Source organism: Schistocerca americana, chromosome X (genome assembly GCF_021461395.2).
Source record: "Schistocerca americana isolate TAMUIC-IGC-003095 chromosome X, iqSchAmer2.1, whole genome shotgun sequence".
Taxonomy (NCBI): domain Eukaryota; kingdom Metazoa; phylum Arthropoda; class Insecta; order Orthoptera; family Acrididae; genus Schistocerca; species Schistocerca americana.
In genome coordinates, this window is record NC_060130.1 from 12,642,585 (window position 1) to 12,786,763 (window position 144,179).

The 144,179-nt window shown below is 40.7% G+C and overlaps 1 protein-coding gene across 1 annotated transcript; it reads right to left on the reverse strand.

Annotated features, from left to right (window-relative positions):
* Positions 1 to 37,978: 37,978 nt before the first annotated feature.
* On the reverse strand, positions 37,979 to 99,800 carry LOC124554875 (molybdenum cofactor biosynthesis protein 1-like). Its single transcript, XM_047128546.1, has 7 exons — positions 99,672 to 99,800; positions 98,297 to 98,517; positions 93,884 to 94,139; positions 79,952 to 80,176; positions 70,603 to 70,748; positions 61,714 to 61,799; positions 37,979 to 38,034 (listed from the first exon to the last, which is right to left on the reverse strand). The coding sequence occupies exons 1-7, from the start codon at positions 99,798 to 99,800 to the stop codon at positions 37,979 to 37,981; spliced, it is 1,119 nt and encodes a 372-aa protein (XP_046984502.1).
* Between the last annotated feature and the right edge of the window lie 44,379 nt (positions 99,801 to 144,179).

A 144,179-nucleotide genomic window follows, 5' to 3' on the forward strand; every position in this document is an offset into this window, starting at 1 on the left:
ACTGAAGTACAAGAAAAGTGAATCTTCTAAGAGTTTAAACTTTGAGCGGCTCCTGGGTGTCCAGTATAAGATTCCGATGGACCTGTGCAGGTTTACTGTATCCCTTGGACCTTCGCATTGACCATGAAACACAGAAATTGCTCGTGATTGAAAACAAGAGGGACAATGCCGACTTAAGTACAAGAAGAGTGAATCCTCGAACGGTTTGTGCTTGGAACGGTTCCTGGGAGACCAGTATTAGATTCCGATGCACCAGTGCTGGTTTACTGTATACCTTGGACCTTCACATTGACCATGAAACACAGAAATTGAATCGGGATTGAATACAAAAGGGGTTGATAACGACATAAGTACAAGAAGAGTGAATCCTCTAAGAGTTAGGGATTTGAGCGGTTCCTGAGTGTTCAGTATTAGATTACGATGCACCTGTGCAGTTTAACTGTATCCCTTGGAGCTTCACATTGACCATGAAACAAAGAAATCGCATCGGGGATGAATACAATATGCACAATGCCGATTTAAGTACAAGAAGAGTGAATCTTTTAAGGGTTTGTGGTTTGAGCGGCTCATGGGAGACCAGTGTTAGATTCCGATGCACCAGTGCAGGTTTACTGTATCCCTTGGACCTTCACATTGACCATGAAACACAGAAATTGCTCGGAATTGAATACAAGTGGGACAATGCCGACTTAAGTACAAGAAGAGTGAATCTTCGAACGGTTTGTGCTTTGAGCTGTTCCTGGGAGACCAGTATTAGATTCTGATGCACCAGTGCAGGTTTACTGTATCGGTAGGACCTTCACATTGACCATGAAACACAGAAATTGTATCGGGATTAAATACAAATGGGACTGCCGACTTAAGTACAAGAAGAGTTCATCATCTAAGAGTTTGTGTTTTGAGCGGCTCCTGGGAGACCAATATTAGATTCCGATGCACCAGTGCACGTTTACTGTATCCCTTCGACCTTCACATTGACCATGAAACGTAGAAATTGCATCGGGATTGAATACAAAAGGACAATGGCGACTTAAGAACAAGAAGAGTGAATCTTCTAAGGGATTGTGCTTTGAGCGTCTCCTGGGAGACCAGTATTAGATTCCGATGCACCAGTGCAGGTTTACTGTATCCATTGGACGTTCACATTGACCATGAAACACAGAAACTGCATCGGGATTGAATACAAGATACTCGATATTAAACTATAGTACAAGAAGAGTGTATTTTCTAAGAGTTAGTGCTTTGAGCGCCTCCTCGGAGACCAGTGTTCTAATCCGATGCACCAGTGCAGGTTTACTGTATCCCTTGGACCTTCACATTGACCATGAAACACCGAAATAGCATCGGGATGGAATACATAAGGGACAATGCCGACTGAAGTACAAGAAAAGTGAATCTTCTAAGAGTTTAAACTTTGAGCGGCTCCTGGGTGTCCAGTATAAGATTCCGATGGACCTGTGCAGGTTTACTGTATCCCTTGGACCTTCGCATTGACCATGAAACACAGAAATTGCTCGGGATTGAAAACAAGAGGGACAATGCCGACTTAAGTACAAGAAGAGTGAATCCTCGAACGGTTTGTGCTTGGAACGGTTCCTGGGAGACCAGTATTAGATTCCGATGCACCAGTGCTGGTTTACTGTATACCTTGGACCTTCACATTGACCATGAAACACAGAAATTGAATCGGGATTGAATACAAAAGGGGTTGATAACGACATAAGTACAAGAAGAGTGAATCCTCTAAGAGTTAGGGATTTGAGCGGTTCCTGAGTGTTCAGTATTAGATTACGATGCACCTGTGCAGTTTAACTGTATCCCTTGGAGCTTCACATTGACCATGAAACAAAGAAATCGCATCGGGGATGAATACAATATGCACAATGCCGATTTAAGTACAAGAAGAGTGAATCTTTTAAGGGTTTGTGGTTTGAGCGGCTCATGGGAGACCAGTGTTAGATTCCGATGCACCAGTGCAGGTTTACTGTATCCCTTGGACCTTCACATTGACCATGAAACACAGAAATTGCTCGGAATTGAATACAAGTGGGACAATGCCGACTTAAGTACAAGAAGAGTGAATCTTCGAACGGTTTGTGCTTTGAGCTGTTCCTGGGAGACCAGTATTAGATTCTGATGCACCAGTGCAGGTTTACTGTATCGGTAGGACCTTCACATTGACCATGAAACACAGAAATTGTATCGGGATTAAATACAAATGGGACTGCCGACTTAAGTACAAGAAGAGTTCATCATCTAAGAGTTTGTGTTTTGAGCGGCTCCTGGGAGACCAATATTAGATTCCGATGCACCAGTGCACGTTTACTGTATCCCTTCGACCTTCACATTGACCATGAAACGTAGAAATTGCATCGGGATTGAATACAAAAAGGACAATGAGAACTTAAGTGCTACAAGAGTTAATCTTTTAAGGGTTTGTGCTTTGAGCGACTCCTGGGAGACCAGTATTAGATTCCGATGCACCAGTGCAGATTTTCTGTAGCCATTGGACCTTCACATTGAGCATGAAACACAGAAATTGCTCGGGATTGAATACAAGAGGGACAATGCCGACTTAATTACAAGAAGAGTGAATCTTCGAAGGGTTTGTGCTTTGAGCGAGTCCTGGGAGACCACTATTAGATTCCGATGCACCAGTGCAGGTTTGCTGTATACCTTGGACCTTTTTATTGACCAGCAAACACAGATATTGCACCGAAATTGTATACAAATGGGACAATTCCGACTAAAGTACAAGGAGAGAGAATTTTCTAAGATTTTGTGGGTTGAGCAGCTCCTGGGAGACCAGTATTAGATTCCGATGCACCAGTGCAGGTTAGCTGTATCCCTTCGATATTCACATTGACCATTGTAATATTAGTAATTTTCGCCTCACAAACATTAATATACACTTAATAGTAAACGCCTGTTGGCCTAAAGTTATCGAACAATTGTAAAGTAAACGAAATGAACCATCGCATAGCAGCGACAGAATCCATTATTCTTTATCTTTGTCATTCTTGCGCGGTGCCAGTAAATCTCTATGTACATGTATCGATTAATGGTATAAAAAAGAATTCTGTTATTTCAAGACAAATAAGGCTTTTGGCGCCTCACCTTTTACTGTTTGTATTCCATGAGAGGCGGACGTGGACTTGCTGTGTTCTACAACTGTATTTTATATTTGATGTGAAAATATTGTGTGAATATGCTAATTGTTATTTTTTACAATTAGAAAAGATGTAGTTTCTAGTAACTGATATCGAACAGACAGCATCAAGAGGACATTTTGACTGTTATGTATAAAGTATTTAACCACAATGGTCATCTATTGTAATTTAATATGAAAAGGTATGTGGCATTAAAAAAAAAACGTGTGTTAAAGATAAGTGTGCTTATTTTCGTAAATTAACCTTGATGAGTCCATCTCCTCATTTACTTAACTTAATTATTTTGTGTTACTTCATCATCAGAAATTACAATCACGCTGATGGGCCGAACGCAGCATGAGGCAGAAGGAACATTATCGTTTTCCTATTATTTCTGAACCAATTTTTTTTAATTGTGTAGTGCTGCATTTCTTTTAAAGTCTATAAATCTTCTGGTCCCTTAGTGTTGTTCCGGGTATGACTGTATCGCGACTATAAAAATGCACAGAAATGATAATGTTTCTTCTGAGCGATCTCAAATATATATATATATATCAATATGCTGCTCTTATTCAGGTATTTAATGGTCAACGTATGTTATTATAATAGCGTAATGAATTTCTGATTCTGTTGCCAAGTGGCCCACCAAAATATTCACTTTTTCGACATTAAAAAAAAAAAGTAACAATTCTTTTTATTGTTTGTCCCCCAAGAGCAACGCTACACTTGGCGCCCGAACAGGGACATGATCAAAAATCATTTCATGTATGTGTTTATTAATTTTTCAGTGCTTGTTCTAATAACTGTTTCATTTTTTCATGTGGATGCAATTCAACCGAGAAAGAGAAGTGGGAAAACCTTTTAATTTATTCAGAAGAACGATTGATGAAATTACCAAAAAACGCGAGTATCCAGCTGTATCATTATCAAGACAGCCATAGTAAGTCAAATTTTTATACGCAGTAGCCAAGCTTTCGTAGTGACGTAGCATCTTTCGAGTTGATCAGAACGTAAACCTGTCTTTCCTTGCCTTGAAACAGCTTTATTTCAATTTGTTCATAGTCCATTCTTATGTAGTTAAATTCAGTGAAAGTGTACCATTGTTGTCAGTGCATAAAAAAAATTACGATATGGCGGATAACTACGCTCAAAACGGGTAAAACGTGTGATATTTCATTTGTTTGTAATTAGTAGGAACCATCTTGTCTTCTTGGCGTAAATGAACGTCAGTTACCCGGAGTTAGAATTTTATCTTAGGTCCCAGTAAGCCATAGCACTACGTCACAGACAAACGACTGACGGCAGTGACAAACAGTATCTGTAGCATTTTGACATTTGACAAATAATTCACGACCATGGCTGACGGTAAACAGCGCACACAAACAAAACCAGACGACAGCGGTGATGCGAATGGACCTCACCATCCATTACTATCACGCGCGATAGGTACACGAGCGGAAGCAGAAGCAGCCTCGACCGAAGTTTTAGAAGCTGGTCCTAGTGTGCAAACTATTCCCGCATTTGAAAAAAATGACTTGGCTGCAATGATCGAAGCCATAATGGAACGCAAGTTCGAAAGCTAAAAACAGGAAAGATTAGATGAAAAGGCCCGCGAAGAAAAAGAGAAGGCCGAAAGACGGCATAATAAAAATCAGGTCCTTACAAATCTGTGCAACTCAGTAAAAGAAGACATAAATTCAGTAAAAACAGAAATAAATTCGTTAAAAATAGACATAAATTCAGTAAAAACAGATCTGCAAACGGAGATAAATGACCTAAATACACAGTTAAATTCGGTAAAGGCCGAACTAAAGGCAGACATAACAGCTGATTTAAATACCCTGTTGGGTAATGTCCAAAGCCAAATCAGTAGTCAGATCACGATCATGAGCCTAGAAATTGACACACAAGTAGAGTCAAAAATAGAGGATATTTCAAAACGGTTAGATGAAAAAATCGAAGCAGCCCAGGGAGAGATAAATTCAAAAGTGATAGAATATCAAAAACAAGCTGCGACCTTAAAACAAGATTATACTGCAATCTCTGATGAGGTCAAAGGAGTTAAAACCGCAGTAGACACGATCGAGAATGTTGTTGATGATCTTTCCAAACAGATTGAGACTCTTAATGTAGAGGATCAAATAAAGAATACTGTTAAGGCACATGCTGAAGCATTGTCCGACCACTACCAAGAGTGGATTAAAAACAAAAACGGATTCATAGAAAACAAGGTCAAGAACGAACTCAGGGGAACGGTCAAAAACGTGGCCTTTGAAATATTGGCAGCCCCCGGAAAAACAGGAGACACGGTGATGTCAGAATTAGGCCAGATAAGACGAACGTTAGCTCAAGATTTACCTGAATGGCGTCAACAGATAGTTGATGAAGTTTGTACACTAAAATGTCAAATTGAAAATTCCCCACCTTCCGTGTCAGGAGAGTGGAATAATTCACCACGAAGTAATGAACAACAGCAGGTACACTACCGTTCACCATTTGATAACGCTCAAACTCATAGTTCTATAGAAGCACAAGTTAACCAGACTACCAGCCCACCCACTTTTGTCAGTTTGATGCAGGAGGAAAGCGTGATCAAACATCGTATTTTTCCGACCTTTCACCCACAGAAAAGAGAAATTGATCCTATAGTGTTCCTCCGAAATTTTTCACGAATTTTCCCGAATAGCTGGAGTGACCGATAGCGAATTCAATTCGTTAGTGGATTTATCGTAGGCGATGCTGCCTTATGGGGAACCGAAATGGTCGACTCCTGTAAAAGTTACAAAGAGTTTGAACAGATGTTTTTAGCTAAATTCTGGAGTTCTGGTGTGCAGCAGCGCCTGAGAAAAGAGGTTTACAACGCCGAAGTGTTTAACAGCAAGCGCGGTGGTTTGAGAAGATATTTTGAAAAGTATTTAGCGAAAATCAAGTTCTGGGATTCGCCGATCACCGCCAAAGACGTTATTATGATTCTAAAAACTAAGCTACCGATTGGGATCAGAGAAAAGTTAGTAAACGTGTCTGAGGACGATACGGACACTTTCCTATCTGTGTTAGACTCGTTAGATCTGATTTACGAGGACGCTAGAGTTGATGTTGGCAACGCTCACTTCAGTGCAGGCGGCCAGCACGATACAGAATACGTAGGCAACACTGGTGGCCGAGCGAAAGCGCGTCACAGCGACAACCAGTACCAACCCCACAACGGTTTCAAAAATAAAAACACTACGTACTCCAACAGCAAATACAAAAATAAGTACAATAACGGCCAGAGATACAATCCAATATATAATTCGTCACCACCTCAGTACGAAAATGCACATTATAACAAACAGCCCCAGCAATATGGAAACGCGCAACCGATCAACGGGAATTATCAAAACGATCAGTCTTACGATTCAAATCGACAGTGGAAAAGAAATAAATGCCATAAACAAGGTGGACACCAATGTACACCTTTCACTAACGGTTACAATCAACACAAGCCACAGCAAAATACTTTTCAGCCACAAGCGAACGGACCTTCGGGAACTCTGAAGCCTAAACGCCCGCATAATACGCAAATTTATTATGCGCAAGCGAATACGCCAGGACAACAAGAATCGTTTCCAACCGAGTTCGTACCACAAAACCAACACCTGTTCCAGACGGAAGAAACATTAAGAAATATAAATTAGCAGGAAAGTAAGCGTCGAGCGGAAAATTAAAAGCAGCACCTTTGAGCCTCCTAGATGATGCTGCAGGTTTGAATGGGGGCACCCTGTCCCTTAGTCCACACGAAATTAAAACAATTAGGTATGACAAAGAGACAAACTTACGGGATGATCTAGTAGCAGACACTGAGACGAAAGGCAATGATGACGTATGGGACGAACAAGTTCAAGCTTCCATAAGAGTATCAATTGCCAACATACCAGTAACAGCCATTGTAGATACAGGAGCTAATATAAATGTCTTATCTTCATGTTTATTTAAGCCAATATCCTCTGTATGCAAAGTTTTATCACTTCCAATTCAAGGTTGCACCGTATCGGGAGCAATTGGTCCACTAACAGAACGTGTAAATCTTCAGACTCAGCTTCAAATCCAGATAGAGTCTATTTCAGTAACGTGCATTTTTCTTATTGTTAAAAACCTATCAGTGCCATGTATCCTGAGTATGGAATTCTTGAGGCAGACGAAAGCTAAAATTGACATCGAGTGTGGAATCTGTACTCTAGTAGCGAGTCAGCAACAAGTAACTGTAAATTTGTTAAGAAGTAAGGTGAAGACAAACTTTGGGGTGCTTCAAATAGCAGTACGGCCATGGACTAAAAGACAACAGTACAGTCAGACAGAAGACATGACAGATCTTGAAAGTGTTAATGACGATGACTATAAAGACCTAATTCCCGGTCAGAATGAATTATACGGTAAAGCTAGTGAGTCCATTGAATCATCCAAACAACAGAAGAATGAGCTTTACAATTTGTTAACAGATTATGTTCAAGTATTTTCTAAGAAACCTGGACTAATAGAAGGCTTTGAATATCGAATGGATGTCCTGCCCCATTCAACCTACTGTAGAACAAGCTATTCCATTCCATATGCGAGACGAGAAGCTGTCAAATGCGAGATCAAGAAAATGTTACGCTGGAATGTGATAGAAGTATCTCATTCACCTTATTCGAGTCCTTTATTGTCTGCGCTAAAATCAGATGGTAGCGTAAGGCTAGTCCTAGATGCAAGATTAATCAATAAAATTATAGTACCCATAAGAACGAGACCAGAGGCTCTTGAAGAGCATCTGCAGAAGTTTCATGGAGTTAAGTATTTGAGTACCCTTGATTTGAAAAGCAGTTACTGGCAAGTAAAACTTGCGCAGGAGTCAAGGAAGTACACTGCCTTTATATTTGCAGGTAGATCTTACCATTTCAAAGTTGTACCATTTGGACTAAATGTGAGTTCCGGAATTTTTATTTCTGCCCTTGACTATGTACTAGGTCCTGAACTTTTAGATGAGGTAACAGTCTATGTGGATGACGTTCTTGTAGCATCGAAAAATTGGGAAGATCATGTGGCCCTTCTGCAAAAGATATTTCAACGATTCAGAGAGTATGGTGTTACAGCAAATCTTAAGAAATCCAAGTTTGGAAAAAGTGAAATTAAATTTTTAGGACACACATCACCCCTGAAGGAATTAAACCCGACCCGGAAAAATTGTCTGCTATAAAATACTTTCCAACCCCTGTTACAAAAAGGCAACTGAGAGGATTTATCGGTCTTACGTCATTTTTCAGACGTTTTGTTCCTAATCAGGTATTGAACAATCCCGCTCTTCACAACCTTTTAAAAAAGAATTCACATTGGAATTGGACGCCGGAACGCCAAGACGGATTTAAGAAAATTAAAGACAGTCTGGTTAACAGTAACATTCTCCATCATCCTCAGATGGATAAGGAATTTTGTATTACTGCAGACGCTTCCTTTGTGGGTATCGGCGCTTGTCTTTTCCAGATTCAATTAGTAAATGGACACGAGCAAATCCAAGTGATTAGCTTTGCGAGTCGAGTGTTATCAGAGTGTGAGAAGTCTTATTCGGTTACGGAGTTGGAGGCACTTGCCGTAATATGGGCTTTTAGGCGATTTAACTATTATATCTATGGAGGAAAAATTAAAGTTTATTCAGACCATCAAGCTTTATCATTCCTCCTTACATGCAAGTTGCAACACCCTCGTCTTACTCGATGGTGCTTATTCCTGCAGGAATATGACTTTGACATTGTATATATAAAAGGTAAAGATAATGGTATAGCAGACGCACTTTCTCGCTCACCTGAGGGCTTACTAGAAACCAGCCAACTGGTGGAACAAATGTCTAATTATAAAGTTTTGTTAATGAAAGATCCAATTCACAGAAAGTATTTTCTTCAGTTATGTAGGCAGATTCAGATTCTTCAAAATACAGATCCAAAATGGAAAAAGGTTAGACAAATTCTTCACGAAAATCCAGCCCACAAGTTGTCCAAGTTTTATAAAGTTCATAACCAAGTGCTATTTCTCATGGAACATCTCTGTGGTACACTCACATTTCATGGGGTCACTACGGACCAGAAAAATGTAAAAGGAAAATCTCGACTTACTGTTATGTTCCGAATCTACACCAGAGAATTCATAAATTATTGAGAAACTGTGTCATCTGTCAAAAGGCAAAATCCTTAAACATTCCACTTCAATTCCACTAAATCCAATAGTTGCTGAAAGGCCAAACCAGCTTCTTAGTATTGATTTAGCAGGTCCACTACCCACCGGTAGGGGAGGCGCTAAATACTTAGTAGCAATCCTGGACAATTTTTCTAAGCACATAAGACTGTACGCAGTAAAATCTTCTTGTGCAAATCCAATAATTCGTCGCATTGAAAATGATTATTTCCCACGATTCGGGGTTCCAGAATCAATCTTGTCTGATAATGCTTCAAATTTCACATCACGCCCGTGGCGTGCATTTCTTGCTCGCCATGGAATCAAACAAATTTTGATATCCCTGTTTCGACCGCAATCGAATCCGACAGAAAGAATCTTCAAAGAATTTAACAGATTTATAAGGATGTACATTCCGAATAAGCAATCTAAGTGGGTAGACTTCGTAACACCATTCGAACAGATTGTAAACCACCTTCCTCATCTGTCGACCGGATTCACGCCACATGAGTTAATGTCAAGATCAAAAGAGAGGAATGAGTGGATAGACCCCCTTCCAAAGTTACAAGACAACGAATTGGACCTAGACGCAAAAATCAGGCAAGCTCTCATATCATTGACAACGTATGCTAACCTCCGAAAAAAGGCATTTGATAAGAAGGTAAACAGAGTTATAGATTTCAAAGAAGGAGAAAAGGTTTTAGTCAGGACTCACTTTAAACCATCCCTGTTGTTAAAGAAGAATCGTAAGTGGCAACACATTTATGAAGGTCCCTTTGTGATAATGAGGAAACCACACATTGGTAGCTATTTGTTATCTGACCCTGCCACGAATAAAATCAAAGGTTTGTTCCACCATCAAGATTTAAGAAAATTTTATAACGCCAGGAATTAAGTTAATTTCAGCTGTAAGAAAATTCTAAGGTATTGGAGATCAGGATTAACCAATGAGTAACAAGAACGGAACTGAACTGACTACGGATGTTAACCGGTGCTGAAAGGAAACCTTATGTATTAAAACAACGCGTCTGGAAAATAAAATACAGAATAAGTTGTAGACGAGTATTTACATGAATAATCTTTATGCAAACAGGAGGACATGTCCTAGAGGCGATTTTCAATTTTAGTTATAAGTTAGTATGTAAGGAAAATGATGTACTCGAGAGGTATTAATTAGCCCCAAAGTACTAAAATGAGGAAAGAGGAAGGAGCGAATAATGCACTTCTCTCGCTAAATAGTAATTTGAGAATGAGCAGGAAGGAGCGAATAATGCACTTCTCTCACTAAATAGTAATATGAAAATGATGATTATATGTGCTTAGTATTAGTAAGTGAAATTTAATCGAGGACAAATTAATGACCTGTTTTAAAAGGAAATACTTAAACGTCCAGACAAAAGAGGAAAGTTGTGAGAAAGATTCGATTCCATGAGGTTATTCCCTATTTTCAAAGGTGACGTAAATAAGGCACCACCTGTTAGCGTAAAACAGTCGGTAGATTTAACTTGTAAATTCCAGCACAGTGCTGTGCCAGCGATAAAATAACATCTCTTTGAAGTGAACAGATACATAGGATTAAGCATGAACAGATTGATAACGCAGTGCAATTGTTCTAAAAAGGCCTGACGTTAACCTTAAGTAAAAGCGTGATGGAATAAAAAGGAAGTTTATTATATAACGCAAGGTAAGATGAGTCCACACTATAAACAAGCTGAGTAAAAGAACATATGAGTAACATGGTTTATTATGTCAACTTCACGGTACTATTGAGCATTAGCGATACTGCAAATTCACAAGCTAGCAGCACATAGAATAAGGATCTCGCCCAAGCTTCACAGGTAGCGACAGCAGCAAACAACACTCTAGTGAGAGGCTTATATATACAAATGATAATTAATACCCAAATGCGTAATGCATAAACTTGACTTAGTCTAAGAAATGAGCAAAGAGTAGTAAGCAAGCTGCAGCAAGATACATATTAGATATACATGCTTGAAGTGATAGATTTTATTTTAAGTGTGCACTGCAATATTTATTGTTTTCTCTGTGATTATGTGATTATTGAATCCCTTTCCTAAGTGCAAATCCTTTAAGAACCTTGATCCTATCCACTCCTCAGGATCAACTTGTAAAGATGCACGTGTGCTTAGGAAGTGAGGCACTACATATAAAAATGAGTAGGTTCGCGACGCGCATATTGCTTTTGTAATGCGCAAGGTAAATTAAAGTTCCGACGTGGTTGAGGAGTAATTTAAATTCTGTCGACGATCAGCGAGTAGACCCGCTTTTCCCACCTTTCTTTTTTCGACTGTTTGTATTTCTACACGAAACTCAGAGGCGGAATTGCTATTTTCAAATCTGTCCTCGAACTTTCTTTAAAGACAAGCACATACGAGAAAAACTTTTGACATAAATGAAGCTCCCCTCACAAGTCACTAAATAAGACGAGCACTAAAAGAAAAAGTATTGGTCCTACAAAATGAATAAGCAAGCGTGATAAAGATTACTATGAATGAAATTAATTTGTAAAGGAGATTGGAATGGATTTGGTCAAAGAAAAAGGACTTATAATAGCCTACCTGTGACCGTAGGCTTAAATAAAAAAAAAAGACTAATTAAGAAACAATTGTTTTGATTCAAAGTGGTCAATTAGATTATTTATCGATTTATATGAACTCTTGTAAATATTAGTATGTAAATCAACTTGTAAACACCGTGTGATGTTATGACGCGAGAATTTCTTTTAATACACCGTTCATGCAGACGCTCGACACAGTGCAAGTGAAGTTTTAAAGTTCGACGGTTTTCAGTGGCAGTATTCTACTGCACCATATGTGTGAAAAATTCGTTGATGTGTGCAGTGTGTAATAATCAGTGTCATTCCACACATGCAGTTGCAGTGGTAGCTACCACTTACCTGTGAATCCGTAACTGGATAGTGGACAGGAAGTGATGTGAGGCAGTTTCGGTGGCAGAAGCTCCCTCCAGCAATCTAAAAAGCACAAAGCCACGATCCGCAGAACAAAAGCGACGCACGGCACCTCAAGCGCGAAATCAACGCTCTGCAAGAAAGCTCCGGTCACGTGCGCGCGCACAGACTGAATTTCAAGATTGCTCGCAACAGTGGAGGCGGACAGCCACCACGTGACGCAATAATGTAAACGTTCAACCGCCAACGCAGTTGCTGTGCGCTACATTCTGTAGCAAAAACATTCACACCCAGTACTGAAAACATTTTATATGTATCATAAACCTTCCGAGAGACTCTAAGATAGAGAAGTTAACGTAATTATTGTAATGACTGATTGTACACAGAGACAAGTCACAAGGTCACCTCTGAACACTGTTGAAATGTAAACTTTGACGAGAGGTCACGATACGAATGAAAATAAGCACACGAAAATACGTCAAAGGATCCGATCCTTCCTATATCCCATCCCACATGTATATAAAATTAGTTTTGTAAGCTATTCTAATATAAGATATTTTATCTGTTTCATATGTGAAATAATTCGGAGAGCCACACACGAGCCCTGAAAGTGAAAGATATGGACTTCCTTGTCGGAGCCATCACCAGTGGCCGCTCTACAATCCACGTCTATCATAAATAGTGTATGTGCGACGAAAATAAATGTATAATTAAGTGCGACGACGGACAAGGCAATCAATCGACAAGACGATGACAATATAATGAATACTGTCAAAACAGAAAGTTGTGTACCAGTTGTGATAGTCAATTTACTTTTGCAACGATGAAAAATGAAGTGTGACTCTATTTCCTTATAAATTTTGTAAATATGTGTACTTATAGCCTTAATTTTAAGAATCATCAAGATAGACTGACATACAAACACTGATAGAAACACAGAACAAATTCACAATGATCCACCGTCAGTAATTACAAATTGAAACGTTAATTCTTTTTGTATGGAATGAATATGAAATGAAACTTTTAATAACCTGTGAGTTACACCCGAAAATTACAAATATTCCAATGGGCATGAGGATGAAAGTAATACCTTCGGTATTCCTTCCCTCCTCATGGGAGGCAGTATAATATTAGTAATTTTCGCCTCACAAACATTAATATACACTCAATAGTAAACGCCTGTTGGCCTAAAGTTATCGAACAATTGTAAAGTAAACGAAATGAACCATCGCATAGCAGCGACAGAATCAATTATTCTTTATCTTTGCCGTTCTTGCGCGGTGCCAGTAAATCTCTATGTACATGTATCGATTAATGGTATAAAAAAGAATTCTGTTATTTCAAGACAAATGAGGCTTTTGGCGCCTCACCTTTTACTGTTTGTATTCCATGAGAGGCGGACGCGGACTTGCTGCGTTCCACAACTGTATTTTATATTTGATGTGAAAATATTGAGTGAATATGCTAATTGTTATTTTTTACAATCAGAAAAGATGTAGTTTCTAGTAACTGATATCGAACAGACAGCATCAAGAGGACATTTTGACTGTTATGTATAAAGTATTTAACCACAATGGTCATCTATTGTAATTTAATATGAAAAGGTATGTAGCATTAAAAAAAAACGTGTGTTAAAGATAAGTGTGCTTATTTTCGTAAATTAACCTTGATGAGTCCTTCTCCTTATTTACTTAACTTAATTATTTTGTGTTACTTCATCATCAGAAATTATGATCACGCTGATGGGCCGAACGCAGCATGAGGCAGAAGGAACATTATCGTTTTCCCATTATTTATGAACCAATTTTATTTTAAATTGTGTTGTGTTGCTTTTCTTTTAAAGTCTATAAATCTTCTGGTCCCTTAGTGTTGTTCCGGGTATGACTGTATCGCGACTATAAAAATGCACAGAAATGATAATGTTTCTTCCGAGTGATCTCAAATATATATATATATCAATATGCTGCTCTTATTCAGGTATTTAATGGTCAACATATGTTATAATAATTGCGTAATAAATCCCTGATTCTGTTGCCAAGTGGCCCACCAAAATATTCCATTTTTCGACATTAAAAAAAAAAAGTAACAATTCTTTTTATTTTTTGTCCCCCAAGAGCAACGCTACACCATGAAACACAGAAATTGCATCGGGATTGAATACATAAGGGACAATGCCGACTGAAGTACAAAATGAGTTAATCTTCTAAGGGCTTGTGCTTTGAGCGGCTCCTGGGAGACCAGTATTAGATTATGATGCACCAGTGCAGGTTTACTGTAGCCATTGGACCTTCACATTGATCATGAAACACAGAAATTGCATTGGGATTGAATACAAAAAGCACAATGCCGACGTAAGTACAAGAAGAGTGAATCTTCTAAGAATTGGTGCTTTGAGCGGCTCCTGGGAGACCAGTATTAGATTCCGTTGCACCAGTGCAGGTTTACTGTATCCCTTGGACCTTCGCATTGACCTTGAAACACAGAAATTGCATCAGGATGGAATACATAAGGGATAATTCCGACTCAAGTACAAGATGAGTGAATTTTGGAAGAGTTTGTGCTTTGAGCGGCTCCTGGGAGACCAGTATTAAATTCCGATGCACCAGTGTAGGTTTGCTGTATCTCTTGCACCTTCACATTAACCAAGAAACATAGAAATCGCATCGGAATTGAATACAAAAGGGACAATGCCGACTTAAGAACAAGAAGAGTGAGTCTTCTAAGAGTTTGTGCTCTGAGCGGCTCCTGGGAGACCAATATTAGATTCCGTTGCACCAGTGCAGGTTTATTGAATTCCTTGGACCATCACATTGACCATGAAACACAGAAATCGCATCGGGATCGAATACAAAAGCACAATGCCGACTTGAGTACAAGAAGACTGATCTTCTAAGAGTTTGTGCTTTGAGAGGCTCCTAGGTGACCAGTATTGGATTCCGATGCACCAGTACAGGTTTACTGTATCCCTTAGAGCTTGACATTGACCATCAAACACAGAAATTGCACGCGGACCAATACAAAAGATACAATGTTACAGGTAGAGAGAATCTTCTAATAATTTGTGATTTGAGGGGCTCCTGGGAGACCTGAATTACATTCCGATGCACCAGTGCAGGTTTACTGTATCCCTTGCACTTTCACTTTGACAATGAAGTGGAGAAATTACATTGGGATTGAATACAAAATGCACAATGCCGACTTACGTACAAGAAGAGTGAATCTTCTAAGAGTTTGTGCTTTGAGCGGCTCATGGGAGACCAGTATTTGATTTCGATGCACAAGTGCAGGTTTACTGTATCCCTTGGACCTTCACATTGACCATGAAACACAGAAATTGCTTCGGGATTGAATACAAAAGAGACAATCCCAACCTAAGTACAAGAAGAGTGAATCTTCTAAGAGTTTGTGCTTTGAGCGGCTCCTCGGCGACCAGTGTTCGTTTCCAATGCACCAGTGCAGGTTTACTGTATCCCTTGGACCTTCACATTGACCATGGAACACAGAAATTGCATCGGGGTGGAATACATAGGGGACAATGCCGACTGAAGTACAAGAAGAGTGAATCCTCGAACGGTTTGTGCTTTGTGCGGTTCCTGGGAGACCAGTATTAGATTCCGATGCACCAGTGCTGGTTTACTGTACCCCTTGGAAGTTCACATGGACCATGAAACACAGAAATTGCATCGGGATGGAATACATAAGGGACAATGCCGACTGAAGTACAAGAAGAGTGAATCCTCGAACGGTTTGTGCTTTGAGCGGTTCCTGGGAGACCAGTATTAGATTCCGATGCACCAGTGCTGGTTTACTGTATCCCTTGGAAATTCACATGGACCATGAAACACAATAAATGCATCAGGATTGAATACAAAAGGGACTGAACTTAACTACAAGAAGAGTTAATCATCTAAGTGTTTGTGCTTTGAGCGGCTCCTGGGAGACCAGTGTTAGATTCCGATGCACCAGTGAAGGTTTACTGTATCCCTTCGACCTTCACATTGACCACGAAACACAGAAATTGCATCGGGATTGAATACTAAAGGACAATGCCAACTTAAGTACATGAAGAGGTAATCTTTTAAGGGTTTGTGCTTTAAGCGGCTCCTGGGACACCAGTATTAGATTCCGAGGCACCAGTGCAGGTTTACTGTAGCCATTGGACATTCACATTGACCATGAAACACAGAAATTGCATAGGGATTAAATACAAAATGCACAATGCCAACTCTAGTACAAGAGGAGTGAATCTTCTAAGAGTTTGTGCTTTGAGCGGCTCATGGGAGATCAGTATTTGATTCCGATGCACCAGTGCAGGTTAACTGTATCCCTTGGCCCTTCACATTGACCATGAAACACAGAAATTGCATAGGGATTGAATACATAAGGCACAATGCCGACTTAAGTACAAGAAGAGTGAATCTTCTAAGAGTTTGTGCTTTGAGCGGCTCCTGGGAGACCAGTATTAGGTTCCGATGCACCAGTGCAGATTTACTGTATCCGTCGGTCCTTCACATTGACCATGAAACACAGATATTGCGTCGGGATTGAATACAAAAGGGACAATGCCGACTTAAGTACAAGAAGAGTGAATCGCCTCAGAATTTGTGCTATGACCGGCGCCTGAGATACCAGTATTAGATTACGATGGACCAGTGCTGGTTTACTGTATCCCCTGGAGACTCACATTGACCATGAAACATAGAAATTGCATCGTGATGGTATACATAAGGGACAATGCCGACTGAAGTACAAGAAGCGTGAAGCTTCTAAGAGTTTGAGCTTTGAGCGACTCCTGGTTGTCCAGTATTAGATTCCGATGCTCCTGTGCAGGTTTACTGTATCCCTTCGACATTCGCATTGACCATGAAACACAGAAATTGCTCGGGATTGAATACAAGAGGGAAAATGCCGACTCAAGTACAAGAAGAGTAGATCCTCGAACGGTTTGTGCTTTGAGCGGTTCCTGGGGGACCAGTATTAGATTACGATGCACCTGTGCTGGTTTACTGTATCCCTTGGACCTTCACATTGACCATGAAACACAGAAATTGCATCGGGATTGAATACAAAATGGACTGACGACTTAATTACACGAAGAGTTAATCATCTAAGAGTTTGTGCTTTGAGCGGCTCCTGAGAGACCAGTATTAGATTCCGATGCACCAGTTCCGGTTTACTGTATCCCTTCGACCTTCACATTGACCACGAAACACAGAAATTGCATCGGGATTGAATACAAAAGGGACAATGCCGACTTAAGTACAAGAAGAGTTAATCTTTTAAGGGTTTGTTCTTTGAGCGGCTCCTGGGAGACCAGTAGTAGATTCCGATGCACCAGTGCAAGTTAACTGCATCCCTTGGACCTTCACATTGACCATGAAACACAGAAATTGCATCGGGATTGAATACAAAATACACAATGACGACTTTAGTACAAGAATAGTGAAACTTCTAAGAGTTTGTGTTTTGGTCGGCTCATGGGAGACCAGTATTACATTCCGATGCACCAGTGCAGGTTTACTGTATCCCTTGGCCTTTTACATTGACCATGAAACACAGAAATTTCATCGGGATTGAATACATAAGGCACAATGCCGACTTCAATATAAGAAGAGTGAATCTTCCAAGAGTTTGTGCTTTGAGCGGCTCCTGGGAGACCAGTATTAGATTCCGATGCACCAGCGCAGGTTTACTGTATCCCTTCGACCTTCACATTGACTATGAAACACAGAAATAGCATCGAGATTGGTTACAAACGGGACAATGCCGACTTAAGTACCAGAAGTGCGAATCTTCTAAGTATTTGTGTTTGAGCGGCTCCTGGGAGATCAGTATTAGATTCCGATGCACCTGTGGAGGTTTACTGTATCCCTTGGACCTTCAATTTCACCATGAAACACAGAAATTTCATCGGGATTGAATATAAAATACGCAATGCCAACTTAAGTACAAGAAGAATGAATTTTCTAAGAAATTGTGCTTTGACCGACTCCATGGAGACCAGTGATCGATTCCGATGCACCAGTGCAGGTTTACTGTATCCCTTGGACCTTCACATTGACCATGCAACATAGAAATTGCATGGGGACCAATACAAAAGATACAATGATGACTTAAGTACAAGAGGAGTGATTCTTCTATTAGGTTGTGATTTGAGCGGCTCCTGGGAGACCAATATTAAATTCCGAAGCACCAGTGCAGGTTAACTGTATCCCTTTGGAACCTTGGACCTCCACATTGCCCATGAAACGCAGAAATCGAATCGGGATTGAATTCATAAGGGTCACGCCGACTGAAGTACAAGAAGAGTGAATCTTCTAAGAGTTTGAGCTTTGAGCGGCTCCTGGGTGTCCAGTATTAGATTCCGATGCACCTGTGCAGGTTTACTGTATCCCTTGGAGCTTCACATTGACCATGAAACACGGAAATTGCTAGGGATTGAATGCAAGAGGGACAATGCCGACTTAAGTACAAGATGAGTGAATCTTCGAAGGGTTTGTGTTTTGAGCGGCTCCTGGGAGGCCACTATTAGATTTCGATGCACCAGTGCAAGTTTACTGTATCCCTTGGACATTCACATTGACCATGAAACACAGAAATTGAATCAGGATGGAATACATAAGGGACAATGCCGACTGAAGTACACGGTGAGTGAATCTTTTAGGAGTTTGAGCTTTGAGTGGGTCCTGGGTGTCCAGTATTAGATTCCGATGCACCTGTGCAGGTTTACTGTATCCCTTGGACATTCACATTGACCATGATACACAGAAATTGCTCGGGATTGAATACAAGAGGGACAATGCCGACTTAAGTCAGGAAGAATGAATCTTCGAAGGATTAGTGCTTTGGGCGGCTCCTGGGACACCACTATGAGATTCCGATGCACCAGTGCAGGTTTACTGTATCCCTTCGACCTATACATTGACCATGAAACACAGAAATTGCATCGGGATTGAATACAAAAGGACTGCCGACTTAAGTGCAAGAAGAGTTAATCAACTAAGAGTTTGTGCTTTGAGCGGCTCCTGGGAGACCAGTATTAGATTCCGATGCATTAGTGCAGGTTTTCTGTATCCCTTGGACCTTCACATTGACCATGAAACACAGATATTGCGACGGGATTGAATACAAAAGGGACAATGTCGACTTAAGTACATGAAGAGTGATCTCCTCAGAGGTTGTGCTATAAGCGGCGCCTGGGATACCAGTATTAGATTATGGTGCACCAGTGCAGGTTTACTGTATCCCTTGGAGCTTCACATTGACCATGAAACACAGAAATTGCATCGGGATGGAATACATAAGGAACAATGCCGACTGAAGTACACGATGAGTGAATCTTTTAAGAGTTTGAGCTTTGAGCGGCTCCTGGGTGTCCAGTATTAGATTCCGATGCACCAGTGCAGGTTAACTGTATCCCTTGGACCCTTGGACCTCCACATTGCCCATGAAACGCTGAAATCGAATCGGGATTGAATTATTAAGGGACACGCCGACTGAAGTACAAGAAGAGTGAATCTTCTAAGAGTTTGAGCTTTGAGCGGCTCCTGTGAGACCAGTATTAGATTCCGATGCACCAGTGCAGGTTTACTGTATCCGTTGGACCTTCACTTTGACCATGAAACGCAGAAATTGCATCGGGATTGAATACAAAATGCACGATGCCGACTTAAGTGCATGAAGAGTGAATCTTCTAAGAGTTTGTGCTTTGAGCGGCTCCTGGGAGACCAGTATTAGATGCCGATGCACCAGTGCAGGTTTACTGTATCCCTTGGATCTCCACATTGACCATGAAACATAGAAATCGAATCGGGATTGAATACAAAGGGAACAATGCCGACTTAAGTACAAGAAGAGTGAATCTTCTTAGAGTTTGTGCTTTGAGCGGCTCCTGGGAGACCAGTATTAGATTCCGATGCACCAGTGCTGGTTTACTGTATCCCTTTAACCTTCACTTTGACCAAGAAACACAGAAATCACATCTGGATTGAACACAAAGGGGACAATGCCGACTTAAGAACAAGAAGAGTGAGTCTTCTAAGAGTGTGTGCTTTGAGCGGCTCATGGGAGACCAGTATTAGATTCCGATGCACCAGTGCAGGTTTACTGTATCCCTTGGCCCTTCGCATTGACCATGGAACACAGAAATTGCATCGGGATTGAATACATAAAGCACAATGCCGACTTAAGTACAAGAAGAGTGAATCTTCTAAGTGTTTGTGATTTGAGCGGCTCCTGGGAGACCAGTGTTAGATTCCGACGCACCAGCGCACGTTCACTGTATCCCTTCGACCTTCACATTGACCATGAAACACAGAAATTGCATCGAGATTGAATACAAATGGGACAATTCCGACTTAAGTACCAGAAGAGCGAATCTTCTAAGTGTTTGAGCTTTAAGCGGCTCCTGGTGTCCAGTATTAAATTCCGATGCACCTGTGCAGGTTTGCTGTATCCCTTGGACCTTCACATTGACCATGAAACACAGAAATTGCTCAGGATTGAATACAAGATGGACAATGCCTACTTAAGTACAAGAACAGTGAATCTTCGAAGGGCTTGTGCTTTGAGCGGCTCCTGGGAGACCAGTATTCGTTTCCGATGCATCAGTTCAGGTTTACTGTATCCGTTGGACCTTCACATTGACCATGAAACACAGAAATTGCATCGGCATTGAATACAAAAGGATCTGCCGACTTAAGTACAAGAAGAGTTAATCATCTAAGAGTTTGTGATTTGAGCGGCTCCGGGGAGACCAGTATTTAATTCCGATGCACCAGTGAAGGATAACTGTATCCCTTGGACCACCACATTGACCATGAAACACAGAAATCGAATCCGGATTGAATACAAAGGGAACAATGAGGACTTAAGTACGAGAAGAGTGAATCTTCTAAGAGTTTGCGCTTTGAGCGGCTCTCAGGAGACCTGTATTAGATTCCGATGCACCAGCGCAAGTTTACTGTATCCCTTGGACCTTCACATTGACCATGAAACACAGAAATTGCATCGATATTGAAAACAAACGGGAATATGCCGACTTCAGTACAAGGAGAGTGATATTTCTAAGAGGCTGTGGGTTGAGCAGCTCCAGGGAGACCTGTATTAGATTCCGATGATCCAGTGCTGGTGTACTGTATCCCTTGGACTTTCAAATTGCCCATGAAACTCAGAAATTGCACCGGGAATGAACACAAAAGGGACAATGCCGACTTAAGTACCATAAGAGCGAGTCTTCTAAGAATTTGTCTTTTCAGCGGCTCCTGGGACACCAGTATTAGATTCCGATTACCAGTGCAGGTTTACTGTATCCCTTCGGCCTTCACATTGACCATGAAACATAGAAATTGCATCGGGATTGAATACAAAAGGGACATTTCCGGCTTAAGTACAAAAAGAGGTGATCTTCTAAGGGTTTGTGCTTTGAGCGGCTCATGGGAGGCCAGTATTCGATTCCGATGAACCAGTACAGGTTTTCTGTATCCCTTGGACATTCTCATGGACCATGCAACATAGAATTTGCTTCGGGGTTGATTACAAAATGCACAATACCGAGTTAAGTACAAGAAGTGTGAATCTTCTAAGACTTTGTGCTTTGAGCGGCTCCTGGGAGACCAGTATTAGATTCCGATGCACCAGTGCTGGTTGACTGTATCATTTGGAAGTTCACATTGACAATGAAACACAGATATTGCATCGGGATTGAATACAAAATGGACAATGCTGACATAAGTACAAGAAGAATGATTCTTCTAGGAGTTTGTGCTTTCAGCGGATCCTTGGAGACCAGTATTAGATTCCGATGCGCCAGTGGAGGTTTACTGTATCCCTTGACCTTCCCATTGACCATGAAGGACAGAAATTGCATCGGGATTGAATACCAAAGGCACAATGCCGACTTAAGTACAAGAAGAGTGATTCATCTAAGAGTTTGTGCTTTGAACGGCACCTGGGGGCAAATGACGATTCCGATGCACCAGTGCAGGTTTACTGTATCCATGGCCCTTCACATTGACCATGAAACACAGATATTGCATCGGGATTGAATACAAAAGGCACAATGCCAAATTAAGTACAAGAAGAGTGAATCATATAGATTTTCTGGTTTGAGCGGCTCCTGGGAGACCAGTATTACATTCCGATGCACCAGTGTAGGTTTACTGTATCCCTTGGACATTCACATTGACCATGAAACGCAGATATTGCATGGGGACCAATACAAAAGATACAATGTCGACTTAAGTACAAGAAGAGTGAATCTTCTAATAGTTCGTGATTTGAGCGGCTCCTGGGAGACCAGTATTAAATTCCAGTGCACCAGTGCAGGTTTACTGTATCCCTTGGACCGCCACATTCACCATGAAATTCAGAAATCGAATCGGGATAGAATACAAAGGGAACAATGCCGCCATAAGTACAAGAATAGTGAATCTTCTAAGAGGTTGTGCTTTGAGCGGACCCTGGGAGACCAGCATTAGATTCCGATGCGCCAGTGCAGGTTTACTGTATCCCTTGGCCCTTCACATTGACCATGAAACGCAGAAATTGCATTGGGATTACATACAAAAAGCACAATGCCGACTTAAGTACAAGAAGAGTGAATCTTTTAAGAGTTTGTGCTTTGAACTGCTCCTGGGAGACCAGTATTAGGTTCCGATGCACCAGTACAGGTTTACTGTATCCCGTGGTCCTTCACATTGGCCATGAAACACAGATATTGCGTCGAGATTGAATACAAAAGGGACAATGCCAACTTAAGTACAAGAAGAGTGAATTTCTTCAGAGTTTGTGTTTTGAGCGGCTCCTGGGATATCAGTATCAGATTCCGATGCACCTGTGCAGGTTTTCTGTATCCCTTGGACCTTCACAATGACCTTGAAACACATAAATTGCATCGGAATAAAATGCAAAAGGCACAATGCCGTCTTTAGTACAAGAAGAGTGAATCTTCTTAGATATTGTGCTTTGAGCGGCTCCTGGGAGACCTCTATTAGATTCCGATGCCCCTGTGCTGGTTTACTGTATCCCTTGGACCTTCACATGGACCATCAAACACAGATATTGCATCGGGATTGAAAACAAAATGCACAATGCCCACTTAAGTATAAGAAGAGTGATTCTTGTAAGAGTTTGTGCTTTGAGCGGGTCCTGGGAGACCAGTATTAGATTCTGAAGCACCAGTGCAGGTTTACTGTATCCCTTGGACCTTCACATTGACCATGAAACACAGAAATTGCATCGGGATTGAATACAAATGGGGTGCCGACTTAAGTACAAGAAGAGTTAATCTTCTAAGAGTTTGTGCTTTGAGCGGCTCCTGGGAAACCAGTATTAGATTCCGATGCTCCAGTGCAGGTGTACCGTATCCCTTGGACCCTCCCATTGACCATGAAACGCAGTATTTGCATCGGGATTGAATACAAAATGCACAATGCCGACGTACGTACAAGAAGAGTAAATCTGCTAAGAGTTTGTGTTTTGAGCGGCTCATGGGAGACCAGTATTACATTCCGATGCACCAGTGATGGTTTATTGTATCCCTTCGACCTTCACATTGATCATGAAACACAGAAATTGCATCGGGATTAAATACAAATGGGACAAAGCCGACTTAAATATAAGAAGTGTGAATCTTACAAGAGTTTGAGCTATAAGTGGCTCCTGGGTATCCAGCATTAAATTTTGATGCACCTGTGCAGATTTACTGTATCCCTTGGACCTTCACATTGACCATGAAACACAGAAATTTCATCGGGATTGAATACAAAAGGGACAATGCCGACTTAAGTACAAGAAGGGTGAATCTTCTAACAGTTTGTGCTTTGAGCGCCTCCTGGGAGACCAGTATTAGATTCCGATACACCAGTGCAGGTTTACTGTATCTCTTAGACTTTCACATTGACCATGAAATACAGAAATTGCATCGGGATTGAATACAAGAGGGTCAATGCCGACCTAAGTACAGTGAAGAGTTAATCATCTAGGAGTTTGTGCTTTGAGCAGCTCCTGGGAGACCGGTATTAGATTCCGATGCTCCAGTGCAATTTTACTGTATCACTTGGCCCTTCACATTCACCATGAAACTACAGAATTTGCATCGGGATTGAATACAAATGGGATAGCCGAGTTAAGTACAAGAAGAGTTAATCATCTAAGAGTTCGTGTTTTGAGTGGCCCCTGAGAGACCAGTATTACATTCCGATGCTCCAGTGCAGGTTTACTGTATCCCTTGCACCTTCACATTGACCGCGAAACGCAGAAATTGCAACGGGATTGAATACAAAATGCACAATGCCGACTTACGTACAAGAAGAGTAAAACTTCTGAGAGTTTGAGCTTTGAGCGGCTCATGGGAGACCAGTATTAGATTCCGATCCACCAGTGCAGGTTTACTGTATCCCTTGGTCCTTCACATTGACCATGAAACACAGATATTGCATCGGGATTGAATTCAAAAAGAACAATGCCGACTTAAGTACACGAATAGTGAATCACTTCAGAGTTTGTGCTGTGAGCGGCTCCTGGGATACCAGTATTAGATTCCGATGCACCTGTGCAGGTTTACTGTATCCCTTGGACCTTCACAGTGACCATGAATCACAGAAATTGCATCGGGATTGAATACAAAAGGCACAATGCCGTCTTAAGTACAAGAAGGGTGAATCTTCTTCGTGATTGTGCTTTGAGCGGTTCCTGGGAGACCAGCATTAGATACCGATGCACCAGTGCAGGTTTACTCTATACCTTGGACCCTGAAATTGACCATGAAACACAGAAACCGCATCGGGATTGAATACAAAAGGACAATGCCGACTTAAGTAACAGAAGAGTGAATCTTCTAAGAGTTTGTGCTTTAAGCGTCTCCTGAGAGACCAGTATTAGATTCTGATGCACCAGTGCAGGTTTACTGTATCCCTTGGACCTTCTCATTGACCATCAAACACAGAAATTGCATCGGGATTGAATACAAAAGGGACTACCGACTTAAGTAGAAGAAGAGTTAATCATCTAAGAGTTTGTGCTTTGAGCGGCTCCTGAGAGACCAGTATTAGATTCCAATGCTCCAGTGGAGGTGTACTGTATCCCTTGGACCTTCACATTGACCATGAAACGCAGAAATTGCACCGGGATTGATTGCAAAAGGGACTTCCGACTTAAGTACAAGAAGAGTTAATCATCTAAGAGTTTGTGATTTGAGCGGCTCCTGTGGGACCAGTATTAGATTACAATGCAGCAGCGTGGGTTTACTGTATCCCTTGGACTTTATCATTGACCATGTAACACAGAAATTGCATCGGGATTGAATACAAAAGGGACTGCTGACTTAAGTGTAAGAGGAGTTAATCATCTAAGAGTTTGTGCTTTGAGCAGCTCCTGGGAGACCAGTATTACATTCCGATGCTCCAGTGCAGGTTTACTGTATCCCTTGGACCTTCACATTGACCATGAAACGCAGAAATTGCAACGGGATTGAATACAAAACGCGCAATGCCGACTTACGTACAAGTAGAGTAATTCTTCTAAGAGTTTGTGCTTTGAGCGGCTCATGGGAGACCAGTATTAGATCCCGATGCACCAGTGCAGGTTAACTGTATCCCTTGGAACTTCACATTGACCATGTAACACAGATATTGCATTGGGATTGAATACAAAAGGCACAATGCCGACGTAAGTACAAGAAGAGTGAATCTTCTAAGAGTTTGTGCTTTGAGCGTCTCCTGGGAGACCAGTATTAGATTCCGATGCACCACTGCATGTCTACTGTATCCCTTGGACCTTCACATTGACCATGAATCACAGAAATTTCATCAGGATTGAATACAAAATTGACAATGCCGACATAAGTACAAGTAGAGAGAGTTTCCTAAGAGTTTGTGGTTTGAGCTGCTCCTGGGACTCCAGTATTAGATTCCGATGAACCAGTGCAGCTTTATAGTATCCCTTGGACCTTCGCATTGACCATGAAACACAGAAATCGCATCGGGATTGAACACAAAAGGCACAATGCCGACTTGAGTACAAGAAGACCGAATCTTCTAAGGGTTTGTGCTTTGAGCGGCTCCTGGGAGACCAGTTTTAGATTCCGATGCACCAGTACAGGTTTACTGTATCCCTTGGACATTCACATTGACCATGAAACACAGATATTGCATGGGGACCAATACAAAAGAAATAATGTCGACTTAAGTCTAGAAGAGTGAATCTTCCAATAGTTTGTGATTTGAGCGGCTCCTGCGAGACCAGTATTAGATTCCGATGCTCCAGTGCAGGTTTACTGTATCCCTCGGACCTTCACAATGACCATCAAACTCAGATATTGCATCGGGATAGAATACAAAAGGCACAAGAGGAGTTAATCTTCTAACAGTTTGTGCTTTCAGCGGCGCCTGGGAGACCAGTATTAGATTCCGATGCTCCAGTGTAGGTTTACTGTATCCCTTGGACCTTCACATAGACCATGAAACACAGAAATTGCATCGGGATTAAATACAATAGGCACAATGCCGTCTTTAGTACAAGAAGAATGAATCTTCTAAGATATTGTGCTTTGAGCGGCTCCTAGGAGACCTGTATTAGATTCCGATGCACCTGTGCTGATTTGTTGTATCCCTTGGACACTCACATGGACCATCAAACACAGATATTGCATCGGGATTGAAAACAAAATGCACAATGCCCACTTAAGTATAAGAAGAGTGAATCTTGTAAGAGTTTGTGCTTTGAGCGGGTCCTGGGAGACCAGTATTAGATTCCGAAACACCAGTGCAGGTCTACTGTATCCCTTGAACCTTCACATTGACCATGAAACACAGAAATTGCATCGGGATTGAATTCAAATGGGACAATGCCGACTTAAGTATAAGAAGAGTGAATCTTACAAGAGTTTAAGATTTGAGTGGCTCCTGGGCGTCCAGTATTAGATTTCGATGCACCTGTGCAGATTTACTGTATCCCTTACACCTTCGCATAGACCATGAAACACAGCAATTGCATTGGGATTGATTACAAAAGGAACAATAACTACATAAGTACAAGAAGAGTGAATCTTTTAAGGGTTTGTGCTTTGAGCGGCTCCTGGGAGACCAGTATTACATTCCGATGTACCAGTGCAGGTTTACTGTATCCCTTGGACCTTCACATTGACCATGAAACACAGAAATTGCATCGGGATTGATTACAAAATGCACAATGCCGATTACGTACAAGAAGAGTAAATCTTCAAAGAGTTTGTGATTTGAGCGGCTCATGGGAGACCTGTATTAGATTCCGATGCACTAGTGCAGGTTTACCGTATCCTTTTGACCTTCACATTGACAATGAAACACCGAAATTGCTTCGGGAGGGAATACAAAAGGGACAATGCCAACTCAAGTAGAAGAAGAGTGAATTTTTAAGAGTTTGTGCTTTGAGCGGCTCCTGGGAGACCAGTATTAAAGTTCGATGAATCAGTGCAGGTTTACTGTATCCCTTGGACCTTCACATTGACCAAGAAACACAGAAATCGCTTCGGCATTCAATACAGAATGGACAATTCCGACTTAAGAACAAGAAGAGTGACACTTCTATGAGTTTGTGCTTTGAGCGTCTCATGGGAGACCAGTATTAGATTCTGATGCACCAGTGCAGGTTTACTTTATCCCTTGGCCCCCAACATTGACCATCAAACACAGAAATTGCATCGGGGTTAATACATAAGGCACAATGCCGACTTAAGTACAAGAAGAGTGAATCTTCTAAGAGTTTCTGCTCTGAGCGGCTCCTGGGAGACCAGTATTAGATTCCGTTGCACCAGTGCAGGTTTGCTCTATCGCTTGGACCTTCACATTGACCATGAAACACAGAAATTGCATCGGGATTGAATACAAAAGGGACAATGCCGACTTAAGTACAAGAAGAGTTAATCATCTAATAGTTTGTGCTTTGAGCGGCTCCTGAGAGACCAGTATTAGATCCGATGCTCCAGTGCAGGTGTACTGTATCCCTTGGTCCTTCACATTGACCATGAAACGCAGAAATCGCATCGGGATTAAATACAAAATGCACAATGCCAACTTACGTACAAGAAGAGAAAATCTTCTAAGAGTCTGTGCTTTGAGCGGCTCATCGGAGACCAGTATTAGATTCCGATGCACCAGTGCAGGTTTACTGTATCCCTTGGAATTTCACATTGATCATGAAACACAGAAATTGCATTGGGATTGAATACAAAAGGCACAATGCCTACGTAAGTACAAGAAGAGTGAATCTTCTAATAGTTGTGCTTTCAGCGGCTCCTGGGAGACCAGTATTAGATTCGGATGCACCAGTACAGGTTTAATGTATCCCTTGGACCTTCACATTGACCAGGAAACACACAAATTGCATTCGGACCAATACAAAAGATACAATGTCGACTTAAGTACAAGAAGAGTGAATCTTCTAGTAATTTGTGAATTGAGCGGCTCCTGGGAGACCAGTATTGAAGTCCGATGCACCAGTGCAGGTTTACTGTATCCCTTGACATCCACATTGACCATGAAACACAGAAATCGAATCGGGATTGAATACAGAGGGAACAATGCTGACTTAAGTACAAGAAGAGTGAATCTTTTAAGAAATTGTGCTTTTGAGTGGCTCCTGGGAGACCAGTATTAGATTCCGATGCACCAGTGCTGGTTTACTGTATCCCTTGGACCTTCACATTGCCCATGAAACACAGAAATTTCATCGGGATTGAATACAAAAGGGACAATGCCGACTTAAGTACAAGAAGAGTGAATCTTACAAGTGTATAAGATTTGAGTGGCTCCTGGGTGTCCAGTATTAGATTTCGATGCACCTGTGCAGATTTACTGTATCCCTTAGACCTTCACATTGACCATGAAACACAGAAATTGCATTGGGATTGAATACAAAGGGAACAATAACTACATAAGTACAAGAAGCGTGAATCTTGTAAGGGTTTGTGCTTCGAGCGGCTCCTGGGAGACCAGTATTACATTCCAATGTACCAGTGCAGGTTTACTGTATCCCTTGGACCTTCACATTGACCATGAAACACAGAAATTGCATCGGGATTGATTACAAAATGCACAATGCCGATTACGTACAAGAAGAGTAAATCTTCTAAGAGTTTGTGCTTTAGCGGCTCATGGGAGACCTGTATTAGATTCCGATGCACTAGTGCAGGTTTACCGTATCCTTTGGACCTTCACATTGACCATGAAACACCGAAATTGCTTCGGGAGGGAATACATAAGGGACAATGCCAATTCAAGTAGAAGAAAAGTGAATTTTTAAGAGTTTGTGCTTTGAGCGGCTCCTAGGAGACCAGTATTAAATTTCGATGTACCAGTGCAGGTTTACTGTATCCCTTGGACCTTCACATTGACCAAGAAACACAGAAATCGCATCGGCATTCAATACAAAATGGACAATGCCGACTTAAGAACAAGAAGAGTGACACTTCTATGAGTTTGTGCTTTGAGCGTCTCATGGGAGACCAGTATTAGATTCCCATGCACCAGTGCAGGTTTACTTTATCCCTTGGCCGCCAACATAGACCATGCAACACAGAAATTGCATCGGGATTAATACACAAGGCACAATGCCGACTTAAGTTCAAGAAGAGTGAATCTTCTAAGAGTTTCTGCTCTGAGCGGCTCCTGGGAGACCAGTATTAGATTCCGTTGCACCAGTGCAGGTTTGCTCTATCGCTTGGACCTTCACATTGACCATGAAACACAGAAATTGCACCAGGATTGAATACAAAAGGGACAATGCCGCCATAAGTACAAGAATAGTGAATTTTCTAAGAGTTTGTGGTTTGAGCGGCTCGTGGGAGACCAGTGGTAGTTTCCGATGCACCAGTGCAGGTTTACTGTATCCCTTGGACCTTCACATTGACCATGAAACACAGGAATTGCATTGGGATTGAATACAAAAGGGACAATGCCGACTTAAGTACAAGAAGGATGAATCTTATAAGCGATTGTGCTTTGAGCGGCACCTGGGAGACCAGTATTAGGTTCCGATGCACCAGTGCAGGTTTACTGTACCCCTTAGTCCTTCACATTGACCATGAAACACAGATGTTGCATCGGGATTGAATACAAAAAGGACAATGCCGACTTAAGTAAAAGAATAGTGAATCACTTCAGAGTTTGTGCATTGAGCGGCTCCTGGGATACCAGTATTAGATTCCGATGCACCAGCGCAGGTTAACTGTATCCCTTGGAATTTCACATTGATCATGAAACACAGAAATTGCATTGGGATTGAATACAAAAGGCAAAATGCCTACGTAAATACAAGAAGAGTGAATCTTTTAAGAGTTTGTGATTTGAGCGGCTCCTGGAACACCAGTATTAGATTCCGATGCACCAGTGCAGGTTTACTGTTTCCCTTGGACCTTCACATTGTCCATGAAACACAGAAATTTCATCGGGATTGAGTACAAAATGGACAATGCCGACATAAGTACAGGATGAGAGAATTTTCCAAGCGTTTGTGGTTTGAGCTGCTCCTGGGAGACCAGTAGTAGATTCCGTTGAATCAGTGCAGGTTTATTGTATCCCTTGACCTTCACATTGACCATGAAACACAGAAATCACATCGGGATTGAATAAAAAACGCACAATGCCGACTTGAGTACAAGAAGAGTGAATCTTCTAAGAGTTGTGCTTTCAGCGGCTCCTGGGAGACCAGTATTAGATTCGGATGCACCAGTACAGGTTTACTGTATCCCTTGGACCTTCACATTGACCATGAAACACACAAATTGCATTCGGAGCAATACAAAAGATACAATGTCGACTTAAGTACAAGAAGAGTGAATCTTCTAGTAATTTGTGAATTGAGCGGCTCCTGGGAGAACAGTATTGAAGTCCGATGCACCAGTGCAGGTTTACTGTATCCCTTGGACATCCACATTGACCATGAAACACAGAAATCGAATCGGGATTGAATACTAATGGAACAAAGCTGACTTAGGTACAAGAAGAGTGAATCTTCTAAGAATTTGTGCTTTGAGTGGCTCCTGGGAGACCAGTATTAGATTCTGATGCACCAGTGCTGGTTTACTGTATCCCTTGGACCTTTACATTGCCCATGAAATACAGAAATTTCATCGGGATTGAATACAAAAGGGACAATGTCGACTTAAGTACAAGAAGAGTGAATCTTCTAGTAATCTGTGAATTGAGTGGCTCCTGGGAGACCAGTATTGAAGTCCGATGCACCAGTGCAGGTTTACTGTATCCCTTGGACATCCACATTGACCATGAAACACAGAAATCGGATCGGGATTGAATACAAAGGGAACAACGCTGACTTAAGTACAAGAAGAGTGAATCTTCTAAGAGTTTGTGCCTTGAGCGTCTCCTGGGAGAGCTGTATGAGATTCCGATGCACCAGTGCACGTTTACTGTATCCCTTTTGACCTTCACATTGACCATGAAACACAGATATTGCATGGGGATTGAATACAAAAGGGACAATGCCGACTTAAGTATAAGAAGAGTGAGTTTTCTAAGAGATTGTGGTTTGAGCGGCTCCTGCGAGACCAGTATTAGATTCCGATGCACCAGTGCAGGTTTACTGTATCCCTTGGACCTTCACATTGACCATGAAACACAGAAATCGCATCGGGATTGAATACTAAATGCACAATGCCGACTTAAGTACAAGAAGAGTGAATCTTCTAAGAGTTTGTGGTTTGAGCGGCTCGTGGGAGACCAGTATTAGATTCCGATGAACCAGTGCAGGTTTACTGTATCCCCTGGAACTTCTCAATGACCATGAAACACAGAAATTGCATCGGCCTTGAATACAAATGCACAATGCCAACTTAAGTAGTAGAAGAGTGAGAATTCTAAGAGTATGTGCTTTGAGCGGCTCCTGGGAGACCTGTATTAGATTCCAATTCACCAGTGCAGGTTTACTGTATCCCTCGGAGCTTCACATTGATCATGAAACACAGAAATTGCATCGGGATTGAATACAAAAGGCACAATGACGACTTAAGTACAAGAAGAGTGATCGTCTAAGAGTTTGTGTTTTGAACGGCACCTGGGGGCCAGTATGCGATTCCGATGCACCAGTGCAGGTATACTGTATCCCTTGGACCTTCACATTGACCATGAAACACAGAAATTTCATCGGGATTGAATACAAAAGTCACAAAGCCAAATTAAGTACAAGAAGAGTGAATCTTAAAGAGTTTGTGGTATGAGCGGCTCCTTGGAGACCAGTATTAGATTCCGATGACCCAATGCAGGTTTACTGTATCCATCGGACCTTCACATGGACCATCAAACACAGAAATTGCATCGGGATTGAAAACAAAAACCACAATGCCGACTTAAGTACAAGAAGACTGAATCTTGTAAGAGTTTGTGCTTTGAGCGATTCCTGGGAGACCAGTATTAGATTCCAATGCACCAATGCAGGTTTACTGTATCCCTTGGACATTCACATTGACCATAAAACACAGAAATTGCATTGGGATTGAATAGAAAAGGGACTACCGACTTAAGTACAAGAAGAGTTAATCATCTAAGAAATTGATTTGAGCGTCTCCTTGGAGACCAGTATTGGATTCTGATGCTCCAGTGCAGGTGTACTGTATCCCTTGGACCTTCACATTGACCATGAAACGCAGAAATTGGATCGGGATTGAATACCAAATGCACAATGCCGACTTACATACAAGAAGAGTAAATCTTCTATGAGTTTGTTATTTGAGCGGCTCTTGGGAGACCAGTATTAGATTCCAATGCACCAGTGCAGGTTTACTGTATCCCTTGCATCTTCACATTGACCATGAAACACAGAAATTGCATCGCGATTGAAATCAAATGCACAATGCCAACTTAAGTACAAGAAGAGTGAATCTTCTAAGAGTTTGTGCTTTGAGCGGCTCCTGGGAAACCAGTATTACATTCCCATTCACCAGTGCAGGTTGAGTCTATCATTTGGACCTTCACATTGACCATGAAACACAGTAATTGCATCGGGATTGAACACAAAATGGACAATGCCAATTTAAGTACAAGAAGAATGAATCTTCTAGGAATTCGTGCTTTCAGCGGCTCCTGGGAGAATAGTATTAGATTCCGATGCACCAGTGCAAGTTTACTGTATCCCTTGGATCTTCACATTGACCATGAAACACAGAAATTGCATCGGGATTGTGTACAAAAGGCACAATGCTAACTTAAGTACAAGGAGAGTGAATCTTCTAAGAGTTTGTGGTTTGAGCGGCTCCTGGGAGACCAGTATTAGTTTCCGATGCACCAGTCCAGGTTTACTGTATCCCTTGGTCCTTCACATTGACCATGAAACATAGAAATTGCATCGGGATTGAATACAAAAGGCACAATGCCAATTAAGTAAAAGAAGAGTGAATCTTCTAAGCGTTTGTGGTTTGAGCGGCTCCTGGGAGACCATTTTTAGAATCCGATGCACCAGTGAACGTTAAATGTATCCCTTTGACCTTCACATTGACCATGAAACACAGAAATCGCATCGGGATTGAATACTTAATGCACAATGCTGACTTACGTACAAGAAGATTGAATCTTCTAAGAGTTTGTGCTTTGAGCGGCTCCTGGGAGACCAGTATTAGATTCCGATGCACCAGCACAGGTTCACTGTATCCCTTCGACCCTCACATTGAAGATGAAACACAGAAATCGCATCGAGATTGAATAGAAACGTGACAAAGCCGACTTAAGTACAAGAAGAGTGAATTTTCTAAGCGGTTGTGGGTTGTGCAGCTCCAGGGAGACCAGTATTACATTCTGATGCACCAGTACTGGTTTACTGTATCCCTATGACCTTTACATTGCCCATGAAACACAGAAATTTCATCGGGATTGAATACAAAAGGTGGCCCCTGGGAGACCAGTATTAGATTCCGATGCTCCAGTGCAGGTTTACTGCATCCCTTGGACCTTCACATTGACCATGAAACGCCGAAATTGCATCGGGATTGAATTCAAAATGAACAATGCCGACTTAAGTACAAGAAGAGTGAATCTTCTAAGAGTTTCTGGTTTGAGAGGCTCCTGGGAGACGAGTAATATATTCCAATGCACCAGTGCAGGTTTACTGTATCCCTTGGACCTTCACATTGACCATGAAACACAGAAATCGCATCGGGATTGAATACTAAATGCACAATGCCGACTTAAGTACAAGAAGAGTGAATCTTCTAAGAGTTTGTGGTTTGAGCGGCTCATGGGAGACCAGTATTGGATTCCGATGAACCAGTGCAGGTTTACTGTATCCCTTGGAACTTCTCAATGACCATGAAACACAGAAATTGCATCGCGATTGAAATCAAATGCACAATGCCGACTTAAGTACAAGAAGAGTTAATCTTCTAAGAGTTTGTGCTTTGAGCGGCTCCTGGGAAACCAGTATTACATTCCCATTCACCAGTGCAGGTTGACTCTATCATTTGGACCTTCACATTGACCATGAAATACAGATATTGCATCGGGATTGAATGCAAATAGGACAATGATGACTTACGTACAAGAAGAACGAATCGTCTAGGAGTTTGTGCTTTCAGCGGCTCCTGGGAGACCAGTATTGGATTCGGATGCACCAGCGCAGGTTTACTGTATCCCTTGGACCTTCTCATTGACCATGAATCACAGAAATCGCAACGGGATTGAATACAAAAGGCACAGTGACGACTTAAGTACAAGAAGAGTGGTCGTCTAAGTGTTTGTGCTTTGAGCGGCTCCTGGGAGGCCGGTACTACATTCCGATGCACCAGTGCAGGTTCACTGTATCATTTGGATCTTCACATTGACCTTGAAACACAGTAATTGCATCGGGATTGAATACAAAATGGACAATGCCAATTTAAGTACAAGAAGAATGAATCTTCTAGGAATTTGTGCTTTCAGCGGCTCCTGGGAGAATAGTATTAGATTCCGATGCACCAGTGCAAGTTTACTGTATCCCTTGGATCTTCACATTGACCATGAAACACAGAAATTGCATCGGGATTGTGTACAAAAGGCACAATGCCAGCTTAAGTGCAAGGAGAGTGAATCTTCTAAGAGTTTGTGGTTTGAGCGGCTCCTGGGAGACCAGTATTAGTTTCCGATGCACCAGCGCAGGTTTACTGTATCCCTTGGTCCTTCACATTGACCATGAAACATAGAAATTGCATCGGGATTGAATACAAAAGGCACAATGCCAATTAAGTAAAAGAAGAGTGAATCTTCTAAGCGTTTGTGGTTTGAGCGGCTCCTGGGAGACCAGTATTAGATTCCAATGCACCAGTGAACGTTAAATGTATCCCTTTGACCTTCACATTGACCATGAAACACAGAAATCGCATCGGGATTGAATACTTATTGCACAATGCTGACTTACGTACAAGAAGATTGAATCTTCTAAGAGTTTGTGCTTTCAGCGGCTCCTGGGAGACCAGTATTAGATTCCGATGCACCAGTGCTGGTTTACTGTATTACTTGGACCTTCACATTGACCATGAAACACAGTAATTGCATCGGGATTGAATACAAATGAGACAATGCTGCCTTAAGTACAAGAAGAGTGAATCTTCTTATAGTTTGTGCTTTCAGTGGCTCCTGGGAGACCAGTATTGGATTCTGATGCACCAGTGCAGGTTTTCTGTATCCCTTGGACCTTCACATTGACTATGAAACACAGAAATTGCATTGGGATTGAATACAAAAGTGACAATGCTGACTTAAGTACAAGAAGAGTGAATCTTCTAAGAGTTTGTGGTTTGAGAGGCTCCTGGGAGCTAACTCGATACAATACACCCAGGAAGTGGAGAGGAACCCGCACTGGACACCTCAAAACGCTGAACATTGGGAATAATTGTAGATGTAGCTAAATGGAATATCTGAAGGGAAGTAACAAAATAATGTGTACTAGGATATGACAAACCTGCCCAAGTCCTCTACAAAGGATACCAAGGGTCTAAATAATTTTTTGATAACATTTTGTATTTAAAAATATTTGTGTGTATAAATTGTTCATGTTGATGTAAATTTGACAATTTAAGAATTGGTCATGCTTAGGAACAATATAAGAAATAGGCGTTATGTAAAAGCCAGTGTGCTTTTGTTTGAAACGAAAATGGCTATGGAGAGTGGAAAAGGTTCGAAAGGCGAATTGGCGTGCTACCTTGAGCAAGTGCGGGAAGTAAGTCACACAGTCTGTAGGCAGCAGTGATTGAGGTAACTCCTTTGTGGAGCAGAAGCTTTGCCTGCAAATTTTCATAAAAATGCCTCGGTTGAAGACTGCAAACAGCTTGCAGCATAGCTGCGAGTTGTTGAGCTACTGTATGTAAAACTGAATGAAGCCAAGTAGAGAAATTGAGCCCATACAGCAAGAAACTTGCAGGCTGTAGTGTGGGTAGTTTAGCCGTCATAACTGTTCGCCACACCCAAGCGTACAGCCCACAGATAAGATTTTTTTCTATTTTTACCTTTGTAGGGCATGAACCATTAATTTAAACTGTGTTTTAATAATCATTCTTGAACTTTACGGAAACTGGTTCACCCTGTTATTTCATCCTAATCATACATCTGTATAGGGTTCCTTCCTGGTGTTTGATTAATCCGAGTGTCCTGTTTTACAGACTTATGAAGTTCCAAGTTAATATAAAGAGGCACCATTTAAATAGCTTTAGTGTAAATAATAAAAATGTTTTCTTAACTATTGCAAAGTGTTGTAGTTTGGTTACATAAAATTCAATCAGAGTGAAGCCAAGTTACTAAAAACTGTTAGATGGCTATACAGAATTAGTTCAAAGAATGATAGCTTTTGAAAGTTAATTCCACCAAGAAAGAGGTTTTCTTTAAGTGAAATGTTCAATTAAAAAGTGTGTGCTTTAGTGTCTAAGTATTTAAGTTTCTTGATTATGGAAAGTGCTTTTCTAAAGGTTGTCCCCCCCACCCCGGCTAACTTTTTTTACCTTCCTCGAAGTTATCTACTGGGCTTTTTCTTTTTTAAAAACATAATGCATAAAGATGTAGCCCAAAATTGTTTAAGTGGGGTAATTTATTTGAAGAGCCAAACTAAACACTAGCAAGAAAGTAGGCAAAATTCACATTTCTGCTTCTCCAATACTTCACTATTTCATTGCCAGGATAGGTTGGTGACCATTAAGTACATGTTTCATACCACTAAATGAACTTGGAAATGAGTTGTCCTAGCTTCAGTATATTATTATTCATACTGTGTTTCTATCTAGCCACTGGGTAAGATCTTAGGAAAAGAAGTGAATAGTCAAATTTTCTTATCCATTAGATGCAACACATGGTAAATCCTGTAAGAAGGATAACTCTATTGATTATCTTTTCCTATAAACAGGACTATCCTTCCATAGTGTATTTTATTTGGAAACTAAATTAAATTTTAGTAAGAGGGTTATACGTGGCAACATAGAGACAGGGTTTCTGTTATTTACGTAAAAGCATACTAATATCATAATGGTAGTGTTATAAGGTCCTATTAATGTGTGGTCATGACATTTGTTAAATGTCTCACCACATTCCTATTGAAACTATTTACTCTTCTTGTAAATAACACCTATGACAATTTTATACAAATGTCCACTAAGACTTTGCTCGTCAACTTTCATTTAGGTAACAGCGATCTTTAGATGTATTTAAATCAGTACTGTTAAGAAATACTGACTAGCTTTATTTTCAAGAATCTCAAGTTTAAGTTATACACACTGTTATCCTCCAATAAGAATCATTGGCCGATTCTTCATCTTTGACAGGTTTAGCATGCCTGCAATGCAAAACATTATCTTTTGTATTAACAGATGAAATCCAACTTTTTAAATTTAATAAATGCTTATACAAACATAAAGTTTCTTCAAAAAATGTATTTCTGACAACTTCCTGTCACAGATAATTTTCACTGAATGTTGCAACCCAGTTATATTGCTGATGAGAAGCAAATGTTGATCTTTTCCCTCTCTTCCTTCACCATCTCCTGTTTTCAGAATGAGATTTTCACTCTGCAGCAGAAACGAGGTACTGGCAGAAGTAAAGCTGTGAGTACCGGATGTGAGTCGTGCTTTGGTAGAGCACTTGCCTGCGAAAGGCAAAGGTCCCGAGTTCGAGTCTCGGTCGGGCAAACAGTTTTAATCTGCCAGGAAATTTCATCTCCAGTTTTGTTCACCTTGACATATTTCTACCAAAAAGACTACCCCAATGGATCCACTGCTTATATTTAACACACAGTAAATTCAGTTCAAATATTTCCTTAACAGAGGATGTGCATTGACGAGCTTGAATTAATCAGAAAAATATAAACAGATACTAACCATTCCACAGCTCTTACAAAATATTTGCATTAAGTAATCATCAAAGCTACTTTTTGTACAGCAAGAGGACTAACAGTCAAAATGGTGCTACATGCTACAGGCAGTGCAATACAATTTATTTTACTCATTGCTACAGCAATAAATGTACTTATAAAAATATTCAGACTTAGACTATAATCAAATACAGAGAGAGAAAATATTCTGTTGAGTGTTACTTAAGTAAATAAATTAGTGAAATCAAAGTGAACTAGAAATTAGAATATAAATGGAAAACTTGGTTTAGTTTAGAGAGTTACATACTGGCATTCAGCGTGCAGAACAGCAGAACAGAAGAGACAATGACCGTGTAGTCAGCAGTTCCACATAAGCGGGCGCTGTCGATTCAGCCGTCAGGGCATCGCCCGACCGGCTCACGTGTTTCTCAGTTGTCACATGTGAGCAAAGGCCCTCGCCTACATTCCAAGAGCCAATGACCGACGTTAAGAAGATTCTTCGAGAAGCTTTTCAACGTGACGGAAGAGGCAATGACCGGTTCACGTGTTTCTCAGTCGTCACATGCGATCAGAGGCCCTCGCCTACATTCCAAGAGCCAATGACCGAGGTCAAGAAGATTCTTCGAGAAGCTTTTCAACGTGACAGAAGAGGCAATGGCCGTGAAGTCGTTCACCCCCAGTGAACTGAAGTGAATAAATACGCGAGACGCGGTGGGCCCGACGGATGAAGACAGATGAAGACAGACGGAGACGAAGACGAGAGACGAAGGAAGAAAAGAAGAGTAGCAGTAGTTTTCAGTCAGTTTCGGTGCTGAAGACCATCATGCAAGAAGAGACTGCATCATGCACAGACGCACCAAGTCCGCCGCTGTAGTGGAATAGCAAGCAGCAGCCGCGGCGCCAGAAGACAGAAGTTAAAAGGTATTGGAAGTCTGATGTTTACGTACCCGGGTGACTCGTGAGGACGGGAAGGAGACGGCCTCACCTCAGCAGTCACCTGTGAGCTGGGATGAAGACCTGACAGCCGAAGACTGGCAAGCGGGAGTCCGTGGTTCGAGTTCGGGACACTGGCCTTGCCCCGCCGCGCCGCTACGCTGGTCGACGCACAACACACGCGGCCGCTTAGAGAAGAGAAACACTGGGACGCCACATTCAAGGTATCACCATCCGATGCACGACGTCGCTCGCAATAATTAAACGGGCCACCTCGCGCTGCGCGTCTCCGGTCAGCTGGGCGAGACGGCAACACGAGATACACACCGCTACGCGTAATCAGACGCCGCCGCCGCCGCCGCCGCCGCCGCTGTCGCAGCACAAGGCCACGCAAACGACACGGCTGCCGCTCTCCGAACCAGAACATCCAGTAAGATACAGTTGTACGAAACTTTCAATAAAAGTTATCTTATGTAAAAATGATGTTTCATTCGACCTCATACCCGAGCCAAGGGAGAACCCACCCTGCCCACATGCTGTAAGAGAGAAAAGTTAATTTATTTAATATTTTCACCCTGACAGAATGCTTTAGAATGCTCATCCTGACAATTGACAGCATCCAAAGAGAAAATCCAGTTACATTGAGTGACAGAAGTGTCACATTTAGTAACACAACTATTACATTTGATGTCAGAAGCACGTTCCAGTTGTTCTAACTAAAGAGATATAGCAGCCATAGGCAGAAACAAATAAAAAAACTGATACTAATCTTAGCTTTGAGGACCAAAAGTTTCTTCATCTGGAAAACACAAAAAGAGAAATGAGACTGTTCAAGAATTAAGGATGAAAATTCAGGATCTTGAGTCAAGGAAGATGGACATGATGAAATTCAGTTGCGAAAGAGCAGCAGATGATGTAATTTTAAATGCTGAGAAATAAGATCTCTTCAAGAGGAGCCACCAAAAGGTCAAATAAGTGAAAAACAAGCTGAAAATACCGGTAAATGGGCTAAAATGGCGGCAAATAGATAAACGAAACAGAAAGATAGTGCTGAAGAACAGGCAACCAAACAACCACAACAACAACAACAATAATAATAACAGCACATTGTAGCAATATATAATAGCAGTCCCACAACATCTGGAGGAAGATTTTCCACTAACAGAACAATAAATTCATGAAGCCATCAAATCATTCCAACACTTCAAAGCAACAAATGAAGACTCCACTACAGAAAAATTATTGAAATAGTCAGAACACACAAATGATCTACAACTGCTGTTTGAGAACATTTGGAAAGCTGAAGAGATTATGGAAAGCATTAATCCACAGCTATGAAAAAAAGGGGAAACACAAAATGTCAACAATTGCAGAGATGCCTCACTTCTGCCAGTGGTATACAAAATATTATCAAAAATTCTCTGGACAGAGTTGTAGAAACTTTAGACAAATAACTGGGAGAATCTCAAGGAGCTCTAGAAAGGGAAGACCCTGCACAGAACAGATGTTTATTAGAAAATCGATAATTCTCCACATACTGTTAATCACCAAACCTATAATAGTATCATGTATAGGTTTCAAGAAAACATTTGATTTGGTAGGCAGAGAAATTATAGGTAAAATCATCAAAGAATTTTGTGTTAAAGCAAACATAATCCTCAAAACACTAGCAAATAGGATGGCAGAAGCTAAATTTATGGGAGAAGTATCTCAACCATTTGAAATAAAAACTGATGTTAGACAAGGGGACAGTTTATCACCTTTACTGCAACACTGCATTCTAGAAAAAATAGAAAGTATCTGGAATTTGGAGAAAAAAAAATCACAAAATTGAACCAATAATTTTAGGATGAAAAACAAATGGAATTAAGGTAAACTGCCTGGCTTCTGCAGATGATTCTGATATACTTTCAAAAAATCTGGCAGACAGTTATTGAAAGAAATCTTTTGGAAGAAATAGCAAAGGGAGCTGGTCCCAAAATTTCAGCCGAAAAAACAACATTGATGACAATTTCAAACAATGCATCAACACTCTTAGAAAAACAAAAATGTAAAATAGCATTAGGAAGTAAATTTAAATATATTGGACAAACTGTACAACAAAATGGACTAGAAGAATTAACAGTAGATGCAAGAGTCAGCAAACTGGAGAGAGCAAATCGTTTGACAAAGGATATTTACAACAAGAAATGTACAACTAAAAAAACAAAACTAAGACACTATCCCACAGTGGTATGACCAGGATGTTTATATGGTTGAGGATGCCTAATGATGAACTATAAGCTGGACAGAACAGAGGTTCCTCAAAGGAGCATTATTAGAAAATAATGGTTGCAATACAAGCTACAGATGGCTGGAAAATGAGAAGTAATGAGGAGATCTACAAAAATTTTGAGAAAATATCAGAAGTAATGGCTAAAAGAAGATTAATCTTTTTTAGAGACCTCTACTGAATGAGTAGTTCTGGAAGAAGCAATCAATGATTGCATGGATTACAGAAATAAGAAAGAAACAACATCAAACAATCAGAAATAATAGAAAGAAACCTTTTTACAGATAAAATACTGAATTTAAAAGGATCATCACCTCTCCAAGATCAAAATTAATTTCATCCCTCTCAATAAGACCGTGAAAACCAGAAATAAAATTCATAAATATGATATTGCGAAGCTCAAAATCAATCAAAACATATTGGAACAATGCCACCAGTAACTGACAGTTGAATCCCATAAATGGGCAGACATTGACTCCATGATCCAACAAGCAGCTAATACTAAAATCCTGACAGCTAAAAAGAGGAATCATACATGGTGGAATGAGGTTTGTGGTGAGGTGGTGGGCCAAACAGCAAGTGCATGGAAAAAGTGGAACTCTACCAGGAGACCTGATGATTTTGATGTATTCCATGAAGTTCGAAAATATGCAGCCAGAACTCTACGAAGGGCTAAGCAGTTGCATGAGAAACAGCAGTTATAACAGATCGATCAGCGTTTCCAGATAAACAATGTCAGAGACTTCTATCAGACGTTCAAATCGAATTTGAAAGGATACCAAGCCCCTAGTTTTTGTTTTAGAGACGAAAATGGAAAGCTCAGTGTTGTGTACATAGTTCCGCGTATTCAGCGCGTACACAAATTTCCCACTAGAGTGAGCCCCGCTAAGCACAAAAGCGCAGGCGCAGCACTCGTCCATCTCCGCACTACGAGATGGCGCTGCCACAGAGACGGACCAAATTCTGCTTCCGCCGATTCGCGTATTAATATGTAACACAGCCAATGAGATTGCTGCTAAGATAGAACACTTTCTCCTCGCGCATCACACTCGCGCAGTGATACATGAACGTGCGAGGTATTATAACGAGTGTAAAGACCTTCGACCAGTCAGTCTGCATTTGTCTGCACCAGTCTGCATTAGTCTGTACCAGTCTGCATAGTCTGTACCAGTCTGTACGAGTTCTACAATTGTCTGTACCAGTCCATAGTCAAGATTCAGTTTGCGCCTAATAAGATTACCATATTCCTGTACATTGCCATGAAGATAAATGTATAGACACTTTCGTCAAGTACCCGAGATATATGTGAGAATAAGATTAATGTATCAATACCAAAGGAACTTCAGATTGTCAATTGTAAATAGCATCCAGAACCAAGTTAAGTAATTTTTATATTTGTTATTATTTTAATAAATGTATGTGAAAACTAATCAAGTTCTGTTTAAAGTTGGTCACCGTCAATCTGCTACTCTCAGCGTGCAAGTGGCATTTCTATCGTCTGACCTAATGGCAGAAGATAAATACGCCATGATAAGGCCACGAGACATATTGCTGACACTCGCTTACTTTGTTAGAGCAACAAGTCAAATAATCTGATGGTGTGTGCACTGAAGGTCTTACAGTACGCACACCACACTCGGCCTGACCAACAAAAAAACTGCAAGATAATGTCTCGTTACTTTGAAAACCTACTTAATTGTGATGAACCGAAAGAAAGATTCGCTGTATGTGCCCCAATCCACAAACTACCCCTCATCTCCATCTAGTAAAGAGGAGACCAAAGAGATCATCAACAACTTTAAGAATAATAAGGCAGCTGAAGAGGATTCAATAGTGGTGGAACTACTGAAGCTGGCAAATAATGAAACTCTAGATATACTAGTCCAACTTTTTGAGGAGATCTGAAGAGGTAGGATGATACCAACTGAATGGCAGTCAGCTTTAATCCATCGTCTACACAAAAAAGGTGATAAATAGAATGTCAATAACTATAGGGGTACCTCATTAGTATCTGTTCCATATAAGATTCTCTCGAAAGTGATACAGAATAGAATAGAAGATCATTGTAACCAACTGATTGGGGACTATCAAGCTGGTTTCCAAAAGGGTGATTCTTGCGCAGAACAGATCTTTAACCTGAAGAACATCATGAGGTACAAAAAAAAATTGGAAGAAATAACTATGTGGTCATGTTAGTTGATTTTCAGAAAGTATATGACTCCATCGACTGACATGCATTAATGAATATTTTGGAAAAGTTTGGGGTGGATAATACATCAAGAAAGCTGATCAAACAAACTCTTGCTAACACAGTGTCGAAAATTAAACTTATGGGTGAGGTATCTGAACCCTTTACAATCAGAACGGACATAAGACGAGGAGATGGACTATCCCTCTCCTTTTCAATTGTGTCTTGGAAAAGGTCATTCGAGAGTGGAGAAAGTTATTAGCCCAAGAAGAAACAAATGAAGAGTGGTTCAGACTTGGTCCTAAGAACAAAGGGGTGTGCATTGACTGCTTAGATTTTGCGGCTGACCTGGCCATTTTTGCTAACAACATAGAGTCAGCAATCAACAAGATAAATAGGCTGTCAGAAATTGATGAAAAAAGTTAGACTCCAGATCTCTATTCAAAAGACAAAATATATGACGAACATCTGTGACGGACCTGAATGGAAGATAACCAACCTGGGAAAAAATCGGATGAGTTAAGAATTTCAGGTATCTCGGTGAAGTCATCCACCAGGAGAATGGATTAAAAGAAGAAGCAATTGTCGGGATGAGGAAGTTAGACCAAGCATACCAACTGACAAAGAATACTTATAACAAAAAGTCTATGAGTATATGGGCCAAGTTCCAACATTATAATACAGTTGTACAACCTGAGGGCTTATAAGCATCCAAAACTTTGACCACGAATAGACAAGGTCAAGCTGAGTGGCTGGAAAAGCGTGAGTGTAGGATATTAAGGAAAATCCTAAGGTAATAGATGGGTCGATGGACAATGACGAATGAGAGCAAATGAGGACACGTGCAGTGAGACAGAACCTATCACAGCATCCATTACAAAGAAATGATTGTTATTTTATGGTCATCTCATGAAAATGGACGGTGATTGACTAACAAAAAGAATACGGAGTTTCATCCTATCTAAGAAAACGAGGCCGAGATGGTTCAAAGAATGTGAAAAAGATCTTAAGCAGATTGGAATCTCAGAGAGAAATTCCTGAAAGGAACAAATTTTGAAGATTGGTGACCAACTACCAAGGTTTTAACATGGCATCAACATCCGAAAGACAGTGAGGACCATTATCTGAAGAGCATAAAAAGGCACTTCTTGGAGGGGCTCAGAAGATACTGGCAGGAAGTCAAAGCTGGAGCAAGAACAAGACCTGGACACTAGAGTGAAGTCGGTTGTTACCACGCAGTCCGTAGAGACTCACCTCAATAAAAAAAATAAGTAAATAAAAATAAAAGGCTTTCAATGCAGAAGAAATAGGGGATTGAGAACAACACGAATAGAATAAAGGGGGATAAACATGAGGAGGAGATGGACGAGTACTGGAAAAACAGGAGACGACAAGGGAAGAAGAAGAAGTGAAGTTATTACATGACGAGAGATGGTGATTGGATTTGATTTGATTCAGTTTTTGTTACATACACCGAAAAAATGAGATGATTCTCGAGGGTGTGGAACATGTCAGAATGTATAACACAAAACATTTTAATATAATGAATACTTCCCTGATCATTTGTCACGAGATTGTCAAAATAGGTGAATACAATACAGTAAACTGGAAAAGCTAATATTTACAGAATTAATACGCTGTCAGAATGAAACATTGTTATGCACTATTAATAAATTTATCATACACAAAATACTTAATATTGACTGTTGCAACCAAGTGCTGTCAAAACTTAAATCTAACATATTTTTACTTAAGCTGGCCTTTCAGTCTCTGTTAGGATATTCATCTATAGAGTAGAAGGCATTGCCTATCAAAAAGTCATTCAAACTCTGTTTAAACTGTGCTTTATCTGAAACCAAGTTTTTAATGGGTGCTGGTAATTTATTGAAAATGTGTGTTCCTGAATATTGGACCCCCTTTTGGACCAACATAAGTGATTTTAGGTCTTTATGTAGATTGTTCTTATTCCTAGTATTGATAATATGTATTGAGCTATTTGTTGGAAATATAGATATGTAACTTGCAACAAATTTCATTAAGGAGTAAGTATACTGAGAAGCAATGGTCGGAATTCAAAGTTCCTCGAATAGGTTCTACACAATGTTCTTCAAAGACTGGTCCCAGATACTCCATTGCACCATTCACCGAACCTGATAACCCCGAGCCGTCAGTAACAAAAATTAAGTCTTGCTTAAGAGATTTACAACACTACATGCACTTGTTACCAAAGCCTCATTTACTTTTAGAGCTATCTGTTCTACTTCCTTTTTGGCCCCACTTCTCTCTGTCTTCACTATATCCCATACAGTTCTTATTTTGTTGATACAATTATCTTTTTCTCTTAATAAAGTTACTTCAATTTCTGGATTACTTGATTCAATATTTTGCAGTATTCTTTGTAATGCATTACAATGCTAATATCAGAAATGTTCCTAGATAGTAGATACAGTCTCCTTTTTCCCCACATGATATCTTTATTAATTGTGTAATCCATGGTTTATCTTTTGACTTCTGTGTGATTTGAGTTACCTTTAGGGGAAAACAATTTTCAAAAGAGGAGGTAACTTTATTAATAAATGCTTTGTATTTTCCATTTGAGTCAGGTAAACATCTCTCCAGTTCATGTCTTTGAGCAATTTCCTGAATTCCTCAATTTCTGGCTTATTTATTATCCTCCTGTACTCAGATTTAATATTTTTTTTATCCTGACAAGTTTCAACATTTAACACAGGATGCTGCACGTTGTGATCAGATAGTCCATTTACTATTGGTTTTGTGATATGACTTTTTTCCCCTAGATTTGTTCATAAAGATATTATCAATAGCAGTCTCAGAGCATTTACATATCCTAGCTGCAAAGTTCACAATAGGAACTAAATTGAATGATAGTGTTAAAAACACCAGCAACCACTATTTCCTCTTCCTTTTTTTTTTTTTTTTTTTTTTTTTTTTTTTTTTTAAACACACAAGCCATTCCTTTCGCTTTGTGAAATGAAGCACTGCCTAGTCCCAAAACACAGGACTACTATGACAAGGTGAAATGTTCTCAGAGTGCTACATGTATGATAGTAAATGTAATCAGCACTATAGTTGTTTTCTGAGTAGTTATGCTGTGTGTGTTTCATTCAATCAGATGAAATGGAATAAAATCATCAATTTATTTATTTTGGCTCTTTATCACCAAGATACATTCAATGTTGGTTGAGGTTTATCTTTTGAATTCACTCCAGTGTAGATTGTCAAAATTTTATCAGTTGTCAAAGTACTTGTAACACAGTTTTCAAATTTACTGCCATCCAGGAAAGTCTCGCACTCAAATTATTCTCAGAGACTGAGAGCTGGCTGAAACCCAGAGTAGAAAGCTCTGACATATTTAGTGATTAATGGAATATATATCGGAAAGGCAGGTTAGACACTGTAGGAGAGGGAGTGTCCATTGTCTCTATTGAGGTCAAAGCTGATTGTGACAGTGAAGTTATCTGGTTGCATATAACAAGTCTACGTGAAATCAAGTTAATTAATGAATGTTTTAATCAGCCACCCGGTTCTGCTATGACAGTTTTGGAGCCATTCACAGAAAGTCTACAGACAGTAGCACGTCAATACCTAGATCATGCAATACTAGTTGGAGGTTAATTTAGCCTACTGAGTATAGATGGTAGCCTATGGCTTCATTACAGGGGGTGCAGTCAATCTTGTGAAGCACTTTTGAATGTGGTTTTCGAAAATTGTCTTGAGCACCTAGTTTGCCATGCCACATGCAATGGAAATATCTTAGACCTTGTAGTTACAAACAGGCCAGATATCATCAATGACTTCAGCATAGAGATGGGGATTAATAATCATGATAACATCATAATAACTAAGGTTACAAAAATTAATAAATCAGTCAAGAAGGCTAGGAAAACGTTCATGCCAGAAAGAGCAGATAAGCAGATGTTAGCATCTCACTTAGACAGAACTGACATCACTTAGTTCCATTAAGATGGACGTAGAGAGATTATGGTCAAAGCTTAAACAGATCGTGAATTGCACTCTCAACAAGTCTGTACCTAGTAAACGAATTAAGGATGCAAAAGAGCCACTGTGGTTTAACAATGAAATTCGGAAAATACTGAGGAAGGAAAAGCTACTGCACTCTTGGTTCAAAAGAGAATGCCAAATGGCAACAAGGAAAGGTTACTACCACTGTCATACCTCAGCAAAAGATCTGGCTGAGAAGCAGGGGAAATTATTGTCCTATGTAAAATCACTAAGTGCGTCAAAGGTTTCCATCATGTCACTTGACCAGTCTGGTGTGGCAGTAGGAGATAAATGTTTTAAATTTTACATTTAAGAAATAATTCATGCAAGAGAATCATATAAACATACCGTCATTTGACAATAGCACAAAGACACCTAACAACAATCACCTGTAAACATGTGCCATGTCAGTGCTCTTGGAAGAGAGCTGTGGCAGTGACACGGCTCTGTTGTTGTTCCTGTGTAGTGATCTGCAAAGACGGGGGGGGGGGACGGGTAGAGATTCAAGCAGTGATGAAGTACTTCATAAAGATAGGTATGAAAGCGAAGGACATTCATGCCGATTTCCAGAATACACCAGGGGCTCTGCTCCTTTGTCTTCAACTGTTGCCAAGTGGATAAATGAATTTAAATTTGGTCAGGAGAGCTTAGATGATGATCATCCATGAATAGGTCAGCCAAGATGTGTCACTACTCTAGAAATCATTGCAAAAGTGCGCATAATGATCAAGGAGGATCACCAATTTAGAGTGCATGAAATTGCTCACGCTTGCCAGATGTCATCTGAAAGGTATTCACAAGATGGGTGCCGCGACTCTTGATGCTGGGTCAAAAACACATGAGAATGGACATATCACAACACTGTTTGGCCTGTTTTAGGAGAAACAAACAAGAACTTTTGTGCTGGTTTGTGACCACGAGGAAACTTTGGTTTACTACTATACCCCAGAGACAAAGCAACAATCAAAGCATTGGAAACATGCTGAATCTCCATCGCCAAACTCCTTCAGCGGGGAAGGACATGGCGTCAGTGTTCTGGGATGCGCCACCAAATTCCTTCAGCGGGGAAGATCATGGCATCAGTGTTCTGGGATGAGAAGGGGATTCTGTTTGTACTTTATCTCCCCACTGGGCAAACAATTACTGGAGAATACTATGCTAACCTTCTGGACAAATTGCAACAAAAGATATGAGAAAAAGGCCAGGTTTAATAAGGAAGAAAGTCATCTAGCATCAAGCCAATGCACGCTCGCACGCATGTGCCATCGCCATGGTAAAATTACACAAACTAAGGTATGAATTGTTGCCACACGTGCCTCTTCCCTAAACTGAAAATTTTTCTTTGTGGATGAAGATTCACTTAAATTAAGAATTGATAGCCTGAGTTGACAACTATTTTGTAGGCCTGGAGGAAAATCATTGTCGAGATGGGATCAAGGTATTGGAACACTGTTGGACCAAGTGAATTAATCTACAAGCAGGGTACATTGAAAAACAAAAAAGTTTCAGTGACATAAGTACTTTTTTTCTATTCTGTTTCAAGAACTTTTCAAACCACCCTCGTAAGCATCCCTGACACCTGAAATAATTAAAAACAAATAAGTCGCCAGTTGCAGATGGAATCTCAATTTGGTTTTACAAAGAGTGCTATATGGCACTGGACCCTTACTTAGCTTGTATTTATTGTGAATCTCTCACCCAGTAGAAAGACCTAAGCAACTGGGGAAAAAATACAGAGGCATCTCCTGTATATACGAAGGGCGAAAGAACAGACCCGCGAAATTACAGACCAATACCCGTAACATCAGTTTGCTGCAGAATTCTTGAACATATTCTGGGTTTGAATCTAATCAGTTTCATAGAGACCAATAAGTTTATGTCCACAAATCAGTACAAAGCATCACTCATGGGCAACTCAGCATGCCCTTTTGTCATACAATGTCTGTTCAAAAAATTCCAGAACTTTGTCCACAAAATTTTCTATGCTTATCTTTTAGTTACTATGGATTGTCTCCTTCAAAATACTCTACTCCAAAATTGATACACTGCTCCCAATATCATTTCCACTTCCAGGAGCAGTCTTGACACACATCTTACTGGGTCGCATAAAGTGCCGTCTGCGAATTTTCTTCTATCTCATCTACCATTGCAAAACTTCATCCTTTTCACCTTTGGAAATAAAAAGAAGTCTGCAGGGGTCATACTATTCTCACAAGGAACATCTCAGTCTCATCTGTAAGATCCAAAAAGTTTTTTTGGTCTTGAATCATGAGCGTGGAATGAACTTGACGGCAACACAATGCATTCCAAGATGCTGTGTCATTTCATAACATGATCCAATTGAAATGTTACATTCTTCTACAATCTCTCGGACAGTGAATCTTCGACTGGCACACACAATTTCGTTGACGTTCCTGACACAAGCATCATCAGTGGACATCTAAGAGCGTCCTGAACAAGGATCATGTTTGACTTTTGTAAAGCCATTTTTAAAACGTGTGAATAATATGTAACACCGAGTATGGCTTAAGTACTCATCGCTATAGGCTCCCAGCATCATTTGGTGTGTCTCTGTAAAGGTTTTCTTGAGTTTCACACAAAATTTAATGCAGATGCATTGCTCCTCTAACTTTGCCATCACAAAATTCACAAACCCAGATTCCATATTTCTTGATTTCCGAGAAGCATTTGACATAATGACTCAATGCAGACTTTTAACAAAGGTACAAGCACATGGAATACATTCCCAGACATGTGAGTGGCTCAAAGACTTCTGAAGTAATAGAACCCACTACATTATCCCGACGGTGAGTGTCCATCAGTGACTGGGGTATCATTAGGATCGTTCCAGGGATGTGTGATAGGAGCGCTATTACTCATATTTTCTATGTGCATAACTGATTTGATGGACAAAGTGGACAGTAATCTGTGGTTGTTTGCTGATGATGTTGTGGTGTATGGAAGGTGTCATCGTTGAGTGATTTAGGAGGATAAAAGATGACCTGGACAAAGTTCCCAGTTGGTGTGATAAATGACAGCTAACCCTAAATGTAGAAAAATATAAGTTACTGCAGATGAGTTGGAAAAACAAATCCATAATGCCAGAATCCAGCATTAGTAGTGTCATGAATGAAGAAGTCACATTGTTTCAATATCTGGACGTAACATTGCAATGTGATATGAAATGGAACAAACGTGTGAGGGTCATGGTAGGGAAGGCGAATAATCATCTTTTGTTTGTTGGGTGGATTTTACTACAGTGTGGCTCAGCTGTGATGGACATCACATATAGGATGCTAGTGTGATCTCTTCTTGAGTACAGTTTGAGTGTCTGGTATCCGCAAGGGGTCGAATTAAAGCAGACATTGAGGTAATTCAGAGGCAGGATACTAGATTTGTTAACAGTAGGTTGAAACAACAACATACAAGTATTATGGAGATGTTTCTGGAACTCAAATGGGAATCCCTGGAGGGATTTTGAGGAACACTGTGCTGACTGCAGAACAATTCTGCTTGCACCAACATACATTATGCGTAAGGACCACAAAGATAAGAGACAACAAATTAGGACTCATAGAGAGGCATATAGACATTCACTTTTTCCTCACTCAATTGGCAGATGGAACGGGAAAGGAACTGACTACAGTTGAAATAAAATTACTTGATAGTTGGCACTTCAAACGCCAATAAGAGTAGTCAGCGTCACACTTGAACTGTCTGCTGTTGCCAAACTCCACCAAACTTGGCCAGTCACTTCCAATTCCTGGTTCAGCATTCTTTCTTGATGTATTTGTATCCCGAATTACGAGCCCGACACTTTTATTATGTATTTCATGACACGCGATACCTACACCAAAAACAACACACATTAACAATGCCAATGAAAGACACACATTTCATTCATAGCACTAACCAAACACTACTGAATAACTCAGCACAAGGTGTGATTCAGTATCATACATATAGTTATCATATTCACAGAGATCATCTTACATTAGATAAGCTTTTCACTACACTGCGTGAAACTGAAATTTTTAAGGTTGCAATTCATAGTTGCAACTGGGTCACTACATTCACATATATAAATACTTCATGCAGTGCTGTGGCATAGCACAATGGTTGGCAGATTAATCTAATATGTAGCATGTTGTAGGTTTGAATCTCATCAATGTAGCAAAATTTTTATTTTTAAGTCTAACCAAAAGAGTGTGATTATTATTTTCATTCAATTAATTGGTTTAAATATATTTTTTTTTATTTTTAATAATTTGCTGCATCATTTTTCATCATTGTTTTGACTGTTCTATTTGGTCTTATTTTTCTTCCTGTCATTATTTCTTCATTTGGAATCTGCCTCAGTCATCTATAATCCACGACCAAGTGCCCACATGGACTGTTCACTGGTTTCTAACATGGCAGCATGTGCAGCTAGTGTAAGGATAGTTACAGGTAACAAATGACATGGAGAAATTTCAATTTGCTTTCAGCCCTGAAATTGAGTTTTTGTTGTCGTGAGTTTACCCTTAAGGGTTAGCTTTAATTGCCATGAACAAAACGATCATGATATTAGTACTGCTGCAGACTGTTGACCACAATTTTCTCGGCTGGGTTAGGACACAAGTTTACAGTCAGGGATACAAAATGGGTCGTCTGCCCCAGTTCAGTCACTGGTCACTTTAAATCAATAGTCGACAGAGTATCCAACATTTCTGACATACCTTGCACCAGCCACTAGAAAAATTGCTCTGTGTTAAACATTTAACATAATTTGTGAAGTGAGCTGCTTGTTTGTTGTCACCTGTAACCAAACGGTAGCTGGTAGCCAATGTGGCAACATTGTTGCAGCAAGTGATTGATGTCAACTATCAAGTAATTTTATTCAGACTATTGTAGTGAGACAGGGTACCTTCTGCCATGCACCATATGGTGGCTAGTGGAGTATGTATGTAGATGTGGAATCACATCCCATCTGGAAAGTCAGCCCTTGATCTGCAGTTCTGGGTAACTTTCTCAAAATCTACCCTTTTTCCTAGACCTATCCTTCACCCCTCTTCCTTCCACTTCAACCCTTCTGCCTGAAGAATGAGCTACTGGCTCTGAAGCTCGCCTAATTATAATCTTCTTTTATGTGTGTGTTCTGCCGCCACTTAGCAAGTAGGTTGTTTATCTATCCAATTCAATTATCATGTAATCAAAAGCTGCATTTAACACACCAAGTCTCTTTTACCAATCACTTTGAATATGTCCTACAGAATGTACTGTCTATCCTGTCCTTTTTTGAGATTACTGTTTTGTTGTACTTTTCTACAGGCATCATCTTACTTATTAGGAGTCAGTTCCTTCATGTTGTTGTTGTTGTTGTGGTCTTCAGTCCTGAGACTGGTTTGATGCAGCTCTCCATGCTACTCTATCCTGTGCAAGCTTCTTCATCTCCCAGTACCTACTGCAACCTACATCCTTCTGAATCTGCTTAGTGTATTCATCTCTTGGTCTCCCTCTACAATTTTTACCCTCCACGCTGCCCTCCAATGCTAAATTTGTGATCCCTTGATGCCTCAAAACATGTCCTACCAACCGATCTCTTCTTCTAGTCAAGTTGAAGAGCTGCATGTCCTCGGGAAAAATTATGGCTGTAGTTTCCCCTTGCTTTCAGCCGTTCGCAGTAACAGCACAGCAAGGTGTTTTGGTTAATGTTACATGGCCAGATCAGTCAATCATCCAGACTGTTGCCCCTGCAACTACTGAAAAGGCTGCTGCCCCTCTTCAGGAACCACATGTTTATCTGGCCTCTCAACAGAAACCCCTCCGTTGTGGTTGCACCTACGGTACGGCCATCTGTATCGCTGAGGCACGCAAGCCTCCCCACCAACGGTAAGGTCCATGGTTCATGGGGGGAGTTCCTTCATAGTCAACAGTTAAGGAATGGGTGGCTGAATTCATATGTGGCATATGTCTCTGTAAGATGACTCATGAACTACTTCCTAGAATTACAATCAAATATGAAAATGCTGAGAAAGAACACAGTGTGATATTGCAAGATCAGTAATTAAAAAGATGTGCAAAACAGTTGATGCCGTGGCCATACCAGAAAGTGAGTGGCATGTCTGTTGAAGCCTCACTACAACCTAATGTGAAAAACAATTTGGGACAATCTGACACACAACTGATTCTATGCACCAATCTGTTCCCGTGGATGAAATGAAACAGCAGTTGCACAAAAATAGCCAAGGTGACTTAATCGGAGAGAAAGAGTGGTCATTGTTTTCTAGGATGCAAAAGGGATTGTATTTTAGATTAGCTTGCAAGACTGAAACAATACCTCACAAATACTATGCAAGTATTCTGACTCAACCAGATGAAAAAATATGGAGCCAAGACCCAGGGGGAAAAAAAAGTTTATCATCAGTGAAATGCATATGGTCACAAAGGCACTTTCACAATAGGAAAACTGGGAGTTTCAAGTGTGAAGTCTTCAAATATCTATTCCATTCTCAAATTTTTTCACATTCTGACTTTAGCTTCCTCTTCTTTTCTTTTTGTATGAATGATTCACTTAAGACTACATGCGTCACAGTTCAAAACCGTTTTGTGAGTCAACAACTGGATATGTTTTCACTGGTCTGTCTCTTGTAACTCCGTTGGACATGGAGGTAGCAAATGAGGATGTAGGATGTCCATGACATACTGTTGTGCTGTCAGAGTGACCTGAAGTCATATCCGATGCTGCCCCAAACGCCCTCTCCCTATGTCGTTGTCATACTCACTGACAACTGTCATCGCGGGTCTTGTAGAATGTGACTCACTGCTGATCACATGACAGGTGCAGGTGTGAAAGGGTTACAATGTGCTCGGCGTACTTGCAGCAATTCTCCCATGGGCTCGTCAGACACGGTCAACCGGAAGCTTGCTGACAAGCAAGCCGCCCTTACGTACCCAAGCAGTCCAACATGGGGACACTACCACATCTGAATGTCTCACAAATCTGCATACTGCATAATTCAATCAGCCTGGCAAATGGAGACACACAATTAGGCCCCTTCAAATTTTGTTACGTGCTGATAATGCTGACTCACAGAAGTACAGGGCATCTGTGTCCTTCACAGGGATCACTCAACATCTTACGCTCTTCACATCTCTTATAGCTCCTACCATTCATGGTAACAATCCGAGACACAAACAAAGCTAATGCAATCTGGTGACCTTTTTATCCATTTCAGAGAGTTGCGACTCTCATAATTTACCACTGGTATGCACACTCGTGAAACTACGTTGCTTCAGGGAGCTTCCCTTTTTTTTCTTCAAGCAGTTTAGTTCTTTGAATCCATTTTTCTTGTAGCTCAGAATAATTATTTTATTGTGTAGCAAACTTACAGGCTAGCATTCTGGCCTGAGCTGTCTGAGTTGGTGGTCATGTGTGTGTGTGGTGTGCTTGCTTGTGTGAATGAATGGTGTGTATTTCTATTTCTTTTTCTGATGAAGGTTGTGGCCAAAAGCTTATGTGTAAGTGTCTTAACTGTGCCTGTCTGCATTTTAACGTGCCATCTTTATGGTAATTAGCACTCTATCTTTTCCTACACTGCTGATATTCCAACCTGTAGTTTCCATTGTTTGAACTTACGGTCTACTGTTTTATGTTGCAGTGCACTTCTACAAGTGTAATACACAAATGTTGCCTTAGGAAAGTGTCACAATAACATCCATGTCTACCGTTTGCTATTTTTTACGAAATAGCACGTCACACTCGAAATTTAACTTAGCCAATGAAATAAGTTTGAAGATTTATTGTGTGTAAGAGACACAAGGGCCCACTGTGTGGGAAATGTGGGAAGTTCTGTGCAGAGACGGAGTTATCCACAGACACAGTAAGTCTTGGGAGCTATACGGGTGTTTAAACATCGCCACCTGCTGGGATGAGGGGCCACTTACTCTGAGGTGGCGCTGTGCCAGCAACGAGCTCGACCCATTGATTAGCACCACAGATGACAATGAGCAACCAGCTGCTTCTCTGTGCAGAGATATAAAATTTATCGATTTTGGACATCGGGTGACAATCTGTCACATGGAGAACAATGTTTACTCTGGCAATTTTAACACTAATCTAGTGTTCTGCAACATATTAATGTGAAATGTTGTCTATGATGTTGAAGAGTTTAAGTTAAACTGATATCTGAGAATTTGTTGTTTTTGTGGCACTATCCGGAAAATGGCCTCTCTTGCAGCTCCAAGCATAAATGTATAGTGAAGAAGAATAATTAGCACAGCACACTGGAACCGAGTAGGGATCCGGTTTACTGCTCGGCCACTAAATTAGCATATTGTGAGTACACCAGAAGAGACGCTGTACACACTTGCATATACTACATACACAAGTACAAGCATCGATCAAGCTACTGTGAAACTGCACTCTGTGTGACTCATCACTACATCAGAATACTGTAAATGTGGTGATTCCAATTTCGTAAGGTCTCTTCCTGTTTGTTTTCATCAGTTGGATCTTATTTTTCAAGTATGTGGGAATCCAATGAGCTGCCTGTTTGGATACATTCTTTCTGTATGTCCCACAAGTTGGATTCTTTGGAGACACATTGTAACAAGAGTTTTTAGGAATTTGCCTGGAGATTTCACACTGGGTTCTGTGTGATGTATTCCAACTTTTATTCTTGGACCTAAGATTTTTACTACAATTTTACATTCTTCTAATTCAGTTTGCTGTTTTCATGTCTTGTGTTGGACAAAGAGTCTCTCTCATGCATAAAGAAATTCTAATTTGATCACTGTTGTGCAATGTTAGATTTTAGAGTTCCAGGAAAAATACTTTTAGTTAACTGAGAGACAGTTTGTATTTTCTGAAGTCTGGATTCTATGCCTTCTTTTCATTATGATGTTCAGTGGTCTTTTTCACCTAATTATTTAAACTCTTTATCACCGAATACTATGTTGTTGCCTATATAAGTTCACCCAGTGCCATTTTGGTATCGTCCATTAATTTTTTATCCGGGTGAAATTATTAGTCCAATTTTCCTAGATTGCTCCCTTAATATTTCAAATTGCTTTAGCACATCAGTGATGTTTTTGTCAATTAGTATTACATCATCGGTATAGGTTACACAATATAATTCTATCTTTAAGTTTACATTCTAGTCAGTGTAATAGTGCACCTGCTCTTCTCCATTATCTTACAATTTTCTTAGGGGCATAGTTGAATAGCAATGTGTTATGCCATCCCATTTTCATATACTTATGTCTGTCTTAAATTACACTGCTTGAAAAAAAGTGAGACACTCAGAAGGTGGGGAGAAAACAAATTGAAACATAGCTAATTTAGAGGGTATGCGATGTTATTTCAGTGATAACAAAACAGAGTCAAATTTACACAGAACTTATCAGTTTGAGCCCACTTATCAACACAGCAATGCACCCTGTCTGGCCTGGACAGTGCGGGAGGATGTCGTAAAGCTGCTGCATACCCTCCTGAGAAAGGTGATCCACAACTGTTGTAACTGGACATTGCAATCATGGATACAGGCAGTGGGATGGAGTTAACGTCCATGTTGGTCCCATAATGTTCTATCGGGGACAGATATGGGGATTTTGCTGGCCACAGGAGTATATCAACATCACGCAGACAACTTAAAGAGACACACACTACATGTGGACAAGCACTGGCCTGTTGAAAAATAGCACCACAATACTATTACACACTGCTGTACCATCAGAGTTCCCTCAGCCATTACAAGCCGTGACCTGAAGTCATACCCAATGGCTCCCCACACCATGGGACTGCTTTGTGACCCCCCCCCCCCAAAATGTGGAAGAATGGGACCTCTCCCCATCTCCCCGGGTCACTGTCGAACTTCTCCACGATAGTCATTTGGAGCAGTGCAGGACTGGGACTCATTAGTGAACATAATGTGACACCATTCATTAGCAGTCCGTACTTCTCGATCATGGCACCACTTCACATGCAGTCATTTGCTTGGGTGTTAATGGCAGCCTATGTGCAGGACGGCAATTCCATAGTCTGGCTGCTCCTAGCAGTATGACACAGCATGTTGCAAGGAGTCTATTACAGTGAACTCCTGTTTATCCTAAATGATCGGGACGGTGGCCGGTTCCGATAACAAAAATTTCAGATAAATCAAAGTCCCCCTGTTTTCACATGTGAACACTCCAAATTGCATCAATATTGTGAAATACGATCGTAAAACGTGCGTAGGGTATGTAAAACGTTACTGATATGGTTGCAAATAACCCTGCACTTTTTTACTGAAAAAATTGTGTTGACATGTTAAAAAGGCACCAAACTATGATTGAAAACTCAAAGTTTTTAAGTGCTGTATAACAAAGCTCGTTTATTTTGCATTCTTACAGAAAAAATCTCCCTTATTTGGCAGCAGGAAATAACAGGAGTTTTAATTTTATTACCTACTCTTTTGAGTAAAAAATAAACTACTGAACAAAATTATGAAACAAATCTAGAGATTACTCAAAGGAACAAAAAGTCTGTCTAGAGGAACTTTCAAGAAAATTAAAAAAAAAAAAACTTTTTAAGTTATGGACATAGAAGTTCTAGGATGCTTCATTAGAGTTTATTTTTTGGTAACGAAGTCACAAACGTCTTTTTCTTTTGTTTTTTTGCTTGAGAAACTATTGCTGCAACAATACATCTCCAACGTTGAAATCAAACTATTTCAAGATAAATCGTCTCCGCCTGTTGGCTGATGTACTCCAGGGCAGTTTGGATCACTTCATAACAGAATGTGTGAGGAATATTTTTCTCTGATTCATCATCAGAAACATAGTCTTCTGACACTTTATGATCGGTCACAATTTGGACGATTTCATCCTCAGTCACATGAAAAAATGCCATTTTCTATTCACTCTTCAATGTCTTCGAAGTGTGTGTCTTTACAACCAGCTTCTCCAGTAAATTCACCAAAATTATGTCAGCTTGAGTTTCGGTGTTGCCTCCTCCTTCCCACCACTTAGGTTGCCTTACGATCTAAGAGTATTTTTCCAAGACCTAACAAGAGGAACTGGAGGAATTAGATTCCAAGCTTCAGCAATCAATGAATGACACTTAAAACATCGATTTTTTTAAGAGCTTCCACAAAATCATCTGCAGCATCAATCACACCTATTAATTATTCCAGCATCTTGCGTCTGTAATGTTTTTCCATCGCCTCAAGAATACCTTGGTCCATCGGTTGACATAGAGATGTGACATTTTGTGGGAGAAATACAACTTTGATATCCCCATCTTGCAGATCACCTGGGTGAGAAGGAGCATTGTCCACGAGAAGTAGCACTTTTCAAGGAAGTCCTTTTCCTTCCATGTAATTTACTACAGTTGGAACAAACTCTGCCTGGAACCACTCTCTGAAGATGGCACTGTTCATACATGCCTTAAGACTGACTCATGTACCTCAGTGGCAAACTGGTTGGTTGGTGTCTAAATGCTATTGGTGTTTTGGATTTGCCAATTAAAGTAAGACACAGTTTATGATTGCCAGTGGCATTACTGCAAGCAAGGACAGTAAATCTTTCTTGGATTTTTTTGTATCCTGAAGCCATTTCTTCTTCTTTAGAGGCAAGGGTTTTCATTGGCAGCATTTTGTAATTCAACCCAGTTTCATCACATTTGTAAAGTTGATTGCCAGTATAACCTCCTTTGTCAATGATTGTGTGCAGTTTCTTCTTAAAATCAGTGTAGCAGCTTCATCCCCAGATAATGATTTGGAACTGATGGCAATTTCATGAATGCCATGCTGCTTCTTGAAACGATCCTGCTGGCCATTACTTCCGAGCAATTCTTGCTTCTTTCCTTCAATCAGCTCATCAGCTCATTTTGACAAAGTAGAGGACCTGAAACTGACACACCTTTGGCTCTTATTTATTCGTGCCACAAAAATAATGCCTCTTCTAACTGAGGATGTGCACCTTTTCTCATTGCTTTTCAAGATTTCACTGCGCTGCCCAATGCTTGGATGGAACAAAATTTTTAAATTCCTGATCAATTTGTCTTCCGATCAGTAATTGTACTCCTACTCTGCAGCAACTTTTGTGGGTGGCTCACCAGCATCAATTCTCTGCAAAGTGTGAAGCTCTTTTTCCAACAAGATCACATTCATTTTATGTTTTGTGCCTGTAGTCACGTTCAGTGTTCTTTCTACAGACACTCGACTGAGTCCTTTATGGTTTTTGGCCCCTTTTATCTCTGGACACTTTAAGGCACATAGTGGGAGCACGAAACCTCAAATCAGAAACACACAGATGCACAACTTGACAACACTCGAGATGCACTAGACAAACTTTTGACTTTTGAAACCAGGCTGTGGCAGCCATCAAATGAAAGCATTCGATACATCTATGCCATTTCCTCTGTTCTACCCAAGCCCACGTGGCAACACAACAGGGTGTTGTACATTCACTGTTACACACTCAGCTTTGATGTACCGACAACAAGTGGAAAGTGTTAGGCAGCGCACTCTAATTGTCGGTTTTGACAGGGCTACATTGCGCTGCATAGAACAATACTGTATGTACTGTACTACCAAGGAGTTCCAATAGATGGCAGTGGCATGAAACCATGCAATACGAATAAGAAACACACTAGAGCTTCAACCAACACATGCACGAATTGACGATACTTGGACTTTTGACACACACCAGTGCACAGATTAGCAGCAGATTGCCAAAAAACACCAGCAAATGCTTGGCTCCAGGTGCACGCAAACTGAAACTTGTCAAGTGTCAATCTAGCTAGCCAAAAGTGTAGCTGCACGAGAGTTTACTGTACTTGTTCTCAGATGGCAGTCACAGATGTGAACAGGTTACAATGTACTCAGTACACTACACAGTGATGCTCCCTTGTAGTGGTCTCATGTAGTCAACTGGAACATTGATGACGAGTATGCCCTTACTTTCCAACATCAGGCCACTGTCAGATCCAAATACTCCAAAAATACAGATGTTGCAAGGTTTAACCAGGCAACCAAATGGACATCCACAATGAGGTTTCTTTCAAACTCTCATCAGATAATGCTGTCTCACACCAATATGCAGCACCTTCATATCCTCCAGAGTGATGATTCATCTGACGCTATTCGCATCCCTTATATACCACATGATGCTTGCTAAACAGCAATAAAAACAAAGAACACTAATGAATAATGAAGGAAAAGACAGACTGTTACTTACCATAAAGAAGATACCTTAGGCTGCAGATGGGCAGAATTAAAAGACACTTACATAAAGCTTTCAGCCACAGCCTTCACCAGTAAGTAGTAATCTGCCTTTTCCAATATTGTTGAAATTCCTACTGGAGTTTCCATTGTTTCAAGGACACTGATGCTTTTCTGTGAGTGTTTGCTTTATGATGTTTTCTGCATTTTAGCTTTTTTTTAAAAAAAGAAAAAAAAGAAAGAAAGAAAGAAAAAAAAAGATTTGTTGCTGGAAAACTTCTGAAGTCCAATAAAGGAGTTACAACAGCCATATATGGTTATCTGGTGGACCTTGCAGAACCAAATTCTAGGGCTGAAATATCTTGTTGACCAATGGGCATTAATCAGAATGAATACTAAATAAAAATTAAATCCAAGTTTACACAAAAAACACAGGTTCTATCACTGTTGTTTTTCGTTCTATTTTGCTCTTATGTTTGCTATGACTTGTTAAACAGAAATTTTCTTTCTATCTATAGAGTTACATTTGCTGTAATGTATCTTACCTCGATGTTGTTTCTTCCTTCTTCTCACTGCTGCCCAAATCATGGCAAGCAAGTCATCCTCACTGCATTTGCTTCGTATTGCATCTCTGAAACAACTGTTAAAACACCCGTTAAACAGTACCAGGCAATTACCACACAGTGAAATGTTGGTACACTAAAAAGGAAGAAAAACTTTGCAGAAATCTTCAACAGTAATCTTGTAGTCTGCAGTAGGCAACAGCAGGATAACAAACCCACTGGACAAGAATGGGAAAGTCATGATAGAAGTTACTTTTATTTTTATAAATAAACAGGTATCTTACACAAATGCTCAAGAGTGTACATAGGATCTTGGGCTGAAGAGGTGGAGCAGAAACTGACATTAGTTTTGTTGAAGAGGGAGTACTGGAACACAGCACAATTTCTTGCAAAATGAAGCCAAATTTATTGATAAACTCTTAATTAATTGCCAAGCTCACTAATGTGATCATTTTACGACAGGTACTTACTGCTTGGAGTATATGTGACTTTTCAGGCTTGCCTGATAGATCTGTTGCAAAAACACTTTGGGTTCCCCACCAGATAACATTATGCAAGTCCCTCCCTCAATATTTCAGTGACACAACGTTTTGGCATCTACAGGTGGTGGTGATTTCCACCATCACTGCTGCAAGATGCAACTGGCAATTTCCACATGACAGCTTTGAAATTTATCATGTGGATGACTATGACCATCATATTTAGAATTCAGAGGATTTCATAGAATACCTGAAGATGCTTAAACTAGAACTTTCAGATCTTTTAGTTAGCTCAAATGTTATATCATTACTTACAAAAGTGCCCCTGCAGCCCTCATTAGAGGTTATTAACAGCAAGTTTGAGAAAGAAATTGTGGTGCTGTTTAAACATGTGCATACCTCATCCTGTTTCTTATGTAACACCAACTACTTTAATCAAGTGGACAGTGTTCCCATGGGAGATCCTCTATTTCCCTTAGTAAATATCCAACATTCCTCCTTCTGGCAGAATGCTGAAGAGACATTTGTGGTGTGGCCCACATAATACAGACACTACCTATGTCCCTGCAGCATTTGCACTCGCTCCATCTGAATATTCAGTTCACTGTGGAAGTACAAAAAGATAGCAGCTTACCATTCCTGGATGTCACAGTTTGAAGAAAAGCTGACAGAACACTGGGGCATAGTCTCTACTGCAAACTGATACACGCAGAGTTATATTTGCGGTCCAAAAGTTGCCATCACCCTGCACAATGTGGTAGTGTCTTACACTCCCTGGCACATAGAGCACACGTGATCTCAGATACCAACAGTTTGCCTGGTGAACTGTAAAACCTAATAACAGTGTTGCAGCAGAACGTTTATTCTTGTAAACAGATTTGCAATGTGTTCTGAGCAAAGCAAGTTCAGTGTAGGGATGTAAATGAAGATACTTAGACAAGCACTGCAAATGGCTTTCTTGCCATATTTCAGTGGCATGTTTTCAAAAATAGAAAGAATCGCTAGGAGAAACAGAATCAAGTGTGTTTTTCGTCTACCAGCGAAACTAAGGAAGTGTTTGTGTTAAGTTAAAGACAATCTTGACCCTAGAAAACATAGATCATATATAAGATCTGATGCCATTATGGGAAATCTTATATAGGGCAGACACCTCACATTGTGCAAGAACACTGTGTTCAACAGCACTGACAAAAATGCCACCCAGTAAATTAGTGGTAGCAGAGCACTGCCTGAATACAGGGCACCACACGTTTCCCAAGAGGCCATACGGTGGGCAATCTTACCAACAGGAATATGGAATTTTGACTAAGCACTGCCCAGAATCCAGCACTGACTGCCATGAAATTAAAACAGTAGAAACCAGATCCTCCGATGTATGACCTGATGCAGCACCTTGCAGAGAGTTAATTCAGCTTTTAACCACACGAGTGTCCAGAAGTGCAGTCATTGCCCACAACACATAAGCAGAAGGCTACTATGAATGGCATTTCCATCCAACTGGGAGTGCCTGTCCACACATTCGTACTCCTGCTTCTAGCCTGACAAATTTCAATTCTGCTGTGCGAATATCACCAGTCACATCTTGCAGCAGTGATGACAGGACCCACCACTACCTGAAGATGACGAACAGTTGTGTTGGTGAAATATTGCGAGGCTTGCACAAAGTTATTCAGTGGCCAATCTGAGAAGATTTGTATACATTATTTTTCTGTGACACAGGTATTGTGCAGCAAAATGTGATAACTTTCTGCATTTGCCTTTTTGTAAATTTCAAAATACCCCAAAAATTGGTGAGAAACACTGAACATATGACGTAACCAGATGACATACCCCACAGCATGTGCAGCAGTCGGGGTTGAGTGTAAAGGAATGATTGAGCAGTGCAATACTTTCATTTGAGAAAACAGAGCAAATTTCAAAACATTTTGTAAATATGATCTGTTGTAAATGTAGATGTTACAAAATTACTGTCCCTGCTGTAATCAAGCAAAAGCAGTTCTGATTTTGTGTTTTTTGCTTCTGTCACTTCTCTTTTTGTTTACAGACATTAGTTAGTAAAGAAAACAAAGGTCATTTAATGGCGATGATGCTATTCTGAAGTTTACACTCATCTACTTGTTATGCAATATGGTAGGTTTTCATTATACTGTACTTTGCAAGAAATCAAGGAAACTGCAAGACCGATAAATAAAATAATACACTTCAATATAAATACATAATTGTTTAACACAATGAAAAAATACTGCCTGCCAGATGCAAGACGCAAATCCTGAACGCCATCACTAAAGTCGCACACATGTATCCGTAGCCACAACGATATGAATACTTGACTTGGGTTGGGATGATCAAGTGTGACAGACCAAGAGGCTCAACCACTGCAAGCATGGCAAGGTACATCATCTGGTGACATTTGTCATTCGCTTTTGACACATTTCCCAACATTTGTATCGTATCCAACATTTGTAATCCCATGTGTCTTGTATTAAATTACTTGTCTCAGGGTCATCTACAGTGCTTTGGAGGTTTTTAAATGTTAATACGCATCACCCTGTGTGTGTGTGTGTGTGTGTGTGTGTGTGTGTGTGTGTGTGTGTGTGTGTGTGTGTATGTGTGTGTTTATATATATGAAACAAATACTAACAAAGAGATAGAGGGCCTGGTGAGTACTTACCTCAGCTCAGTACAGCCGATAGATACACAAAACAGAACAGAAAATTGACGTATCCTAGCTTTCGGAACTTCGTTCCTTCATCAGGGAGGAGAGAGGGGAAAAAAGGGGAAGAAGGGAAAGTGGATTCAGTTATTCACAACCCAGGTTATGAAGCAACAGGGGAAAGGTAAACAGGGAGGGTAGCAAAGATGGAGGCATGGATGTCAGAGGGAAGCCAAAGATATTCTACTGTAATTACTGTGCCAGCTTCAAACCAAGGAGGATGAATACAGAAGTAAAGAGGTACATAGTATAAAGATAAACACAACTATGTAGGATAAAAAGATGCGTGAATGGCTAAAGAGGAAAGGGAAAGAGGAGAAGACTAAAGAGTAAATGGGAGTGAGGTTGGTTAACATAGGTTCAGTCCAGGGGGATGGCGGGATGAAAGGATGTGTTAGAGTGCAAGTTCCCATCTCCGCAGTTCCGAGGTACTGGTGTTGGGTGGGAGAAGCCAAATGGCACATATGGTGTAGCAGGTTCCTAGGTCCCTAGAATTATGCTGGAGGGCATGCTCCGCTACTGGGTATTGGACATCTCCTAGGTGGACAGTTCGTCTGTGCCCATTCATGCGCTCAGCCAGTTTAGTTGTCGTCATACCAATGTAAAAGGCTGTGCAGTGCAGGCATGTCAGCTGATAAATGACGTGCTGTCTCACATGTGGCCCTGCCTTGAGTTGTGTATGTTATACCAGTAGCGGGGCTGGAGTAGTTGGTTGTGGGGGGATGCATGGGGCAGGTTTTGCATCGGGGTCGGTTACAGGGGTAGGAACCGCTGGGTAGAGAAGGTGGTCTGGGAATATTGTAGGGTTTGACAAGGATGTTACGGAGGTTAGGGGGTCGGCAAAAGGCAACTCTGGGTGGTGTGGGGAGAATATTGTCAAGGGATGATCTCACTTCAGGGCTTGACTTGAGAAATTCATATCCGTGGCGGAGTAATTAGTTGATGTATTCGAGGCCAGGATAATATTGGGTGACAAGGGGGATGCTTCTGTGTGGTCTGGGGGTAGTAACATTGTTGTTGGTTGGGGAGGAATGTATTGTTTGGGAGATCTGTTTGTGGACAAGGTCTACAGGATAGTTGTGGGAGAGGAAAGCACTGATATATAATATAATACAGGGAAACATTCCAAATGGGAAAAATATATCTAAAAACAAAGATGATGTAACTTACCAAACGAAAGCGTTGGTATGTTGATAGACACACAAACAAACACACACACAAAATTCAAGCTTTCGCAACCCACAGTTGCTTCATCAGGAAAGAGGGAAGGAGAGGGAAAGACGAAAGGATGTGGGTTTTAAGGGAGAGGGTAAGGAGTCATTCCAACCCTGGGAGTGGAAAGACTTACCTTAGGGGGGAAAAAGGACAGGTATACACTCGCACACACACACACACACACACACACACACACATATATCCATCCGCACATATACAGACACAAGCAGGGTATATGTGCGGATGGATATGTGTGTGTGTGTGTGTGTGTGTGTGTGTGTGTGTGTGTGTGTGTGTGTGTGTGTGTGCGAGTGTGCGTGTGTGTGTGTGTGTGTGTGTGTGTGTGTGTGTGTGTGTGTGTGTGTGGCATACTGGTCTGAACTATGCAGCCTTCAAATGGAAGTTTTTTGATCACTCCTTATTTTGCACCCTGCCACCTTGGCAATATGTACCGCAAATCATCAGACAGACGACCTTCCTGCATGCTTCGAGCATCCCCTGGTGCTGTTCCGAACCAATGCTAATCTTTGTAACTGTGACGAGCAGTGTGCAGATTGCATCTTTGTATCCCACAAAGAGGTGACAGTTCCCAGTGGCATGAATGGTTACTGTTTATTGAATGTCACTGAGTTGGTGAGTCATTTGCTACATTGTGGCCCACCTGTTCGCTGCTAAAGCCATGCTAGTCAGTGGTAACCCCTGTCAATGATATCCTGTTGCCCATAGCAGTTCACTCTGCTGATTGTGGTAGTATTTTCCTTGAGTAAATCTGCTCACAGTACACCTTTGACACTGTGGTACAAGAAAGCCCAATGACTACACACCCTTATAGAATAAGTGTCTCGAGCCATGGTTACCCACGATATGGCAGTGATAAAATCACCCTGTGATCAACTGTCACACTGCAGCTGTAAGCTGCACCTCCTTTTTCAGAATACTCAGGTTTATTAATTTGAAGTAAATCAGATCTTTTGCAGGAAGATTTAACAAAAAGAGCACATCCACGAAAGGATGAAACCATGTCTAATTAACTGGAACACAAAATTAATAATTAGTGGTGACAAAGATCCTCTGCAATAAAAAATAATGTCCACTTACTTCATGTATTAGTCTTCAAGTGACAGAATATATGTAACTGTGTCCTTCTTATTTACACTGATTAAACAATGGAAATTCCAGGTAGGAATATCAACAGTGCAGGGAAAGATAGATCACTATTTACCGTAAAGAAAACAAAGTTGCACACAGGCACAACACACAAGCAAGCACTCCACGCGCGCACGCACGCACACACACACAGAGAAAAAAAAACTGCCAAGTCCAGCAGCTAGGGGCAAGCTACTGGAGTTGTCAGTCATATTTGTGTGACATGTGCTTGCCTGTGTGTATGAATGTGTGTGTTTCTCTGTATCTCTTTTGCTGATGAAGGCTGTGACCGAAAGCTTTGTGTAAGTGCCTTTTTAATTGTGCCTGTCTACAATGTAACATGTCTGCTTTACAGTAAGCAGGAATCTATGTTTTCCTATATTTTTCATTTACACAGATGTAATTAACAAATCAGAGTCTATTTATTCCAGAGAAGTGACAGTTTGTTCATGACAGTTCAGCACAAATCTGATTTTTTATATACAGCAAGGCTACCTATAAATTATTCTGTGTGCCAGTGTTCATGCTGACTATAGGGATTCACACGGATCATGTGTAATTTGACATCTGGTCCTGTAAACTTACTTCTGCTCAACGTGAAAAATTCTCCAATCCACATTTTATAATTAACCTGAACATATCAAATAATGCACCCTTCGATATAACTGCTTATTGTCCACTTCCCATCACTCTATTCCCAATGTCAACCCAGTTGACCTCTTCTTCTAATCCAAAAACCATGGTTGACTCAATGTTTGCTATTGCAAGCTATTGCTATTGCAGCACAAAAGTGCCAGAGGCACCAGTAATGATATATAATTAAAAATACTAGAAAGTAAGGCTCACTGGTCCGTACATGCTAAGACAAACACTACAAGTGTCTAAGACACCGCGCTCTCACACAACAAGTACAAGGTCTGAATACATTCCATTTACGATACACTAAACTGTTTCATTCACGGTGCAATATACATACTCTCTCCCCAATAAACAGAATAGTTATAACTCAATTGTTCACAAGTGTATATTATGACTCTTGCCACAGCTATGCAGTCAGTATGCCACAGGGGTGCCATAGAAAGGGATCAGGTTCAATTCCTTGTAGAGCCGGGAAATTCTGCTCGGTGGACGGACTGGAATAGGGTACACTCTGCTTGTAGTTCCAGCTGAGGAGCTACTCAAGTGAGAAGCAGTGTCTTCAACTTCTGGAAGTTGATAACAGCCTGGAGAGTTGTATACTGACCCCCTAACTCTCCATAGATATATAGTAGAGGACATCTCTCGAAGGGCATTGCGTGGTCTTCTGGGCCCAATGCAGAGTTCCTTTATCAATGTATATTGTATATCACCACTTGTACACACTCATCAGCACAGTACCATATTGTCTCTTCGCGTGGCAAATTTTTATTCCCTTGTTTCCAGATCAAGATTTTTCCACTTCCTCTTCTTCTTCTTCTTCTTCTTCTTCTTCTTTTTTTTTTTTTTTTTTTTTTTTTTTTTTACTTGTACCACACATATTCCACACGGTTTATGCTCACTCCTTCAATGATACTTCCTATCCTCCTCTAGTGTCCGAGTTGTCCCTGCTTTCCTGCGTGTTTGTTGGTTTAAACACCCTTGTTTCAAAAGAGAGTGACAGCTTCGATACAGTCTTGTCAACATTTTGTATTTTTATTTAGCAATTATTGTTTGAGCCTTATAGGCGAATGTCACAAGATATTGTCAACCACTGCATTCACTAGATTGGAATGGGGTTCATGGTAACTTATCAATTCATTTTTTAAGTTGCTGTTATCTTTTTCATCCTATCTTGGACTAGCTTTTCCATACTCCCACTCTATTTTACGTAGTCAAACAGTTATCTGCCCTTGCAAACTTGCTCCTTTACTACCAAGTTAACTAATACTGGGCAGCCTAACAGAAGTTCCAATATCCAGTCTTTCACCACAATTCACCTACACACACTTTTCACTCACTGATTTTCTTTTTTCAATGTCATAAATATTTTGCTTTCACAGACTGCTGTGCTATGAACATAAAATTGTAGGAACATCTGCCTCACAGGTCATTTTTTTTTTTTTTTTATTAAAGAATATGTTCCTTGCTTATTCCTATTTGCTTCTGATACATTTCCATTCTCACTTTTATTTTGTTTTGATCCATTTCTTTTTTCTTTGATAGACAAGTCAAACAACAATGGCAATATGTTGCAGCCCCTTGTGTTTCACCCTACTTACTACGAACTTACTTTTCTTAGCTTCCAATTTTATTAGTCATTTGGTTTTTAAGATACTTAAATTAATTGTTTGACCCTGTATTTTTATATCTTATTTTACCTTCGGTTGATAAAGGATTTCTGGTATGCTCACAAAGAGAGAGCTGATTCTTCCCACCCCTCACCCCCCTTACCTTGTCCTGAAGCAAACTTATCGCCAAGTATCTTGCAGTTTTTTTCCTATTATTAATCTCTTAGTCTAGTCATCAATTTAAAAGTGTTAGTTGTTGGTCCCATTGTCTAATAATTTGTACATTTATACACATGAAGTTCCAATTTTTATTTGGAACATATAGACTCTGATAATCATGAATCACAGTTCAAATGGCTCTGGGCACTATAGGACTTAACATCTGAGCCAAGGCAGGATTCAAACCTGCGACCGTAGCAGTCACGCAGTTCTGGACTGAAGCGCCTAGAACCGCTCGGCAACAGTGGCTGACGAATCATAGTTACCATCACATGGACAGAAATATTGTGTTAACTTTATTACAACATAGGGACATAACTAAAAATGTCTTTACATAATTTCCAGTTCTGATTACTTTCCTTTAATTTAATCTCACAAATAGGTTAGTGTAACATGATGTTGACAGAGGCAAATTATATATACTCACAAATTATTTAGCTAGAGGTATCTGGTTTGTATGTCTGGGAGGGAGGAGGGTGCAAGCTGAAAACTTCAAGAAAAGATTACTCATTTCATACCTGCTGGATTTAACTGCAGTTTATCTCTTCCATATACCAACCACATACCTAATGTGCATGGCAAACAGTTTGAAAGTATTATTCTATACTCAGCATTTGGAACTATCAGTTCCTTAATGAGAGAGGAAAGAGGGATAAGTTTCTGAAGGTCTCAAAGGTCACTCGGACTCCATGACTAATGTGAGGACAAGAGGAACAAATGTGTCTATAAGAAGTTTTGGAATTTCACCTCCTGGAGGTAAAATACTGATCAGTCTGTCAGTCTTCTAGTAATTTTATGGTTTCCTCACATGAATTTTCACTTGGACACGATTATTCTATGTTTCATCACTCACCTGAGAGATATCTCTGAATTCCCAAAGAGACACACCTTCAAATTGCCATCAGCTGTTATCCGTAAACGGTTGCACGTGCCACAGAAGTGTTCACTCATTGAGGTAATAAATCCCACATGTCCCTTGAAGCCCGGCACATGGTATGCCTGCAAAAAGAAATTGTAAGAAAATAGCTACTGCTGTTGTGAAAATACTATAAATGTGTTGCTCACCAAGTGGAGGAAGGAGAAAATGTGCATTAAGGGGAGTTTGAACGCCATATCCTGACAATGTTAAATTTAGTGACTTAACTTCCCCATATTTCAGGAACAACTGTAGCCATTGACAAGAAACTTTTACAGGACATTAAACTATATGTTCTGAGTCTTACAATAATTGCATTTCAGCCACTGCTTTTGGAAATACAATTTTTTAATCACACAGTTAAAATTTTGTGTACTTTTTTGTATGTTATTCTAAATAATTTTATTTATACATAACATTATGTTCTTCTTTTAGTTCAGAAGGCTCAGGATACATACTGAAAATTTGAATTCGCTATTCGAATTAGTTACTGAGATTTAGGGAAAAATGCAAGACAAAATGTAAATTTTCAGGAAGAGTTTTTAAAGTTTTAATAGACTGTAACTCAATATATGCTTAACATTTTATTTTTAGTCACTCAGAAGCACCCTGCACCATACTGTATATCATCCTCTTGATCTTTTTTAAGTTTTTTCTTGTTTTCTTCTTTCTGGACTCCGTAGTGGCCAACTGTGCTGCATACTCTGCTTTACCAGTGCAAACTTTGTCCATCCATTCAAATTCTCTGATGCAGTTTGCTCCAGAATTAATTCCCATATGTTGTAGCACTTTCACGCTACCAATGTTGCCATCATTAAAAGCAATAACAGCATGACTGACCCCCACTTTAGTGTCTTCATTACAAGAAAAACATTTTTTGGTCTACATCTACATCTACATCCATACTCCTCAAGCCACCTGATGGTGTAGGGTACCTTGAGTACCTCTATTGGTTCTCCCTTCTATTACAGTCTCGTATTGTTCGTGGAAAGAAGCATTGTCGGTATGCCTATGTGCGGGCTCTAATCTCTCTCATTTTATCCTCATGGTCTCTTTGCGAGATATACGTAGGAGGGAGCAATATACTGCTTGACTCCTCGGTGAAAGTATGTTCTTGAAACTTCAACAAAAGCCCGTACAGAGCTACTGAGCGTCTCTCCCGCAGAGTCTTCCACTGGAGTTTATCTAACATCTCTGTAACTCTTTCGCGATTACTAAATGATCCTATAACGAAGCATGCTGCTCTCTGTTGGATCTTCTCTATCTCTTCTATCAACCCTATCTGGTACGGATCCCACACTGCTGAGCAGTATTCAAACAGTGGGCGAACAAGTGTACTGTAACCTAATTCCTTTGTTTTCGGATTGCATTTCCTTAGGATTCTTCCAATGAATCTCAGTCTGGCATCTGATTTACCCACGATCAACTTTATATGATCATTCCATTTTAAATCACTCCTAATGCATACTCCCAGATAATTTATGGAATTAACTGCTTCCAATTGCTGACCTGCTATATTGTAGCTAAATGATATGGGATCTTTCTTTCTATGTATTTGCAGCACATTACACTTGTCTACATTGAGATTCAATTGCCATTCCCTAAACCATGCATCAATTCGCTGCAGATCATCCTGCATTTCAGTACCATTTTCCATTGTTGCAACCTCTCGATATACCACAGCATCATCCGCAAAAAGCCTCAGTGAACTTCCGAAGTCATTCACAAGGTCATTTATGTATATTGTGAATAGCAACGGTCCTACGACACTCCCCTGCAGCACACCTGAAATCACTCTTACTTCGGAAGACTTCTCTCCATTGAGAATGACATGCTACGTTCTGTTATCTAGCAACTCTTCAATCCAATCACATAATTGGTCTGATAGTCCATATGCTCTTATTTTGTTCATTAAACGATTGCAGAGAACTGTATCGAACGCCTTGTGGAAGTCAAGAAACACAGCATCTACCTGGGAACCCGTGTCCATGGCCCTCTGATTCTCGTGGACGAATAGCGCGAGCTGGGTTTCACACGATCGTCTTTTTCGAAACCCATGCTGATTCCTACAGAGTAGATTTCTAGTTTACAGAAAAGTCATAATATTCAAACATAATACATGTTCTAAAATTCTACAACTGATCGATGTTAGAGATATAGGTCTACAGTTCTGCACATCTGTTCGACGTCCCTTCTTGAAAACGGGGATGACCTGTGCCCTTTTCCAATTCTTTGGAACGCTACACTCTTGTAGAGACCTACGGCACATTACTGCAAGAAGGGGGGCAAGTTCCTTCACATACTCTGTGTAAAACTGAACTGGTATCCCATCAGGTCCAGCGGCCTTTCCTCTTTTGAGTGATTTTAATTGTTTCTCTATCCCTCTATTTCAATATCTACCATTTTGTCATCTGTGCGACAATCTAGAGAAGGAACTACAGTGCAGTCTTCCTCTGTGAAACAGCTTTGGAAAAAGACATTTAGTATTTCGGCTTTAGTCCATCATCCTCTGTTTCAGTACCTTTTTGGTCACAGAGTGTCTGGACATTTTGTTTTGATCCACCTACCGCTTTGACATAAGAGCAAAATTTCTTAGGATTTTCTGCCAAGTCAGTACATAGAACTTTACTTTCGAATTCATTTAACGCCTCTCGCATGGCCCTCCTCACATTACATTTCGCTTCGCGTAATTTTTGTTTGTCTGCAAGGTGTTGGCTATGTTTATGTTTGCTGTGAAGTTCCCTTTGCTTCCTCAGCAGTTTTCTAACTCGGTTGTTGTACCACGCTGGCTCTTTTCCATCTCTTATGATCTTGATTGGCACATACTCATCTAACGCATATTGTACGATGGTTTTGAACTTTGTCCACTGATCCTCAACACTATCTGTACTTAAAACAAAACTTTTGTGTTGAGCCATCAGGTACTCTGAAATCAGATTTTTGTCACTTTTGCTAACCAGAAAGATTTTCGTACCTTTTTTAATATTTCTATTTATGGCTGAAATCATCGATGCAGTAACCGCTTTATGATCACTGATTCCCTGTTCTGCGTTAACCGTTTCAAATAGTTCGGGTCTGTTTGTCACTAATATGTTATCGCCATGAGTCAGTTCTCTGTTTAACTGCTCAAGGTAGTTTTCAGATAAAGCTCTTAAAAAATTTCACTGGATTCTTTGTCCCTGCCACCCATTATGAAAGTTTGAGTCTCCCAGTCCATATCGGGCAAATTAAAATCTCCACCCAGAACTATAACATGTTGGGCAAATCTAATCGAAATATTTTCCAAATTATCCTTCAGGTGCTCAGCCACAACAGCTGCTGAGCCAGGGGGCCTATAGAGACATCCAATTACTATGTCTGAGCCTGGTTTAACCGTGACCTTCACCTAAATTATTTCACATTTCGGATCTCCGTCAATTTCCTTCGATACTATTGCACTTCTTATCACTTTAAACATGCCTCCCCCTTCACTTTCCAGCCTGTCTCTGCGGTATACATTCCAATCTGAGTTTAGAATTTATTACTGTTTACATCGGGTTTCAGCCAACTTTCTGTCCCTAGTACTATGTGAACATTGTGACCGTTTATTAATGAGAGCAGTTCTGGGACCTTTCTATAGACGCTCCTGCAGTTTACTATTAGCACATTAATATTGTTATTCCCTGTTGCATTTTGTCTACTCCTACCTTGCCGCATCTCAGGAGGTGTCTTGTCGGGCCTAGGGAGGGAATTCTCTAACCTAAAAAACCCACATGTGCACTCCACACATACTCCGCTACACTTGTAGCCACTTCCTGCATGTAGCGCACGCGTGACCTATTCAGGGGGACCCTACATTTCTCCACCCGATAGCGGATGTCGAGAAATTTGCACCCCAGATCTCCGCAGAATCGTCTGAGCCCCTGGTTTAAGCCTTCCACTCGGCTCCAAACCAGAGGACCACTATCGGTTCTCAGAACGATACTACAAATAGCTAGCTGAGATTCCACCCCGCGAGGCTTTCCGCCTTCACCAACTCCACTAACCGCCTGTATGAACTGAGGATGACCTCTGAACCCAGACGGCAGGAGTCATTGGTGCCGACATGAGCAACAATTTGCAGTCGGGTGCACCCAGTGCTCTCTATCACTGCTGGCACGGCCTCCTCCACATCTCGGATGAGACCCCCGGCAAGCAGACAGAGTGAACACTGTCCTTCTTCCCCGACCTTTCCGCTATTTCCCTAAGGTGCTCCATCACCCGCCTAACGTTGGAGCTCCCAATAACTAATAAACCCCTCCCCCCATGTGCCTGCTCAGACCTTGCTGAAGGAGTGGCCACATGTCCACTCACAGGCAGAACGGGCGATGCCACACAGCCAGCCTCCACACTGACCCTCCGCCTCGTGCGCCGCGAATGCTGCTGAACCCACCACTCCCCTTGGGAAGAGGGTGGCCCAACCGCGCCCGGTACCCGCAAAGATGTGTCGACAGAAGGGTCAGTGGGTGAAGCATGTATCACCTGGGGTGTACCATGCAAAGCACCAGACTCCCCACTGCCGCTACACTCCAAGGCAGCAGCCTGAAGACGGGTAACCGCGGCCATCAACACGTTCAGCTCTTCGCGAACAGTGGCCAGCTCCACCTGTGTCCATACACAGCAGTCACACATCCTATCCATCCTAAGAAATCAATTTACTGTAGAGAGTTAATCAACTTATAACTAGACTGCTAATTCACTAAAGGTGGCTGATAGTTGACTAAACTGTGGTTACTAGACACTTCCTGTAGAAAACAATGAAAATAGCACTACCTGTCTCTGGACTGTATTGAAAACAAACACTAGCACTACTGGCACTATGGCTTACTAAACGGACTCTCTCTGACTGTATTCAAAACAAACACAAAATCTATGGAACACTATTACTAGCACTCGACAATAAAAAGCTTCCTAAAAGCAAAAACATATGGAAGAAGAAGTGACAAGTAAAAAAATAGAGTTAATACTTAAATTAGCGTAACTCGCTGCACAGCAGACATGACGCAGACGGCAGTTACGACAACACTGACACTATAAGATTATTGAACGACTCATTGGGATTTTGAGTCTGACAATGCAGACACTTCTTCAATAATTCCAGATTGCCAGGTCTCTGTAAACAGGTTTTATGATATCCACAACTGCTGCTGGGATAGAATGTTTATGGCTGTATGACCTGTTTGAGTACTGGGCATTGCGGTAATTGCACCATGAACCAGATCCAGGAGGGCAAAGATGGTGTACTGGTTTATCATCAGCTGACAGTCTCTGGAAGAAGGTAGCCCGTACTGCCTGCTTCAATTTCAACAAATCCTCAGTATTATTTCTAATGGCAATCTCATAATACTGTTGTAGTTGATCAATCATTTTGTCTGTCAGCCTGCTTCTTATGGTCTTACCACCTGAAAGTTTCTTGTCTCTCAAACTTTGTTTCAACTTCTTCAATCTGGTACCCATCCTCTTCTGGACATGACGAACACATTCCAGTTCTGTGATAAGCTTCTCACCATAAGGCTGAGTGGCTACTACACTGTTATATGCATTTGAGTCTGCATAACCTAAGAACTTAGTGTAACACACTCCCCTTTAGTTTACAGATCGATTATAAATTTCAACAGCTGCACAGGCCTCCGTACGACTAGTTGTCCTTCATAATTTCTGTCACAGATATGCCCTTCTTCATGCCCTGATTTATACTTATAACAATGTTTGGTTAAAATCTGGAAATCTACTAGCTTTCCAGTATCCACACTGGTCACTGTAGCAACAGAATTCTTAGAAATGCAGCTGCGCTACTATCAAGCGCCCCAAAAGCTACGGATATGTCAATCATACCATCGTTTATTTCAGCAGCTTCATTTGCAGCACACTTAATTGACTCACATGCAGCAGATTTCACAGCAGCTCCAATAAATCCTGCATACTTGTCCATTTTACAAAGTGGGCGTGGCATATACATCATGACACACATTGTTTCTGCTGCAGTGTAACCTTTGCCAATAGCTCTCAATACATAAAACCACCTAACATTTATTTCAAAATAATTATCTTTACACTTATCAGAATTCCAAAATGAATGAGTATATTTACAACTGGCAGAATTAATGATACGTTTCCTGGCTAGTCCATTTGATACCTCAATGTCTTCATGTAAACTAACTGGCCCTCCACATACATACAGCACACACATTCACATAACACCCCTGTTAGGTTGTGTAAATGTATCAGAATATAACCTAACCTACCGTTTACATGAGTTTTGTTTTGAGATAACTGTGTTATCAATATGTTTCATTTTAATCTTCGAAGCACTAATGGGTGTTTCGCTAGATACTCATGAGTTTGCCAGTATTTCGTTGTCTGTAACTTCACACACCACATGCTGAACGCAAAGTTTCTCTTTATACAAAAATTTATTACCATGAAACCCACATTTCTTAAAAACACTTCATTTTGGAGTCATACTTTTTGAGAGATTTACCAGTCTATTCGTCACTTTTCCTCGGAAGAACGTTAGCACTTCGATATACAAAGCATGTTTATACTATGAAAAGATACGATACTATTTTTGACAGTGCTACCAATGCAAACACATAATTTAACCTTTATAACACAGCAATCCACAGCTTTCTACAGGGTGGTCCATTGATAGTGACCGGGCCAAATATCTCACGAAATAAGCATCAAATGAAAAAACTACAAAGAATGAAATTCGTCTAGCTTGAAGGGAGAAACCAGATGGCGTTATGTTGGCCTGCTAGATGGCACTGCCATAGGTCAAACTCATATCAACTGCATTTTTTTAAAATAGGAACCCCCATTTTTTATTACATATTCATGTAGTACGTAAAGAAATATGAATGTTTTAGCTGGACCACTTTTTTCGCTTTGTGATAGATGGGGCAGTAATAGTCAAATATGGTTCAAATGGCTCTGAGCACTATGGGACTTAACTTCTGAGGTCATCAGTCCCCTAGAACTTAGAACTACTTAAACCTAACTAACCTAAGGACATCACACACATCCATGCCCGAGGCAGGATTCGAACCTGCGAACGTAGCGGTCGCACGTTTCCAGACTGTAGCACCTAGCACCGCTCGGCAACTCCGGCCAGCTGCTGTAATAGTCACAAACATATAAGTATGTGGTATCATATAACATTCCGCCAGTGCGGACGGTATTTGCTTCATGATACATTACCCGTTTTAAAATGGACCGTTTACCAATTGCGGAAAAGGTCGATATCATGTTGATGTATGGCTATTGTGATCAAAATGCCCAAGGGGCGTGTGCTATGTATGCTGCTCGGTATCCTGGACGACATCATCGAAGTGTCTGAACCATTCGCTGGATAGTTACATTATTTAAGGAAACAGGAAGCGTCCAGCCACATGTGGAACACCAACCACAACCTGCAACAAATGATGATGCCCTAGTAGATGTCTTAGCTGCTGGGGCAGCTAATCCTCACATCAGTAGCAGACAAATTGCGCGAGAATTGGGAATCTCAAAAACGTCGGTGTTGAGAATGCTACATCAACATCGATTGCACCCGTACCATATTTCTATGCACTATGAATTGCATGATGATGACTTTGAACGTCATGTACAGTTCTGCCACAGGGCACAAGAGAAATTACGGGACGATGAAAGATTTTTTGCATGCGTTCTATTTAGCGATGAAGCATCATTCACCAACAGCGGTAACCTAAACCGCCATAATATGCACTATTGGGCAACGGAAAATCTACGATGGCAGCGACAAGTGGAACAGCAGCGACCTTGGCAGGTTAATGTATGGTGTGGCATTAAGAGAGGAAGGATAATTGGCCCCCATTTTATCGATGGCAATCTAAATGGTGCAATGTATGCTGATTTTCTGCGTAATGTTCTACCAATGTTACTACAAGATGTTTCACTGCATGACAGAATGGCGATGTACTTCCAACATGATCGATGTCCGGCACATAGTTTGCGTGCGGTTGAAGCAGTATTGAATAGCATATTTCATGAAAGGTGGATTGGTCGTCAAAGCACCATACCATGGCCCGCACGTTCACTGGATCTGACATCCCCGGATTTCTTTCTGTGGGGAAAGTTGAAGGATATTTGCTATCGTGATCCACCGACAATGCCTGACAACATGCGTCAGTGCATTGTCAATGCATGTGCGAACATTACGGAAGGCGAGCTACTCACTGTTGAGAGGAATGTCATTACACGTATTGCCAAAGGCATTGAGGTTGACAGAAATCATTTTGAGCATTTATTGCATTAATGTGGTATTCACAGGTAATCACGCCATAACAGCATGCGTTCTCAGAAATGATAAGTTCACAAAGGTACATGTATCACATTGGAACAACCGAAATAAAAAGTTCAAATGTACCTACATTCTGTATTTTAATTTAAAAAACCTACCTGTTACCAACTGTTCGTCTAAAATTATGAAACATATGTTTGTGACTATTACAGCGACATCTATCACAAAGCGAAGAAAGTGGTCCAACTAAAACATTCATATTTCTTTACGTATTACACGAATATGTAATAAAAAATGGGGTTCCTATTTAAAAAAAAACACAGATGATATCAGTTTGAGCTATGGCAGCGCCTTATAGCAGGCCAACCATTGCGCCAGCTGGTTTCCCCCTTCGAGCTAGACAAATTTCTTTCTTTGTAGTTTTTTCGTTTGACACTTATTTCGTGAGATATTTGGCCCGGTCACAATCAATGGACTACCCTGTATATAAGAAATTACCGATTTTATTAGGTCTTCACGTTATGCATGTAAAAATTTTAACATTTTCAACTGGTGTAGATTATATTTTAGAAAATAAAATAAAATACTTCCCACACAAGTTTATAAGTAATATACATATCATTTTAGTTGGAGAATTGCAAATTTTATAATCAGATAAAAACCCAAAAAAGTGAAAAAGAATGTTTTCCCCTTCTAACTCCCCTTAAAGTTATGGAAATGTGCAAGCTTTTGGAGTCAGTGGCTTCTTCTTCTGGCAGAAACAATGAAGGGGAAGGAAAAGGGAAGAAATAAAAGGATTGTCAAGGTTTAGGAAATGGGGAGAGTTGCAGAGAAGCTGCAGAGAAACCCAGGCCAGGACAGACTTACTGAATGGGATGAGAAATATGTAACTAAACCAGTCCATCTCTCATACCACCAGCAGATGTGAAGTATTCTTGTGATCGGTAGTAAGTCATAAACATTAAATTATTTTCAATGTATGTTCATATGTAATACTGCACGTACCTTTGAGGTATCATTGGGCCCATTGGGAAGAGGATCAAAATCAGGCCACTGCTTTCTAATTATTTGGAGCATTTCACTAAAGGAGACCATCTTCCCATCATTCCATTTGTTGCCGCTGAAAGGCATGTACTCGATAAATCTTACATCAACATTTTTCTCTTTTGTTAACTCCACAAAACTGCACACTTCATCTTCATTAAAACCTCGCATTACAACACAATTTATCTGTGGAAGAAAGACACCATTAAAAACTTGGTATCAGATAAAGCATGGTTTAAACAGAGTTTGAAAGACTTTTTGATAGGCAACTCATCCTACTCTATACATGAATATCTTAACAGTGGCTGTTAGGCCAGCTTAAATAAGAATGTCTGTTAGATTTCAGTTCTGAGAGCACTTTGTCATAACAGTCAAGATTATGTACTTTTTGTTTGATAAATTTATGAATAGTGCATAACAATGTTTCGGTCTGAAAATATTAGCTGTTACAGTTTGTATTGTATTCACCTAGTTTGACAATCTCCTGACAAATGATCAGGGTATTCAAATGTTTTATATTTTTTATGTTATACTTTCTGGCATGTTACTCACCCATGAGAATCATCTCATGTTTTGGGTCTTGGAACAAAAGCTGAATCTAATCTAATCTAACCTACAAAATAATGGTTCTACAAGTCTGTTGTTATATTTGTATACCTCACTGATTCTGTTAAATTAATCTTTTTCTCTCTTTTTAGAGAATGTGGGAATTTATCTTAGCATGCCAAACTGTTAACCTTCTTAACAATTTAAGAAAATTAAACTACATACATCTCCAATCCTTTTTCCCACTCCAACGCACACATCTTTTGCTGAAGGTATTATTTTAACTATTACATTAAATTATGAAGCTTTCTTGAAACTGTGCTGCCATTTGTGAAACAAAGTTAAAAGTGTTCTCAAGATAAAAGGTCTTCACAAAAGGAGCATTTAGTATCTGTGCAGGTAGTAACACTGACAGCCTTCATATAAACAAGCCCATATAGTAGAACATCCTGCTTTACACATACACGCAATGGCAGAAAAAAGGAAAAGAGCACACCTTTCATTCAAGCATTGAATATATAAACTGATGAGACAAAACACTATGACCTCCTGTTTGATAATGTGTTTGTCCACTGTTGGAACACAATACAGCAGTGATTTTGTGTGGGACAAGTTCAATAAATTTCAGGTATGTTCCCAACATTATGTGAGGTATGTTCCCAGCATTATGCAGCACCGCATGTCTAAGCACAGGTCATGTAATCCCATAAATTGGAGATCAGTGGTTTCTGGGTGCAGAACTGGTATCTGATATCATCGCAGATGTATTCCATCAGATTCAGAAGGGGTGAATTTGATTCTGGCCTCGTGACACTGAAAGTCATATTGTTGAAACATGTCACCTTCATTAGGGACAGAGTGCGGACAGTGCACAATAATGTTCACACAGAACAAAGCTGTTATGGAGCCTTCAGTTACTACCACAGGACCCATAGAAGACCAGGTGAATGTCCTCCATAGCATAATATTGCTCCCACTGGCCTAAGTCTGTAGCAAAGTGCACCTTTCAAGCACCAATTCACTCTGTTGACAGTGTATGTGCACAAAACCGTCAAGCAGGTGTAATGCGAAACACAAATGATTCAACCAGATGACACATTTCTATTGATTCACTGCCCAATCTCAATGCTCCTGAGCCACAGAAATTGTAATTCAACAGTGTTGTCAACATGGGAACATACAGGGGTTGTCTACAGCACAGCCCTATGTTTAACAATGTGCAATGATTGGTGTGCTCTGAAATACTCGTGCTTCCACCAGCACTGTGTCATCAGACCTGCCACAGAAATTAGCTTCCTCAACCGAATGTCATCTTTTTCGAAGGAACCATCCCAGCATTTGCCTTAAATCAATTAGGGAAATCAAGGGAAACCCAAATTTTGGTGGCCCGATGGGTCTCGGGTCCGTTGTTCTCTCGAAGGCAAGTCCACTGTCTGACCACTGTGGTGGCATGACCTAGTCTTAATTAAGCCAGAAAATCCTGGGAAATGCTGACATACTTATTGATTTAAGATATAACAATTTAAAACAATCCTTTCATGAATTTCACTACAATTTTCTGCTCTTTTGAATAAAAATTTCTTTTGACTGTTTTGATGTTGTTTAGTATGTTTAAATAATGATGGCGGTCTCTATAAAAGGGCAGTTTGACTTTTAAGTTTAGTTATACTGTTTTAAACTACATCCTTCATCTATTTGTCCACCCAGAAGTGCTATAGGATATAACTTGAAGACTATGGTGAGGTGGTGGGGGACAGTCATGTGTTGAGAAGGAGGTGCTGCCAGAAACGAAGTGTGTGAGGTGACGTTATTGACACTGCATACAGGGAGAATAAAAATACTCTATTCCATATTCATTTACAATCTACGTCTGGCCCCCATATGGTTTTACTTTTCTCCAATAAGAAAAAAAGAAATTGTCAGTAACTGTCTTTATAAGGTCTTAAAAGGAAACAAACAATAGAAAATCTAGGCTGGAATAATGACCATATTATAAAAAAGATACATTGCTATTCACTGTATACAGGAAATGTTAGGTCACAGACAAGCACAACAAAAAGACTACTAAACAAGTAAGCTTTCGATCAGAAAGTCTTCTTCCAAAGTGGACAAAACACACACACACACACACACACACACACACACACACACACACACACACACACCCACACACACCCATGACCGTTGTTTCTCCCATTATGCGCAGTTGCTCCCAGTCTGGCCCTAGCAGCCAGAGACAGTGGTCATGTATGTGTGATCTGCATTTGCGCGCGTGTGTGTGTGTGTGTGTGTGTGTGTGTGTGTGTGTGTGTGTGCGTGTGTGTGTGTGGGAATGGGGGGGGGGGGGGGTTTGCACCAAAAGCTTACGTGTTTAATAGGTGGTGTTTCCCCCCCCCCCCCCCCCCCCTGCCAGCAACACAACATCTACACTATACAGTGAGTGCCAATCTATCCTTTTCATAATACTGTCGTTACCACCTTGCCAAGAGGCATATTGTGGAGTAATCCAAAGGGCTCTACTAATTTGTACAAGAGGAAGGAGAGCACAATCTCAATGTAAGTTTTTAGAAAACTGGTATGTGCATTACTTCTCCAAACCTTTCAGAAAAGACACGGTATGCTCTTCATTCAGCAAGATGCGTAATAAACAATATTAGCAATACTGCATCAAACTTGTTCACTTTCATCTTTGGATTAAACATTCGATTTCAGAGAGTACAGAATTTGGCAGAATCAAATTTTGGGGATATGTGGAACTGGGACAATGGCATATTTTTTACCCATTCAACAAACTAAGCACTGCTGATTGCTACTTTTATTGTGTCTGCTGCTGCAATGCATCTATGAAACTGTAAGTGCAGCATCTATGATGGAATAAAATGTTATACAAATGAAACAAACAGGCACAGTGAAATAGAGTAGTATGGCTCATCATTTCGGTCTCACAGATTAGCAGGTGTTGACTTGAAAGATAATACTTAAGAAGTATTTACTCAAATCCAAGCCGCACTTTTTTTCCGGTTTTTGTAATCCAAAAAACCGCCTGCGGCTTAGAATCGAGTGCAAAGCAAGTGGAAGTTCTGAAAAATGTCAGTAGGTGCTGAAACAACTAACTTCTGCCGTCGAATATATGTAGCGCTACACAGGCATGCTTCATAGGCACAAAGATAAATACTGGCGCCAAAACCTCTGCGTCAGTAAATAAATTAAAAAAAAAAAGGTGGAAGACAATTTTCATACATTATCCAAAGAAGTAAATACAAATTCCGTATTGTTCATCTTCGAATGTAGCAGAACTTCAATGTATTACGAAAATCCGACTGGCAAGACTGTTTGGGATGTTTGTCAATATGGCCAACTCTACGTTCTGAATGTTTTCCTACCTGTGAGAAGAGATGGTTGCTAATAGGAACCTGATGAAATGTGAATCACATGCAGTATTCTCTTCATCATAAGAGTAATACGAATATAAACATTTTGCCACGTATTCTTTCGTGTTTGCTGCTATCTTATTTAAATCCTGTCTGCCTAATAAACTACGAAACTAGAGTGAGACAACAGCAAATGCGGAAGAATATACGTATCGTGTCATGTTTATATTCGTATTATTCTTATGCCTAATAGTGATACAGTCAGAAATGAAGCATGGCAACTGACTAGATTTTTATATCTAAGATGACTCTAATTTCTGTTCAGAATTTGATGTACTAAAGAAGCGGCCGCAAAGATTTTCAAATGGAGAAAAATTTTCGCCTAACTCTCGTTCAGAACATGTTCTATCATAAGCAGTCTATTATTTGGTTCTTGTTGATCATTATCAAAGAAAGCAGCAGTGTATGTAACAAGAAATAGTAGTCTCTTGCCATTGTTCCGCTAATGAGACAATTTCTCTCTCTCTCTCTTTTTTTTTTTTTTTTTTTTTTTAATTGTAGGCAGCGGTAGCGTGCACAAAAGCAAGCCATGCCACGAGTGATGACAGGCCGCAAACACGCACTATCAGAATGCGACAAACAATGCATGACACAGTACAGTAATGCATTTTCAGCTTAGAGTGACATAAACGCCTATAACAAGGAAAATGGCACTTATCAGATCAAAGCAAAATAAGCAATCGATTCAAACCAGATGAAGCACGTGAAAAAGGAAGGGTACCAGTATAAATACGGACGGAGCGCCTGACGCATAGCAATGGCTACCTGGTAAAGCTTAAGTGCTACGCTTACGACTCGAACCAAACTACTGTAGCTGTATCGTCATTCACTCGAACTAAATTGTGTCTCATATTACAATGGACTGACTTTGTTTCGATTTGGAGGTGCGGCCTAAAACTTTTCTCTCCCCTTGAACTTCGAGTCTCAAATTTCAGGTGCGGCTTAGATTCGGGAATTTTTTTTTTCCTTCCTTTATTTCGAGTCTCATTTTTTAGGTTTGAGTGCGGCTTAGATTTGAGTAAATACGATAGGTGGTATTTCAACTAATTCTGACTATGAAATAAAACAAAGTACAGCAGGGAACTCTGACGAATCAAAGAGCAGCGATGAAGATTCTGATGAATAGTAAAGTATGAGTTAAGAAATAAGATGCTACTGAGATCATAAATTTTTCTTGTGTTGATGAATCTGTTAACAAATATATTCAAAAATGCACTGAAACATTGGCACATGTAGTGTTGGGAGGTGATAAACTGTCATTACTGTTAGAGGAGCTACGTATTTCTTGCTGTTCTACTCCTACATGACACTGTATCTGAAGGTATAGAATGAATCTTCACTGGCTAGAGAAATGGGTAACACAATTTTACAAGTCTCTGCTGTCATGTAATCTCTTCAGGGAAATCATGACTGTACTACGATTCGGTTTGTGGTTGACAAGGTCAGAGTCATTAAGAAATGCAAGGCAGCTACCATGTCAGTCCTAGAAGAAAGAGACGTAGCAAACTGTCAAAGCATGTACATCCCCGGTCCTTATGTTTGTGGTGATGTACTAACCAAGTAATACTGAAGTGTGATCCAAGTTGCACAAATATGGCTTTAATAATAACCTCCGAACAATATGCCTCTAAGGACTCAACAAGACACAGAACGCTGATGTGCACATTACAAACTAGAATCACACAGAGAGTCAGTCAGCACTGTTCCACACTTACATATGTGCAAGTCGCCAGCAGATGGCATGGCAGGGACCGCACGGCACGCTTGGCTCCCAGAGACGGCCTCCAGCAGCCAGCCTGCAATGATCAGTTGGTGACCAATTTAAAGACGCAAGTACGGCAACACCACTCTCGGTGCACTCACACAGACACGTACTAGTAGCACGATACAGCAGTGATGAGCAGTAGTACCCCTCCTGTCTTGCGCGCCTTTTATCTGGCCCTACAATTTACTTTCCTAGACCCACACAAATGCCTGATCCTCCTAATTCAATTTGCTCTGCAGACTATTTAAAATTCATAAAGAAAAAGGAGCCACAATTGCACTTTGTGTGCCAGTTACTTTCCAATACATTGGCACCAGCTGGTCTTATTTAAGAATACTCAACTTTCGTAGCCATACTTACAGCACATCCTTTGCTTCCTAGTCTAAATCCAAGTTAACTCCCAGCCCCCTCCCCCCCCCCCCCCCACACACACACACACACGCCCCTCCCCCCCCTCTCCCCCCCCCCTCCCAATCAGCTAGTTGTGTGCTGTTATCTCACGTCACACCCTAATCTATGAGTACCCAGCTGTCTGTCACCTGACCCCTCTACCTGCACCCCTAGCTAGCCCACAGATGGCTCCCCACTCTCCCACGAGCCACTAAATGCTTCCCTCCAAACCCCTCCCATCTCTCTCCATCCCTCACATTGCCTCAACCCACCCCATCCTACCCCACTCTAAAGCCCCACCTCACTCCAGAACACTCACCGTGGGCCAGTAAAGAGCTGGCAGTTGAGCGACCACAAAATAAGGAGACGTGCATGCGCATGTGAGTGTGTGTGTGTGAGTGTGTGTGTGTGTGTGTGTGTGTGTGTGCTCGTGCGCATGTTTTTCCTACAGCTAGAAAAAGAAAGTGCATTCTGGAAGCTCGCCAAGCAACGTACCTTTTAGTTTGGAATGTAGAAGACGAGGTACTGGTGGAAGTAAAGCTGTGAGTACGGGTTGTGAGTCGTGCATGGATAGCTCAGATGGTAGAGCACTTGCCCATGAAAGGCAAAGGTCCCAAGTTCGACTCTTGGTCCGGCACACAGTTTTAATCTGCCAGGAAATTTTCATATCAGTGCACACTCCACCGCACAGTGAAAATCTCATTCTACATATCTTTTGTTCATGTGCCTATCGATGAGACAGTGCTTCTGCCTTTTGGTGAGCCATCTCCTTTATTCCTAAATAATTCGTAATTTTCAACAGAAACTTTCCGTACGTTATTATTGCATCCTACATTACAATATGCAATTTCCACAATATGTGGTCCTCTGTGAATATAATGGGGGTAACAACTGTAGGAGACCAAAAACTGACTGCAGTAAGCAAGTTCAAGTTATTGTACGCTGCAGTAGTTATGCAGAGGTGAAGAGGGTCACACAGGATAGGCTAGCATGGTCAACTCCATGAAACCAATCTTCAGATGGAAGATCACAACAATAAAAACATTTGATTCAGCATACACCAGACTCCAAACAGCGTACACAACCTGTATGCTCAGAAACACAGAAAATCATATTGGTTCCATCAGCAGGAAACTTCAGCCCGTAATTGTTATGGAACACTGTGGCGATTTTGTTCATTAACAAAACCCAAAACTGGGGCGTAATAAGAGAGTATTGTTGTAACTTCTTATCAACCTGGTTACCAAAATACATATTAAGAACACTGGTAAAGTGTTATTTTAAAGGGGTCACTCCAAAGCGCCACGAAAGTATTTGAGCAATGTATAAAATTAGAGAATCAGTGCACAATATTGAAAGCCTATCTACATAATCTATATCTGCATGACTAGTCTGTAATTCACAATTAAATGCTGGCAGAGGGTTCAGAGAACCACCCTCAACCTCTTAATCTACCATTCCACTCCCCTACAGCATTTGAGGAAAAACAAACACTTCAATATTTCCGTACAAGCTCTGATTTCTCTATTTTATTACAATGATCATTTCTCCCTATGTAAGAGGGCTCTAACAAAATATTTTCACATTCAGAGGAGAAAGTTGATGATTGAAATTTTAAGAACCTGCTCCAGCAAATTGCTTTTGCTTTAATGACTGCTACCCCAATTCACATGCGATATCTGTGGCATGCACTTTCCTGTTTGCCAATAATACAAAATGAGCTGCCCTTCTTTGAACTTTTAAATGATGTCCTCTGTCAGTCCTATCTGGTAAGGATCCCACACCATGCAGAATACTCCAAAAGAGGACAGACAAGTGTAGTTGTAGATAGTCTCTTTAGTAATCCTAATCTTCTAAATGTTTTACTATTAAATCACAGTCTTTTGTTTGCTTTCCCACCGCATTATCTATGTGAGCATTCCAATTTAAGTTATTTGTAAATGTAATTCCTAAGTATTCAGTAGACTTCACAGCCTTTAGATCTGCGTGAATTATCATGTAACCAAAATTTAGTAGATGCCTTTTACTACTCATGCGGATGACATAACAATTTTTATTATTTAAGGTCAGTTACCACTTTTTGCATCATATGGATACGTAGCCTAAATCATTTTGCAGTTCATTTTGATCATCTGATCACTTTACAAGACAGTAAATGATTTGCAAGACTGTAAATGATAGCATCATCTAAGAGGACTGCTCAGATTCTCTCTTAAATTGTTAATGTAGATCGGCAACAGCAGGTGGTCTATAACACTTCCTTGAGGAATTTCAGATATCACTTCTGTTTTACTTGATGATTTTCCATCAATTACTATGAACTGTGACCTTTCTGACAGGAAACCACACATCCAGTTGCACAACTGAGACAATACACCATAGGCACACAATATGATTAGAAAATGCTTGTGAGGAACTGTTTCAAAAAGTCTTCTGGAAATCTACAAATATGGAATAAATTTGAGATCCCCAGTCGACAGCACTTATTACTTTGTGTGACTAAAGAGCTAGCTGTGTTTTAAAAGGTCGATATTTCTGAATCTATCTTGGCTATTTATCAATGAATCATTATCTTTGAGATAATTCATAATATTCAAACACAATATATGTTCCAAAATCCTAATGCAAATCAACATTAGTGATATGAGTCTGTTATTTAATAGATAACTCCTCTTTTCTTTCTTGAGCATTGGTGTGACCTGTGCAACTTTTCAGTCTCTAGGTATGGATCTTTATCAAATGAGCAGCTATATATGATTTCTAAAGGAGCTATTGTATCAGCATTCTCTGAAAGAAACATAACTGCTTTATTACACTGAGGAGAGCTACTACTAAGTTACTCACAGTTGCAGTTGTTCTTGATTTGAATACTGCAATATTTACTTTGTTGTCTTTGGTGAAGAAATTTCAGAAATCCGTGTTTAGTAACCCTGCCTTAGTAGCACTGTCATCAGTAACATTACCACAGCTATTGAGCAGTGAAGGTATTGGTTGTGTCTTTCCATTGGTGTACTACACATGCAACCAGAACCTCTTTGGATTTTCTTCCAGATTTCAAAATGAAGTTTCACTATGGGAACTATTAAACACATCTTGCACTGAAACCCACCCTAAGTTTCGAGCTTCAGTAAAACATCGCTAATCTTGGAGATTTTGCATTCTTTTAAATTTTGACATGCTTTTTTTCATTGCTTCTGCAGCTGAGTTTTGACATATTTTGTGCACCGCCCTTTTAATTTATTTGGTATCCTTTCAATTGCACAAACAGAATGTGCAAAGTAAGTGGAAATTACTCGTCTCTTCCCTGATTACAGTGCAATAGAAGATACTACAAGATGTTGACAGATTGCCATATCTCGGTAGCTTTATATGTAATAATGAGGTCACAGATGCAGAAATCACCAGCAGAACTGGAAAATCAGTCCATATGGTAATTAGGTCTGTAATATGTCAACAAAGCTTTGACTGTACTCCTTTATCATTTATATGTGTGAGACTTGGAAAATATCAGTAAAATCAGCACACAGTCTCCATATTTTTCACCAACAATGCTAGAGATGAATTCTGAAGATGTTAACCCAACCAAGTTACAAACGATGAAGTGCTGAGAATACGAGGTCTACACAGCCTGCACGTAATTATTGTTGAAAGAAGACTGAAGATTGCAGGTTATGTTCTACGCATGTAAGGTGGAAGAATCCCAAAATCAACACTGTTGTGGAAATCAATGGACAGATACAGATGTACAGGAAGACCTTTTAACACCTGGAACTTTTGCAATGAATCTTCAATGCATGGACACAAACTTGGAGGAAGGTGAGAACTTGGCAGCTGATTGAGTGAACTCTGTGAAACCAGTTCTTTGTATGGTACACAGCAAATCTGAGTAAGTTAGTAAGTAAGTAAGTAAGTAAGTAAGTAAAGTAAGTACAACTGGGGATTTTGCAAAACTGCTGGATGATCGATATTATTGTCTAGATTTGACACTGTTGGACTTCTACCTTTTCCTTGATGTGTATTCTTCAAATTGTGAGTTTTATGAGAAAGCTGATAGGTACTTACCAATCAACCTTCCCTCACATGAACTGACATTTTCTCTTTATAAATTCTACTGTGCTAACAATTATCTACTGAGAATCCTCGACTAGGTCTCCGCAGCTCAAATGAGCCAGTTTCTTTTAAATTTCTGTCTTTGGCTATAATTGTCTTCCAAGTATGGTGACACAACATCCTGTCATGAAACTTTTGCCTTTACACTTGTTTTTTTTTCTGGACACTGCCTTTTTCTGCACTGTGCACTAAATACACTATGTGAGTAACGCCCAATCTCCAACAACCAATCGTGAGCTGTAAACAGTTGTGAACTCTGCCAGGGCACATAACAAACAATTAACATTTGCGTTTTAGTGTTCTAAGCTGTGAAGTCATCAGCGGACAAATAATTTAGTACCTATTCCTGGACAGCCGGAGTGGCCGTGTGGTTCTAGGCGCTACAGTCTGGAACTGAGTGACCGCTACGTTCGCAGGTTCGAATCCTGCCTCGGGCATGGATGTGTGTGATGTCCTTAGGTTAGTTAGGTTTAATTAGTTCTAAGTTCTAGGTGACTGATGACCTCAGAAGTTAACTCGCATAGTGCTCAGAGCCATTTGAACCTATTCCTGACATGCTGTTGTTTGGAACAACAACTGACATGATCCAAAATATTACTTTTTTTTATTATAGCTTCACTTTTATTTTGTCTAATGATTACTAATTTCAGTATCAAATTCCATCATCAAGCCACTATATGATTGGAAAGCAAAGTGTATCGTTAAAATATTGTTTATTAAACAGATTACCATTATATCATCATTCCTTAAAGTAATGTCCAAAGTGGAAGGACAGATGATTAATTTTGAGTATATACAAAAGTCAGAGTACTGAACCGGATATGAAAGAAGGAAAACCAGAAGGGCAGTGAGAGACGGGTGCCTTCTATCACCTTACTTCCTTAATATTTTCATCAAGGAAGTAATAACAACAACAAAGAAAAGATGACAAGAATCAAAAGGTAATTTCTGGAATACTCCAAGGAAATGTGATAGGACCATTACATTTACAATGAATATAAATGATCCAGTAGAAAGTGTCAGAGGCTCCTTAATATTGTTCACAGGTACTCTCACTTGTCCATCAGAAAGTAGCAACAACAGAAGGCAGTATCAATTTGCACAATGACCTGCAGAGGATTGGTGAATGATGCAGGCTCTGGCAGTTGACCCTGCACATAAATAAATGTAACATATCACTCACACACACACACACACACACACACACACACACACACACACAGGAAAAGAAATCCAATACTGTACAACTACACTATTAATGACAAATTGCTGGAAACAGAATCTACCATAAAATATCTAGAAGTAACTATCCAGAGCAACCTTAAAGTGGAATGACCACATAAAACTGCAATAGAAAAGCAGATGCCAGACTAACATCCACAGGAAGAATCTTAAGTGAATGTAAATTACCCCTGTGTCCTTACCCAGTAGGACTGACAGAAGAGAGAAAGAAGATCCAACGAAGTGCGGAGTGTTTTGTCACAGGATCATTTAGTCACTGTGAGATCATTACAGAGATGCTCAGCAACTCCAGTGGTAGATGCCATAAGAGTGCAGTTGTGCATCGCGGAAAGATTTACTACCCAAATTTCGAGAGAGTAGTTTCCGAGAAGAGTCTGACAACATAATAGTTTCTCTCATATACAATTCACGAAATGATCACGTGAAGAAAATTTGAGAAGTTAGAGATAATACAGAAGTGTACTGACAGTCATTCTTCTCAAGCACTGTTCACAAGTGGAACAAGGCAGAGGGGATCAGTTGGTGGCATGAGACGTACCCCCTGCCACACACAGTTAGGTGGTTTTTGGAGCATGATGTTGATATGGAAACTTAATTGGATGCATATACACTGCAGATTGATGACATCACAATAGTAAATCAAAGTAGGAACTAAATAAAATGTTTCAGGCCTTAAATCTAGAAATGGTAAAACTAAAGCTAAAAATGAATACAAAGAAGACAAAAGTTATGGCTACAGACAAGAAAGGAGGTGGAGGTAGGACTGACACAAGAACAGGCAATGAGCAACTCAAGAAAGCAACTGAAATTCAATATCTCAGTAGCTTTTTGCAAGAAAACAATCAATATTTCAAGGCATTCAAGAAAAGAATAGCACAGGTGAAGAATTCCTTCCAAAATAAGAAGAAGCTGCAACTGAATAAACATATCAGCTTCCACATTAACAAAATATTTGTAAAGACCTTTGTGTGGAGTGTTCTGTTACACAGATGCAAAATCTGTACATTAGAAAAGCCAAAGGAAGCTCGCCTCAGACCTGCTGAAATGTGGTTCTGGAGGAGAAGTACAAGAACTAGCTGCATTGACGGAAAAATTAAAGGAAATAGGAGAGAAAAAAAAAACCACTGAAAGTTATAGGCCAGGGCAAAGCAAAATACACTGGACACTTAACTGGAGACGATAATCTTTTAAAAAACATTTCTGAAGGCAAGATCGTAGGTAAGAAAACAAGGGGATGACTGAGAACATCCTACTTAAACAATGTGATCAATGAATGGGATTTTCTTCACACATGGAGATGAAGACAACTGCTGAAGAGAGGAAGCTGTGGCTGCAGAGACAAGGTTTAACCTTTCGGAAGAGTAAGGACAAACAAATACGAAAAAAGTGAGTCTACATGGTAGCTACATATGGAATAAATGACAACTTCTTGTGTGCAGTCATCAAGTCACTTACCCCAGTAGGTGTCTTATCTACTAAAAGTAAAGGTCACTGTTGTGCTTTCAATAGATGTGAACTGCACCCTGAAAATGGTATGTCTAGTTTGCAGTTGTACAGAAGCTTTTTATTTTGCAAAATGGTTCAAATGGCTCTAAGCACTATGGGACTTAACATCTGAGGTCATCAGTCCCCCAAACTTAGAACTACTTAAACCTAACTAACCTAAAGACATCCCTGCCTGAGGCAGGATTCGAACCTGCGACCGTAGCAGCAGCATGGTTCCGGACTGAAGTGCCTAGAACCGCTTGGCCACAATGGTCAGCTTTTATTTTGCAAAGAAATTTTTGATAATAAGATGAACTGATGCTGGTACTTGCTACTGAAACCAGTAGTACTTAGATACAACAAAAGTGTGACTATAGAATTAAGAATAATTTTTCCAAACAATCGAGTATTTTTTTCAAAATGGCACCACAATAGAGGATACTTATTTTAAACTAAAGACACAAAAGAAAAAAAGAGAAACTGTAAAGATCTTGAGTTTCATAATGCTCTCTTGGGAGGAAAATATAAGATACCAATTACAAATTATTTGTTTCAGTTCCTTTAGAATAATTTCCTGTTTCACAGGTGCCTTGAAGAAAATAAAAGATCTCAAAAGTGTCTTAATGACAACCGATGGCCTCATGTTGACAATAATTGGTAAACTTGCAAGCCATACTTTTTTATGTTGTATAAACTACGAAACTGTTAGCATTGTCAGCTAAAATTTACTTCTTCTGTCTTAATATACCTTCCTTCACTTACAGCTGCAGTGTGGAGACAACGGTGAGGGTGGGAGCGGGGATGGGGGTGAGGGTGAGGGCGTACTGCTTTAAAATGGTGATTCTTGTATTGATATTCTTAACAACAGATTTATATCTTTTGTTTATGAAAGTCTGCATGCGATGACAGCTGCACTAGTAATACCTTCACAGGTTTGTATTCAAGTTGCAAGGCTAGATCTATGCCAGCCATGACACGCTTCCAGCCTTTCCTCCTCATGATCTGGTTGTAGCGTTGGGACTGCAGGGTGTCTAAGCTGATGTTCAGACCGTCAAGCCCTGCCCTCTGCAAGGCAACAAGCTGTCTTGTCAACATGAGGCCATTGGTTGTCATTAAGACACTTTCGAGATCTTTTATTTTCTTCAAGGCACCTGTGAAACAGCAAATTATTCTAAAGAAACTGAAACAAATAATTTGTAACATTGTTGCTGCATATGAAACAAAACTCCAGTTGATAAATTGAAAATACAAATTCCTTAAAAGTTAATTGTACATTTGCCCTAATACAAAGAGATAAGAAGGGTTAATAAACTGAATTGGAGAATGCAAGTTAAGATAGCAATGAAAAAATAATTAGAGGCATAAGATCACCTACTGCAACAGGGAAATGGGAATCAATATGAACCATTACCCAGCTACTGTCAACTGATTCCATGTCTCCATGCACACTGTATAAACCACTGTGGGTTTGTCCGACAAAGTACATTGTTGTACCACACATTATGGTTTATCCCCATTCAATGCTCATGTGGAGTGTGGGAAGAATGATTCAAAAATGGTTCTGTGCATGCTGTAATTAATCTTGCCTTCATGGTCCCTATAGGAGTGATACATATGTAGTTATTGTATAATCCCTAAATACCTCGCTTAATACAGGTTCCTGAAATTTCATAAGTTGGGTTTTGTCATATATTTGGCGTCTATCTTCACTTGTCTGGCATTTCCAATTTTTAGTAGCTTCTTGATGCTCTCCCATGCATCAAATAAATCTATGATCAATCATGCTACACTATTTTGTATACATTCAATGTCTGCCATTAGCCTTATTTGTTATGGGTCGTACTTAAGCAATATTCTAGAATGGGCCACACAAGTATTTTGTAAGCAATGTCCTCTATAGACTGATTGCATTTTCCAGTATCTTACCAATGAATTGAAGTCTGCATTCTGCTTTGCCTACAAGTGAGTCTATGTCACCATTTCATTTCATCCAGATATTTGTATGAGTTGACCAATTAAAACTGTGATTATTTGATAATGTAGTCATACAATACTGTCTTTTATTTGTTTTGTGATGTGCTCCAATTTACATTTCTGAAAACTTAAACTCAGTTGCCTATCTTTGGAGCAATTTGAAATGTTATGATCTGACTCAAATTTGTGCAGATTTTTTTCAGGCAATAATTCATCATAGACAACTCTATCATCCAGGAAAAGTATGACGTTCCTTATAATATCGTCTTCCAGAACATTAAGGTACAACATAAATGTAATGGTATAAATTACTATAACTGTATAAATAAGTTTATAAGTGTGTAAAATACATTGAACTATTTGTTACAACAAAACATTGTACTGGTATACTCAGCAAGATGTTAAATCAGCAGATAGCTACATTTTATGTTCAACATTTTGTGTACAGCATATATGCTGGAAAGGATTTATACCCAAATTAAATAAATCTGAAGAAATGGTAGTGTGTCTTTGGAAAAATTATCCATAAAAACTCATACAGTCCAATTTGCTATTATGTCACTGTTGCTGAAATATAATACAAAGTAACTGAATTCGATGAACATTCTCAGAGTGCAATATGCCTCAGAGTGAAATGCACAGTAATGTCAACATTATTTTTCAAGGCTATGTTTGCGAAAATGGATGAAAGCAAACCACACATTTTGTTCTCAATCTGCGGAAGCATTATGCACTGTGAAACACTGTACTGCTGTTCTACATAAAAGCTGTCTAATTGTCAACATCTTTCCCCTGCTGGCTGTTCTACACTTCTCATCACTGATTCAACACATTGTAAGATATTTTATGCTGTATGACACCACAGTCCAGTCTGGTTAGGACAGCATAAAAATAATATATGAATTTCAGTATTGAAACTGGAACAGCAGAACAGCTCTCATCACACTGGATATCAAATCGAGGTTGGATTACAGCCGTGGGTACATCATTTCATGCTACTCAACTGTATGTCATATGTCAGAGTTCTCCAACTGTAGTGGCTGGTGACTGGTGGCTGGCGACTGGTGGCATACCCATCTCTTGGCATCCTGTGAACAGACGTTCTCCACAGGTGACAGATTTGAAGAAAATGCTGGATACGGCAACAGTGGAACACTCTCTGTATCGAGGTAGCTCAGTACAGATCAGGTGATGTAAAGTCTTGCATTATCCTGTTAAAAGATAACATCACGGAGCCCTTGAAAATAGGGTACAGCGATAGGCCTTAACAAAACACAAATGCAATGGCTGCTGTCCAAATTACTGGCTATGTGAACCAGAGGTTGTGACATGTATCCAGTTGCACCCCATACCATCACATCACATGCTGGACCTGCATGTGAATGACAGGTACAATCTGGCCAGGTCTGTTGGCATCAGAGCCTCCACACACAAGTACATCAATTGTGACGATGTTGCAGAACCGAGACTCATCTGATACAATGACACAGTGCCATTCCTGTGTCTGGCATTGTTGTCAGTTGCACCGCTGTCAGTTCAACTCTCTCTAGAGCTGCATTAATGGCTTGACAGTCTGTGCTGCTCCAGATGCCATCACATTGTATGTGTGGATACTTGTCTCACTGTATACAAGCCCACTTCCTGACTAAATGTACACAACTTCACTGCAGGATCATGTACGCATGAGCGAACACTTGTCTGCCCTCTCAGGTGCTAGTTGGATGGCACTACGGAGGCCCTGCAAGGCATTTAGCATGGCCCTCCTGAACCTACCAATTCTATGTTCGCACAAAATGAGATTCTGAGCAATGCAAGCAGCAATATAGTGAAACAATAAACCAGAGTCTCACCAGACCATGAGCCTGCCACTGCCAAATCTGGAATGCTGATAAACATTTCTCCTTCTTCCATTATGCTTAACACGGTCTTTGTGTACACAACCAACACTGAAATAGAATTTCTGAATGAGAAACCGGCTTTCTTGCATACAGAATATGCATGTTAGTGCTGAAAAGTAATGCCTCTGAATTTTTTATTCTGTTCTCAATATCGGTCGAGGTATGACACGTCACGCATATTACTTGGTCAACTTTCCCACTTCACTGACTCGTGGCACACCCCCCTCCCGCTAACAGATGGAGTCGCAATAGGCAGCCCACTCTGACCAGAGATTGTGAATATGTTTACGGTGCACTTCGAGGAAGAGGCCCTGATGTCATCCAAATGGAAATCCATCTTCTTCTTCTTCTTCTGTTATGTGGATAACACACTTGTCATCTGGCCTCATGGAAGAGACAAACTTCTTGACTTCTTTGTACATCTGAACTCCACACGCCACAAAATCAAATTCACTATGGAGACCAAAGAAGAAGGAAGACTACCATTCCTGGACATCATAGTCAGGAGAATAACGGACAGCACCCTGTGCCACAGTGTGTATCTGACTCTATAAAACACATAAACTCAGTTCTCCCTATGGCACTGTGAATAATTTCAATAACAAAAACTGAGATGAATGTTGCAGCGTACATTTAATTTCCACTTTTGCTTTGCATTCAAGATCAGTCTTACCTGAGAGTGCAACATTACATCTTTGTTTAATTTAATTATATGTTCATTAGATTTTGGTTATAAGGCACGTTTTGCTTCCTAATGTTTCATCTCCAAATGCTGGAAACAATCCATGGAGGAAGAGGAGTATGTAAGACATTGGTGGACCAGGTTGGAAGTATCTGTGAATTTCAATACTCTGTAGAAGAGCTCAATCATTTGAAAATAACTTTCAGACCTTGTGGCTATTCTAACAGATATACATAGGGCACTACATTCTAAAATATTTGCATCTTTCAGTGACAAAACAAGCAACTAGAGGAAAAGTTCTCTTGCCACTTGTAAAAACAGTCGCAGATCGCGACCTCTGAGTGCTATAAAGAGAAGGTATTGATGCAGTGCTTAAACCAAACAGAAGACCACAACTGCAGCCATACTCAAGCAAATTGCTATGCAGTAGTTTCAGTGAATTTGACAATGATGTGGCTGCTTTCATAGTGGCCCAGTCATATTGTGGGGTACGGAATGCCAGTGACAGGGCTGGAATTGTAGGTGACAGATGGGTTTTTGGCAAAGACTTGTATCAATACCTCCTTAATTATTGAGCTGAAAAACTGTAAAAAACATCATACAGTAAAATCACACAAAAAAAATTCCTATTTCTGCAGGTATTGTGCCTTCTGTTTCCTTTTCATTACAAAAACATATTGATTCAAATTTATAAAGTCACAACTATGTCGCTGTGATTTGTGTAACACACATTCTGGAACATGTTCCAGGAATGTCATGAAACAGACAGCTTTAAATACTTACTCTAGCTCATCTTTCAAGACTTGCATGCCAACAACAACACCATCTATCCAATCTGTTTTTATTTCACTTTCATGTAAAGCTTTCTCCACAATGGATATCATCTGCCATGTAGGCAGTGCAAGAGGAAATTCCACACTCACATTTGGGTAACCAAGTGGATTCTGTGTCTTGTCAGAACCAAGTACAATCAACCCAATTTCATCTTTACCACTGGTAAATATCTGGAAACATATTAAATGGTAAAAATAAGTTTTGTTTATAACAAGTTGTATACCAATAAAAACATCACACACAGGTACTCTTTATAAAATCATTTAATTCGATAGATAAAAAATCTACTCACCAAGCAATGGCAGAACACACACATAAAACACTGTTGTGATAGGCAAGCGTTTGGAGCCAGTGACTCCTTCTTCAGGCTGAAGGGTTGCAGGGGAAGCAAGAAGGATGAAGGAAAAGGACTGGAGAGGTCTAAAAAAAGGGGTAGATTTTGGGAAAGTTACCCAGAAACATGGGTCATGGGTGACTTACCGTACAGGATGAGAAGGAGAGACTAATTGTTGGGGAGTGCATCGGGCAAGATTCGGAAACCTGAGAGCTTAAGGGTGGAAGACAGGGTAATATGCAAGACAGAGATTACTACTAAAACTGTACATGAGTTAATAAGAGTGAGAAGCTAAGTGTATTGTATGCAACAGCTGTGGGAGGGGGCAGTGAAAACAGACGGGAAAGACAATGAAAGATGTAGAAAGCTAAAACGGAGTGAAGCAAAGAGTAATTACAGTGAAGAATAGCTGAGACAGGAGAAATTAACGTAAATTAAGGCGAGGTGGGTGGTGAGAACCAAGGACATGTTTTAGTGCTAGTTCCCACCTGCGGAGTTCTGAGAAACTGGTGTCTGGCGGATGAATACAGGTGGCATGTGTGGTGAAACAAGTGCCGAGGTCACGTATGCCATGTTGAAGAGCATGCTCTGCAACAGGATATTGCGAGTTCCCAGTATATACACTACGCCTATGCCCATTTATCCTAACTGATAATTTGGTGGTAGTCATGCAGATGTAGAAAGCTGAACAGTGTTTACATAATAGCTGGTATATGACATGTGTCGTTTCTATTTCTCGCCTGATCCGCAGTTCTGTGTGACTTTCCCAAAATCTACACCTTTTCATGGAACTCTCCAGGCCTTTTCCTTTACCCTTCTTCCTTCCCCTTCAACGCTTCTGTCTGGAAGAGCCACTGTCTTTTATGTGTATGTTCTGCTGCCGCTTGGTGAGTAGATTTTTTATCTATTCAATTAAATAAATTTATCAATAATTTATTGTTTTTGTTGTTATAGTTACTCTTTATAACCTACTTAAAATACATCACGTACCCTCCTCTCCACAATTCTTCGAACACATAGTTTTGCCTTTTGTAAAAAATCACTGTGTTTCTGTATAACATACTTGGAGTCAAAGTGTCCAACATCTATTACAATTATAAACAGATGAAAGAAAGTCATTGTATTTATTGGCAGTATTACGCAATCAAATATTTTGAAAGAGTTCCAGTGGTATAAATTTACAATATCTTACAAATAAATATATACGTTTATTCTTTAAATCAATTCTTAGCAATAACATAATAGTATAAATTGCAGAATCAATATAGCCAATTTTAATGTAATGACTGCAATACCAATACAAAATAACAGCGGTAAGTTATTACAAATGAGAGGGAGAGAGAGAGAGAAAGAGAGAGAGAGAGAGAGAGAGAGAGAGAGAGAGAGAGAGAGAGAGAGGCATTTAGACAATGTTTCGTTACAGTGCGAAACTTATTAGAATTAAAATGAAGCCATAGTGAATTATTACATTCCAAAAATAATAATTATTGTGTTCTTTCACATCAAAATAATACATTCATTAGGCAATGTATACTTTTAATTTCAGAAATTTTTATAACAGCTCTGAACTTCACTGTTTCGATGAATTTATAACATGTGTCAATGAATGAGGGTTGATAACATTGCTTTAGTCATTCAATTGTTCATCATGTGATATGCACAATGTTGTTAATAACTTCTTATGTAAAGTTCTATCATCAAAATGATAATCTACGTAAGTTTTAAAAGTCGCGAATCTTTAAACAACAACTTGAAAATGGGTATATCAGTATTTTGTATACATTCTAGCATTGCTAGATTTACTTTTAAATTTTAAAGTATATGAGCAGATTGAGCGACTTTCCATCCAGAAAATTTGCTGTTGGCAAGACCTCACTACAAAGAAAAATGGTCTTTCCGGAGTCAAATGCTAAAAAATTCATAAATACCAGCATTGTAAGTTATACAAACAGGTATTAAGCAATGGGCATTAATATCGTTCTGCTTGATTTGAAAAAAAGTAGGTAGATGAAAGAGTAAATTGGGTGCAAGGACTGAACATAAACTCACCCAAATTGCAAAGGTTAAAAAAAAAAAAAAAAAAAAAAAACAAGAGGGTCACTGCTCAAGAATTGAGAACAGCCCCCCCCCCCTTCCCTTTCTTTTACAGGCTTGCTTTCACTTTTCAGGTGAGACCATGTCCCCCATATGTGAAGAAAATAGCCAATACATAAAGAGAATTACAGATAAAGCTTTTTCTAGAATGAGATTTTCACTCTGCAGCATTGTGTGCACTGATATGAAACTTCCTGGCAGATTAAAACTGTGTGCTGGACCAAGACTCTAAATTGGTGATCTTAACCCCAGATCTGTGTTGCCGATTTGGGAGGTAGATCTCGTATCTGGAAAGAGGAGATGACAGTTAGGGTACTATGGGTGAGCAGCTGCCATCAATTTTTGATGGTGCAGAACCCACAATAGTGGAACTGCTGCCTAGTCCAAAGGCACCTGTTACCAGTCTTACCCCACAATAGTGTATCGAATCCAGACGTAATGTCGAAGCTGATGAAAAGTCATATGAGAGATTCCTGTAATCTAGGTGTGACTTCACCAATGCTGCATACAGCCATATCAAAGTAGAGTGGACCACACCGTGGTCAGTGTCGCTGAGGCATAGAAGAGCATTCAGGTGCGACCTACATGTCTGCTTTAGTTGACAAAGACGGAGAACCCATGTCAACTAGGCATCTAAGACCGGTCCTAAAAAACGCAATGACAGAAATGCATAACATAGGTCATGGCAGGCAAAAAATGGATGCTATGAGTATAAGCCCAGGATTGTGCTTGGTGTATTGCTCCCTGCATTCTGCCTCCAGCAATAGCCGTCGTGGATGAACAGGAAAGATGGGGACACCATATGCCATGCAGCTGCCGCCAGATCATTGATAGCCACAAAAAGGAGAGTGGCACTCAAAACAGAACCTTGTGCAAGCCCCTTCTCCTGCAGGGGGGGATGCTACAGGAGGCACCAACCTGTACCCAAAAAGTGTGACATGGAAGAAAGTTCTGGATAAAAATCAGGAGTGGGCCATGGAGGCCCCACTCCTTTAAGGTGGAAAGGACGTTATGGCACCATGTGGTATCATAAGATATACACGCAGATCAATGAAAACTGCAACAAGGAACTGATGCTGAGCAAAAGCTGTTCAGATAGCACACTTCAAGTGGACTAAATTATCTTCAGTAGAGCGCCCTTGGCGAAAAGCACCCTGGATCGAAGCCAAAAGATCCGGGGATTCAAGGACACAATACAGCCTTCGACTAACCATATGTTCAAGTAACTTGCAGGACACTGAGTAAACAATCTGGACGACAGCTGTCCGTTTGAAGAGGCAATTTATCTGATTTAAAAACTGGAAAAACGGCATTTTCTCGCTACTGGGAAGAGAATTCTGCATTGCACCAGGGATGGTTAAAGAAAGGCCAGGTACACTGACGGAAAAATTTGCAACACCCAAAAATAATTAATGTAGAGTAATGAAATACCAGGAATATATTTGTTGAGACAATGTATGTAAAGTGATTAACGTTCCAGGATCAGAGATCAATGTGAGTGTGAGATAAGCCACTGCAAATGTAAATGTAAATGCTGATACGCTGTTGTACATGTGTCATGTGTGTGTGTTTGTGGGATGTAGTTCCATGCCTGTTGCACTTGGTTGGCCAATATAAGGACAGTTAATGATGTTTGTGGATGGGTTGAAGCTGTCATCAGATGACGTCCAATATGTGCTCGATTGGAGGTAGAGCTGGTTATCGAGCAAGCCAAGGCAATATGTTGACACACTATAGCATGTTGGCTTACAACAGCAGTATGTGAGCAAGTGTTATCCTGTAGGAAAACACCTCCTGGAATGCTGTTTGTGAATGGCAGCACAACAGGTCAAATAACCAGATGGACATACAAATTTGCAGTCAGCATTCGTGGGATTCATACAGACAGTTTTGTCAGTGGAAAAGCGAAAGCCATTGTTGATGCTCCAGGAGTAAAGACAATCAAGACATTGCTGAAGATGCCACTAAGTGAGACAGGTTCATAGAGAACTGCAATAGAAGGCAAAATCATCAAAAAAAAGGGAGCCGGAGATGCCCAGTGGGAGACAGGCCATTATAGGGTTAATGGTGATAGCAAAGAGAATGACACTCAGAATGGAACCCTGAGACACACCATTTTCCTGGATAAAGGTGTCCGACAAGGCAGACCTTTCATGCACCTCGAAAACTCAGTCTTTTAAAAATGTCTGAAGGAAACAGGGTAGGTGGCCATGGAAGCCCCACATGTGAAGAGTATGGAGGGTACTAGCTCTCTAGCAGGTGTCATAGGCCTTCTCACAAATCGAAAAACACAGCGACAATATGGGATTTCTGCAGAAAACCATTCATGACATGGATGGGCAAAATAATGAGACGGTCCACTGCAGAATGCCGTGTTGAAAGCCACACTGTGCATTCATCAAAAATTGTGAGACTCGAGCCACCATATCATCCGGGCATGAATCATATGTCCCATCACCTTGAGAACACACTGGTAAGAGAGATGGAGTGGTAGCTAGAAGGAAGAGTGTGTGTGTGTGTGTGTGTGTGTGTGTGTGTGTGTGTGTGTGTGTGTGTGTGTGTGTCAGAGAGAGAGAGAGAGAGAGAGAGAGAGTGAGAGAGAGAGACAGAGACCTAATTTCGGCAAGAGCTGGATTTCAATCAATAAACTGAGTTGAAGTCTGCTGTAGTGGTCTTCATCCAGCTACTGGTTTGGTGCATCTCACCAGCCTATTCCAGCCTTTGTAAGCCTCTTCATCTGCATAGTATTTCAACCTAAATCCACTTAGAATGGTGAACCACCATTCAGAGAATAACTTTTTAACAACACAGTTCGACTTCTCTAAAGGCTTCTATACTGAGAATCCAACATAATATCTCACAAATTCAATTCCAGTAGAATTAAATAGTGGAAATTAACCCCTCTGTCATCTTGCCAAAGCCTTTGACTGTTTAGATTAAAAAATTCTGTGAGGGGAAGCTAAAACAGTATGGCATTAAAAGTCTTCCCCTTGCATGGATTGAGTTGTACTTTAACTACAGAAAATGGAAGGTCACATTAACAAATGATAAGACAGGAAGTGGGCGCCATGTGTAGAGAGTACAAACGATACTAGTCCCCAACAAATGTCGTAGGCTTTCTCCAAATTGAAAAACACAGCCAGTCTGGGATTTCCACAGAAAACCATTCATGACATGGGTAAACAAAGTGGGTGATAGCCAGAAGGAAGTTGTTTGTCCTTACCGGGCTTAGGTGTGGGTATAACAGTGGCTTCACAACAGTGGCTTAATAACATGCCCCTTGCCCAGGTTCGGTTGTACGTATTAAGCAAAAAGTGCTTGCCCACAAGAGAAAGGTGCTGCAACATTTGAAAATTAACAGTGTCTGGTCCAGGGCAGAGGATTGAGATGAAGTGAGAACGTGAGCTAGCTTCCACATAGTAAAGGCAGCACAGTAACACACACGATTCTGAGAAGAGAAGGGTATTGCCTGAGTCTTCTCTGCCCATTTCCAATAGAGGTAGGCAGGATGATAGTGGGAGGAGCTCAAAATTTCTGCAAAATGGCGACCCAAGGTGTTGGAGATAGCAATATGGTACACGATGATACTGTCTGCTACTGTCAGGATGAAAATTGGGGAATGGATCTTGCTCCCAGAGAACCATCGGAAGTTGGTGCACACGATGGAAGAGGGGGGTGAAACTGTTAAAAGAACTAGTGAATGAAGTTCAGCTACCTTTTTGGTTATCCTGAAGAATGCGAATTCCATCACAGCAGGCTTCAGTCCACCAAAGGATTGGGACACAGCATGGTAAAGAGGAAGTGTGAGGAATGGAATGTTCTGCGACGGTAAGGATAATGTTTGTAAGAAATTCCACCTGTGACAACTGTGGAAATCATGTTCGTTGAAGGTCGCCAGGGCGGGGTAAAGTCTCCAGTCAGCCTTAGTGTGCTGCCATTTCGATGTGCACGGAGGTGGGGTAGGAGTCAGCAAATGGATAGCACACAGGAAATGGTCGCTCGAGTAGGTGTCAGAAAGAACGGACCGTTCAAGATGATGTGCAGGACGGGCAGTGAAGAAGGAAAGGTCCAAATGGGAATAGGAGTGCGACGAGTCTGAAAGCAACATGGGTGCTTCTGTGTTAAAGATGAAAAGGTTAAGTTGATTAAGAATGGCAGCGAAGAGGGCACCTCTCGGATAGGTTCTGGAAGAGCCCCAAATGGGATGGTGTGCATTAAAGTCCCCAAGCAGCAGAAATCGGCGAGGAAGCTGTCCAATAAGCTGGAGGAAGTCGAACCTGGTGACATCAAATGATTGAGGGATGTAAATGGTAGAAAGGGAAAAGTTCAAGTGAGGAAGGAAAAGACAGACTGCAACAGCTTGATGACAGGTAGTCAGGGAGATGGATGGGTTGACTATGAATGTCATCCCATATGAGCAGCATGACTCCTTCATGAGACAGAATGCCAACCTCGAGCGGAAGGTCAAAACAGACCAGGAAGAAATACAAAAGCTCAAAGCAGTCGTGAGGATGCAATTTTGTTTCCTGAAGGCAGAGTACAAGTAGAAGCTGCGATTCTAAAAGCAGTCATAAATCCTCTTTGTTGGATCAAAGTCTGCAAAAGTTCCATTGGAGGACAGTCACGATGAGGACAATAGGAAGGGGTGTCACCTCGGCAGCTGCCAAGTGTCAGTCTGCGAAAACTCACTGCTACAGGGCACAGAGGCAAGAGGATCCTGCTCCATGAGGTCCTACAGAAGTGTCGGCTTTCTTCTGCTGTCGACATGAGGAATCCAGGGCACGTTGTCTGTAGTTCAACAATGCCTAGATGATCCTTACTGCAGTTCGATTGCATCTGCATTATTACACTTTGCCAAGAAGGGCTCTCAGCAAGGGTAGTGTCCAGACATCGTGGAGTGAACCGTAGCAATGTTGTTCGGACATGGAAGAGATAGAGAGGGACAGGAACTATCAGTGACATACCTTGCTCAGGCCACCTGAGGGCTACTACTGCAGTGGGTGCCTGCTACCAACGGATTATGGCTCTGAGGAAGCCTGACAGCAATGCCAATGTGTCGAATAATGCTTTTCGTGCAGCCACCGGACGTCTTAGGCCTGTTGCTCTTCCATTCATTGAAACTACAAAATTCCTGAGGCTCCTGCTTTATACAAAACTATCTTGGTCCTCCGACTTCATGCTCCCTGCAGCTTTTTCGATGGGTGTGAACCCTTCACCATCTTGGCTTCATGCGGCAGCCCATCTTCACCTTGACCTTCAGGCTCGCCTTCAGTTTCACGACCTATGCATGGATTTTTGCAACAGTATCTTTGTGTACACTGATGGCTCTTGGACTGACCATGGTGTCAGGTGTGCCTTCAACGTCAACCAACATTTTTTGGTACTGACTTCCGGCACATTGCTCAGTATTTACAGCAGAGCTCTTCACCCTGTATCAGATCATGGAGTACATTTGGTGACATACTCTTTTCAACTGTGTCACTGCTCAGACTCTCTCAGCACCCTTCAAAGCCTCTGTGCACTGTAGACTGTCCATCCCTTAGTGCACCGGTTCCAGGAAAGCTTCCACTTGCTCACTTTTTATGGAGCCACTGTGGTGTTTACGTCGGTTCCAGGTCATATCGGTCCAAGAGGTTGCTGACACTGCTGCCAAAGCTGCATTCCTCGTACTTCAGCCCAATAATTCTTGCATTCCCTCTGATGATCTCTTGTTGCTTTCTGTCAGGAGGTGGTGTCACTTTGGCATCGCCACTGGTCCTCCATTCATAGGAATAAGCTCTGGGTTATTAAGCCTCTTCCAGTGGCTTGGACAACCTCCTCTCAGTCGTCCTGCGGCGAGGAGGTCATTTTAACTAGGTTGCATATTGGGCACTGCCTTTTTAGCCATCACCATTTGTTAAGTGGTGCTCCCCCACTACTTTGTGTACATTGCACCCAACTTTTAACTGTCTGCTGTTTCCTGAGAGGGTGCCCTTTTTTTTTACCGTTTACGTTCCCGTTTGGGTTTGCCATCTGAGTTTTTGGCCGTTTTAGTGAACAATGCGTGGGCTGTCGACCGTGTTTTACTTCTTATCAGTTGTAGCAATATGGTGAAGGCCATTTAACTTTTAGTTCTGGGCCTCCATTTACCTATTGCGTACTTCATAGACCTTTCTCCACATCCCTGATTGTAGCTGTCCTCTCTCCTGTCATTAAACATTGACATGTAATCATTTTTAACTCCTCTCCTCACCTTTGTGTTTCACAGTTTTGGCATGGACACATATGACCCTAGTTGTTTTTGCGCCCTAAAACAAAATGGGGGATAAATACAAAGCCCTTACATTCTTTTGTCGACTTATGTCTTTACCTCCCCTTGAGACCTCAAATTTGTCGGGGAAAAATTCTAAAATGTGTCTGTGGAATCAGAGATATCAGGGAATTTCACTTGGAGAAACTTGTGGCAACCCTGATGTTAGGTTTTCATATATGGAAATTATTTTTGCTTCTAGTATTGCAGTTCTGAATTGCTGAGTTCATCCTAAACTCACACGTGAGTGGTATCTGCATACCCAGGAACTTAGAACACGGGAGCCTAATTGCCCATTTATCCCTACTTTTGATATTCGTATCTATAAGTCACTTTTATTTCTTTAGAACTGCACAATACAAGTTTTTAGGCATTAAGCTGGTACCTGTGGATCAGTACACGCCTGTTCTGTTATTCTCCTGGATGTTTCTGGTATGGATGAGCTTAGATCTTGCATCAATAAGTTTGTGGCACTGCAAAACATTAGAGTTTTTCCTAAGCCCTCCAGTGCCGGAAGTAAATCATTTTTGTGGACTTGGCAGCAAACACTGTGTGCCACACCATATTTTATGTTCTCCCTTTTTGAGTTTAATCTTATTCCTGTCTTATCATTTGTTAATGTGACATTCCATTTTCTGTAGTTAAAGTACAACTCAATCCATGCAAGGGGAAGACTTTTAATGCCATACTATTTTAGCTTCCCCTCACAGAATTTTTTAATCTAAACAGTCAAAGGCTTTGGCAAGATTACAGAGGGGATAATTTCCACTATTTAATTCTACTGGAATTGAATTTGTGAGATATTATGTTTGATTCTCAGTATAGAAGCCTTTACAGAAGTCAAACTGTGTTGTTAAAAAGTTATTCTCTGAATGGTGGTTCACCATTCTAAGTGGATTTAGGTTGAAATACTATGCAGAGATGAAGAGGCTTACAAAGGCTGGAATAGGCTGGTGAGATGCACCAAACCAGTAGTTGGATGAAGACCACAACAGCAGACTTCAACTCAATTTATTAATGGAAATCCAGCTCTTGCCGAAATTAGCTTCTAGCTACCACTCCATCTCTCTTACCAGTGTGTTCGCAAGGTGATGGGACATACGATTCATGCCCGGATGATATGGTGGCTCGAGTATCACAATTTTTGATGAATGCACAGTGTGGCTTTCAACACGGCATTCTGCAGTGGACCGTCTCATTATTTTGCCCACCAAAGTCATGAATGGATTTCTGCAGAAATCCCAGATTGTCGCCGTGTTTTTCGATTTGGAGAAGGCCTAGGACACCTGCTAGAGAGCTAGTACCCTCCATACTCTTCACATGTGGGGCTTCCATGGCCACCTACCCTGTTTCCTTCAGACATTTTTAAAAGACTGAGTTTTCGAGGTGCATGAAGGGTCTGCCTTGTCGGACACCTTTATCCAGGAAAATGGTGTGTCTCAGGGTTCCATTCTGAGTGTCATTCTCTTTGCTATCGCCATTAACCCTATAATGGCCTGTCTCCCACTGGGCATTTCCGGCTCCCTTTTTTTTTGACGATTTTGCCTTCTATTGCAGTTCTCTATGAACCTGTCTCACTTAGTGGCACTCCTGGAGCATCAACAATGGCTTTCGCTTTTCCACTGACAAAACTGTCTGTATGAATCCCACGAACGCTGACAGCATTCCAGGAGGTGTTTTCCTATAGGATAACACTTGCTCACATACTGCTGTTGTAAGCCAACATGCTATAGTGTGTCAACATATTGCCTTGGCTTGCTCGGTAACCAGCTCTACCTCCAATCGAGCACATATTGGACATCATCTGATGACAGCTTCAACCCATCCACAAACATCATTAACTGTCCTTATATTGGCCAACCAAGTGCAACAGGCATGGAACTCCATCCCACAAACTGACACATGACAAGTGTACAACGGCGTACCAGCATTTGCATTTACATTTGCAGTGGCTTATCTCACACTCACATTGATCTCTGATCCTGCAACGTTAATCACTTTACATACGTTGACTCAACAAATATATTCTGTTGTGTGTAGACAAGACAGCCTAGACACAATGAGAGGAAGCCGAAAGGCATGTGCTACGCTCATGCAGATGGGCGTGAGGTCTGAAACAGGATACGTAATGAATGCCATACAGAAAAGTACGTAGCTTCTGTAATACTTAACTTTAATCCATCCTTTTGGTACATCTGGGGAATGTGGTGATACAAGTGAGACTCTTTAGATACATGCAATGTTACTAATGGCGCCTTGCTAGGTCGTAGCCATTGACTTAGCTGAAGGCTATTCTAACTATCGGCTCGACAAAGGAGCGAGGCTTCGTCAGTATAGTCGCTAGCTATGTCGTCCGTACAATTGGGGCGAGTGCTAGTCCGTATCTCGATACCTGCCTTGTGGTGGTGCTCGGTCTGCAATCCCTGACAGTGGCGACACGCGGGTCCGACATGTACTAATGGACCGCGGCCGATTTAAAGCTACCACCTAGCAAGTGTGGTGTCTGGCGGTGACACCACATTCCTCCCCCGCAAATCGGCGAACGGTCGTGTTATAAGGCTTCCGCCCGCCGTGGGGAGGACCCCATGTTGACGTATGCGATGAGGTGGGGAAACTAACAACAGGCGAGGCTGTGCCACCCGCACCCAGCCATTCGGTGCGAGGGGATCTAGGAAACGCCTGAAAACCTAGTCCAGGGTGCACGTCAACATGCAGTGTATGTGCCCATAAAGAGACAGGAGGGGCTGAAGGGTCGACCGCGAAGACGCCATGTGGTCCGGAGCGGGCAAGAGTTCCATGGTGGAGGACAGCTGGTCACGGGAAGCGATCGGTGGCGCGTGACCCAGGGAGGCGCTTGGCGGCTGCAGCGAAGCGTCCACTGTGGGCGGCGCCGGCTGGAGGACAGGCGGCGGCGGCGGCGGAGGCGGCAGCGGCGCGTCGCCATGGGGCAAAATGGAATTCATCGTCGGTAACACCTGGGGATGAGGCGAGCCAGTAGATGGGTCCCCAGGGCGCTGACCGGACGGCACCGTCGCTGAAAGCAGACGGGGAGCGGCAGAACCCGTGCGACGACAGAGGCGCAGCTGATTGAGATGCCGACGCACCTCACCAGAGGCCCCCAAAACCAAATACATCGCGCGGCCGAGGCAGCGAAGAATGCGCCCTGCGAGCCAACGCCGTGAACCTCGATAGTTGCGATAAAATACAACGTCGCCTGGAGCAAAAGCAGAAGTCTGCCGCTGCACAGGAACCTGATCCGGCGGGTGCAGCAAAGACATCAAGGTTCGATGAGGACGACCGTGGAGCAACTCAGCCAGCGAGCGACCATCTCGGGGCTGCGAGCAATACGAAGACAAAAAGAGCAACAACGCGTCCTCCCGAGAATGCGACTCTTTCAACTTCAACATCTGTGACTTGAAAGTCTGGACCAATCGTTCAGCGTCACCGTTTGACTGAGGCGAAAACGGCGCGGATGTCAGATGTTGAATACCATTGGCCTGGCAGAATGACTGAAATTCTGCGGACATGAATTGTGGGCCATTGTCAGAAACAATAGTCTGCGGAAGACCTTCAATGCAAAAGATAGCAGACAACGCTTGGATGGTGGCAGTTGACGTCGTGGAAGACATCCGGACAACAAAAGGAAAATTACTGAAGGCATCTACCAGAATAAACCACCGAGCATTCCAGAATGGACCAGCAAAATCGATGTGCAAGCGTTGCCAAGGGGAAGTGGCTTTTGGCCATGCAAATATTTTCCGCGGCGGTGCTGATTGTTGTTCGGCACACGCCATGCAAGAAGAACACATATTCGTAATCGCAGCATCGATGCCGAACCAAGTACAGTGCTGACGAGCAAGTTGTTTCGTTCGCACTATACCCCAATGTCCTTGGTGAAGAAGCCGTGAAACAGAGGACTGTAACGAACGTGGGACCACGACTCTGGACTGATCATTATCAGAACGCAACAACAAAACACCACGTCGAACAAAAAGTCTCTCCTTGTGAGCAAAAAATCGGCGAACCAACGGATCCTCGATCCGAGACTTTGACAAAGGCCATTGCGTAGCAACAAAACGCAAAACGGTAGCAAGGACCGGGTCAGCAGCTGTGGCTGTAGCTACACGACGAAAATCAATCGGAAACGATTTGACCACGTCATCGGTTTCCGAATCAATGAGCATACAAGCAAGTTCGGAAGAGTCGAATGCTCTATCCTCAGCAACAGGCAAACGGGACAACGCATCGGCGTTTCCGTGCTTAGCAGTGGACTGATAAAAGATATCGTAGCGGTAATGCGAGAGGAAAATAGACCAGCGAATGAATTTCTGCGCTGTACACGGAGGTACAGGCTGGTTCACTGATAGGTCCTGATTTACTATAGACATGTTAAACAACTGAAATAAATCTAAACCAAACAAGTTCACTGCAGTAGAAGAACGAAGAACGTAAAATGACACAAGTTTTGTTTGCCCCTTGTATGTTGCAAGAAGGGTGCACTGTCCTAACACAGGGATATTCTGACCTGAATAACTATTTAACTTAACATTTGCGGCACGCAACAGAGGTTTGCCCAGTTGTTTGTACGTGTCATGATTGAGCAATGAAACTGCAGCTCCGGTATCAAGCTGGAATGGTATGACCTTGCCATTTAAGTCCAAATCTACAAAAAGTTTAGTGTCCTGGTGACGACAAGAGCGACTGTCTCATGCAATTTGAACTGACACTGGTACAGAAGCACTTGCGACTTGACGCGAGTTCCGGCAACGTCGACGCACAGCATTTGTGGGACGAACACAGTCACTGTTAGAGACAGTGGCACTGGACGAAGTGGAATTAACTACATGAATGTCCATGGGCGAAGGTGCACGAGCCTGAGTATTCTTGGTTCGATTCCGGTGCGAAGCAAAGGGCTTGGAATGATTAAGAGTGTCTGATCTGAGCTTTTTCTGGCAAACACTTTGAACATGTCCTTTCTTATTACAGTAAAAACAAATAGCTTGGCGTGACGGGCAATTTTCACGCAAATGTCTAGTAGCACACCGCGGGCATGATTTCACTGCAGTTGTATGCTGTCACGGCACACCTGCTTTAGAGCGAGGCGGCAGCTGCGCGGACGCGTGCGAGGGCAGTTTACTGGGCCGTGCAGTGCGCCCAGCGGACGGGGTAAATACTTTTCGAAGTTGGACCTAGCAGATGCGTACTTGCAAATCCCAGTGGACGCCGAATCCCAGCGCGTCTTGGTGGTTAACACGCATCTTGGCTTGTACCGATTCAAAAGACTGCCATTCGGGTGTGCATCCGCCCCTGCATTGTTTCAGCAATATTTACAAACTGTTTGTGCGTCGGTGATGATGGTAAAGTGACGACCATACAAGAAATCATGGAACTTAGTAACACCAAACACGAGAGCCAAAGCTTCTTAATGTGGTATCACCGCCAGACACCACACTTGCTAGTCCCTAGCTACGTCGTCCGTACAACTGGGGCGAGTGCTAGTCCGCATCTCGAGACCTGCCTTGTGGTGGCGCTCGGTCTGCGATCCCTGACAGTGGCAACACGCGGGTCCGACATGTACTAATGGACCACGGCCGATTTAAAGCTACCACCTAGCAAGTGTGGTGTCTGGCGGTGACACCACATATTCCTGGTATTTCATTACTCTACATAAATTATTATTTGGTGTTGCAAATTTTTCCATCAGTGTACCTGGCCTTTCTTTAACCATCCCTGGTGCAATGCAGAATTCTCTTCCCAGTAGCGAGAAAATGCCGATATTCCAATTTTGAAATCAGATAAATTGCCTCTTCAAACGGACAGTTGTCGTCCAGATTGTTTACTCAGTGTCCTGCAAGTTACTTGAACATATGGTTAGTCGAAGGCTGTGTTGTGTCCTTGAATCCCCGGATCTTTTGGCTTCGATCCAGGGTGCTTTTCGCCAAGGGCGCTCTAATGAAGATAATTTAGTCCACTTGAAGTGTGCTATCTGAACAGCTTTTGCTCAGCATCAGTTCCTTGTTGCAGTTTTCATTGATCTGCATATATATCTTATGATACAACATGGTGCCATAACATCCTTGCCACCTTAAAGGAGTGGGGCCTCCATGGCCCACTCCTGATTTTTATCCAGAACTTTCTTCCATGTCACACTTTTTGGGTACAGGTTGGTGCCTCCTGTAGCATCCCCCCCCCCCGCCCCCCCTGCAGGAGAAGGGGCTTTCACAAGGTTCTGTTTTGAGTGTCACTCTCCTTTTTGTGGCTATCAATGATCTGGCGGCAGCTGCATGACATATGGTGTCCCCATCTTTTCTGTTCATCCGCGACGGCTATTGCTGGAGGCAGAATGCAGCTAGCAATACACCAAGCACAATCCTGGGCTTTCACTCATAGCTTCCATTTCTTGGCTGCCATGACCTACGTTATGCATTTCTGTCATTGTGTTTTTTAGGACCGGTCTTTGATGCCTAGTTGACATGGCTTCCCCGTCTTTGTCAACTAAAGCAGACATGTATGTCACACCTGAATGCTCTTCTATGCCTCAGCGACACCGACCACGGTGTGTTCCACTCTACTTTGATATGGCTGTATGCAGCACTGGTGCAGTCACACCTAGATTACAGGAATCTCTCATATGACTTTTTATCAGCTTCGACATTACATCTGGATTCGATACACTATTGTGGGGTAAGACTGGTAACAGGTGACTTTGGACTAGGCAGCAGTTCCACTATTGTGGGTTCTGCACCATCAAAAATTGATGGCAGCTTGTCACCCATAGTACCCTAACTGTCATCTCCTCTTTCCAGATACGAGATCTACCTCCCAAAATGGCAGCACAGGTCTGTGTTTACGATCACCATGTTTGAGTCTTGGTCCAGCACACAGTTTTAATCTGCCAGGAAGTTTCAAATCAGTGCACACTATGCTGCAGAGTGAAAATCTCACTCTAGAAAACGCTTTATCTGTAATTCTCTTTACATATTGGCTATTTTCTTCACATATGGGGGACATGGTCTCATCTGAAAAGTGAAAGCAGGCCTGTAAAAGAAAAGGGGGGGGGGGGGCAGTTCTCAATTCTTGAGCAGTGACCCTCTTGTTTTTTTTTTTTTTTTTTTTTTTAACCTTTGCAATTTGGGTGAGTTTATGTTCAATCCTTGCACCCAATTTACTCTTTCATCTACCTACTTTTTTTCAAATCAAGCAGAACGATATTTATGCCCAGTGCTTAATACCTGTTTGTATCACTTACAATGCTGGTATTTATGAATTTTTTAGCATTTGACTCCGGAAAGACCATTCTTCTTTGTAGTGAGGTCTTGCCAACAGCAAATTTTCTGGATGGAAAGTCGCTCAATCTGCTCATATACTTTAAAATTTAAAAGTAAATCTAGCAATGCTAGAATGTATATAAAATTCTGATATACCCATTTTCAAGTTGTTGTTTAAAGATTCGCGACTTTTAAAACTTACGTAGATTATCTTTTTGATGATAGAACTTTACATAAGAAGTTATTAAGAACATTGCGAATATCACATGATGAACAATTGAATGACTAAAGCAATGTTATCAACCCTCATTCATTGACACATGTAATAAATTCATCGAAACTGTGAAGTTCAGAGCTGTTGTAAAAATTTCTGAAATTAAAAGTATACATTGCCTAATGAATGTATTATTTTGGGGTGAAAGAACACAATAATTATTATTTTTGGAATGTAATAATTCACTATGGCTTCATTTTAATTCTAATAAGTTTCACACTGTAATGAAACATTGTCTAAATGCCTCATTCTCTATCTCTCTCTCTCTCTCTCTCTCTCTCGCTCTCTCTCTCTCTCTCTCTCTCTCATTTGTTATAACTTACCGCTGTTATTTTGTATTTGTATTGCAGTCATTACATTAAAATTGGCTATATTGATTCTGCAATTTATACTATTATATTATTGCTAAGAATTGATATAAAGAATAAACGTATATATTTAATTGTAAGATATTGTAAATTTATACCACTGGAACTCTTTCAAAATATTTGATTGCGTAATACTGCCAATAAATACAATGACTTTCTTTCATCTGTTTATAATTGTAATAGATGTTGGACACTTTGACTCCAAGTATGTTATACAGAAACGCAGTGATTTTTTACAAAAGGCAAAACTATGTGTTCGAAGAATTGTGGAGAGGAGGGTACGTGATGTATTTTAAGTAGGTTATAAAGAGTAACTATAACAACAAAAACAATAAATTACTGATAAATTTATTTAATTGAATAGATAAAGAATCTACTCACCAAGCGGCAGCAGAACATACACATAAAAGACAGTGGCTCTTCCAGACAGAAGCGTTGAAGGGGAAGGAAGAAGGGTAAAGGAAAAGGCCTGGAGAGTTCCATGAAAAGGTGTAGATTTTGGGAAAGTCACACAGAACTGCGGATCAGGCGAGAAATAGAAACGACACATGTCATATACCAGCTATTATGTAAACACTGTTCAGCTTTCTACATCTGCATGACTACCACCAAATTATCAGTTAGGATAAATTGGCGTAGTCATAGTGTATATACTGGAAACTCACAATATCCTGTTGCAGAGCATGCTCTACAACATGGCATACATGACTTCGGCACTTGTTTCACCACACATGCCACCTGTATTCATCCGCCAGACACCAGTTTCTCAGAACTCCGCAGGTGGGAACTAGCACTACAATGTGTCCTTGGTTCTCACCACCCACCTCGCCTCAATTTACGTTAATTTCTCCTGTCTCAGCTTTTCTTCACTGTAATTACTCTTTGCTTCACTCCGTTTTAGCTTTCTACATCTTTCATTGTCTTTTCCGTCTATTTTCACTGCCCCCTCCCACAGCTGTTGCATACAATACACTTAGCTTCTCACTCTTATTAAATCATGTACAGTTTTAGTAGTAATCTCTGTCTTGCATATTACCCTGTCTTCCACCTTTAAGCTCTCAGGTTTCCGAATCTTGCCCGATGCAGTCTCCAACAATTAGTCTTTCCTTCTCATCCTGTACGGTAAGTCACCCATGAGCCATGGTTCTGGGTAACTTTCCCAAAATCTAACCCTTTTCTTAGACCTCTCCAGTCCTTTTCCTTCACCCTTCTTGCTTCCCCTGCAACCATTCAGCCTGAAGAAGGAGTCACTGGTTCCAAACGCTTGCCTATCACAACAGTCTTTTATGTGTGTGTTCTGCCACTGCTTGGTGAGTAGATTTTTTATCTATCCAATTAAATAATTTTATAAAGAGTATCTGTGTGTCATGTTTTTATTGGTATACAACTTGTTATAAACAAAACTTATTTTTACCATTTAATATGTTTCCAGATATTTACCAGTGGTAAAGATGATATTGGGTTGATTGTACTTGGTTCTGACAAGACACAGAATCCACTTGATTACCCAAATGTGAGTGTGGAATTTCCTCTTGCACTGCCTACATGGCAGATGACATCCTTTGTGGAGAAATCTTAACATGAAAGTGAAATAAAAACAGATTGGATAGATGGTGTTGTTGTTGGCATGCAAGTCTTGAAAGATGAGCTAGAGTAAGTATTTAAAGCTGTCTGTTTCATGACATTCTTGGAACATGTTCCAGAATGTGTGTTACACAAATCACAGTGACATAGTTGTGACTCTATAAACTTGAATCAATATGTTTTTGTAATGAAAAAGAAACAGAAGGCACAATACCTGCGGAAATAGGAAATTTTTTTGTGCGATTTTACTGTATGAATGTTTTTTAGAGTTTTTCAGCTCAATAATTAAGGAGGTATTGATACAAGGCTTTGCCAAAAATCCATCTGTCACCTACAAATCCAGCCCAGTCACTGGCATTCCCTACCCCACAATATGACTGGGCCACAATGAAAGCAGCCACATCATTGTCAAATTCACTGAAACTACTGCATAGCAATTTGCTTGAGTATGGCTGCTGTTGTGGTCTTCAGTTTGGTTTAAGCACTGCGTCAATACCTTCTCTTCATAGCACACGGAGGTCGTTATCTGCGACAGTTTTTACAAATGGCAACAGAACTTTTCCTCTAGTTGCTTGTTTCTCACTGAAAGATGCAAATATTTTAGAATGTAGTGCCCTATGTATATCTGTTAGAATAGCCACAAGGTCTGAAAGTTATTTTCAAATGATTGAGCTCTTCTACAGAGTATTGAAATTCACAGATTCTTCCAACCTGGTCCACCAAAGTCTTACATACTCCTCTTCCTCCATGGATTGTTTCCAGTATTTTGAGATGAAACATTAGGCAGCAAAACGTGCCTTATAACCAAAATCTAATGAACATATAATTAAATTAACCAAAGATGTAATGTTGCACTCTAAGGTAAGACTGATCTTGAATGCAAAGCCAAAGTGGAAATTAAATGTACGCTGCAACATTCATCTCACTTTTTGTTATTGAAATTATTCACAGTGACATAGGGAGAACTGCGTTTATGTGTTTTATAGAGTCAGATACAAGCTGTGGCACAAGGTGCTATCCGTTATTCTCCTGACTATGATGTCCAGGAATGGTAGTCTTCCCTCTTCTTTGGTCTCCATTGTGAATTTGATTTTGTGGCGTGTGGAGTTCAGATGTACAAAGAAGTCAAGAAGTTTGTCTCTTCCATGAGGCCAGATGACAAGTGTGTTATCCACATAACAGAAGAAGAAGAAGAAGATGGATTTCCATTTGGATGACATCAGGGCCTCTTCCTCGAAGTGCACCGTAAACATATTCACAATCTCTGGTCAGAGTGGGCTGCCTATTGCGACTCCATCTGTTAGCAGGAGGGGGGTGTGCCACGAGTCAGTGAAGTGGGAAAGTTGACCAAGTAATATGCGTGACGTGTCATACCTCGACCGATATTGAGAACAGAATAAAAAATTCAGAGGCATTACTTTTCAGCACTAACATGCATATTCTGTATGCAAGAAAGCCGGTTTCTCATTCAGAAATTCTATTTCAGTGTTGGTTGTGTACACAAAGACCGTGTTAAGCATAATGGAAGAAGGAGAAATGTTTATCAGCATTCCAGATTTGGCAGTGGCAGGCTCATGGTCTGGTGAGACTCTGGTTTATTGTTTCACTATATTGCTGCTTGCATTGCTCAGAATCTCATTTTGTGCGAACATAGAATTGGTAGGTTCAGGAGGGCCATGCCAAATGCCTTGCAGGGCCTCCGTAGTGCCATCCAACTAGCACCTGAGAGGGCAGACAAGTGTTCGCTCATGCGTACATGATCCTGCAGTGAAGTTGTGTACATTTAGTCAGGAAGTGGGCTTGTATACAGTGAGACAAGTATCCACACATACAATGTGATGGCATCTGGAGCAGCACAGACTGTCAAGCCATTAATGCAGCTCTAGAGAGAGTTGAACTGACAGCGGTGCAACTGACAACAATGCCAGACACAGGAATGGCACTGTGTCATTGTATCAGATGAGTCTCGGTTCTGCAACATCATCACAATTGATGTACTTGTGTGTGGAGGCTCTGATGCCAACAGACCTGGCCAGATTGTACCTGTCATTCCCATGCGGGTCCAGCATGTGATGTGATGGTATGGGGTGCAACTGGATACATGTCACAACCTCTGGTTCACATAGCCAGTAATTTGGACAGCAGCCATTGCATTTGTGTTTTGTTAAGGCCTATCGCTGTGCCCTATTTTCAAGGGCTGCGTGATGTTATCTTTTAACAAGATAATGCAAGACTACACATCACCTGAGCTGTACTGAGCTACCTCGATACAGAGAGTGTTCCACTGTTGCCGCATCCAGCATTTTCTTCAAATCTGTCACCTGTGGAGAACGTCTGTTCACAGGATGCCAAGAGATGGGTATGCCACCAGTCGCCAGCCACCAGTCGCCAGCCACTACAGTTGAAGAACTCGGACATATGACATACAGTTGAGTAGCATGAAATGATGTACCCATGGCTGTAATCCAACCTCGATTTGATATCCAGTGTGATGAGAACTGTTCTGCTGTTCCAGTTTCAATACTGAAATTCATATATTATTTTTATGCTGTCCTAACCAGACTGGACTGTGGTGTCATACAGCATAAAATATCTTACAACGTGTTGAATCAATGATGAGAAGTGTAGAACAGCCAGCAGGGGAAAGATGTTGGCAATGAGACAGCTTTTATGTAGAACAGCAGTACAGTGTTTCACAGTGCATAATGCTTCCGCAGATTGAGGACAAAATGTGTGGTTTGCTTTCATCCATTTTCACAAACATAGCCTTCAAAAATAATGTTGACATTACTGTGCATTTCACTCTGAGGCATATTGCACTCTGAGAATGTTCATCAAATTCAGTTACTTTGTATTATATTTCAGTAACAGTGACATAATAGCAAATTGGACTGTATGAGTTTTTACGGATTTTTTTTCCAGACACACACTACCATTTCTTCAGATTTATTTAATTTGGGTATAAATCCTTTCCAGCATATATGTTGTACACAAAATGTTGAACATAAAATGTAGCTATCTGCTGATTTAACATCTTGCTGAGTATACTGGTACAATATTTTGTTGTAACAAATAGTTCAATGTATTTTACACACTTATAAACTTATTTATACAGTTATAGTAATTTATACCATTACATTAATGTTGTACCTTAATGTTCTGGAAGACGATATTATAAGGAACCTCATACTTTTCCTGGATGATAGAGTTGTCTATAATGAATTATTGCCTGAAAAAAATCTGCACAAATTTGAGTCAGATCATAACATTTCAATTTGGTCCAAAGATAGGCAAACTGAGTTTAAGTTATCAGAAATGTAAATTGGAGCACATCACAAAACAAAAAAAAAGACAGTACTGTATGACTACATTATCAAATAATCACAGTTTTAATTGGTCAACTAATACAAATATCTGGATGAAATGAAATGGTGACATAGACTCACTTGTAGGCAAAGCAGAATGCAGACTTCAATTCATTGGTAAGATACTGGAAAATGCAATCAGTCTGTAGAGGACATTGCTTACAAAATACTTGTGTGGCCCATTCTAGAATATTGCTTAAGTACGACCCATAACAAATAAGGCTAATGGCAGACATTGAATGTATACAAAATAGTGTAGCATGATTGATCATAGATTTATTTGATGCATGGGAGAGCATCAAGAAGCTACTAAAAATTGGAAATGCCAGACAAGTGAAGATAGATGCCAAATATATGACAAAACCTAACTTATGAAATTTCAGGAACCTGTATTAAGTGAGGTATTTAGGGATTATACAATAACCGCATATGTATCACTCCTATAGGGACCATGAAGGCAAGATTAATTACAGCATGCACAGAACCATTTAAAGAATCATTCTTCCCACACTCCACATGAGCATTGAATGGGGAAAAACCGTAATGTGTGGTACAACAATGTACTTTGTCGTACAACCCACAGTGGTTTATACAGTGTGCATGGAGACATGGAATGAGTTGACAGTAGATGGGTAATGGTTCATATTGATTCCCATTTCCCTGTTGCAGTAGGTGATCTTATGCCTATAATTATTTTTTCATTGCTATCTTAACTTGCATTCTTCACTTCAGTTTATTTACCCTTCATATCTCTTGGTATTAGGGCAAATGTACAGTTGACTTTTAAGGAATTTGTATTTTCAATTTATCAACTGGAGTTTTGTTTCATATGCAGCAGCAATGTTACAAATTATTTGTTTCAGTTTCTTTAGAATAATTTGCTGTTTCACAGGTGCCTTGAAGGAAATGAAAGATCTCAAAAGTGTCTTAATGACAACCAATGGCCTCATGTTGACAAGACAGCTGGTTGCCTTGCAGAGGGCAGGGCTTGACGGTCTGAACATCAGCTTAGACACCCTGCAGACCCGACGCTACAACCAGATCATGAGGAGGAAAGGCTGGGAGCGTGTCATGGCTGGCATAGATCTAGCCTTGCAACTTGAATACGACCCTGTGAAGGTATTACTAGTGCAGCTGTCATCGCATGCAGACTTTCATAAGCAAAAGATATAAATCTGTTGTTAAGAATATCAACACAATAATCACCATTTTAAAGCAATACGCCCTCACCCTCACCCCCATCCCTGCTCCCACCCTCACCCCTGTCTCCACACTGCAGCTGTAAGTGAAGGAAGGTATATTAAGACAGAAGAAGTAAATTTTAGCTGACGATGCTAACAGTTTCATAGTTTATACAACATAAAAAAGTGTGCCTTGCAAGTTTATCAATTAAATATCTTATATTTCCCTCCCAGGAGAGTCTTATGAGACTCAAGATCTTTACAGTTTCTCTTTTTTTCTTTTGTGTCTTTAGTTTAAAATAAGTTTCCTCTATTGTGGTGTTGATTTGAAAAAAATACTCCATAGTTTGGAAAAATTATTCTTAATTCTGTAGTCACATTTTTGTTGTGTCTAAGTACTACTGGTTTCAGTAGCGAGTACCAGCATCAGTTCATCTTATTATCAAAAATTTCTTTGCAAAATAAAAGCTGACCACTGTGGCCGAGCGGTTCTAGGCACTTCAGTCCGGAACCGTGCTGCTGCTACGGTCGCGGGTTCGAATCCTAACTCAGGCAGGGATGTCCTTAGGTTAGTTAGGTTTAAGTAGTTCTACGTCTGGGGGACTGATGACCTCAGATGTTAAGTCCCATAGTGCTTAGAGCCATTTGAACCATTTTGCAAAATAAAAAGCTTCTGTACAACTGCAAACTAGACATACCATTTTCAGGGTGCAGTTCACATCTATTGAAAGCATAACAGTGACCTTTACTTTTAGTTGATAAGACACCTACTGGGGTAAGAGACTAGATGACTGCACACAAGAAGTTGTCATTTATTCCATATGTAGCTACCATGCAGACTCATATTTTGTATTAGTTTGTCCTTACTCTTCCAAAAGGTTAAACCTTGTCTCTGCAGCCACAGCTTCCTCTCTCCAGCAGTTGTCTTCATCTCCATGCGTGATGAAAATACCATTCATTGATCATATTGTTTAAGTAGGATGTTCTCAGTCATCCCCTTGTTTTCTTACCTACGATCTTGCCTTCAGAAATGTTTTTTAAAAGATTATCATCTCCAGTTAAGTGTCCAGTGTATTTTGCTTTGCCCTGGATTATAACTTTCAGTGGTTCTTTCTTCTCTCCTATTTCCTTTGATTTTTCTGTCAATTCAGCTAGTTCTTGTATTTCTCCTCCAGAACCACATTTCAGCAGGTTTGAGGCGAGCTTCCTTTGGCTTTTCTAATGTACAGATTTTGCATCTGTGTGTCAGAACACTCCACACAAAGGTCTTTACAAATATTTTGTTAATGTGGAAGCTGATATGTTTATTCAGTTGCAGCTTCTTCTTATTTTGGAAGGAACTCTTCACCTGTGCTATTCTTTTCTTGAATGCTTTGAAATATTGATTGTTTTCTTGCAAAATGCTACTGAGATACTAAATTTCAGTTCCTTTCTTGAGTTGCTCATTGCCTGTTCTTGTGTCAGTTCAACCTCCACCTCCTTTCTTGTCCGTAGCCATAACTTTTGTCTTCTTTGTATTCATATTTAGCTTTAGTTTTACCACTTCTTGATTTAAGGCCTGAAACATTTTATTTAGTTCCTACTTTGATTTACTATTGTGATGTCATCAATCTGCAGTGTATATGCATGCAATTAAATTTCCATATCGACATCATGCTCCAAAAACCACCTAACTGTGTGTGGCAGGGGGTACGTCTCATGCCACCAACTGATCCCCTCTGCCTTGTTCCACTTGTGAACAGTGCTTGGGAAGAATGACTGTCAGTACACTTCTGTATTATCTCTAACTTCTCAAATTTTCTTCTCGTGATCATTTCGTGAATTGTATATGAGAGAAACTATTATGTTGTCAGACTCTTCTCGGAAACTACTCTCTCAAAATTTGGGTAGTAAATCTTTCCGTGATGCACAACTGCTCTCTTATGGCATCTACCACTGGAGTTGCTGAGCATCTCTGTAATGATCTCACAGTGACTAAATGATCCTGTGACAAAACACTCCGCACTTCATTGGATCTTCTTTCTCTCTTCTGTCAGTCCTACTGGGTAAGGACACGGGGGTAATTTACATTCACTTAAGATTCTTCCTGAGAATCTTAGTCTGGCATCTGCTTTTCTATTGCTGTTTTATGTCGTCATTCCACTTTAAGGTTGCTCTGGATAGTTACTTCTAGATATTTTATGGTAGATTCTGTTTCCAGCAATTTGTCATTAATAGTGTAGTTGTACAGTATTGGATTTCTTTTTCTGTGTGTGTGTGTGTGTGTGTGTGTGTGTGTGTGTGTGATATGTTACATTTATTTATGTGCAGGGTCAACTGCCACCAATCCTCTGCAGGTCATTGTGCAAATTGATACTGCCATCTGTTGTTGCTACTTTCTGATGGACAAGTGTAGTACCTGTGAACAATATTAAGGAGCCTCTGACACTTTCTACTGGATAATTTATATACATTGTAAATGTAATGATCCTATCACATTTCCTTGGCGTATTCCAGAAATTACCTTTTGATTCTGGCCATCTTTTCTTTGTTGTTGTTATTACTTCCTTGATGAACATATTAAGGAAGTAAGGTGATAGAAGGCACCCGTCTCTCACTGCCCTTCTGGTTTTCCTTCTTTCATATCCGGTTCAGTACTCTGACTTTTGTATATACTCAAAATTAATCATCTGTCCTTCCACTTTGGACATTATTTTAAGGAATGATGATATAATGGTAATCTGTTTATTAAACAATATTTTAACGATACACTATGCTTTCTGATCATATAGTGGCTTGATGATGGAATTTGATACTGAAATTAGTAATCATTAGACAAAATAAAAGTGAAGCTATAATAAAAGAAAGTAATATTTTGGATCATGTCAGTTGTTGTTCCAAACAACAGCACGTCAGGAATAGGTTCGAATGACTCTGAGCACTATGCGACTTCTGAGGTAATCAGTCGCCTAGAACTTAGAACTAATTAAACCTAACAAACCTAAGGACATCACACACATCCATGCCCGAGGCAGGATTCAAACCTGCGAACGTAGTGGTCACTCGGTTCCAGACTGTAGCGCCTAGAACCGCACGGCCACTCTGGCTGTCCAGGAATAAGTACTAAATTATTTGTCCACTGATGACCTCACAGCTTAGAACACTAAAACACAAATGTTAATTGTTTGTTATGTGCCCTGGTAGAGTTTACAACTGTTTACAGTTCACGATTGGTTGTTGGAGATTGGGCGTTACTCACATAGTGTATTTAGTGCACAGTGCAGAAAAAGGCAGTGTCCAGAAAAGTAAAAAAGTGTAAAGGCAAAAGTTTCATGACAGGATGTTGTGTCACCATACTTGGAAGACAATTATAGCCAAAGACAGAAATTTAAAAGAAACTGGCTCATTTGAGCTGCGGAGACCTAGTCGAGGATTCTCAGTGGATGATTGTTAGCACAGTAGAATTTATAAAGAGACAATGTCAGTTCATGTGAGGGAAGGTTGGTTGGTAAGTACCTATCAGCTTTCTCATAAAACTCACAATTTGAAGAATACACATCAAGGAAAAGGTAGAAGTCCAACAGTGTCAAATCTAGACAATAATATCGATCATCCAACAGTTTTGCAAAATCCCCAGTTGTACTTACTTTACTTACTTACTTACTTACTTACTAACTTACTCAGATTTGCTGTGTACCATACAAGGAACTGGTTTCACAGAGTTCACTCGATCAGCTGCCAAGTTCTCACCTTCCTCCAAGTTTGTGTCCATGCATTGAAGATTCATTGCAAAAGTTCCAGGTGTTAACAGGTCTTCCTGTACATCTGTATCTGTCCATTGATTTCCACAACAGTGTTGATTTTGGGATTCTTCCACCTTACATGCGTAGAACATAACCTGCAATCTTCAGTCTTCTTTCAACATTAAGTTTGTGCAGGCTGTGTAGACCTCGTATTCTCAGCACTTCATCGTTTGTAACTTGGTTGGGTTAACATCTTCAGAATTCATCTATAGCATTGTTGGTGAAAAATATGGAGACTGTGTGCTGATTTTACTGACATTTTCCAAGTCTCACACATATAAACGATAAAGGAGTACAGTCAAAGCTTTGTTGACATATTACAGACCTAATTGCCATATGGACCAATTTTCCAGTTCTGCTGGTGATTTCTGCATCTGTGACCTCATTATTACATATGAAGCTACCGAGATATGGCAATCTGTCAACATCTTGTAATATCTTCTATTGCACTGTAATCGGGGAAGAGGCGAGTAATTTCCACTTACTTTGCACATTCTGTTTGCCTTATCTCTATTAATTTCCAGCCCTACACAAAAGGCATTTAATGAGAAAGCAGATAAAAATTAACTTGATGCCTTCCAAGAAGACGGTCTCTACTAAGTCTCTACTCCTTCAAGTCTGACTATGTAAGTGTAGACCAGAGATGGTTTAAATTCAGAGAAATAGTATCGACATCAATTAAGAGATATATACCAAATAAATTGAAAGGATACCAAATAAATTAAAAGGGTGGTGCACAAAATATGTCAAAACTCAGCTGCAGAAGCAATGAAAAAAAGCATGTCAAAATTTAAAAGAATGCAAAATCTCCAAGATTAGCAATGTTTTACTGAAGCTCGAAACTTAGGGTGGGTTTCAGTGCAAGATGTGTTTAATAGTTCCCATAGTGAAACTTCGTTTTGAAATCTGGAAGAAAATCCAAAGAGGTTCTGGTTGCATGTGTAGTACACCAATGGCAAGACACAACCAATACCTTCACTGCGAAATAGCTGTGGTAATGTTACTGATGACAGTGCTACTAAAGCAGGGTTACTAAACATGGATTTCTGAAATTTCTTCACCAAAGACAACAAAGTAAATATTGCAGTATTCAAATCAAGAACAACTGCAACTGTGAGTAACTTAGTAGTAGCTCTCCTCAGTGTCATAAAGCAATTATGTTTCTTTCAGAGAATGCTGATACAATAGCTCCATTAGAAATCATATATAGCCGCTCATTTGATAAAGATCCATACCTAGAGACTGAAAAGTTGCTCAGGTCACACCAATGCTCAAGAAAGAAAAGAGGAGTAATCTACTAAATAACAGACTCATATCACTAATGTTGATTTGCATTAGGATTTTGGAACATATATTGTGTTTGAATATTATGAATTATCTCAAAGATAATGATTCATTGATAAATAGCCAAGATAGATTCAGAAATATCGACCTTTTAAAGCACAGCTAGCTCTTTAGTCACACAAAGTAATAAGTGCTGTCGACTGGGGATCTCAAATTGATTCCATATTTGTAGATTTCCAGAAGACTTTTTGAAACAGTTCCTCACAAGCATTTTCTAATCATATTGTGTGCCTATGGTGTATTGTCTCAGTTGTGCAACTGGATGTGTGGTTTCCTGTCAGAAAGGTCACAGTTCATATTAATTGATGGAAAATCGTCAAGTAAAACAGAAGTGATATCTGACATTCCTCAAGGAAGTGTTATAGACCACCTGCTGTTGCTGATATTCATTAACAATTTAAGAGAGAATCTGAGCAGTCCTCTTAGATGATGCTATCATTTACAGTCTTGCAAATCATTTACTGTCTTGTAAAGCGATCAGATGATCAAAATGAACTGCAAAATGATTTAGGCTACCTATCCATATGATGCAAAAAGTGGTAACTGACCTTAAATAATAAAAATTGTTATGTCATCCGCATGAGTAGTAAAAGGCATCTACTAAATTTTGGTCACACGATAATTCACGCAGATCTAAAGGCTGTGAAGTCTACTGAATACTTAGGAATTACATTTACAAATAACTTAAATTGGAATGCTCACATAGATAATGCAGTGGGAAAGCAAACAAAAGACTGTGATTTAATAGTAAAACATTTAGAAGATTAGGATTACTAAAGAGACTATCTACAACTATACTTGTCAGTCCTCTTTTGGAGTATTCTGCATGGTGTGGGATCCTTACCAGATAGGACTGACAGAGGACATCATTTAAAAGTTCAAAGAAGGGCAGCTCATTTTGTATTATTAGCAAACAGGAAAGTGCATGCCACAGATATCGCATGTGAATTATGGTGGCAGTCAATAAAGCAAAAGCATTTTGCTGGAGCAGGTTCTTAAAATTTCAATCATCAACTTTCTTTGTTTGGCACGGCACTTGGAGGGCGACGGTTCAGTCTTCACCCATCTGTCTCTTTTGTCCCATGTCCTGATTATTTTCTCCTCATGCCTCACTCCTGTCTTTACTTTGAACAGTTCATGGATCTCTCCCATGAACTTCACTTTCGATATTGCATTTTTCATGTTTCTTGTCATATTAACATCAAAGATAATGATAATGTGCAAGAATAATGTAAGGCTAGCATCTTTTTAGTCACATATTTCTGCTGATACAGCTTATATTGTACGCCTGGAAATACAATGTCAATTTTGTTCCGATGACAACGTATGTCACCTGGGAGTAGTAGATGTACTGGCAATGGTTTCAGTGTCATCCGCCAACAGATAGTGTAATGGCATAGCTATCAGAGTGCTATATGTGTCTACCCTTTAATAGGAAATGCTCATAGCCAGTGTGATGCAGACATGTGAAGCAAGCAGGCAACCATGCCAGGAAGGCACACTCGTGATTCTTATAGCCAACGAGTGAGTTTAAAAAGGGGTCAAATTGTGGGCTTCCGAGTGGCAGGATGGTCCTTTCGGGGGAATTTCCACACAAGTTGGATGTGCTGCATCAGTTATGCAACGCTGCTAGTATCAGTAGTCACGTAAACATTCTCACACACGTAATCGAGGTTCTGGACATCCACACAGCACAGATGCTCACTAGGATTGTTGTACTGAAAGGGCAGCAGTTGCAGATCGTACGGCTACCACAGCACAGATAAAAGGTCTTGTGAGCCCCAGATGTGTCAACACAAACTGTTGCGAAGCAGTTATTGCCAGTTGCGTTACGGACGTGCACACATCTATCCTGTCCTCCAATCGTGCCTCAGCACTGACATGCATGGTTCGAGTGGTGCCATTAGAGGATCTATTTGAGGATGGCATGGCACGCCATGGTTGTAAGTGATGAAAGCAGATTCCGCTCACACGCAAGTGATGGTCGTATCAGCAAATGACATAAATCTGGTGAGCACTCTCTTGTAGAGTGCATTTGCCCAAGATACAGTGGCCCCACCCCAGGCCTTATGGTCTGTGGTGCGATAAACTACAACTCTCATTCATCTGTGGTGTTTCTGCACTTGGTACATGCAGAATGATGTTACACCTGTTATTTTTGCATTCTTGTAACTGGAAGGTAATGCACTGTTCCAACAGTATAGTGAGGACCCACACGCTGCCCATGAAACTCAGTGTTCTCAGAAAGATGAGCAGTGACTTCCCGGGCCAGCATGTTCTACGAGTTTGTCTCCAACCGAGCACATGTGGGAACATGGGATGAGAAGTGACTCGTGCAACTTGTCAACCAACAACTCTTACATAACTATCTGAACAGATTGAGCATGTGTGACATAATTTATCTCAGGACAGTTTTTGCCATCTGTACTATCGACTGAATGCCGTAGTCAAAAATGGTTCAAATGGCTCTGAGCACTATGGAACTCAACTGCTGAGGTCATTAGTCCCCTAGAACTTAGATCTAGTTAAACCTAACTAACCTAAGGACATCACAAACATCCATGCCCGAGGCAGGATTCGAACCTGCGACCGTAGCGGTCTTGCGGTTCCAGACTGCAGCGCCTTTAACCGCACATCCACTTCGGCCGGCTGAATGCCGTAGTCAGTGCCTGCACTGTCACCAGTGAGGGCTACACCACGTACTAATGTGTGTGTTTTGGCACGGGTCGATACATGCTAGCTGAGAAGCATTTGCAGTATTGATCTGTAAATGTGATCATTTCATGTACTCCATATGCACTGTTGCAACATTAAATCTAGAGTGAATTTTCTTCTGGCAGTGGGCACAGACTTTTACCTCACAACTTTGATACATTTTACTTTTTCTTTTTCTTAGTCTTTATCCCCTGCTATCACAGTCTCAGCATGTTAATGTGGATTTGGCAGTATTAGTGGTAAATTGTGGCCAGATGCCCTTTCCATGCCAACTCCCCCCCCCCCCTCCCCCCCTTCCAACCCACACCAGAGTGAAAGTTATGTACCCTGTATCTGTATGTATCTAATATTATCGTGTGTGAAAGTGTGAGAATGTTTCAAAATGTTTGAGGATCATGTAACATGTGGGGTGTGCATACCAGTCTGCTATTCATCTAGTCGGATGTTGACAACAGCCTAAAAACCATGTCCACACTGGCTCTAGCTGCATGCTAACGTTGGCATCTACCCAGGAGTATTACAATTTCGATAGAGTACAGTAGAGTTTTAATGATTTATACAATACTTTTATGTCATGAATTTTAGAGAATTGATTGAAGATGTCTTTCTGCTGTTGTTTAATTTATGATATAGCCGCAACAGAAAATCCAACAGAATATGTTAATTATTCTGGTCTTGTTCATTTCCGTATTTGTTCTGTGTTAAAGTAATTGTTCAGATGCATACAACATAAAAGTAAAAGTAAGGTCTATGATGACAGGCAGTGACTGGGCTGTTGTCCTGACAGCAGGTAGGGTGCAGCCTTTGTTCACTGTGGCACTAGGAGGGAGAGGGTTAATGGCCTATCACCCCAGCTTCCTTTTACCCCTGGGAAATATCCCCAGGAGTCACCTGATAGCAGGTTGGCGTCACCTGGGGGCCATCCTGCAGTCACTGGAACAAGGAAAATTCCCCACCTTTTATGTTTTATGGGGAATCGAGCCCAGGACCTCCTGATTGGAGTCTAGTGCGCTACCCACTAGACCTCCACAACCACCGTGCTTATGGGATATGAAATGTCTGCATCTATATGACTACTCTGCATTTCACAGCTCAGTGCCTGACAGAGGATTTATCAAACCACTTCCATACTGTTTCTCTACCGTTCCACTCTTGAACAATGTGTGGGGAAAAGTAACACTTAAATTGCTCTGTGTGATCTCTGATTTGTTGTGTTTTATTATAACGATCATTTTTCCCTATGAAGGTGAGTGCTATGAAAATTAAAATGTTTTTCCATTTGGAGGATGAAGTTGGAGACTGGAATTTTGTGAAAAGATCTTGCCACAGCGAAAAAGTATTTCTTTTTGTGATTACCATCTCAACTCGCATATCATGTCTGTGACTCTCTCTCTCCTAATATTTTACAATAATACAGACTGAGCTGCCCTCATTTTGACTTTGATTTCCTCCATCATTCGTATCCCATGGTGTACTTGTGCATTGGCATCTTGAAACACAACCAATGATCATCCAAATGTCGACTATATGACAGGACAGTAGGTTCGAGGATCCTATCATGATATTGCACAGCCCTCAAATAGCCTTATTAGAAATGAGATGTGTCAGACATCTGTACACCATACTGGCCCAAAACATGACCGATCCATCTGCCTGCTAAACTTAAAAGACTGGACTGCAGGTCTGAAACACATTTTTCACTGGAGCGGACACAAATGAACAAGAATTATCTATGGCTCTGAACAGTAGCTGAGCACAAGCAGACACCATTCTGTTGCATTTGGTTAGCATTCACAGGTGTTCACTCATGTTCTGCCCATTATCAGTCCTTCGATGAACTGTCAAACGAAGTCTCCATCATCTCTGCATTGGTGAGAGCAGGAGAGAAGGAGCTAAATTCTGGTGTTTCATCAGTGAACTTTTGTCTTCAACTCAAGATCTTTGAGCAGCAGAATGGTCTGAAGAGAATGTAATGTTTCTGATAACAGAATAGATGCTCGTGAATTCCAAGATGTCCACGCCATAAATGCCAAATAAAAAGAAATACAATTGACAGAGAGTTTCCGAGGTACTGGGAACATGAGAAAGATGATAATTACATTAGATACTTTCATCAGCCATAAATGGAGTGAATAAGCACGAGCTTTGTATTTGTTTTTATTAAAAAAGAACAGCACAACAAAGTTCCTTCAAAGTAAACATGTACAAAAATGTATCTATCATGCTGATTAAAATTATGTACATACCCCACACGAGCTTTGTATTTGTTTTTATTAAAAAAGAATAGCACAACAAAGTTCCTTGAAAGTAAACATGTACAAAAATGTATCTATCATGCTGATTAAAATTACGTACATACCCCACAAGCCACCTTAGTAATTTCTTGTCCTGTTCCACTGACAAATAGTGCTAGGAAAAGCAATAGTCTATATGCCTCTGTACAAGCCCTAATTTCTCTTGTCCTTGTGGCCTTTACATTAATTGTAAATTGGTGGCTGTAGGATCATCCTGCAGTCAACCTCAAGTACGAGGTACCTAAATAGTTAAATAGTGTTTTGTGAAATGAATATCATCTTCCCTCCAGGGGTTCCTATTTGAGTTCATGAAGCATCTCTATAATACTTATGTGCTGATCAAACTTACTGGTGATAAATCTCTGAATTGGTTCAATGTCTTCCTTTAATCCAATGTCATGCAGATCCCAAACACTCAAGCAATGCTAAAGAATGGGTCACACTAGTGTTGTGTCCTTTACAGATAAGCTACACTTTCCTAAAATTCTTGCAATAAACCTATTTGGCCATTTGCCTTCCCTACAACCAATTTTGCTTGTTTCATGTCTTACTGCTTTGCAACATTATGGCTAGGTATTTAATTGACGTGACTGTCAAGCAGCATACTACTGATGCTGTATTCAAACATCATGGGATTTTTTTTCCTTCTCATCTGCATTAACCTACATTTTTTTATATTTACAGTAAGCTTCCATTCATCTCACCAATCACAAATTTTGTCTAAGTCATCTTATATCCTCCTATAGTCACTCAATGGCGACATTTGCTCATACACAATAGCGTCATCAGCAAACAGCCTCATAGTGCTGGCCACATTGGCTGTCAGATCCTTAATGTACACTTATTAGCCAAAACATTATGACCACTGCCCACTGCAAGTTGGATGCTGCCTGGTGGCATTGCGGGCATGTGATGCGGTAACAAAAATATGTAAATAGAGCAGAGGGGGGTGGGGGCTCACTTAGGTAAGATATGGGCTGCAAATGGGGAAATCAGTTGAGATAAGTGATTTTGATAAATGGCAGATTATTATTATGCTAAGCCTGTGACACACATCTCAAAAGCGGCAATGCTGGTCAAATGTTCATGTGCTATCTATCACTAGGTGCTAAATGGTTAGACATCCATGACTCTTCACAGTACTTGGGGTTTGGCGGCATGTCTGGCTGCAATGTAGGATAGACGGTGATTTGTAGCAACTCTGCTGAAAGAGCACAATGCTAGTGCACGCACAAGTGTTCCATAGCACACTGTTCATTGTAAATTCTGGAACACGGATCTCCGCAGCAGACCACTCCTACATGTTCACATGTCTACCCAACAACATCATCAGTTGTGATTGCAGTGGGCACAGGACCATTCGGATTAAACCATCAATCAATGGAAATGTTGGCTCTTTGGGTGAATCCCATTTTTGCTACGCTAGGTTGATAGGTGTCTCCACAAAAACCATCATTGAGGTGAATGGCAGCTCCAAATGTGCAGCACACCACGGATGCTGGCTGGTGGGAGCAGCATTATGCTTGGGAGACATTCTCCTGCACTTGCATGTAGTAATCAAAGACATGCCGACAGCTGTGAATCACCTGTGTCCCTTCATGCTTGATGTCTTCCCCGACAGCGATGTCATCTTTCAGCAGTGTAAATGTCTGTGTCTCAGAGCCAGAATCATGCTACAGAGGTTTGAAAAGCATTATAGTGACGTCACGTTGATGTCTTGGTGGCCAAATTTGCCTGATGTAAACCTAAAAAACCCATCTGGATCACTATCGGGCATCATTACCACGTATGCAAATCAGTGAATTACAAGACCTGTGTGTAGACATCTAATGCTTCCTACCTCCTCAAACCTAACAACAAGCTGTCTGATCCCTGATACGCAGAATCAGTGATGTATTTTGTCCCAAAGATGGACAAACAAGCTATTAAGCAGGTCATAATGTTTTGGACCACCAGTCTATACAGGATGTTACAAAAAGGTACTGCCAAACTTTCAGGAAACATTCCTCACACACGAAGAAAGAAAATATGTTATGTGGACATGTGTCCAAAAACGCTTACTTTCCATGTTAGAGCTTATTTTATTACTTTTCTTCAAATCACATTAATCATGGAATGGAAACACACACCAACAGAATGTACCAGCATGACTTCAAACACTTTGTTACAGGAAATATTCAAAATGTCCTCCGTTAGCGAGGATACATGCATCCACCCTTCATCGCATGGAATCCCTGATGCGCTGTTGCAGCCCTGGAGAATGGCGTATTGCATCACAGCCATCCACAATATGAGCACGAAGAGTCTCTACATTTGGTACCGGGGTTACGTAGACAAGAGCATTCAAATGCCCCCATAAATGAAAGTCAAGAGGGTTGAGGTTAGGAGTGTGTGGAGGCCATGGTATTGGTCAGCCTCTACCAATCCATCGGTCACCGAATCTGTTGTTGAGAAGCGTACGAAAGACTTCAACTGAAATGTGCAGGAGCTCCATCGTGCATGAACCACATGTTGTGTTGTACTTGTAAAGGCACATGTTCTAGCAGCACAGGTATGAAATCATGATAACATCCTCCATAGAGCGTAGGTGGAAGAACATGGGGCCCAATTAAGACATCACCAACAATGCCTGCCCAAACGTTCACAGAAAATATGTGTCAATGATGTGATTGCACAATTGCGTGCAGATTCTCATCAGCCCACTCATGTTGACTGTGAAAATTTACAATTTGATCACGTTGGAATGAAAGCTCATCCGTAAAGAGAACATTTGCACTGAAATGAGGATTGACACAATGTTGGAGAACCATTCGCAGAAGTGTGCCTGTGGAGACCAATCAGCTGCTGATAGTGCCTGCACACGCTGTACATGGTACAGAAACTACTGGTTCTCCCGTAGTACTCTCCATACAGTGACGTGGTCAACGTTACCTTGTACAGCAGCAACTTCTCTGACGCTGACATTAGGGTTATCGTCAACTGCACGAAGAATTGCCTCGTCCATTGCAGGTGTCCTCGTCGTTCTAGGTCTTCCCCAGTCGCTTAGTCATAGGCTGGAATGTTCCGTGCTCCATAAGATGCCGATCAATTTCTTCGAACGTCTTCCTTTCGGGACACCTTCGTTCTGGAAATTTGTCTCGATACAAACGTACCGCACCATGGCTATTGCCCAGTGCTAATCCATACATCAAATGGGCATCTGCCAACTCTGCATTTGTAAACATTGCACTGACTGCAAAACCACGTTCCTGACGAACACTAACCTGTTGATGCTACGTATTGATGTGCTTGATGCTATTACTGTAGAGCAATGAGACGCATGTCAACACAAGCACCGAAGTCAACATTACCTTCCTTCAATTGGGCCAACTGGCGGTGAATCGAGGAAGTACAGTACATACTGACGAAACTAAAATGAGCTCTAACATGGAAATTAAGCATTTCAGGACACATGTCCACATAACGTATTTTCTTTATTTGTGTGTGAGGAATGTTTCCTGAATGTTTGGCCGTACCTTTTTGTAACACCCTGTATAGAGAATGAGAGTGGTGCCATCATACTTCCCCGGGGCACTCCTGAGAATAACCCCAATATCCCTGCCTCTGATGAACACTCACCATCAAGGACGACATTCTGGCTTCTGCTACACAAGAAGTCATCTCGAGCCATTCACATATCTTGAAACCTAATCTGTAATTTCAGACCTTCATCAACAGTATGCAGTGGCGCACTGTGGCAAACACTTTCTGGAAACAGCAATGTGGAATCTGCCTGTTCCCTTCATTGCTGATTTGCAGGATATCTTGTGAGAAAGGAGCAAGTCGAGTTTCACACGAACGATGATTTCTAAATCTGTGCTGATTTGTGAACAGAAGCTTTTCTGTCTCGTGGAAATCAAAGTGAAAATACATTCAAGAATTCTGCAGCAAACCAGTGTTAAGGATATTGGTTTGTAATGTTGCGGGTCCATTTTTTTACTCTTCTTATATACAGGAATTACCGTGCTTTTTTCCAATTGCTTATGACTTTGCATTAAGCAGGAAATTACAATAAATGCATGCTAAGAACAGGACCTATGCCATAGTGCACTATTTGTCGAGAGACCCATTGCTGAAATTTTGACATTTTGTTGGCTAAACAGTAGGTTGGAGGATTCAGTTCTGATACTGCACAGCTCTCAAATTATACTTACTAGTTATTAGAGGCATTTGATCTCCATAGGTGACACAAGACCAAAACCAGACTGACTCAACTATGTGCTGAATCTGTGGGTCTTCACACTTGAGACATGCATTGGTACCTGGCCATTTCCGCACCCTTCTACAAGGATCATCAGGTATCAAAGAAATGCTTCACTTATTGTGAAAGGAATACAATACCACTGATCCAAGTTCCGCTGGAGGACACCCTGTATCACCACTAGTAATCTCCTTTCCTGTTGCACCACAAACAGAGTGAGGGCAAAATGACTTGTCTATATGCCTCTGAATGAGCCCTAATCTCTCTAAACTTGTCTTCATGGCCCTTACATGGAATGTACATTAGTCGCAGTAGATTGTTCTGCAGTCAGCGTCAACAGCCATTTCTCTAAATTTTCTCACTAGTGCTCCTTAAAAAGATTGTCGCTTGCCATCCACCGGTTTCCATGAACACCACGATTCTTTGTGCACCACATTCCCGGGGGTTTGTACTGTAGTACATAATGGACACCTAGAGACCCCACTGAATGTGTCGAGATGGTTGTGTACCGTGTGAGTCAACACAGCTCTCCCTATTATCTGCAAAAAAGTCACAGTGCAGTTACAGTAAGTTCCTGAGGTACTACCTGTCAGCTATAATTTGAAGTTAGCAGTCGTCAGTTGTTGTTGGCTCTGAGCAATCTCTGTAGTGCCGATTTTTAACATTTTGTTACTGCAAAGGCTGTGGAATGTTCATATGACGTCGCTGCAGCTTTTGCCAATTGTGTGGTAACTTTGCATGCTGACAAAAATTCTTACTGTAAAGTAACAATGCTTGGGCAGTCTTTAAGCATTAACGCTTTAATCCCATTGCAAAGTCAAATTTTTTGATGTTATATTTGACATGTGATCAGTTTGTTTATTTATTTATTTTTGTAATTTTATTTTTGTGGTTTAGGACAAAAACTGTAGTGGTAGTGTATTTCTCCTAGAGCCCTTTTGTGGGCTGCTATTTTCCACTGTGAAAATGAGGCAATTTTTTTTTTCCAACTACACAAGTGACGATAGTAGTGATCTGACAACAAACAAAAACTGTTTGTTGTAGCAATTTTTATGCATCTGGTACAGTGTACTATCACAAGATACCAGGTACATCAACAGATGGTAATATGTATTCCCAAAAGCTTTGTAAAACCACTAAGTGGTTGGCAAGTGTGCTTCCCGAGATTCACAAAAGACATAATTGTGTAATACCGTATTTACTCAAATCTAAGCTGCACTTTTTTCCGGTTTTTGTAATCCAAAACACCACCTGCAGCTTAGAATCAAGTGCAAAGTAAGCGGAAGTTCTGAAAAATGTTGGTAGGTGCCGCCACAACTAACTTCTGCCGTCGAATATATGTAGCACTACACAGGCATGCTTTGCAGGCACAAAGATAAATACTGGCGCCAAAACCTCTGCGTCAGTAAACAAATTAAAAAAAAAACGGTGGAGGGTGGGGGGGGGGGGGGGGGGTGGAAGACGAGCTTTTTTCTCTGCCCCGAGTTTCGACCACTGCATTTTCATACTTTATCCAACAAAGTAAATACAAATTCCATATTCTTCATCTCTGAATGTTGCAGCCTTTCAATGTACTATGAAAATCCGACTGGAAGACTGTTTGGGATGTTTGTCAATATGGCCAAGTCTACGTTCTGAATTTTTGTCCTACCTCTGACAAGAGATGGTTGTTAATAGCTACTTTTATGAATTGTGAATCACATGCAGTATTCTCTTCACCATAGGAATAATACGAATGTAAACATTTTGCCATGTATTCCTACGTGATTCCTGCTATCTCATTTAAATCCTGTCTTCCTAATAAACTACGAAACTAGAGTGAGACAACAGCAAACGCGGAAGAATATATATATCATGTCATGTTTATATTCGTATTATTCCTATGCTGAATAGTGATACAGTCAGAAATGAAGCACGGCAACTGACTAGATTTTTAAACCTAAGATGGCTCTAATTTCTGTGCAGAATGTAATGCACTAAAGAGGCGTCTGCAAAAATTTTCAAACGGAGAAAATTTTTCGCTAAACTTTCGTTTGGAACATCTATCATATGCAGTCTATTATATGGTTCTTGTTGATCATTATCAAAGAAACCAGCAGTGTAAGTAACAACAAATAGCAGTCTCTTGCCATTGTCTCACTGATGAGACGATTCCTCTCTCTTTTTTTTTTTTTTTTAATTGTAAGCGGCGGTAGCGTGCGCAAAAGCAAGCCATCCCGCGAGCGGCGACAGGCCGTAAACACGCATAATCAGAATGCGACAAACAATGCATGGCACAGTCCTATAATGCATTTTGAGCTTAGAGTGATGGAAACACCTATACATCTACATCTACATCTACATTGATACTCCGCAAGCCACCCAATGGTGTGTGGCAGAGGGCACTTTACGTGCCACTGTCATTACCTCCCTTTCCTGTTCCAGTCGCGTATGGTTCGCGGGAAGAACAACTGTCTGAAAGCCTCCGTGCGCACTCTAATCTCTCTAATTTTACATTCGTGATCTCCTTGGGGGGTATAAGTAGGGGGAAGCAATATATTCGATACCTCATCCAGAAACACACCCTCTCGAAACCTGGCGAGCAAGCTACACCGCGATGCAGAGCGCCTCTCTTGCAGAGTCTGCCACTTGAGTTTATTAAACATCTCCGTAACGCTATCACGGTTACCAAATAAGCCTGTGACGAAACGCGCCGCTCTTCTTTGGATCTTCTCTATCTCCTCCATCAGACCGATCTGGTACGGATCCCACACTGATGAGCAATACTCAAGTATAGGTTGAACGAGTGTTTTGTAAGCCACCTCCTTTGTTGATGGACTACATTTTCTAAGCACTCTCCCAATGAATCTCAACCTGGTACCCACCTTACCAACAATTAATTTTATATGATCATTCCACTTCAAATCGTTCCGCACGCATACTCCCAGATATTTTACAGAAGTAACTGCTGCCAGTGTTTGTTCCGCTATCATATAATCATACAATAAAGGATCCTTCTTTCTATATATTCGCAATACATTACATTTGTAATGTAACAAAGAGAACGGCACTTATCAGATCAAAGAAAAATAAGCAATCAATTCAAACCAGACGAAGCACTTGAAAAAGACTCTCTAGTATAAATGCGGACGGAGAGCCTGACGCATAGCAATGACTACGTGGTAAAGCTTAACTGCTAAGTTTACCACACGCACCAAACTACTGTAGCTGTATCGTCATTCATTCGACCTAAATGGACCAACTTTGTTTCGGTTTGGAGATGTGGTCTAAAACGTTTCTCCCCCTTGAATTTTGAGTCACAAATTTCAAGTGGGGCTTAGATTCGGGAAAAATTTTTTTCCTTGATTTCGAGTCTCATTTTTCAGGTGCGGCTTAGATTCCAGTGTGGCTTAGATTCGGGTAAATACAGTAAGTGTACTTCCCAAACCATTTTGAGAAACTATTTTGATGGAAAGCATATTTTCCAAGAGCCATTAAAACACTGTTATTTGGTGGGCTGTATACTTCTCACAGCCCTAAAAGCTATATTTCATAACAAAAAGAAAGTAAACTGGTGCAGCGGACTATCACTGGATGCCAGGAGCATGCAGAAGTGGTTCAATATATTCCCATAAATGCAGTAAAGAAACACAGCTACTGCTAAGTATATCTCTCATGACCAGTAAAAGCCTTAAGTGACTCTTTGCAGCAGGTCGACAGACTGTACAGCCCACGTGAGTCACACTGTCCCATTAACGAATGGAGACACAATGCACTCTGCTAAAGTAAATGAGAGTGCAGGTTCGCTTTCACCTACATTACACAGTCAGTTGTACTTAGTGATTTCTGGTGGACAAAAGAATATTGAGAAAGGAGAAATGAAGGAAGATAAGTGTTTAATGTCCCATAAACACTGAGGTCTTTAGTGTCTGAGCACAAACTCTGATTGTTTCAAGGATGGGAAGGCTATTTATTGTGCCCTTTCAGAGAAACCATCTCGGCATTTGCCTGTACTGATTTAGAGAAAGCTCAGGAATCCCAAGTCTGGGTGGACTAGATGGAGCTGTAGAGAGCAAAAACTGTAGAGGAAAACAGAGATTGGAATACATCCAGCAGATAATTGAGGCTGTAGGTTGAAAGGGCTACTCTGAGATGAACAGGTTGCCACAGGAGAGTAATGCATGGACTTTAACTGTTAGTCGCCCTGAATGTGAGTCCAGTGAGCTCACCACTGTGCCACCTCGCTCGATATATTTTGAGAGAAGTTCCTGATTTTACCATTTCACAGGATGTGGGACGTGTACTTACCATCAACTGTATTTCTTTACTGTATTCCTGAGAACACATCATATGAGCTTTGTATGCACCTGGCACCTGATGTTAGTTTGCTGCACCAGCTGAACTTTCTGTCTGTTATGAAATGTAGCTTTTAATTGTCATTAAATGTCACTTGTTCCTTTCAGAAGCAGTTGCAAATATACGTGCCACCAAATAATGTTGTTTTGAAGGCCACTGGGAAGTATGCTTACTACCAAAGTAATTTTTCCATGATACAAGAAGAATATACTTACCACAAAATTAATTTCTTTTTTGGACTGCAGAAAAGATACTTACCACCAACTGACCATACTTACCACTAATTTAGTTGTTTTACTATGCTCTTGGGAAAATGTTGTACCTCCTCTGGACGTGGTTGACCTTTTGTGATAATATGCTAAACCACTGGTACCTGTTTGTCATGACATCAGTGCTGTTGTCACTTGTTACAACAGAACACATTGTTTCATTCTGCAATATATGCTATTGTGACTTGCCTCAGCTCGTTTCTTTAAGTAGTGTTAAATGAAGTTTCTAGGATTGTAAAACAGATAGTCAAATAAAAACAGAAAATTCCTTTTTTTCACATGTAGTAGTAACTCATAACAGCTTACTAAAGACAGTGGGAAGTATACTTACTACTATAGTTTTTTGCTCCTAAATCACAAAAATAAAATAATCAAAAATTAAATTTAGTTGAAACTTCTAAAATGATACCAAAACAATTAACTTTACAGGGCTGCTACAAAAAATGTGCCCACAAATGGGTTAAAAACAAAGTTTGCAAGCTGTGGGGGCAGTGTGAAACTTTTTTAAGCACTGTATTTGAAAAATATTATTCATTTTGTTCCACTTCTAGAATGTTAGGTTTTGTGGATTTTTGCCTGTACATTAATGGGTGTGGATGCGTTCAGTGGAAGCAAGTGTGTCGTGAATGATTTTTCTCAGTAAATATGTCCTACTGACTTTGCAGTATATCTCCAATGTTCTGGATGCATCAAATGAAGTTTAAAAGACAGCTAAATGCTGTTGCTGGTATGTCTCTTCATGTAAATGTCAGAGTTACTATTATTATTCAATACAGAAAGGAAGATTACCAGCTTAGCAATTTGCTGAAAATGGGTTCAATAAAGGGAATATTACAATTAACATCCTGTTAACGACAAATTAATTAGAGATGGGAAGCAGCCCCAGATTGGAGAAGGAAATTGGACGGATAGCTGACTCCATAAAAATTAATACATTTCATACTGTGCTCGAGCACAGGCAATAAAAAACAGTGAGCAAACATGATGCGTGTACTTGTTGCCTCAGGGTCTCCTGCGAAACTGAGGTCCTTGAGTAAGCTACATCACACTGCTTCGTTGTGTACTTGTTGTCAAGCCAGTTTATGAAGTACACATCCCTCTTCATTTTTATATAACTTTGTTTTGAATGCACTGTACAAGAATATTGAATACCTTGAAAATTATCGAGTTCAGCCATCCATTCACATGTAATATTCCAACAGCTCCATCACCGATGAGAGCCTTCAGGGGTGTAAAACGAGTAAGTGAGAAGTGCCACTGAACTACTAACAAACATTTTCATCTACTACTAATCTGCTCACATTAATCATTATTCAAGAGGATCAGTTCTACATCATTTTATTTTTATAAATATACAGAGAAGCAACTACTTGAAAAAAGCCAATGCTCTGCTACTTAAACTGCTCTGCCACTATTTTGATTTAATACTGCATGCTAAATGGGCATTTAATTTTTCACAGGACACTGTCATCTAAACTTATTCTGATAAATTCATATACTTCCTTCTTGTGCAATGCCCTTTATGCTGTCAATGCCACGTTGGGACCGGTACAGTAGTTTCTGTTCTGTGGAGGACCAACCGTACCTGCACATAGGCTATTATTATGATGTAATCACCGCTTCAAAAGGCATTCCTGTCTGCTCCTAGAGAATATGTTGCATGGCTAAATATGGTCTTCTGTTAGAAAGTGTTTGTGTGTTGTGTATTTGAGGTGGGACAGGTAGGTAAATTCACATATCCAGGTAAATTATTGGTGTACTGGCTAATAAAACATTTTTTACTTTAATTTTGAATATTTGGGGATTTCCCGACTGCTCCTAATGTCGGCTGGCAGATGTTAAAAGGGTGTTGCACCTGAATATAAAACAGTTTTCTTAACCCTAAGCTTCAATGCATATTCTCTATGGAAATTATTTATATTGTGATTGTTATGGTTGCAAACTTTGCAATTAATGCTAAATTCTCTCTTGTCCATTTCAGCAGCTCAAGGTCAGCATATCTTGCTGCTATGTGGAGGACCCAGGTCCAATTCGTGGTAATGCCTTTTTTTTTAAGGGGCGAAGCTACTCCACACCCACACTGACATGGTGACCATCACCAAAGTTCTACCATCACCTCCGTTTGCTTCGTTACAATTGAGAAGTGCACAGGATGTGGGGTCATGATGTTGTCCGTAGGATTACCCACTAATACAGGCACTTTGAGGCGACAGAAGTGGTTGAGAAGTGAGCAGAACGTAGCAGTTTTAAGGGCAGAGGGAGAAAAGTGCCGAGGCAAGCACCAAAGGAAAAGAACTTCTGCAATAGTCTGGACAGATAGTAAGAGCAGTAACAGTTTCTTTCTGTCTGCAAGGGTGAGGTTGTCGTTAGTTTTGGGTATCGTGCGATGCTCGATACCATTGTCGCAGCTTAAAACACTCTTTACGAGTGTCAGTCCTATTGAGGAGGGGTACTCCTGGGCTGTGCACCTCAGTGTCTCCTGGGCCACCTGCAGCATCTGTACTTGTAACATGCCAAGGTCGTTATACGAGTGGTCAATTGGCCATAAAGAGGTTTGGTTGGATATGTTTATGTTTAGTGTGCAATACTGCTTTCCCGTATTGCCAGTTGGTCAGCTAGATATTTGCAGCTGGCAATGCCATTTAGTTTTGCTGTAATGCAGGGATTCACCAGTGTTTATTTTGTCTGTGAGCTTGTGCTGTCCACAGGTGATTAATTGTCCCTAGATAGAAGTGTTTTTCAGCAGTTGTGTTTTCACCCGTGGTTGTGGTCGTAGTTTCCCAGGTTAAGAATGAAATAATTGTCAGAGTGTCTCAAGTTCCTTTACAGTCGTGTGGTGAGTTTTTTGAATATCTGTGTGTGAGTCTCAAGGCAGTATTCTCTGTGAAGATCGACAGTGTGTGTGGACTGTGGTGCACTTCGTTGTGTATCACCTGTAGGCGGCACAGGCGGTCAGAGCCACGTAACCCCAGACTGCAGCTGCATGTATCATCATGGATCTAATCAGTATCATGTACACAGACCTCAATACCCTCCTATTCAGTGTGCTTTACCTGTTGAGCTTAGAGTAACACTGTTTGAGCCTTGCATTTGCTCAGTTGGCCAGTCACTGAAGTATTTGACTTTCACACTGAAACGTATTGGGCGTGTGTGTAGTGTTATTTGTCTTCAGTCTTAATGTGGGGTCCTGCCCACTCATCTCATATAGGGTGCCTAAAGGATGCTGCATTCTCAAAATGCTATACAACAATTCAAGGAAACAACATTAATAGTTTTTATTACAAATAAGAAGTTTGACAATGCTTAACCTGGAATTTACAATGGTGTTGCAAGCAATAGGCGACATGCAGTATAAATCCGAGTCCTTTGCTATGTACAATGTTCGTGCAAGTTTGACACACAGTTTGTGGATCACTAATAACTGTTATTGTAGCATTCACCGCTAGGCCTGTCCGTATACTGTCCTAATCCTGTCCAAATACTGAGTGGCCGAGGCTGGCAGGAGCGGCACTTATATTCTCTTTGTCTAGGGGCCTGCTCCCGTCGTGGTGTGGTCCTTGCCAGTGGGCTATTCGCTGACAGTGTGTTCACTGCCTTCTTAGCTCTTGCAATCTTAATTTTCATTCCAGAGCTTGTGGGTATGCCAGAACACTTAATGATTGTGCAGTTGTTATGGTTTGTCAGTGAACAGAACTGCTTCACACTTGTCAGCATTTGCTTTAACACACTGTCGTTCCAGCTAGGCAGTTTTGTTTGCAGTTGCAAATTATGCCTGATGGTTTCCAGTCTTGCACTAGGATGGTAATGTCATCTGCATAGATGGTTGCCATTGTGTTTTGTTCAGTTGGAAAGTCATTGACGTAGAGATTAAACAAGAGGGGCCCTTGGATGCTGCCTTGGGGTACTCCCACTTGTATACTGTGTTGTGTTGACTGTTTGCCCTGAACGTCGGTGTTGAAGCTTCTGTGGGTGAGATATGAGTGTGTAAGATGCATGAACTCGTTGGAGAGACTAGCAGTGCAGAGTTTGCGAATGAGACGATTGTGCCGTAGATGACTGAAGACCAAGAACAGCACTCCTGTAGCTTTGTTGGTGT

Bases quoted from the DNA above. Each gene is read 5' to 3' on its own strand.
- LOC124554875 (XM_047128546.1), bottom strand. From the start codon at position 99,800: ATGACTTTCTTTCATCTGTTTATAATTGTAATAGATGTTGGACACTTT. The intron at 98,518-99,671 runs GTACGTGATGTA...ATATGTTTCCAG, and splicing joins GAAGAATTGTGGAGAGGAGG to ATATTTACCAGTGGTAAAGA. The intron at 80,177-93,883 runs GTATTACTAGTG...TTTCTTCCACAG, and splicing joins TTGAATACAAACCTGTGAAG to ATAAATTGTGTTGTAATGCG.